Source organism: Leptidea sinapis, chromosome 1 (assembly GCF_905404315.1).
Source record: "Leptidea sinapis chromosome 1, ilLepSina1.1, whole genome shotgun sequence".
In the NCBI taxonomy this organism is placed as follows: domain Eukaryota; kingdom Metazoa; phylum Arthropoda; class Insecta; order Lepidoptera; family Pieridae; genus Leptidea; species Leptidea sinapis.
Window position 1 is genome coordinate 29,534,931 of NC_066265.1, and position 144,179 is coordinate 29,679,109.

At 37.1% G+C, this 144,179-nt stretch overlaps 4 protein-coding genes across 5 annotated transcripts in view; 3 read left to right on the forward strand and 1 right to left on the reverse strand.

Annotated features, from left to right (window-relative positions):
• The first annotated feature begins 1,154 nt into the window (after positions 1-1,154).
• Positions 1,155-21,731, forward strand: LOC126965634 (intermembrane lipid transfer protein Vps13D-like). The gene is made up of 11 exons (XM_050809307.1): positions 1,155-1,170; positions 2,309-2,469; positions 6,946-7,152; positions 8,501-8,682; positions 9,439-9,598; positions 9,925-10,107; positions 11,812-11,986; positions 12,673-12,810; positions 13,159-13,350; positions 15,360-15,612; positions 18,096-21,731. Exons 2-11 carry the CDS (start codon positions 2,320-2,322, stop codon positions 18,310-18,312), a joined length of 1,857 nt encoding a protein of 618 aa, XP_050665264.1. The 5' UTR covers positions 1,155-1,170; positions 2,309-2,319; the 3' UTR covers positions 18,313-21,731.
• A 4,562-nt stretch (positions 21,732-26,293) lies between these two features.
• Positions 26,294-33,844, forward strand: LOC126964697 (ester hydrolase C11orf54 homolog). 2 transcript variants are annotated; one of them, XM_050807985.1, is made up of 8 exons: positions 26,294-26,466; positions 26,748-26,827; positions 28,276-28,374; positions 30,289-30,464; positions 30,786-30,965; positions 31,264-31,360; positions 32,073-32,239; positions 32,734-33,844. In XM_050807985.1, the coding sequence occupies exons 2-8, from the start codon at positions 26,749-26,751 to the stop codon at positions 32,905-32,907; spliced, it is 972 nt and encodes a 323-aa protein (XP_050663942.1). In that variant the 5' UTR covers positions 26,294-26,466; position 26,748; the 3' UTR covers positions 32,908-33,844. The 2 variants fall into 2 exon arrangements, with proteins under 2 accessions (XP_050663942.1, XP_050663935.1); XM_050807978.1 differs by lacking the exon at positions 26,294-26,466 and adding an exon at positions 26,491-26,658.
• Positions 33,845-34,133: 289 nt separating this feature from the next.
• LOC126964628 (E3 ubiquitin-protein ligase RNF34) lies at positions 34,134-58,660 on the reverse strand. Its single transcript, XM_050807821.1, has 8 exons — positions 58,192-58,660; positions 57,196-57,390; positions 53,616-53,711; positions 52,364-52,528; positions 42,072-42,227; positions 41,152-41,349; positions 39,117-39,293; positions 34,134-37,958 (listed from the first exon to the last, which is right to left on the reverse strand). The coding sequence occupies exons 1-7, from the start codon at positions 58,454-58,456 to the stop codon at positions 39,118-39,120; spliced, it is 1,251 nt and encodes a 416-aa protein (XP_050663778.1). The 5' UTR covers positions 58,457-58,660; the 3' UTR covers positions 34,134-37,958; position 39,117.
• Positions 58,661-83,402: 24,742 nt separating this feature from the next.
• LOC126964436 (uncharacterized) overlaps positions 83,403-144,179 on the forward strand; it is a 73,703-nt gene continuing 12,926 nt past the window's right edge. The window contains exons 1-2 of the mRNA XM_050807543.1: positions 83,403-83,539; positions 123,809-123,888. Of these exons, the coding sequence (XP_050663500.1) occupies positions 83,532-83,539; positions 123,809-123,888 (88 nt within the window). The 5' untranslated portion in view covers positions 83,403-83,531. The remainder of the gene's footprint in view (positions 83,540-123,808; positions 123,889-144,179) is intronic.

Sequence of the window (144,179 nt, forward strand, 5' to 3'; positions counted from 1 at the left end):
CCAGGCTGGTCGGTACTACATTAGCTTGCTTCTAACATTTCACCAACACGAGTGACATGTGACCCGCGGCCGCGTCCACGCAGGCGTGGCGCCTGTTGGCGGACGGCCGCATGGCGTGCGCACACAGCAACCTGTGCGTGCAGCCCGACGGCGGCCTACTGGCGCTCCAGGCTGGTCGGTACTACATTAGCTTGCTTCTAACATTTCACCAACACGAGTGACATGTGACCCGCGGCCGCGTCCACGCAGGCGTGGCGCCTGTTGGCGGACGGCCGCATGGCATGCGCACACAGCACCCTGTGCGTGCAGCCCGACGGCGGCCTATTGGCGCTCTAGGCTGGTCGGTACTACATTAGCTTGCTTCTAACATTTCACCAACACGAGTGACATGTGACCCGCGGCCGCGTCCACGCAGGCGTGGCGCCTGTTGGCGGACGGCCGCATGGCGTGCGCACACAGCAACCTGTGCGTGCAGCCCGACGGCGGCCTACTGGCGCTCCAGGCTGGTCGGTACTACATTAGCTTGCTTCTAACATTTCACCAACACGAGTGACATGTGACCCGCGGCCGCGTCCACGCAGGCGTGGCGCCTGTTGGCGGACGGCCGCATGGCATGCGCACACAGCAACCTGTGCGTGCAGCCCGACGGCGGCCTACTGGCGCTCCAGGCTGGTCGGTACTACATTAGCTTGCTTCTAACATTTCACCAACACGAGTGACATGTGACCCGCGGCCGCGTCCACGCAGGCGTGGCGCCTGTTGGCGGACGGCCGCATGGCGTGCGCACACAGCAACCTGTGCGTGCAGCCCGACGGCGGCCTACTGGCGCTCCAGGCTGGTCGGTACTACATTAGCTTGCTTCTAACATTTCACCAACACGAGTGACATGTGACCCGCGGCCACGTCCACGCAGGCGTGGCGCCTGTTGGCGGACGGCCGCATGGCATGCGCACACAGCAACCTGCGCGTGCAGCCCGACGGCGGCCTACTGGCGCTCCAGGCTGGTCGGTACTACATTAGCTTGCTTCTAACATTTCACCAACACGAGTGACATGTGACCCGCGGCCGCGTCCACGCAGGCGTGGCGCCTGTTGGCGGACGGCCGCATGGCATGCGCACACAGCAACCTGTGCGTGCAGCCCGACGGTGGCCTACTGGCGCTCCAGGCTGGTCGGTACTACATTAGCTTGCTTCTAACATTTCACCAACACGAGTGACATGTGACCCGCGGCCGCGTCCACGCAGGCGTGGCGCCTGTTGGCGGACGGCCGCATGGCATGCGCACACAGCAACCTGTGCGTGCAGCCCGACGGCGGCCTACTGGCGCTCCAGGCTGGTCGGTACTACATTAGCTTGCTTCTAACATTTCACCAACACGAGTGGCATGTGGTCGTGAGAGCGATGTGGAGGAACAGACGGCTTGCATTGGTCTTCTAGCATAGTAGGCACTGTATATCCAACTAGTCGTAGTTGAACGTTGGAATATGCAATCTGGAGATTGTTTACCTTGGGTATTTAGTATTTTTGCGTAAGGAAAAATTTTATGAGTAGGCGATCAAAAGAACTTTGGTTATAAAATAAAGGAACATAACTAAACTAAATTAACTTTTACACTATATTCGTTTTGGTTCATTACGAGGTAGGTACTGCCTAATTGCCTATATTATATGCACGCCCTGCGAGGTAGTGACAGTTGTCCGTTGTGGGTTTGGTCATGTATGTCAGAGGATGGAGCGCTACTTGTTAAGGGCAAATCACTTCGCCAAAATACACTTAAAGCTTGTTTTGTTATATTTGTTTAAGTCTAAGACAAGATTTTATGCAAATAAAAATTCGGTAAGTCGTACGGAAAAAACATCAAAACGGTGTTTTATTTTTCCATATTAAATACATTACATAAATTATTTCATGAATATAAAAATTAACTGTGTTTATTTTCCACCGACTTAAAATTCGACAGTATAATTTTTTTTTCGAATGAAGCCCTTTCATACGATACCCCACATGACACGGTTAACTCAATTAAAATTTGTTTGTCGTATTAGTATGCACCCTGATTTAATTATAAATGTTTAATTTTCAGACTTTCCCTTATACTTGAAGTATTAGTCAACGGAAAATAGCTAATTTATTTTGATTCCTTGGATAGTGTCGAAATATTCCTTCTTTCGGACATAAATAGCCGTAGTATTTTTTTTACGTAAAATTAGAAGTAATTAGCACCACCTGTACGAAGGGAATAATATGTACGGAACCCTCTGTGTTCGGAAAGTTTATGGCGCCAGTAATTAAGTAATATTTGTTTTAGGTAACCGAGTGATGTTGGGACTTATGGGTCGAAGTGTACCACCCGAGCAGGTGATCTGGTGGCGCACTCTTCGGCCGGGCTCGGGCCGTCTTGCCGTCTCGCTCACCGCCGACGGACCCACCCGACTTATACAGATAACGGATACTGTAACTGCTGATACGGTAATGAAATCTTAATTCATTATAATTTTTGTTAATCAAATTGAAATATTATAATTATTCAAATTCAAAAGTCACTTAATGGACGTCAAAATCTAACACTCATTTGGATAGGTTTCCCTCATGTCCAAGAAGAACGGGCGCGTAAAACTCTTAATGAAATTTTGTTAAGATAAAATTTATTCATAAAGTTTTTTTTTTTTTATGGAATAGGAGGACAAACGAGCGTACGGGTCACCTGTTGTTAAGTGATCACCGCCGCCCATACTCTCTTGCAACACCAGAGGAATCACAGGAGCGTTGCCGGCCTTTAAGGAAGGTGTACGCGCTTTTTTTGAAGGTACCCATGTCGTATCGTCCCGGAAACACCGCACAAGGAACCTCATTCCACAGCTTTGTAGTACGTGGAAGAAAGCTCCTTGAAAACCGCACTGTGGAGGACCGCCACACATCCGGATGGTGAGGATGATATCCTAACTTGTGGCGTGTCCTGCGAAGGTGGAATTCGGCGGCAGCAATTAGGTAAAACAGCTCTTCGGAACACTCCCCGTGATAAATGCGGTAGAAGACACACAATGAAGCGACGTCTCTACGCAACGCCAAGTGATCCAGCCGTTCACAGAGCACTGGGTCCCCGACAATCTCGAATTGTTCTGCGTTGCACGCGGTCAAATGGATCGAGCTGATACTGGGGTGCGCCAGACCAGAGATGACAGCAATACTCCATGTGTGGCCGGACCTGCGCTTTGTACAGCGCTAGAATGTGGGCCGGCTTGAAGTATTGCCGTGCTCTATTAATGACGCCCAGTTTCTTTGAAGCCAATTTGGCTTTGCCCTCCAGATGGCCACGGAATTGGCAATCGCTCGAGATTTCGAGACCCAGTATTCCGATACTAGGCGAGGCTTTTAGGGAAGTGTTGTCGAAGAGCAGTGATACGACAAATGGGGTTTTTTTAGTGGTAAACGCGCAAACTTGAGTCTTCTGGGGGTTAAATTAGACAAGGTTCAATTTACCCCATTCCGCGACCTTCTCGAGAGAGGACTCTATAGACGACACAAGTTTCTCCCAGCACTGGTCGACGATTTCCCGAGATAGACCTGCATGGACCGTGTAGGATACGGCATCACCAGTGCTGTCGTGTGCATAGCAATGAATGTTGGAGGTGTCCAACATATCATTGATATGCAGAAGAAACAGCGTAAGAGATAGCACACAGCCTTGGGGCACTCCAGCATTCACGGGCTTCGGGTTCGAGCAATGTCCGTCGACAACGACCTGTATGCTGCGCCCAGTGAGGAAGCTGGAGGTCCACTTGCACAAGCTCTCGGGAAGCCCAAATGATGGATGTTTAGAGAGGAGCGCCTTATGCCATACACGATCAAAGGCCTTCGCTATATCCAGGCTAACTGCCAGGCTTTCCCCCTTGCTTTCAATAGCCGCAGCCCATCTATGTGTTAGGTATACCAGAAGATCACCTGCCGACCGACCATGGCGAAACCCGTATTGTCGGTCGTTGATCAACTGGTGACCCTCTAGGTATACCAAGAGCTGACGGCTAATTATGCTCTCCATGATTTTGGAGAGCAGGGAGGTAATAGCAATAGGCCTGTAGTTGCCGGATCCGAACTGTCTCCTTTTTTTTGGATCGGATGGACAAGGGCTGACTTCCATGAGTCAGGGACTACGCCTTTGGAATAAGAGTGCCGGAATAAACGCGTTAGCACCGGCGTCAACTCAGGGGCACACGTTCTAAGCACGATTGGAGAAATGCCATCCGGCCCGCTCGACTTCCTGACGTCCAACGAAAACAGAGCTCGCCTAACAGTTTTCTGTCTGAACTGTACTTCAGGCATAGAGCTCTGACACCGCGGGATGGTCGGCGGTGTTTTTCCGTTGTCGTCAAGAGTCGAGTTGGAGGCGAAAAGAGCGCACAGGACATCGGCTTTCTCTTTTGCCGTATGGGCCAGGGTGTCATTCCTCATGTGCAACGGCGGCATGGACGGCTGGCTGAAGTTACCAAGAGCAGCTTTCGACAACGACCAGAACTTGCGTGTTCCGGTCGGGTAACTGGAAAGCTGCTCGCCGATTTTGACGACGTGTTTTGACTTTGCACGGGCGATTTGCCGCTTAAAAAATCTGGAAGCACGGTTGTATTTCCTCTTTAGAACTATGCAGTTTGGATCATTTGTGCCCAGCGCCGCAACCCAAGTTCGATACGCTTGTTTTTTGCAGTCAGATGCTGCTTTAACTGACGCATCGAACCAGGGCTGTGATCTGCCACCGATCGGTACTACAGAGCTTGGTATAAAAATATCCATGCCCTGTAGTATCACATCGGCTACTGCAACGGCGCAGGCACTAGGATCATCCGAAGGGAAACAAACTCTGCTCCAAGGGTAGGATGCAAAAAAGGAACGCATCCTATCCCAATCTGCTGACTTGTAGTGCCAAACGAGGCGGGTCGCTGGTGGTCTGCGACGTGGGCGTCGTATAGGCACTACACTCCTGACCAGGCAATGGTCGGACGTTCCGAGAGGGGCGTCGACAATGACCTGGTAACCATCGGGATGTGTAGTCAGCAGAAGATCTAATAAGGACGGCATGTGGCTATCCACATCCGGGAGCCGCGTTGGCGACTCAACCAATTGGGACAGATCGTACGCCAATGCAAAATTATGCACAGATCGCCCTGCGTAGTCTGTGGTACGTGATCCAAGCCATTCGGCATTGTGCCCGTTGAAATCACCCAAGACTACGATTTCAGCGGAGGGGATCTGTGCAAGCACGTCGTCAATTGCCGCTTGAACGTAGCCCATGAGATGATCGGTTTCTGCGTTACCACTATGGGACTTGTAGACACACGCATAGATGCGGACGCGGTCCTCTAAATCTACGCGGAGCCAGAGAGTGGACAAGTCCCTACCCTCAAAATACCTACGGCATGAGGCAAAAAATTCTGCTCAATTTTGTACCCGGGGTACGTTAAATATGACGTATCGCTAGGTCGAGATATCTGCGTCTCCGTAAGGAAACACAAGGCCGGCTTCGCCGTCTCAAGGTGGTGGTGGACGGCGTTTAAGTTGGAGTGAATTCCCCTGATATTGCAAAAGTCCGCGTTGAGTGTGGAGCGGGGTGCCGTGGTGTTACTGCCTCGTTTGTCCTTGGTCATGCGCGGTACTGTGCCCTCCCCAGAATACGAAGGGCAGCCCGAGCTAGAGTGCTCGGGGAGGGATTCTCCGACTCTGGTAGAGCCGGTACCCTCCTGGGGTACTATCTCTTTAGGGACCGCTTTCATAATCTTTGTTGGGGATGGGGGGGGGGGGGGAATGGCCTCCGGTCCTCGACACTAACCTATGCGAAACATAGCGGCACTAGGCCGCTACTTCACGCTGGTATTCTGTGCGAGTGTGGTAATTAACCCGGACGAGTCTTGCCCGATTGTGCTGACGTCAAAAGACGGCTGCGTGACTCTTCCACTTCTAACTTAAAAAGTACTTTTGTTTGTACATTTTCTAAGCTCAAGATGTAAAAGCGTAATACATCGCCCAATAAAAGACGTGGTCACTCGGCTTTAACGAGTAGTAGGCATAATAAATGTCAACGTCTGTAAGTTTGTTTTCGAATGACTTTACGATCTGGCCAACGTTGTAAAGGCGCCTATTCCGTGTACGTGCCATACTGGCTCATGCTCTGATCCGTTCGGTTTGGAACGAATAATCTACTACAGAGTTAGCCACATCATATAATAAATTCACTTTGTCACTTTACATCAATCTTCAAATGTAAGTAGACCAAAAAATATGTCTTACCTCGTATACGTCTTTTACAAGGAGATCATAATTCAGGCGACACGTAAAGTACCGCTTTATGTACTCTAACTGAGCTATGTAAAATACATATGATAGGGACCAGATCGGTGAGGCATACTCCATAATGCTACGGATATAATCAAAACATAAAGGATTATGGGAGTCAAATATTTAAAAAAAAATAACATTCTTATGTAAAAAATCCGAGCATACTATAAGCTTTTTGTATAATATAATTATAATGACTAGTCTCTACTCATGTCACTGTATGTCTATTTTCACTTCATAATGCCATATCCTGTATAATCATTTCTTTTTCCATAAATTTTACTAAGGGTGGGTTGGTTTTACTATTTATTTACCTTAAAAAAACGATAACGATATTCATGCCAGTAGTGCTTCCCGTTTATAATTTGGGGCGGTTTTATGCAACTATAATTAAAAAACTGTTAAATTTTTATTACAAATATACCAACAGTGACATATAAACCCGCTCTAGTGCCTAAATTTTTTGTCTAAACACAACGTTAAAACGCACCGTTTGTATTTCAGCACCCAATCGTTAGTATAGACTTTATGTTTCAGAATGTTATCGATCAAACTCATTGAACTTTTAGCTTTAAACACCAAAAGAAACAGTGATAATAAAACACATTACTCCCATACTAGGGTACTAAAAGATCGATAGAAGAGGACACAGAGGGTGCGGGCGCCGAGTGGAGCCTGTGCGTGAGCGTGGGCGGGGTGGGCGTGTCGCTCATGTCGCGCGCGGAGCTGGTGTACGCGCTGTGTGCGGGCGTGCGGGCCGAGCTGGCGCGGGACGCGGCCGCCGCGCGACTCACGCTGTCCGTGCACGACATGCAGTGGGACAACCAGGTAACGTTCGGATTTTTTTTTAATGAAAATAAGGGACGACACGAGCAGGAACGTCCTGCTCGGCTGATGGTAAAAAAATTTTGACGTATAATACAAATGGCTGCGAAGGAACGTACAATACTCTGAAGTATTTTTGCATTTTTAATTAATTTCGTTCGTTTTCCGTGTTATTTATACTACAAGAATCAATGTTATAAAGTACACATTTTTTTTCTAAATAGTTTCCCACTATCTATGTTGTCCACTAGGTTGTCATCACTAGTTTTAGTATAGCAGACTCTCGCTACATGGCCAACAGCGCCAAAATGGCGAATATCAAACAGGCACAAATGCACTTTGACAGTCGTCAGTCCAGTGAAATATAGTAGAGGTCAGTGATTGCAAGCTATTACAATGTAAAAAGAACTGGTCATTTATCATCGCAGTAACAATATGTAAATTGACAGTGGACTTATCCACTGTCAAAAGTACCTCTTAAGGTACGAACGAAAAGATATGCCGCATGTCAGTATCAGGCTATTGGTCGGTTAGTAGGATTGTGTCCTGCGTTTCTCGTTGTTTTAACATATATATGGAGTGCATATAACATATATCAACGTTCAAAAATCGAAATGTTTTCATTATGTATATGTTGAAATATTTGTTCGGAAAAACTTCTTTCGGAGGGTCTCACAGAGTTAGCAATCGCGCTTAGCTCAGGACTTAAGAACTCGGTTAAAGAATTAAATCAGACATTGTTTTAGACTTACCATTGAAAACAATATCTACCTACATTCATTTATTTTATTCCAAATTCGATTGCGTAATTCAAATTAAGAATTGAGCTAGTTCACTGTTTAGTGGCGTATTTTTTTAATGATATAAATCCTTTCTTTTTATTTCCACCCGAACTGTGTCTTTCAATTATGTTTCGAATTTCTTTTATGAGAAATCTTACATCAAAACTATACTGTGACGATCAAAAGCAGAAAACATCCGCAACATAACGAAAGTGATAAATGCCCTTCAGCGTATGAAAAAACTGAAGTGGAAATGGGCTGGTCATGTGGCCAGATCAACAGATGGACGGTGGATAAAGCTGGTCACCAAAGACCACGAGGCAAGAGAGCCAGAGGATGCCCTAAGGAACGATGGGTTGATGAAATCAAAAAAATTGCTGGAGAAAACTGGACTCAGAAAGCAAAGACAAGAACAACCTTGAAATTTTTGGAGGAGGCCTATACCCACCAGTGCCTTAACTATGCAACTATTATTTCAATGTATATATTTCTTATTTTTTATATTATTATGTTAGTTAAGGAAATAAAAGGGCTTTAATATTATTATTATACTGTGCGTGTTCCTCCAGCTCCTGGGCACGCCGAGCCCGGTGCTGCTGTACTGCCTGCCCTCGCACGAGCCGGGCGCAGGCCTGCCGGCGCTGCACGTGTCGCTCGAGATGCAGCGTGCGCCGCCCTCGCGGTACAACGCCCTCTACTTCAACCACCTGCTCATCGCGCTGCGCCCCATCGCTGTTCGCCTCGAGGAGAGGTATTTACTACATCTATTTTTAATCTTTCACGGTTATTCCATTGTACTTAAATAGATACGGAATTTTCTGTCCTAATAAATCTATATATATATATAATGAAAATGATCTTTGCTTGAGGCTCAATAACGCCTCAACCACTGATCGTATCGACATGAAACTACCACCATTCGATGCGAAATTTATCCTAAATGGTTTATTTTTGTATTGTATTCGTAATAATATGAAATTAAATTAAATTTATTTTTTATTAAAATTCGCCCAACGAAGCGGGTGGGTACGGTTAGTAATGTTATATAATATCTGGCTACCCAGGAGAGCCAGATATATAAAATATTGATGACGGTAGATCGTTTAGGAATCGTTTTAATAATACAATATCAAATATTAGGTTTTTAAAAAAGTTTTTTCGCCTATGTTATGTATAAACTTAGTAATAATAATAATAAAATTTCTTTGGCTGTACTATATTTTGTGCCTGGTTGATTTTGATAACCTTAAAATTTTAAACCTAAAAAAACGAAATAAATTGGTGTAATGCTATTTTCATTTTGTTTTCTTTCTGTCAAAATGAGTGACGCTTAAGAACAAAAATGAAATATCTTAAAATTTTATTACAAAAAACGAAAAAAATATTGTAATGTTTATGGTCCTAACGCGCAGTCAGTAAGAGTATCTCATAGTGATTCTTAGTACTGTTCGGGTTGTCTGCAACTAGATTGGGTCAGATAGTGATAACCAGTGTGCGGTCGTGACAGGCTGATCCTGATGATGTGGCGCTGGTTCGAGAGTGATGCCGGCGCCGACGAGGAGCAGCCCGACGAGGCGGAGTACGAGACCCGGCGCGTGCTACTCGAGCTGACCGCGCTACATGCTCCCAGATACTACTTTGCGCTGATCAAGCTGCTCCCCTCACAGGTCTGTGTCTGTATCATTTTACTGCCAGCCGGAACGGGACATGGGGCAATTCTTACTGTATATCAAATAACTGCTTTCTAATATCTGCTACTTTTCAGGCGAAAAAGAGAATCGATGAATGCAAAATAAAGCGGAATTATAGAAAATATTAAGTAAATAAAAAATTTGAAATCGAAGAAAGAAACAATTTTCCAAATTTATATTTGCAACATACATACTTGATGCATTAACAATCATTAGAATTGTTACAATTACTCCTTAAATACTTGAATTAAATCTGTCATAATGTTAAAATATGTTGTAAGTATTCAATTTGATTTGCTCAGATTCGACTGTCGATGTTTACGTCCAACAAGTTAGACAGCGAGTCGAGCGCGCTCAAGCGGCGGCTCGGGCTCACACTGATCCGCTTCGAGGACGCCGCCGTAGAGCTGGAGCCGTTCGTGCGCACGCACTCCTTCGACACCGCGCCCGCGCTGGCCCGGCGGGTGCTCAGACATTTTATGGATGTGAGTAACATAGCTTACCAGGTATATAATTTAGCGTATTCCCAAATCTAATAAAGTTATGCGCAAAATTCCATAATTCCGCGCCTGTCACAAACTTACAATAAACAGTACGCTGAGTTTGATGTATTTCACTGAAAACGGATTTTTTATTTTTATTTATTTAATAGGTAGCCCACGTTGCATACAATGTATTACCTTATAGTATATTCACACATTAATTACTTATATTATTTAACATCGTATACCCCATTTACGGGCTAACTCGACATGCAATTAATTACTTAATTAAATTACAAGTACTTAAAAACATTATTAACATAATATGACAATTTCTTCGTTTACTTACTACTTATCTAATTTACTCAATAAATTGGTTACCTAAACAAAAATATAAAAAACTTATCACTCTAAACAAAAAAAAACTAAATTTTATATAAACTAAATTTAAAATACAGCAACTATTATTAAATACGAAAAAAAACAAATGATATTATTTAATTAAATGATTTTTAATTTTGCGCTTGAAAATCGATGCAGAGTTCCAAAATATGTCCAACTCTGCTATTTTAAATATATTGTTATAGGACATTACAATTCAACAGAATTGTTCCTCCTATTGCTCCTATTAACAAATAGGAGCGGTCCTACCTAGGTTACTCTTTGTAATTATTGGCATAAAAGTAATTTTATTTTTAATATGTGACCGTGCATTTTGTCTTGGAACTGCTAACCTTATTCCGTTTAATAAGTTCGGGCTATCAATAGCTCCATTTACAATTTTATGCAAAAAACAGAGATCTATTGAGTTTCTACGATTGCATAGTGATATAGTTTTATAAAGTTTTAAGAGATCGTTGGTATTATTAACTTCTTTTAATATATTGTCCTATATATGTCCTATATGTAATACAACATCATTGTAAAAAAAATGACACACACGCGCTCTTGTAATCTTCTATTTGTTAGTTATTATATTATTTTTTAATGTAATCTTTTGTGGCTTTATGTAAAACCTAGATTTAAGATTGTATAAATAATTGTTGTGTCCGCTGTTGAATACTTAAAAAAAAATCAACTACACCAGGGAGCTCCAACTGCAGGCTAGTATTTGATACAAATGATACATCTAGGTCCCTACTTGTCCGTTACATTAAAGAATTGTTTGACTTCATAGAGGATCACGGTTGTCGTGTTAGCTGCCAGCTCACTCGAATTGGTCGCTTTGTCGTTTAGTTGACAAAAACGTCCGTTTTGCCTGGTAGCTCATTCAATCATCTGAGCACTTTTTGTGTGACCTTTTTTTATCTCTCATTTTAGATGAGAGATAAAAAAAGGTGTAGCTATTTTAGATTACATTTTTCCTAAATATTTCTTTTCTTTTACTTTTTCACAGGTGCTAATTAGAAACAAGGACATTATAATAATGAGACACTCATATCGCGCGTCACAAACTGAATCATCATCCTCACCTTATTGTTTGATATTCCTCCACATTGATGTTCAAGGGATTTTCTTCCACGTAACAACCAAACAATGGATTGAACTTTCTTACGGGCGTACTCCCAGTTTATAAGGTAACGTTAATTATTATGGTGCTCCAATATAACATGGTTTTGTGATCAGTCAATGACAGGTCACCGCATATGTCCTCCTAACTCATAAAAAAGTTAGTTATTAATACAATCTTAATGCGACTCTTCGCAGGAACTCAAGTGGCAGGCGGCAAAGATACTCGGCTCTGTGGACTTTTTGGGCAACCCGCTGGGATTCGTCGCGGACGTGTCCGAGGGCGTGTCGGGACTCATTCTGGAGGGGAACGTGGCGGCGCTGCTGCAGAACCTCACGCACGGCATCTCGAACTCTGCCGCTAAGGTCACAGGTTAGTTGGACTAGATTTACGTAACTTGTGAGGCTAACTACATTCCAGATTAATCGCAAAAGACAGGTCTTCATGGTTGTTGTTTATTAGTTGAGAAGAAGACTGTCTATTACTTAAAAATTGTAATGTTTTTAAGATTGAACTCCATAAAGTGTTGTAAAATTTTTCCATATAATGTTATAATATCAAGGTTGTAACTGCTTATAAAAATAACAATAAGAATCAAAAGTTAATTTAAAACATTAGAGTAAAACGGGCGTATGGAATTAGGAGGGTATGCGTCGCGTGATCACCACCAAATTGTCCCAGATTTATTCTAGTTTCTTCCGAATCAAATTAACCACGAGTAAATTTATCTAATGTTTCTAATTGAATTTCCAAAAGTATAACGTCATATGTAACTTAAACGATGGGATGGCACAATTGGTTCGCAAATCCGACTCGCACTTGTCCACTTTTTTCCTAAATGGTCCTTTGTCTTAACTAATTGTGAGCGTGTGCCCGTAGAAACCTTTGTCATCATGCTAACTAGATGGTGAGCATCAACGTTTGTTTTGCTGCCGCTTTAATCACGCTACAACCTTCACAGTAAACTTGGCAGTATATCAACCATGAATATCAATAGAACATCGAGGCAAATCTATCATATTATCTATACGATGACCGAGTACAGTACGTGTCCGCAGAGACGCTGGGCGATGGTCTGGAGCGGGTGGTGTGTGACGAGGCCCACGAGGAGACGCGGCGCCGGATCCGCTCGGGGGCGGCGGCCGGCAACGCGCGCATCTCAGCCGGCCTGCGCGGCCTGGGGCTCGGCATTTTAGGTCAGCATGATGCATTTTATATAACTGTATTTTCTTAAATATTTATGTGACCACGTACATCTGCCTGCCACAGTGCCGCTATTGCGAACGGACTTGAGGCAGCCCGCACTGACCACGGTGCGTCAAAGCACTTCGCGACATAGACACGTCTGCGGCGTTGTGTCGTATCCGCCGAAAGTGGGTAACTTCAAAGGTGCGGAGCGAGCCCTGTTCATTCTCTTCCAATATTTTAAGAGACAATATCAAAACCTACACAAACTGACAAGCACTGTGTGTACCCCATACTTTTAAATGTCTGAGAGAAGTTGTGAAGTCAGTCAGATTTGTACGGGTGCGTTTTGTATGCAGGTGGTATGACGTCATTGGTGAAGCACAGCTACGAGGGCGCCACGTCAGAGGGACTGGCGGGATTTATCGCGGGCGTGGGCAAAGGGCTGGTAGGCACCGTCACCAAGCCCGTCATTGGCGTGCTGGACCTGGCGGCGGAGACCGCTGCCGCTGTGCGTGATTCTAGCCGCCGCGGCCTGCGTGGGGGCAGGGGTGCGTTACGATACTCTATTTTATAATTGCTTTATTTTTACATTTTAACTTCGTTCAAAATTCACTATTTAGCTGTCCTAAGCTGGCTCAGAGCACAAATTTTCTGGCTTCAGGAAATGTCTTCAAGAAATAGCTGCTTTAAAATAACGCTAATAAGATTCATTATATGTCGTCAGTTCGTAACTGTGATGGATTCATAATACATTAATAAATTAATTTAAGCACACTCGATCCTACTTGTATTTACATATTGGATACCTACTCAGGGCTAAGGCGCCCGAATAAGACATCATGCACCACTTTCAAGCTACTTAGCTACATTACTTGTGGCTCTATGTATAATACTAACGTTTTCTTGTTTATCTTATTTTTTTACACTTCTCGATGATTGAGAAAACTTTTACTGCGATTTATTTTTACAGACAGGTATTTTATCTAAATTAGGTATGTGATTGTCTGTCAATATTATAAACTAATGAATTGTCGTCTGCGAAAATAACAATATCACATTCTCTTGAGGCTACAAATGGCAAATCACTAATGTAGATGAGGAATAAGAAAGGTCCCAGGATTAAACCCTAAGGCACGCCCATCCGCATTACAGCTCCTGATGAATATTCATTATAATAACTACTTTCTGGGTGCTATTAGCTAAGTATGAAGTAATAAGATCAAGTGATTTGCTTTTTATTCCATAATAATTGAGCTTACGGATAAGAGTAGAATGGTCTACGCAATCAAATGCTTTCGAAAAATCATAGAATATTCCTACAGCGTTATGTGTCGAAGCAACGCCATACCAGCATCAGATGTTGAATGACCTTTCGTAAAACCAAATTGTTTAAGATGTTATTGTCAGAAAAATGGTTTCACAATTGCTTTAATATTACTTTTTCAACATTTTTACTAGTTGTTGGTAGAACAGAAACTGGTCATAATTATTAGATTCATTCTTGTCTCAACTTCCCTGACTTACAAATTGGTATAAATTACTGTACTTTAGATAATGTGGAAAAAATTCAGTATCACAACATTTATTGTAGATTAAACATAATTGACGATAGGTGTACGCCAAGGATCTCCCAAAGGACCTTTGTAGTTCTACAGATTGATAAAGTCATATTATTATGGAGTTTTATTACAAGAAGATCTCAACCCTGCTGGCGAATGAGCCAAAAATAATAATATGATTTGAATAAGAATTTCCAAAACATAATATTCTTGCTCTAGGCAAGCAAATATTAGAAAAAATTCTCTGGAAGACTCTTAAAAGTGTTTCTCATTTAAATAATACATTTTGGCTTTAAAAAGATTAATTCCATCATTTGCTTACATTAAATGCATTGGTCCGGTCACGTTTGGAACATGACTGTTTGTTTTGGGAACCCTTTTACAAAATTCAAACGGATAGTTAAGAAAATAAAAGGCTTTCACTCGATTTCCGGGGTAGAATGACTATACATTTTTAAATGAAAATCCCTCGGAAATCGCCGTATGCAAGACACTATTTATATTTGAATTATGAAATGGTTTAGTTACGTCTCTAGAATTATTACATAAAATCAACTTTAATATCGTGAATATTTCATATTTTCACTCAGAGCACTAATAATTGTCTTTAATTCTTTCGTGTTTCTTACACGATTAGATTTACCAAAGAACTAACATTAAACTTAAGAAAAAATCGTATATTTGATAATATTGACACACTCTTACATAAATTATCTTGCCCTAAACTAGGCATAGCCTGTATTATGGGCACAAGACAACGATATAATTAATACAATATACATACTTAAACATACATAAACACAAATAAACATAAATGATTGCACCTACCGGGATTCGAACCCGGGACCTCTAGCTCAGTAGGCAGGGTAACTAACCACCGGGCTATATGGGTCGTCAATTAATTTAATGTCAATAAGCTTTTAAAACAGTATAAGTTTCTGTTACATTCTTTTTTAACAGAGCTGTATATACGTTATCATAAATAAATATCGGCGTAGGTGCGGGTGGGGAGCGAGTGCGCGCGCCCCGTGCTGCGCCCGCTGCACTCGTGGCCCGCTACAGCGCCGACGCGGCGAGCGCGGCCGCCGTGCTGCACACACTCAACGGACATGACTACGGCGAGCACGTGGTGGCGGCCCGCACCGTGCGTGACACGCCGCACGACATCCGCGCGCTGCTCAGCGACACGCACCTGCGCATCTACACGCGCAAGAACGACCGCCCGCAGGTCGTCATGGAGACTCATCTCAGGTCCGATTATAACACTCCTCATATGTTTTACATATTCACTGCTAACTACAACCTATATTTATTATATAACTAGCTGACCCGACAGACATTGCTTGGTAGATAATAAAAAAATACTGTTTTATAGGAATTTGGCAATAATATTTCAAAACATCAAGAATTATTTTGTAAAAAATGCTCCCTGTTGTTATAATGAAATTGTTTCACAGTCGAACTGTCAAACTGTCAAACTGTGCGTCACTAAATTCTCTCATAGAAAATATGTCATAATTATGGGTTAAATAATAATAAATAATAAGTTGGACTAAACTGCACTCCATGAAGTAATTCCCATTAAAATCCGTTCATTATTTTAGGAGTCCATTGCGGACAAACAATGTGACACGTAATTTATATATATTAAGATTATAATTAATATAGCTATCTATATGTGCTGGTCGTGCTATAAGCGTTTAAGATGTAGAAACACAGTCGATGTTTCAAATCAATTTCTAACATAAATTTTACATTGATTATTTCGAGAAATTAACGTAACATATTAATGGAACCTTCTCCTAAGTGATTAAATGCGTCGGTGACACCATAGGTAAATCTTTTTGACACTCACCACGGTGCTCATGGATGTGGACCTCGGCTTCCACGTAGGTAGCATTGTGTTTTCTTATTTTGAATTCATTAAATAGCGTTTATTGGACACTGCCGGACTCTCCTCTGGTGTTACAAGAGTATGAGCCGCGGTGATCACTTACCATCAGGTGACGCGTACCTAGGTAACACTGAAAATGTTTAGAAAATGAAAAACGGCCTAATGTAGAAAGTTGCCAATACTTTCATTGTTTTTCGAAGTAATCTCCGTTCCTCTCTACACATCGTCGCATTCGATGGAACCACTGAGAAAAGCATTGGACCCATTCTTCCTTAGGGGTCTCTTTTATGGCATTTTCATACGCTTTCACCGCATCCTCAGGGCTCGTAAAGGGAATACCTCGAATTTTATCTTTAGTTCTTTGTAATAAATAAAAGTCGCAGGGCGCCAGGTGACGACTGTATGGCGGATGACTCATTATCTCGACTTCTGCCATAGTCAAATATTCAACTGTCCGTTTTGCGGAGTGCGCTGAAGCATTGTCGTGGTGAAAGAGGATCCTGCTTCGAGGGCGCTGCTATCGATTTTTTTCCAAGACAACTGGCAAACAGCGATTGACATACCAGTCTGCAGTAACTATTCTTCTATCTTCTGGCACAACTGTAGCGAAATGACCTTTCCTACCAAAGAATGAGGCAATCATCTTTTTTCCTTGACTTCTTCCTTTCTTTACCTTAGTTGGCCGATCCTCGAAAGTATACACCCACTGAGCTGATTGTCTTTTGGTTTCGGATTCGTAGCAATATATCCAGCTTTCATCACCTATGACGATATCAAATACAGCATTTGAGTCACCGCCGTTCAACTTCTCTAACATTTGGCGACACCAGTCCATGCGATGGTGTATCTGCTCGTCGGTTAAAGTATGGGAAATCCATCTGGTACAAAGCTTCCTAACGCCTAAATGTTCGTGTAATATTTTTTGAACTTGACTCATACTAATGCCTCGGCTTGCCCATAGCTGCTGATAGGTCACTCTCTTATCTTCCTCTTTCATGCGTGGCACAGCACTGATGTTATCTTCAGTAGTCGCTGTTAGAGGACGTCCTTCACGCGGATCATCATCGAGATTGCTACGTCCACGCTTTAACTCGTTAAACTAATTGTAAATATTGGGACGAGAAGGGGCTTCATTATGAAATGCTAATCGCAGCCTATCATAGCTTTGTTGTTGAGTAAGCCCACAACGAAATTCAGGATAAATCATTGACCGAACATTTTCTCGCGTTAGGTTCATTTTCACGTGTAACAAGAGTTTTAGATTTGCTGCCAATTCACAAAAACAAATGACAAATGAATGCAATATACTTCATTAGGTTACCAAAGAATTCTAAAATTGAAAAAGTTTTCATTAGCAATGTTTCTAACTGGCAAGTTCTAAACATTTTCAGTGTTACCCACGTATGTGTGCTCGTTTGTCTCTCTTCCATAAAAACAAAACTTTTCTTTAATAGGAAATAAATTAAGCATTCACACTCCCATTTTCTCTAGCAGCACCAAATATGTGTATGCCCCTTTTTGGCCCCTTTTTGGATATTAATTTGAAAATCGGAATTGGATTCTCTGACTGAACATTTTAAGAAAATAAATGACGTTGTATCGGTCCTGTTGTCACTTTAATATGAATGCATACGGAAGCATAAACTTTTTTATTTAGTAAAGCGCTATGTGTGTTGTACGGGATATGTGTTCGAGCATCGAACAAAAATTTATTTTAATTCATTTCACTCACAACGACAGTATAGACTTAATTTAGGAGTAATATAATTAAATCATAGTTAAAATAAGCACAGTTATTCCCTTTCTAGTAGCGACCTAATACAGTCCATTGACACTGCAGCAACCTGGTGTCGTGCAGCGCGGTGAGCGCGGAGGGCGGCCACTTCGTGGAGCTGGGCGTGCGAGGCGGCGCGGGCGAGGGCGTGCGGCGGCCGCGCGTGCAGTGCGACTCGCGCGAGCTGGCCGCCTGGCTCGCACGACACGCGGCGCACGCGCGCCAGCTGCATCACGACCGCACGCACACGCTGCTGCCGCCCGAGCGGGACGCCGACGGCTAGCGGGCGCCGCACAGATAGAACACATATAGTTGGCTTACCAGTGGGAGACTCCTTTGCACCGGATGCCGTGAAGCAGTAGTCCACAGTGCGGTTTTCAAGGAGCTTTCTCCCTCGTACTACAAAGCTGTGGAATGAGCTTCCTTGTGCGGTGTTTCCGGGACGATACGACATGGGTACCCATCAAAAAAGCGCGTACACCTTCCTTAAAGACCGGCAACACTCTTGTGATTCCTCTGGTGTTGCAAGAGAATATGGGCGGCGGTTATCACTTAATACCAGGCGACCCGTACGCTCGTTTGTCCTCCTATTCCATAAAAAAAAAGTAGTGTAGCCGTAGTGTGAGCATTACTGTGTTTCGGACTGAAAAGCGCCGTAGCTAATGAAATTACTAGGCAAATGAGACTTAACATCTTGTCTCAAGGTGACGAGCGCAAGTGTAGTGCTACTCAGAATTTATAGGTTTTTCAATAATCCTGAGCGGCACTGTATTGTAATGGGCAGAGCGTATCAATTACCATCAGCTGAACCTCCTGCTCGTCTCGTCCTTTAATTCCGTAAAAAAAAAATATAGGATATGTGTGCAAGCTTCCTTCAATGTTTGAGTGTTATCGGTACACATGCACACTACAATGAATAGACTAGTCAGGAGAGTGTCATGGTCAAAGTGAAAGATGCTCTACTTCAATTTTATATTTTACTACAAGAAAAGGGTTATTTTTTTGTGTGGATATTTTATGTGATTATTAGTTAATATACAATAATATTACCATTTTTATAATGGGGGTAAATATAGACACAAATGAAATACGTAAAAAAGTTGCAATTTTCAAACTTAAATTACTTTCCTTTGTTCATTTCACGTGTTTTAGTAACTATAAACTTCTAAACAATAATGTACATACCTGACTGATATTTAAAAAAATATATAAAGTAGAGCAACTTTCGTGACGACTCTGGACTTAACCAAAAATTGGTGGGGTGCGTCTTCGTGAATTGCACTATCTATACCAAACAATGAATTGTAGAAGCGAAACGCGGACTGTGTGGACGAGTATACACGACTCTAGCACACCGGCGATCCGTCATGCCAATCATTATAGTTGGTAGAATTCACTAAATATAATCATCACAATGAAAGCACACATTATTATATTTTATTGTAAGAATCACGTGGAGTTTATTTATACATAGTAAGCACGTTATAAATAAATAAATTATTTAATATATTCTGTTATCATGAGGGTCTACTGTTACAGTCATCTTTGTAATATTTTTTTTTATCCTTGTAAAATAATTTATTTATTTTACTATTATGTTTTTAAGTTGCGATGAACATGGTAATAAATGTCATAGTACTAATTATACATGTTCATTATTCGTGAACATTTTTTGCAGTAATCTTTCAAATTAAATGTTCATTTACTACGGCTTAATGTCATTGAATGAATTTAATTTTTGAATTTGTCATATTACAGTTTTCGAACCAAGAAGCAATTCAAAGAAGCAATAATTTAAATGTTAAATTATTAAAACCAAATGGTCCAAAACTAGTCGGTACCCGCACCGATAAACCATGAGTAAAGCCGTGTTAATAAAATAACATAATATCACCGTGTTTTCACTCATAAATGAAAATTTTGTTTGTTTATTTGTCCTTCACTTTCTGAATTTCGAGGTTATAAGCGTTTTAATTTGAATACAATCCACATCATGTACAGTGTAGTGTTACCAGTTACCGTACACCTAGTTTGGAAGATTTTTGGCGTGAAGACTACTACTACTACTGCGGGGAAGGAGTAATAAGTTGGTGTTGAAACCTCCTTCATATAATATGTCTAAGACCACAGGCTATCTAACCAATAGAGATTCGTTGCGTCTTCAAAGATTATATTAGGTTAAATGTTGTCTATTAGTCAACGCGAGGCTGTGTTCATTTAAAACTTTCCGTTTCTCAAATATTTAACTTAAACTTAATGTAAAAATGTGACTTAAGAAGCGTGACATTAAAATATTAGATATTTGTATTTAGAAGTGTCAAAAATATCTTTCATTTGAAGTTGAAAATTTCCCACCCGCTAAAATTGGACACCCGTTATAGAAAATAGTTTGTTTTGAAGACTTGTGTTTTTGTTTGTGAATATGTTATGGTTTTAAAGTGAGTGAAATTGGAGTAAAGTAATTAAAATATAGGAGGTTGTTTAAGGCGCACAGAGTTACTAGTATTTATTATGGATTATAGTTTAATTTCAACAATAGGTAATTTATAAGTAATTTTTTGGTTGTGTGAGTTGGGATTCAATTACTTTGTTTTTGAATCAATTATTTATTATCTAATTTATTGATATCTAGCTGTTTTAGTAGAAGCAATTATTTAATTAGGTGTACGGTATATTAATGTTTCAAAATCTCGTGGTTCACTATGCACAATAATCGGTATTTTAATGAAGGCGTCGGTGCGGCCTCAGTGGCCTCGCCTTCTACTATATTACTTCTATCTTTTGTAAAATATCTGACTTTCCGTAACATTCCCACGGGAAGAGAGCGATACAGATGAAGATTGCGAGATTTGTTTTAGTTTGAGGTAGAAATGGAATGCGCAAGATGAAAATGTATATTTAATACATCAAACGTAACCACAAATATACCATAACGTAACACGTAATATTATTGCTCTCCTCTTCCATAAAAAATATTGTAATACTATCTCGGTTTGAAGGGTGTAAGGCATATGTGTCATTCAAACTTATAGCCTCAGGCTAATAGAGTTAGGATCGAAATAAGGTGGTACACCTCTTCACCAGGTAGACCATCTATTGGGTCCGTCACTCACTGCCACAAAAACAGGTAGAATGATGATGGTATTGCCGAAACAAATAAGTTTTTTCCCATCTCGATGAAAATCTGACTTTGACCAGGGACTACCAGAGACGAGGGACAAAAGTGGCCGATTCTCTCCTGGCAAGACGATTTTTGTCCCTCGTACCAGGGACTAAAAGCGAGCTTTTCATCCAGGTGGGAAAAAAATCGTATACGCATCACGTCAGATAAGTAGGACATTGCCACCCCTCTCCTTCGGTCTTGTGTCAATATTCCGCGGGTGAGAATGACCTACTTTTCTCCCTAGGTGCGTAATATACTATTACGTATCGCTTAAGACTTTTATGTAAGCGTCAAACAAGCACTCAGTTGTCAACACACAATATTATATTTTATTAATCGTTTTTCTTTGCCTGTCGGAACCATCCAATTGGTTTGAAACATGTCATTGTCGTCTGTTTAATTATTGTAGTACTAGGTTATAAAATGTAAATATGTTTTTGTCGAATGATCAACATTTAATTGTAAAGTTGACTGATTAGTTACTTCAGAGCAATATAGTTGTGTGGTGGTTGATAATGAATATATTGTTTTTATAACAATTAGTTTTATTTCCATGGCTGACCTTTGAGTGTAGATATGACTGTAATAAAACATTACATAAAGTATGTAATAATAAATCGAATCTGTCTGTCCCATAGATATATTTTTCCCCTTATAATCCAATAGTGTTATATTATCAAAAAAATTGGGCAATATACAATAGTTAAAGATCGTAACTCCATAGAGTCCGTTTTTATTGATTTAAAAAAAAGCAGACTTATCACATTTAAACTTTTTAAATATCCTGACAAAATACTCATTAAAATCTGTATTTTTAATTTTTTAAGATTGGCTATTTTCGTTGGTTTATTTTATGACATTGTTTTTTTTGACGTTGTTCATTTTACATTGGCTCCTTTGCACAGGATGCCGGTTAGATTATGGGTACCACAACGGCGCCTATTTCTACCGTGAAGCAGTAATGTGTAAGCATTATTGTGTTTCGATCTGAAGGGCGCCGTAGCTAGTGATATTACTAGGCAAATGAGACTTAACATCTTATGTATCATTGTGACGAGCGCAATTGTGGTGCCGCTTAGAATTTTTGGGTTTTTCAAGAATCCTGAGTTACACTCGAAACAGTGTGCAAAACTTTCAATCCCTCGTCATTTATAAGTAAGTGCTTATGTTCTGTTCAATGATTATTTAGACAAAATGGTCACGGTTCACCGTAAACATTATGCCTTTTCACTGTTTGAAACCAGACTGTTCGTCTAAAACTCACGTATCTACTATAAAAACGATTATCAGAAAACAACACCCTCTCCTGGCTATAATATTATATATCTTATACAATAACTCGTTTATACATGGGATACACTAAAAGTTTTGCACATCTAGCTAATCGGAACTACATATTTGAATTTAGAATGTTTTATTTTTTGAAACGTTGCTACTCTCTTAGTATTAAAAAAAAGCAATTGGCGGGAAATCATTTGTCAATTGTTTTTATCACACATTAAATTTCTACGTACGCAACGAAAATGGAATTAAGTCGAAAAGATTTTAGAGCGATGATTTTTTATGATTTTAAAAGTTCTCTCTCTCCGCGAGACTGTGCCGCTCGTCTTCAAAATGCTTTTGGGAGAGAAGCACCTTGCTTGAGCACCGTGAGGCGATGGCTTGCTGAATTTGAGAGAGGTCGGGTTTCTTTACATGACGAATTTCTTGAAGGGTGGCCTTCAACTGCCGTCAACGAAAATAATGTGGCTACTGTTAAGCGGCTAATTGAAGAAAACCCGCGGATTACCTATGAGACAATTCGAGAACTATTGGGGATTGGTATGAGCAAAATTCAGAAAATATTACACGAAGAATTGAAAGTTCGGAAACTTTGTTGTCGTTGGATCCCTCATGAACTGACAGCGGAGCAGATGCGAGCTCGCGTGGAATGGTGCTCACCAATGCTAATGAAGTACGACCACGGACATTCTAATGCTGTTTATGACATTGTTACAGGAGATGAAACGTGGATTTATTGTTTTGAACCCGAAAAAAAAACAGCAATCTTATGAATTGGTGTTTGAAAAAAAAAACTAAGTCATTTTTAGCTTCCGAAAAAGTACAACTCGTCACCCATCCTGCATATAGCCCCAAACTAGCACCCTGAGATTTATGTAATTTTCCCAAAATCAAAGATTTGATGGTTTGACTTTTACCACGAGTGAGTGGTTTCACTCTTACCAATTCCGAAGAGTCAGTGATAGCGTTCAATCAGCACGTAGCAAACATGCCTTCAGATCTGTGGTCCTCCTGTTTAAAAAAATGGTTCGATCGCAAGAAAAAATGTTTAAAATGTATTATGTATATGTAGAGTATTTCGAATAGAAATAAACATAATATTTTAGTTACAACATGTTGTTTTTTTTTTTAAATTACGCAAAACTTTTAGTGTGACCTACGAATAAATAATTTACTCGAAGGCCAGGTGACATTATCATCGACTACCTGAACATTTTTTTTACGGTATTTTAATAGATTTTAAGTCGTATTTTTAAGTGAGGTCAAAATGAAGTCGCAAAGAAACAATTTTGAGAAATATAAAGAAGATGCATTCATTTTTATCTATGTTTTACTGCAAAAATTCTTTCAAGAAGCTGGTAACTAGTATCTATGTAGGTACTTGTTTTCAAGTTGTTGTGTTAATAATTTTTTATTATTATTATTGTATTTATTTCTTTTTTAACTGTCATTGAGATTGGCATTACTGATATCTGTCGTTGTCAAACAAATGTCGGTTCGAATAAATTTGTCAACACACTTTCCCAGAAAATGCATTATTTATACTCGATAAGTTGTTATCTTATCACACAGATCATATTATGAATACCGCGCGCTCTTGTTGACGTGATAAACATTGTCAATGATAGGTAGCCCTTCGGTAGCCATTGCAGTATCTACTACTATTGAAATTTTGATATTTTATGTCGTAAGAACGATTATCCGTTACCTCTTCACACAAAATTGACGAAATGGGGCTTCATTCAGGATCAGTTTTCTGCTACCACTTACACAATTTTGGCTCTTAAAAATTATGTAAGGAAAGCAGATATAATATTTTCAAAAACACGGGAAATCAATGAATGAATATCTAATAAATAATCTCAGAAAAAAATAAAAATTAATCGTCTAAAATTCATATATATTTCTGATAAGCATGAGCTTTAAAGTGTGGTATTAAGGGTTATTTTATTTTGTCACTCCGTGCGCATTCCACAGAAAGATCTATCGAAATAACCTCAGTCCGCGCTCGGCCGCCGTCGTGGGTAGACACTGTGTCGGTTGTAAGCAGTAGCTCGTACTCGGAAAGATCGCTGTACGAACATGAATATTTTTTATAAGCTATACAATACTGTCTTTGATACTTTACATATTTTGTACGCAGTCAGATTTTCAATAAATTATGTTTCTGTATTTTTTTGAAGAATTTGTGATTTATAAGTTCATCTCTAAATATAAGGTCTAATCGAAACCCAAGATGGCGCTTATAAAATTGGCAACTTTTCTTCATGGGTGTCATTTTCATGGTTATCGGGGTTAACAATAACGAATATCGGTTCAAAATCGAAATCCAAGATGGCGCCTATGAAATTTACCAACTTCTCTTCATGGGTGTCATTTTCATGGTTATCGGGGTTAACAATAACGAATATCGGGTCAAAATCGAAATCCAAGATGGCGCCTATGAAATTTACCAACTTCTCTTCATGGGTGTCATTTTCATGATTTTCGGGGTCAATAATAACGAATATCGGGTCAAAATCAAAATCCAAGATGGCGCCTATGCAAATTACCAACTTCTCTTCATGGGTGTCATTTTCATGGTTATCGGGGTTAACGATAACGAATATCGGGTCAAAATCGAAAACCAAGATGGCGCCTATGTAATTTACCAACTTCTCTTCATGGGTGTCTTTTTCATGGTTTTCGGGGTCAACAATAACGAATATCGGGTCAAAATCGAAATCCAAGATGGCGCCGATGAAATTTACCAACTTCTCTTTATGGGTGTAATTTTCATGGTTATCGGGGTTAACAATAACGAATATCGGGTCAAAATCGAAATCCAAGATGGCGCCGATGAAATTTACCAACTTCTCTTCATGGGTGTCATTTTCATGGTTGTTGGGGTCAACAATATCGAATATCGGGTCAAAATCGAAATTCAAGATGGTGACTATGAAATTTACCAACTTCTTATCATGAGTGTCATTTTCATATATTTTGGAGTTAACAATAACGAATAGCGGGCCTAAATCGAATTCCATGATAGCGCCTATGAAATCTACAAAATTTTCTTCATGGGTGTCATTTACATCGTCAAAATTAGAATTAATTCATAAACTTAAATTATCTTATAAAAGGCCTGTCTAACAATATCCCACATGCTAAATTTATTCTTCATTCCTTAAATATAGAAATATTTACGTTTCGACTTTTCACTCACAATATGTAAAAAACACATTCCGTTACCAATCTAATTAAAAAATCTCAAAATTTGATTTTGAAAGACCTATCTAATTGTTCTCTCCACCCTCGATAACCTCGGATACGATACCCATATTGTTGAAATCATAATTTTTCGCGGCGGCCATCTTGGATTTAAAAAAAAACTGCGTTTACTGCACGTGTGCACGTGTAACGTCGTGACGTTATGCGACAGAATTGCCATCTAAAATTCTAATATTTAACTACTAAACGAATACATCAACCAATTATCAAAAATACATAGGTATTAAAAAAATAAAATTCAAACTTGCTAAAGTATCGAATTCATTTGATTCCCGCAATTAACTTTAAGTACGTGTATGTGTTTGAACGGTGTCAGTGTAGTAGTGCGATTCGATACCTCTCTGTTTTGAGAACGCGTCCTTAAATATAGACTTAGTTAAAATTGTCTATCAAATCAAAAGCTAAATCGTTAACACGGTAAGTACCTACGGGTAAATAGGTTAGATATTTATTATACTTACTTACTTATTATATTATAAATTAAAACAACAGGGTAGCGAGCCTAGGAAACCATGTATTAAAGTTAGTTTAATAATATGAATACATATTTGATAAATGAAGACAAACGTACAAAAACAGAGATAAGATGTATTCTGATTGCTAGTGAGAATGACAGTGAGTACTGAGTACTGAGTAGTGGCGGGAGCGACGTCGAAACTCGATTTGTTGGCCAGTTAGTGACATAAGTGACCTCGAGCGGAACGCACGGCTATCGACACAAAAGTATGTACTTTTATATTTTTTACGACAGGTCACAACACTGACCTATACTCCCTCTTTCTATGATATTGTCTGATTACAAAGTCATAGTCGCACGATGAATTCTTTGGGATTTGTTGGGCTTTGGATGTTCTTAATTGTTCTTAAAAATTTCGTTTTAAACACCGGCGGTATGTCCTTGTATGCAGAAACTAAGTGAGTGTAAAAATTTATAAATAAATTAACGTAATTTTACACAAATACATTTTATATGAATGTATTATTAATAAAACTATTAATTTTAGAATGGCGTCTTTCGACTTTAATACAGTTCCGGTAAAAGAGAAGGCTCTATATACACCACCACTCGAAGAAGTTGTAGATGGTAAGCACAAATTATTTATTATTTTTATTTCCTGTAGAATATTAGTAAAATTCTTGAATAATATTCTTAAAATTATTCTATGTTCTATCTATTTAAAGTTACTCAGTTACTTATTATTTGGAAATTATTAGAATACGTTTATAAAAATAATAATAAATCATTTATTTTCAGGCATTTCACCCATAGATGTACAAACAATCTCAACTTTAATTACATTACATAGTTGAGTTTAATTTGGCTTTAATTAAATTACAGATAAAAAGTAAATATATGTCATAATTATAATCAAAAAGAAAATCAATTATGGATATAAATTATATATTAATTTATATAATAATAAGATCGTCAAGGTAGTCTAGCGTCTTGTCATATAATTACAGGCGAATGTAATAGTGTGTCTCTAAAGGCCCTTACATCGGTAATCGTGTACTGGGCCCTTAAAGATCGGCAGCTTGTGTTTCCTCTGATATGAGCACAGTTAGTCGAAAAAGTTTGTGGTCACTAGGTAGACCTCCATTTGTTATTTTCATACCACACTATAGTTTTCCCTCTTATTCTTCCATCTTTATATATATATTTCTTGTGTGCGTGTGTATGTCACTGAACTCCTCCTAGACGGCTGGACCGATTTTGATGAAATTTTTTGTGTGAGTTCAAGGGGATTCGAGGATGGTTTAGATTCACAATTGAACTACCTCCTAAACGGCTGGACCGAATTTGATGATTTTTTTGTTTGTTTCAGTGAATTTGAGATTAGTTTAGATCCTCAATTCTATTCATATAATATAATTCTCCTGCTCATGTGTATGTTAATGTACTCCTCCTAACGGCTGGACCGATTTTTCAAATTTAAGACGTGTGTACAGGACAACGTCTGTTGGGTCCAATAGTATCAAAATATAACTGTGACCCGTGAAAATGCACCTTCGCAATCAATAAACGGTGACACTGAAATAATCTAAGTCTAAAATCGCTTTGTTTGTGTAAGAGGAGGATAAACGAATGAGGGTCGCCTGATGCTAAGCGATCACCGCCGCCCACTTTTCTCGCAACACTAGAGGAAGCACAGGAGCGTGTACTTTTAAAAAGCTTTTTTTATGAATGTCTTTCTCGAAGTAGACTCGCATGACCCGTGTATACAGCATCTAGTATTGTCATCTGCATAGCAATGCAGGCTGGAAGCTTCTAGCACGTCATTGATATGCAGAAGAAGCTTCTTCACTGAAGAAGGTATCATAATATCATACAACTCCAGCGTTCACGGGCTTGGGTTCGAGCAATAACGCGTATTCCTAATAACTATAATTTAATCGACTATGCATACGTCAACAGATTGCATTATTATATTTTCATAATTTATTGCAAAATGTATTATTCTATATAATTAAATATAATATTTTTTTATATTATTATATATCAATTATATAGACAAAGGTATTTGATTCCAGTTCTATCACGTGGTCTACGCAAGACGTTTGAGAGTGTGAGCGTCACAGCTGAGGAGTGCCCTGACCTCAGGAAGGCACCATTCGACCTTACTACACCTGGTAATCATTGACTGCATTAGTATGTATTTAAATATTAAGATATATTTAATTGATGTACCAGATACTAACAAGTGGGCCTTACGTTCGATGTGTCTGTGACGAATTTAATTGATGGTCTTCAAGTTCCAAAATTATTGTGTCTCTGAAAAACGTATCACTTGCTAAATTATTCTGCAAATCTCTATGAATTGGTAGCGGTATTCCTGAAATATTTTTTTCCTAGTGTTAGGAACATTTAAGCGAGGGGATAACGACCAACGCGATGTTCACCGACACGTACTTCATAGCCCAAAGTGGGCTCTGAAGTACGTGTAAGTTCGTTAATGCACGTGTCGGCTTTACAAAATCACGCCTAGAGTCCGTCTTACGAAAGAAGTCCTGCAGACTAAACGTGCAGTTGCAGGGAGTAGCTTTATTAGTGGAATAGGTATTCCTGCACCGCAACGTTCCTGCAATGTTTATTCGAATACCGATTTGTCGAAATTTGATCTTTATGAAAGGCGTCGCGTTGCAGTTATTTAGTAGAATCTCTGCTAAAACACAAACGTCTGTCTCAGTTTCCACGTCCTCTGGGTGAAATTACACGCACTGTGTTACGAAAAATAACGACTTCTAGAGCGGGTATACACGCGTTACGCAAATAGCTAAATGCAGTTTATAGATAACATACTAACCAACTAGTTTAAAATACTTATATTATATGGTTTTTTTAGTGGAAAACCTGGAATAATATTTAGTAGTGTGTGTGGGTGGGAAAGTACCTCACATCAGTGGGAGGCTGCTTAGCACAGGATGCCAGCTTAGTGGGTGCCACAGGCGGAAAACACGATTGTGTTTATGTTAGAAGGGTGCCGTAGAAGTAGTAAAACTACTCGGCTGATAAGACATCAGTTTAAAGATAATTTATTCTCATTAAAAACATTACAAACTGTCACTTACATGAGAACAATATTTATAAATAATAATCTATGAATCGTCCTTATGATAAACATATATGTGTATAAAGTGCCTGCATCTTTGATATCCGACGATAGTCGAAGATAACATCTTATGCCTCAAAGTGATCAATTTGTCGCTAATAATTTTGGGTCAATCAAGAATCATAAGCGGGTACATTGTAATAGGGAGGGCGTATCACTTAGATACTATCATGTGAACTAGACAACTAACATGAAAAAAAATTCTCAAAATTCATTAAAGTTAAACTCCCGATACTTTTTACCTTTACTTCAGTTCAGAATCGTTTGGCAAGGAATCTCTAAATGAATGGCAAATTGGCTTAGCTTTTTCGTATTTATTTTAACTCAAAATTTCACTTTAAACTAAATACTCAAGTTAACGTAACATTACTAGAGTAATTAAGAGATCGTAATTATTGTACCGAGATAAGATACAGTAGCTGTGTTTGTATTGTCAGAGAGATTTACTTACTCGGTACTATCTCGGATCCATTGCGTAACGGAAAATAGAATTTGCCTCACTTACAGTAAGGTTCATTTCGTGAGATACATTATTTTAAATAGGGTTATCTTATTTCAAAACCTCATGACAAGTTTGACCTTGACTTCTTAAGTATTTTAAGTGGGTTACATAATAGTAGTGATACATACAAGCTAGATAACACTAAAACAATGCAAACTAAAATAACATGGTTTGTAGATGCTAAATAGTTATATATAGGTTGTGGGTTTTATTAATTTTAAAAGCCGCAATGCCTAGAAATAATTGATAATGAGCGTCTCCTGATGTTCAAAAGTTTTAATCTGAATAAGGGTTATTTGACTGGCCAGATAGCCACCGCACATGGTCTCTAAATGAGCAATTGAGTAAATCATGAAAACAAAACAGTTGTACTTTCTTAAGAACAGCAGTACCTATAGGAATATCATACAAATCATGGTGACTACTATCTAGGATTGAACGGAGACGCTAAGCTCGTGGAGCTGGGAGGTCCTCCGTACCTGGTGCCGACGGTGCAGCGGGACAAGGTGTACGACCTGGCTGAGCTGCTGCGCCACCTGGGGCGAGATCCTGCGCTGCTGGCGGGCGCGGGAGCGGGGCCCTGGCCCTTCATCGGGGTCAACTGCGAGGTACACCACTGTTTGATATCGACTAAGTTCACCACGCTACGAATGCTCTTTTGTACCATAAACCAGAGGAATCGTATGCAAGTTTTTGCACTGTTTCTTGATACCTAACTACATGAAATTGTGAAGGAATACTATACATTCACCTAGTGAGAAGGATAAAGAGAGCTAGAGTACGTATGCTGGCATTCAGCGCCAAAGACCCGGTCAACCAGCTTTTGGAAACAATCCCCTTGATAAATGTGGTAGAAGACATAGTAAAGCGACGCCTGCATGCAATCGATCGAGCCGTTCTGAAGGCGTATACAAGTATAATGTTTGCAGGGCATCGTGAACCTGGCGGTGCGAGAGGGTGTGGTGGCTCAGGGCTCGCACATCGTGTCGGTGCACCCGGTGGGTGCCGCCAAGGGCCGCAGCGGTTACCTTCAGCAGCGCCTCCCCACCAACGAGACCCGCTCGGCGCTGCTCGGCAACTACCTGCTCTCGGAGGGCAAACCTGGCAAGGTAACTGATTAATTTTGTGTCTTAACAGTAGCTGGATCACACATTTTTCATTCTTACGAGACCAAACAATAGGTAGATTGATCCACACACGCAAGCCCGACACACCCCGTTGTTCTACACAATTAGTAACAGTAGACAGGTAGAAAGTAGATAACGGATTCCAGTTATAAAACACGACACATCCGTTATTCTACATAATAATAATCTAATGAATAGAATTTTAAAACTAAAATAATGTTGAAAAACAAAGCCCTTTCATTAATTTTAGGTTGATGTGAATAATTGTTTTTAATTTAAGGTTATAAAAGTAGAAGTGAAGAAACGCATCGGACCGTCGAACTTCATCACAGCGATCAGAGAATCTCTATTGGAACACTATGGTGATAAAGTTATTGGTGAGTGTTGAACATCGCAACATGCGGTGAGGGTTGGTGGTTTTTGTTTTGCTATTTATGATATAATTTCACTCACACTTTGAATTCGATTCATGCACTCGAGATAAGGGCTAAGTTGATAACGTATTGATGGGCTAAGTTGTAAGTTGGTGCCAGACAACTGTTTGCTACGTTAACAAATGTGGGTAATTAGTTGATTTATATTATGAATATACTGTTTCTGGGACCGTACCTTTATAATAAGCTCCATAAGGTCTTATGTCTGTATGGTCTAAACATGTACAAATGTCGAACAACTGCACACAAATGGCTCCTTTTGCAAGACTACTGTCACACAGAGGGATTTCTGGAGGTCTTGGATGGATAGCACACCTATCACACGCATGGTTGTACATATACCCTCTCTCCCTCTTATGCATACACACAGTTACCTCTATCCTTTGGTTTTTAGAGCTTTTTAGCTGTGTAAAACAGGAATCCTGGTGACCAGTAATACAGGTATTTTACTACCTACCACAGGCAACAGCGATCCACGACCAAAACTTTTGTATCCCCTGTATTTTTTTAAGCGTTCGTTGTATTGTAATTTTGATTGTTGGTGAGAATATCATTCAGGAACGAATTAACAAGCCCTTCGGTTTTTTGTGTCTTGCTGTGTATTCTGGTTGCGTGCCCAGATTGTTTGTTAATTTTTCATATATTGGTGTTTCAGGCATGGGGGGCGCGTTTGTGCTGCGCGAGGGAAAAGTGAAGCACCACGTGATGCCAGACTTCTCCCCCACGCCCCTCTGTACTGACTCGGACGTCGACACTTGGCTCCACTACTTCGAGATGCGTGCACCCATCATGCACTTGGGCACGCTTGTCACCGGAGATATGGTGAGTATTGCTCCTAATTTTTAATGTTTAAAATTTTGTGTAGGAATTAGTTAACTAGTCAAATAACGTTTTAGCGCTCACTAAAAGTTTTGTCTGGTAAACTAATTCATCGAGGGTTAGATTTTTCTGTAGATAGGATAAATTATTTCGATTTTGGATGCATTCTTCGTAGTCTTACATATCTTAAAAAATTAACAATTATTATTTAGAAGTAACCGTAAGGCCTTATGGGTAACCTCCACGAGCGAGTGCATCGCGATGACTTGTGAATTCTTGCACCAGGATCGTCATATTTTGCGGGGAGCGCGCTGCGAGGACTAGGTTCTATGAATGTATAGAAGAACGTGGCGCAACGATACTTTCACTCGCTAGGTGGCGCCTTAGCCCTTATGGTTAATTTCTTAATGTTATTGTTAAATTTGAACATAAGAAGGCATGTGATTGAGATGCCTGCAGTAGGCAAGCGTTGTATTAAATGAAGCTCGATCCGCCAGGGCATGGATCTTCGACTGCAACACTTCCACGGGTACAGTCAGCACGGCGACGGCGGTCACTACCACTATGACACCACGCCCGCCGAAGTGCACTACGAGGGATACTTCACGCTGGCCGGAGCTGTTTTGCGAATCGATCCGCCCGCTGTCACGCACGCGTTAGGCCGGGACTGAGCCCTCCGCTCTCCTAAAACCACACTCATCCAGTGCCACCCACAAATAATAATAAAAAAAAAAGCAATAATTTAATGCGTAATCGTCTCCCAAACGTGTTTGTCTTGTATACGCTGGTTGTTTAGTTCATCCCATTTCGTGCGTTCCATAGTTCCCTTGAGTATTCATGAACCATTTTTTTATTGAAATTTCGTAAATAAATGTAATTTGATGCGATAACGCTTTTCTGCTGACTTATTGGTTGAAACAGAGTATACATCCAACTTTACACTTTTTTTTTTGTAATAAACAACCTCGTGTAATTTTTAACAGTTGAGACACTAGTTAAAATCATTAAGAAGTTTCGGAGAATCTACTTAAAAATAATTTGTTTTAAAGATTTTATTTTGCAAATATATAGCTTTATATAACTGCACAATACTTGTAAATATAAACATGTGTAAGTATGTAATATTTTTGGTGTTACCTACTCCAAATAAAATATCAATGTGAACATTACTTAACATGTAGTTTTAAATATGTACCTATATAATATATTTGTAATCTTAAACACTATATACGATGAATATTTTGTTAATGACAGAGTACTAATAAGGACCTGTTTTTATTAAATTTTACATAAACACTTAAAAATATCAAGAGTATTATTTTTGGTCGCCAGACTAAACCAACAATGTTTCTTTTTTCTTTTCTTCTCTTTCCAAGAAACAAGTGACTAAATGAGGCATTTTTTCAGTAAATTTGATGAAACCCATTTTACACAATTATAAAGCTATACCTGTATTTGCATAAAATAAAGAATCTATTCAAATACTGGTAGAAATGATTCGATTTTGTATTTTTTTAATATTTTATAATGGCCATATTTTCGTTATTGGGCTCTGTAGTGCAACTTACGACTATAATATGTTCCGCTGTACAAATAAAACATTAAGCACATTTACATTGTTTGTATTCGTACTAAAAGATAACTCTATTTTCTTTCTCTTTCAAAAACTGTTATATTTTTTTTAACTCTGTAGTGTGCACTAAATCAAGACTTAAACTTTCTAAAATCGATATAATCATCGAATAATCTGCTCACTTCATTCCGATAAAGCTCTGGAAATAACTAAAAAATATTATTTAAAAAAAAAGACGCGCTCTTAAGCGGTTCAATCTCTCCCATACCAACTATGATACCTCCACAGCCAATAAATAGCACAAGGTTATCAAATAAAACTGCATTTTTAATTGGATGTTTAATGTCTAGAATGTTGACGTACAAAATATTAACTAGGTATACGCATTAATACATTACTACGGAAAATTGCTTAAAGCTAACGGCGTCGGACACATATGATGTACACCTACGATTTACCATTTACGGGTTTAACATCGAGATAAATATTCTAATTTTTAATCCTAAATGTTGAGCGACTTTGTCATTTATTTTAATTTTTAAGGAGCACAGATTATAGAGACGATATCACCTTTATGAGGTTTGATAATTAAAAGGTTTTGATAAAAAAATTGTTTTGTATGACTTCATGTTCATAACAAGACAAACGATCCAACTGCATGCATTCTGTAAATATTTAGGTTTTTTTTTTGGAATAGGAGGATAAACGAGCGAACTGGTCACCTGGTGTTAAGTGATCACCGCCGCCCACAATCTCTTGCAACACCAGAGGAATCACAGGAGCGTTGAAGTATTGCCGTGCTCTAATAATGACGCCCCGCTTCTTCGAAGCCCGTTTGGCTTTGCCCTCCAGATGGTCAAGGAATTGGCAATCGCTGCAGATTTCGAGCCTGGGGCTCCGATTCCAATACTAGGCGAGGCTTTAAGGGAAGTGTTGTCGAAGAGCGGTGATACGATACATGGGGTTTTTTTTGTAGTAAACGCGCAAACTTGAGTCTTCTGGGGGTAAATTGAACAAGGTTCAATTTACTTCATTCCGCGACCTTCTCGAGTGAGGACTCGATACAAGACACAAGTTTTTCCCGGCAACGGTCGACGATTTCCCGAGAGAGACCTGCATGGCCCGTGTATACGGCATCACCGGTGCTGTCGTCTGCATAGCAATGTATGTTGGGAGTGTCCAACATATCATTGATATGCAGAAGAAACAGCGTGGGAGGATAGCACACAGCCTTGGGGCACTCCAGCGTTCACGGGCTTCGGGTTTCGAGCAATAACCGTCGACAACGACCAGTATGCTGCACTCAGTGAGGAAGCTGGAGGTCCACTTGTATAAGCTTTCGGGAAACCCAAATGATGGACGTTTTGAGAAGAGCGCCTTGTGCCATACACGATCAAAGGCCTTCGCTATATCCAGGCTAACTGCCAGGCCTTTCTCCTTGCTTTCAATAGCCCCCACCCATCTATGTGTTAGAAATACCAGAAGATCGCCTGCCGACCGACCATGGCGAAAGCCGTACTGTCGGTCGTTGATCAATTGGTAACCCTCTAGGTACACCAAGAGCTGGAGGTTAATTGTGCTCTCCATGATTTTGGAGAGCAGGGAGTTAATAGCAAAAGGCCTGTAGCTTGCCGGATCCGAACTGTCTCCTTTTTTGGATCGGATGAGCAACGGCTGACTTCCATGAGTCAGGGACTACGCCTTTTGAATAAGAGTGCCGAAGAGGCGTCAACTCAGGGGCACACGTTCTAAGCACGACTGGAGAAATGGCATCCGGCCCGCTCGACTTCCTGACGTCCAACGAAAACAGAGCTCGCCGAACAGTTTTCTGTCTGAACTGTAGTTCAGGCATAGAGCTCTGACACCGCGGGATGGTCGGCGGTGTTTTTCTGTTGTCATCAAGAGTCGAGTTGGAGGCGAAAAGAGCGCACAGTAGATCGGCTTTCTCTTTTGCCGTAAGGGCCAGGGTGTCTTGACTCACGCAGGGACGGCTTGTTGAAGTTACCATCCATGAAGGATCATCCGAAGGGAAACAAACCTTGCCAAACAAAAAAAAGTGTAGGTGATAGTCAAGCGCCATATTTACTGACCAGATAATTGCACCGTTTTATCTATAAATCTCCAAAGCACAACAATATTTCGGACAGTTTATCCTTGCTCAGATTAGTACGATCCAGTGTCACTAGTCATAACGCCAGCCAAAATAATAGTATCGCCCCATGGAGACGAAGCCCATTGATTAGCATGTGGCATTGTATCGAGTTTGGTGGCACGTAGAGAATCACCGATTCTGTCGTCTGTGGAAATGGCGCCTTAGATTAGGCCGCCAACTTGTTTTCTATATTTTTAAATTTTGAATATTACTACTATCCACTATACATAATAATTTCACCTTAAAGGTAGTGTACAACAATTCTGACATCATATAAAAATACTAATAATAATGCATAGCTATTAACATTAAATTAAATAATAACGGTAGCGTTATTCGAGACGCTAAGGAATGGATAAATTTATTCGTCCGTGCTGTCATACTATTTCTGAAGTGCAAGCCATATTGGCTTAGTAAGTACTTGGTCTGTCTGATTAAATTTTTAAAAAAGTACGTCGAGTAAACTAATCGTTTGAATTTTGGTGGTGGCTTTTATAATCACAATAGATTTTGTTGAGCATCCAGCCGACGTTTCATTGTGTGATCCCTATTCGATATAAAAATGCAAATGATGTCTTGTAGTACGCTCTAAAACACGCATCGTTTTTTATATATTATAATATTTATAATAGGTACTAAAATTCATGATCATTAAAATCATATGATTCGCACGATTCACGAAACATGACCACTGCGCAGGAGACATTTTTATATCTCCGGGATGCGGGGTGAGGCACAGGCGGAATGCGTCAAGACCAAAGCGACGCTATTGGTGCGCGCTTGTCGCGTGATGGGCCGCTCAGTCGCTATTGGTCTGTCACAGCATTGTCGCGCCCCCACTGCTCTCTAGTACAGTTTAAAAGAAAAGTGTTTCATTGTTTTAAATTGATTGTGTTATTTGTTGAAATTTGAGCTTACTGATGATTAATTATTCATGCGACTGTGGTAGAAGCAGACGAGAGCGAAGATGTGGATTTATCTAATTCATTGGAAGATGAATTAAAAACGGAGCCTGGCCCCAATTCTCAAAGTTCCAAGATTCCCACAAATTCCATGACAGAACGAGTCATGGAACTTGAGGATAGCGATAGCGACAAAATGTTTTACTTACTAACATAATATTTTTAGTTTAATTTGTTTTAATTTTATTTTTATTTAATTTATTTTTATAACAGTAATTAACAATATTACATAATTATATTATTTTAGTAACCTTAAAATATTATTTGGTCTAAAGTCTTTTGCGCAGACGGCCGCCATTTGTGGTTAACTTTCGTGAATCTATACGATAATTAAGTAAGGTGTAATTATTTTCTTTAAATAGTACTTCATTACAAAAAAAATGTTTAAAAATAATATTCAATCTAAGTCACAAAATACATTTATATTTTTCACATATAAAACAAAATATCATTGTACATTATCCCCTAAGATGATGCACACCATGTGTGGTTCAAATTGTCATCCTAAAAGCCAACCTAAGAAAATGTTAAGTGGAAACTAATTCGGAACTATATTATGAGGCAACTTGGGTATCGATAAGATCAAAAATAGGATTGCTAGCGAAGAGAACGAAGAATAGAAGAAATTATTTTAGTTACAATTTAGCATATTATAGATTTTGGTTTCAAATGCGTTATTTGTCAAATTTCGAGAAAACGTCAAATAATGCATTACATAAAAGGGTACAGTCGATAAGCACACAGATACCACACCATATATACACATACAAATAACACAACTCTCGGTTTGAAGACTAGAATACATAGAACCAAAGAGCTACTATAAAAATATTTTATGTATTGGGAATTAAATTTTACAAGTCATGTTGAATATTTTTTTTGAATTCCCGTAACTAAGATGATTCAGCTTAACATTTGGTATCGGTACCTACATAGAACAGTTTAAAACAATCTTTGAATTACTTAATATTATGCACAGCATAGGTACTCGACTGTTCCGCGTACACTCGATGGGTTCGAAACTCAAACCATGGGCTGTAAATAAAAGATAATTATAATTAATCTTATGCAACAGTACTCATTGTTAATTTGCTTTTGACATTTCTGAAAAAAGGCGAATAGCTGCCAGGATATAGATATGAATTAATGATAAAAATATAAAGTAAATGTTACGTAACCTTTACCACACAAACGTTTTAAACAATTCTTTTGAGTTTCGTAATACATTTGTTTTTAACGTTTTCTGGGATCTTGTTGTTAAAGCATATACAACGTTCCACAAAAGACTTACTAACTCGACACAGCCGAGTAGTAGGTTTTATACGTTTATGTCAGTTCCTAGTGTTAACATTATGGTTATGACAGTTTCTGATTGGGACAGGGAGCGTTTTAATAATACTGGAAAGTAAAGTAATGCAATATAGATGAGGATTTTATGTAGGTAAGCTTGCTGACTGAATAACTAATGAAGTAAGTAATCTGTATAGACATTGAGTGATGAACGATTGCTGAAGATAATGTTACTACTAAATGATCTGGGGAACTTTAAGACTCACATTTAATGATGAAGTTAGTAATTTGAAGAGATGGATGTATTTCAAAGAACAAAAGAAGCACTTAAGTACAGTTGCACTTTATGTTTTCCTCTCTGCCTATCTCGTCTTTTGTGACACAAACCCTGACGGCACTAAAAGTTATAATATTATAAGATAATTTAAAAGAGTTTTACAGCAAATTATTCCAACAAGTAGCGAGTGAAATTCTTCTTCTTTATCCGAATATATAATGTCCATAGATTCGGATGTAATAATACTTGATTCAAGTCTAATTTAATAAAATATCCATTTAGTTTGATAAGTAAACAAACAATTTATTTCAAGGTGCATGGATTCCATGGAAATAGCTAATCTTTGTCTTGTGATTTAGAGGTGGTGCAATTTTGGTGATGATGTCAAAGATAGGATTTACCAGTGCGAGGCTCCTTTGCACCGGATGCCGGCTAGATTATGGGTACTATACGCCTATTTCTGCCATGAAATCCTGAGCGGTACTGCATTATAATGGGTAGGGCGTATGAATTACCATCAGCTGAACATCCTGTTCGTCTTCTGCCTTATTTTCATTAAAAAAAATCATAAATAATTTTGGTGATGATGTCGTTGATAGGCCAGTCGTATTCCAAGCAGCGTGTACCTCAGGAGCGGAAGCAGCGCACGGCTCGCACCACGTACTGGCGACAGATGGGACACTCGGCGAGCTGCTTGCCGCACGACGTGCACGCCGCGATATGCCCGCACTCCAGAAGCACGCACTCCAGCGGCGCCGCGAAACAGATCTTGCAACATTCCTCGATCGGCAGGTTGTCGATCTCTGTACACAGAGTTGCAAACATTACCTCACTTAACTTTGATCATTTATACGCCTAGATAAACTATCGGCCGTTCCCAATATACTATCTACAGATAAAGATAAATTACTACCTTCTACTGTCAGTAATTAGCTGCCATTCTTATCGCCTTATATTGGGACGCGTGAATTGCAATTTCCATACAAAATTCTATCGCTGGTAAGCTATACGTCGTCCCATTGACAGACGGCGTGTACAGATAAGATGAGTTACCGTCGATAAGTTTATTGGGACAGAAGAGGCAACGATTGTTACGATTTTTATCTCAAGTAGGCCACAAGATAAACTGAATAGTGGGAACGGCCTCAAGACAGCTATGAAAACGTCGAAAATATTGAATTCAGAATTAACCCCTATTTTGAGCAATTCACGCCCACTCACACAAAATGTCAAACAAATCGCGAGTGTAAGACGTAGCTTGTCACGCACACTAAACTAATATCACAGTAGAAATATGGAACAGTATGGACCTACAAACTTTCGAAACGGCACACTCACACACACATGCGCATCGACGAGGCCCCTAAGCGGTTGTCGCGGTGTTGCAGTAGCGAGTGCCGCGTCAAGACGAGTGTCACTTTGTTATTTGTTTCCGCGATCTTTTTAAAATTGCCAGCATACTGCGGTATACGGCTGATTGAACTCGGCTTCATTAAAGCCGGAGCTATCGTTTTTTAACTATAAAGTAGTATAGTATATTAGCGGCTGCAAGAGATTATCAAGTTTAAAAAATTTGTTCTGTTTTTAAAGTGATAACCCTCACTTCTAGGATTAATACACAAATAAAATTTGAAAAACAACATTTTATGAACGATGCGGGATTCGAACCCAGTTGAACAAAGCAAACAGAATTTTATAACGAGGCGGTAATCGAACGGTTAGCTCAGTGGTTTAGAGCACTGGCACGGAACGCCGGAGGTCGTGGTTTCGAATCCCGCATCCTTCATAAAATTTTGTCTTTCAAATTTTATTTTTGTATTATCAAGTTTTCTTATGGGTGTGGTTTTCGAGGATATTTTTTATATTTATTTATTTTTAACAAAAAATAATTACCTACATATGTTTTGTCATGGTTTTCGAGGGTGTTTATACCTAATACCTAGTGCTATCAAAATGAAAATCCAAGATGGCGGCTGTATGAAATTAACATTTTTGAGTCATGGGTGGTCGTGTTCATGGTTTTCGAGGGTGCTGAAATAGATAGTGCTGTCAAAATGTAAATCCAAGATGGCGGCTGCAAGAAATTGACAACTTTTTCGTAATGGGTGACGTTTCCATGGTTCTTGAGGATGTTTACACCGATAGTGCTGTCAAAATGTAAATCCAAGTTGGAGCTACATGAAATTAAGTATCTACTGTACTCAATAAGTCTTGCGTTTTTATTTATTCATTTACATTATTTTTTTAACTTACTCGTATAGGACATTGAGTATTTTTGTTAAATCACTGTAATATTGTAATTAAAATAATTTGTAAAACTGGAGTTGTAAATGGTGATAAAATAATGGAAATTAGTTTCTTGCTACTTCTTCTCACTAAACCTCAATCTTTTCCAAAGATATAAATGTCATTTCCTTGACCGAAATGATTCAAAGTTATTTTAATTTGATTTATGGTTTTTGGAAAGAACAATATTGATGAATTTCTTCAGTATTCCCAACATAATATTGTAGATTTACGAATTGAATATGCTAGAGATTAAAATATAAATGAAGTTTCAACACCGTTCATGTGCACATAAATACTACGAATTTGACTACGAATGATGACATTTAGCACTTGTTTTTAATTTTTTAATCACAAAAATGCGGGATCACTTACCATCTTTGTATCTCGCATGATCCGCCCAGAGTATCTTGGCTCTCTCTAGAAGATCTTTCCGTTCGACGCAGCCGCGATATTCCACGCGATTCCTCGTCAGCAGTTCCTTTAATTGCTTCACATTTAGTGTCTCCAACTCTGAAGCCTGCTTGAACTGATCCAGCTCTACTTGCTTGCTTGTTACTTGCTGAGGGGTTCCTGATAATATCAAAATTATATAAAAAGACACTCATTACAGGACACCCTTTAAGTTAAACAACTTAAATAACCTGTTATGCCTACTACTCGGTTAATTCTGATAGATGAATAAAATATACTGGTTTCTTTGGATTAGTTTTTATGAGCACATGAAACAGTCCTATTAGTTATTACACAAGAACAACAATAACCTTATCGTAGTAGCGATCACAGAGAAAACAAGATGGCAGGAACACAGAGTATAGACAAGATAATATGTCAACCAGAGACTAAAGTGTTGCTAGACTTATTCTAACAAACGTTTACAAACTTAACTTAAGTCGAGTTAGTAAGTCTTTCATTGGGCGATGTAAATGCTTTTTAACCGACTTCAAAAAAGGAGGAGGTTCTCAATTCGGCGGTATTTTTTATGTTTGTTACCTTAGAACTTTCTACTGGGTGAACCGATTTTGATAATTATTTTTTATTTGATAGCTGGTGCCCGTGATATATTGCCCGTGGTTAGTTATATTGTTTTTCAATTGTAGTTTAATTTCGTCCAGATCTGACGATGAGAGAACAATCCATGAGAGAACCACAAAAGTATTTAACTTGCTTAAGTTCATTTTATTCTATAAGTTCATAGCCATAATAATAACCAAATAATTAAACCTCAAACCGATTTATTCAGCAGACTGAGTCTAGGTCGTGTAATTGAGGTGTAGTATACAAACGATATGTACCAGGAGTGTCGAGGTGCGGGAGGGGTTCATCCTGTAGACTGGCGGTGTCAGAGCGCTGCGTGGCGGAGGACTCGGGCCGATGCAGCTCCAGCTCGGAGGAGGCACGCAGCGGAGAGCCGGCGGCCGCACCCGGAGTGGACAGCAACACGGTGGAGTCTGGCCATCCAACATATAGAAAAAATACTTGTGAGAGATAATAGCTTAGTCGCATCGATTCTATCTTTTTTCATATATTCTTTTTATAATAATGGACACTTGTTTTATTTCTTATTTTTTGTATATTTCTTTCTTGAAGTGTATGACGTGGTTAGCTCAGAGGGACCACGCTCCAGGCACTCATTCGAATCATGAGTAGACTATAACTAATTGAAACGGATTTACTTATAATTTCAAGCGTTTTAATCCTTTTAAAGGTATGACGAAAGTAAAATACCATTAATATCTAGAATTTAAAATTTACTTCTAAATATATAAAATATTATTATTAATAATATTGTTCCGTAGCAACCCTTCGAAGTACATGACGAGAGTTGTCAAACTTCAAGACATTGTTAATTTCAACAGCTCCGTCAGCAATACTCGTAGCTCAGCGGAAAAGTGTTTACTTAGACGCTGTAGACGGATTTTTTTGGGTTTTGTAAAGTTAAAGGAAATTTCTAGTAAGTTCAGGATCAAATCGAACAGAAAAAAATGGATGGAAAATGTGTAAGCAGGATAAAAATAGTTAAAAGAATTTTCTAGTACAATTTAAATATAAAAAGATGGAATGGGAGAATCATTTTGAAAATAGAACGGATCAGGGGGTATATAAGCCGTACTAAGCGTGGCCTACGGGTTATCCCAGCGGAAACTCCATAGGGAGTGCCGCTTGCGCCTCTCTCTCCCCATGAGAAGGTCGCCTTCGATGTAGGCTTAGAGGGCACCTGCCCAAAGCCAACTGCAGGTGGTGTTTAGTGGGTAGGCACCTAGGTTTTCACGTGAGTCCCACATAACCAACGCAGACTTAGGCTGCGTTGGTATGCATGAGCATTCACCACCTCCCTCCCGTCGTTATCCCGGAGGGTAGCCCATTCCCTTGCTTGGGCGCAAAAAAAAAAAGAAGGCCTACGGCAGTTCTAGTTCTGACTCGAAAGTGTAAAGAAGAAGAAAAGAAGAAGTAGTGAAAAGTGGAAGTGTTACAAGAAGAAGAAGATATAAGAGACTTAGTGTTCGGTGCGGTGTGACGCGTTGAAGGTACCGCCCGCGCCGCCCACAAGAGTAACAGCGGCAGACCGGCGAAGTGGAAGTTCAGAAAAAGTGAACCCCAAATAAAGGCTCGTTCCTATAAGCGGAGTATTATTTCCAATCCCTGACTCACTCTCGTGTCAATATGCAATAAGAAATACGAACTAATAACAGGTAAATAGCAGTACTTTAGTACAACAGTAGTAATATTTAATTAATAATATGTAATTAGTAGAACAGTAGTAATTTAGCACGGCTGAGTCGCACGGCCATCGCTTCGTACTGAGTTTATGAGAGACCGTGTGTTAAGACTTTAGATATATCAATTAATTAATTAACAGTAGTTACTTAACTTTAAAACGATCAAGTTCTCAAATGCGGGTAGCCCGACACCCGACAAATATAAGGCAACTCGAGACACAGTTATAAGCGACCGGATATAATATAGATTCACGCGCAGGCCACCGGAGCGCCGTGGTTCGTTCGCAACGTAGATCTCCACTCGACCATAGCTCAACACTTTAAGGAGATATTGCGACGCTACTTTGATAAGACGGCCGATCACCCTAACATCTTGGTGATGGAGGAACTTATCTCTCATTCCGACCTGTATAGCCGAGTGGTTAGCGATCCTACCTACTAAGCTAGAGGTCCCGGGTTCGAATCCCGGTAGGTGCAAGCATTTATATGATGAATATGGATGTTTGTTTCCGAGTCATGGTTGTTTATATGTATTTATGTATGTTTATATGTATTTATGTATGTTTATATGTATTTATGTATGTTTATATGTATTTATATATGTTTAAGTAAGTATATTGTATTAAATATATCGTTGTCTTGCAACCCATAACACAGGCTTTATATGCCTAATTTGGAGCAAGATAATTTGTTTAAAAAGTGTGTCAATATTATTATTATTACGCCTATCGCCTGTGAGCTAAAAATTCGGCCTCCACGGCTCCGCCTGGCTTCGTTGGAAAAGTTTCCGAATTACTAGTACAGAGGGTTTTATTCGATAAGGGTTTCCGCGTTTGTAGGACTCTGTTTCAGTGCCTAAATACGTAAATAGATATATTTTCCTTTTCTCGAAAGAAAAGCAATATGCAGGTTTCATAAAAAGTATGTTTCAATTTTTTTTTATATTTATCTTGTTTTAAATCTCGATTGATTGTATTAAGTTAACGGGGTACTAAATATGTTGTAGTTCTCACACCGTATCTAATATATAAAATTCTCATGTCGCGGTGTTTGTAGTTAAACTCCTTCGAAACGGCTTGACCGATTCTCATGAAATTTTGAGTGCATATTGGGTAGGTCTGAGAATCGGACAACATCTATATTTCATCCCCCTAAATGTTAGGGGTGATCCACACCAATTTTTTTTGACATTTTTTTTAAATGTTTGATTATGAGTCAGCGTTACAAATACATACAACTTCAAATTTTCACCCATCTACGATCATCAGTTACTTTTGTATCGCGATTTTAATATCGGCAATACAACGTTTGCTGGGTCAGCTAGTATATTTATAATTTTTATATAGTTGATTCAATGTAATGAATTTACAGTTATATTTTTGTTGAATATTTACATTGGCAAATTGTTCTCTCAACAGATTTAAAAAAAGTTTTGATTGTACTGGTAGCACTATAGTGTTTGAATAAATGAAAATCGCAAATTAGTTTGAGAATTCGATATCAAGTTTTTGGACTTATATAAATATACCGTTTTGTAATTTCTACCATACGAACTAATACTATAACTTACTTATCAGCCAATGTTATTTTATAAAGATATTTATTATTATGCTTGGATAAGCCACATTTGCTGTGCTAGACCAGTCTATTTTATTTTATTCAAACTGTACGGTTTCACATCATAATAACAGAACCCTTGCAAGCTAGTTAATTTAATAGGGTTAATAAAATACTATACCATACAACTATCTGCTGACAATCACATTAATGTACCTTGCTCAAACAAATTGTAAGTGTACTGTACACATTTTTTTAACTCTACAGTAAAAACAATATTATTGTAAATATACAGGCTGTCCCAAAGTTATGAGACATGAAGGGAAAGTACCTTAAATATCGAAGATAGGCTATTTTACTGAAAGAATACTTAAGTAATTTAGTAATTCTGCATTCAAAGATTTTCTAAAAATTACTTGCCTCGTCTGGGAATCGAACCGACTTAAATGCAAAAAAAAAACACCCCTACTCTTATGATGCCAATCGAAAGAATGGCCAAAAATTAATAACTCTTCTTAAGTAACATAGTATTTTAAAAGAAAGTAGTAAATTAAGTGGGTATTTTTTTGTAAATTAATTAATTAAATGCTCAAAATGTGATCCCTCGTCTTATGCAAATCGCCAATCTTTTAATGAGTCCGCTGCCTGTTGATTTTCTTATCATTTTATGGTGAATACTCGATATGATATGGCACAATTCTGTTTTTAACTCGCACACATTCCCGTATCGTTTTTTATATAGCGTATCTTTCACGTATCCCCAAAAGAAGAAATCTAATGGTGTAAGGTCCGGGGATCTGGCCGGCCATCTAATCGGTCCATTCGTACCAATCCAAGTAGGAAAACATTCATTTTAAGTTGTTCCTTTCTTTTAAGATACTGTGTTACTTAAGAAGGGTTATTAGTTTTTGGCCATTCTTTCGATTGACATTATAAAAGTAGGGGTGTTTTTTTTTACATTTCAGTCGGTTCGATTCCCAGACGAGGCAAGTAATTTTTAGAAAATCTTTGAATGCAGAAGTTCTAACTTTTAAAAATATACTAATTTTACCTTACAATAAAATTGTTATTATGTTTCCTTAGACGTCTGAAGTCCTTTATGAGAGAGTACATCCGCTCCCTTTCGACGTTCCGTCACTAGATGTCGCTACTAGTTTCCGCGCCGAGCAGTGCTGAGAGTCACTCTATCCATTGCTTCCGGTTTCAAATGGTACCAACCGATGCCAATGTTAAGCAAGCCACCATGTTAGTTCGTCATTGTAAGGATCATAAATGATGTAGATGCACCAGGTAGGCATCACTAGGACTTCAGACGTCTAAAGAAACATAATAACAATTTTATTGTAAGGTAAAATTAGTATATTATGTGTTCCGTCTGACGTCTGAAGTCCTTTATGAGAGACGTGTTTGTTATCACCTGGTGGCTTGAATAAATGCAACAATGTGATGGGACAATTAATTAATATTATTTAACAGAAAATAATTCCGACAGTGATTTGTGCAGCAGGTTTTTGGTGTTTAATTTGGTTTTGTGAACACCATTGAATCCATTTATTCCAGATTGGTGTGTAAGTTTTTAATGTAGAATCTCGCCAGCATTTAGATAGTAGGTCTTTTTCCTGTTGTGACCAGTTTTCTATTAATGTATCCCACCCGAAAGAAGCCAAGCTTCCAACTGCAGGCTGTGAACCTGTGCTGGAGCTTTCCCTGTCACCATGTCTATAAGACACGTGTCTAAATTCAAGATTTTCATTGGACGGGTTACTGCTCTGCTCTTCAGATCGGGCTTCCAAAAACACTTTTCCCACTTCGGTGCTATTGTTATGTACCGTCCGGTGGCCGTGTTCATGTGTTGTAGAACTCTCGGTAGGAGACTGGGTGGAGGAAACACCCAAGCCAACTCGAAGCGCCAAGGCCTGCTGAATGCGTCCTGAAAGCAGGCGCTCGAGTCTAGTAAGTCTAGAGTAGCATAATTTTGAACAACATGGGCGTTGGCGGAGGCAAACAGATCGAACTCTGGAATTCCCCATTTGGCGAAGATGGGTTTTACAGCCTCTCTTGTCAGGTGCCACTCGGCAACTTTCCTGTTTCGGGATTAATGATCCGCTTCGATATTGTATTTCCCGGGCAGGAAATGCGGCACTAACAGAATATTTAGCCTGTCTGTCAGCTTTAGAAGATTCTTCGCCATCTCTAGTAGATGTTTTGACCTAGTCCCTCCTTCGTTTTTTATGCTTTAGCTATAACAGTCTTGTTGCCGCTCTGAAGAATGGCTCTGGAGTTTCTTAGTTTCTCCTTTTCGCACAATATTGCCGCTTTTACTGCAAACATCTCTTTTAAATTGCAGTGCCATTTTGTCTGGTGAGCTTGCCACCTGCCTTCTACCATTTTGTTGTTGACTAGTGCTCCCCACTTGTAATCGGAGGCATCGGTTGTAATAAAGTTGGTGCGTGTCATTTTCACGTGAATCGGAGTTCTCAATGTCAAGTTTTCCATCCACCAACTCATGTCTATTTGAACCTCTTCTGGATACTTGACGATTGTTAATGGAGTCTTTTTCAGTAGGTGGCAGTGACGTTGAAGACTGCGGCAATGCAACCTTCCCCGGTGGGTGATGAAGGTTGCGAAGTTGAGATACCCTAAGAGGCGTTGCGCCTGCTTGAGGGTCCAACTGCCGATCTCCAACCGCTGTTGAAGGCAATGTCGAATTTTTTGCACCTTTTCGTTTGGCAAGGACTTGGAATTGCTCCGTGTGTCCCACGTTATGCCCAAAAATTCCATCGTCTGTGTCGGAGTAACGACAGACTTTTCGAAATTGACACACCATCCGAGGTTGCTCAGAAGTTCTAATGCAATCTCGACATGAAGTCGAAGCTGCTCTCGGGACTGGTGTATTAGGCAAAAATCGTCCAGGTATACAATCAGACGTATTCTTTCGCTCGCAGGATTTCTGCGATCCAATTTGTTATGGAGGAGAACATTTTCGGCGCTGCCGAAAGACCAAAAGGCAAACATGTCATTTGAAGCAGTTGGTTTTGATAGCTGATGCGAAGGTACCGCCTGTGGGAGTTTATGATTGGCACGTGGTAATAAGCCTGGCTTATATCGATTTTTGCCATCCAGTCGTGTGGCTGTAAAAACATGTGCATCTGATAGTGATTGAAAAGCTTGAAAGGCTTCGGTTTCATGTATTGGTTTAGCGGCTTCAAATTCAAGATCGTTCGGTTCTTTCCGTTTGATATTCTGATGAGAAACATTGGACATATAAAACTTGGAGATAATGGGGCCAGTTCCAAAACACGTAGTGTAATCAATTTTTGAATTTCGTCTGTCATTTGAGGAGATACAGGGGTATGAAAGGTATTCATAACCTCCGGAGTAGGAAATATTAATGGGGGTTTTTGATTGAAAGGTAAACGTGCTTCCATTACCATTTGTAAAATTGTTTTTGGAGCATGCAAAATCTTCCATTTTTGGCGATGGAGCGCTAGGCAACCCCCCGAAAACACCGAGTCACTTACTGTGGCCGGTTAGCTTTTTGCTATTGCTAAACTTTCGCCCCCCCCCCTTTTTTTAGATGAGTTGTCTTGGTTTCTTTTATTTTTGAAAAACTTCTTGTCTCCTTTTGTTTTATTAGTGCGAGGCTGAAATGATTTGTCCTGATATGACGTTGAGCGTTGGCAATGGTTTTATATGAAGTTTATCTACGTCCCCGATTTTTTGTATTTAGACTGACAACGCTTCAGGACTAAACATATATTCGGCACTCGGTGGTATCTTTTGTATATCCTCTCTCATATAATTGTCTTTCATTGCAGCCAGGAGAGACCGCCGTTTCCAAAGCTTCTGCTCGTTTACCACAAATCATTTGAAGGATATCATTTGAGACATTTTTGTAACTAGACTGGTTACCAAACAGTTCTTTCAGTTTATCGTATAAAGCTAAGGGCGTTAGGGTGGTCTCAGGTTTATCCGACCAGTCTACAAGAGTTTGAAGTGCAGTGTTCAAGGACTCATTTTGAGCCATAATAGTTCATTGTGCACATTTCTCGAGGCGCTACCCTGCTCTTCAAACCGCCTCAACTCTTCATTTACTCTCAGTGCCATAAAACCAGGACATGCAACGTATTTCTTTTGCACGTCGGTATAACGAACTGAATTCCATTCGCAGGTATCGAAACGCTGTAAGGCACTGAGTTTAGTGACCCTATCTGAACTTGCCTTTGGCAAGGTAGGCTCTTTTACAGATACACTAAGATCAGATATGTCAAATTTATGTTTACTGCCGATTGGAGGACGCAAAAACTGTTCCTGATTAACAGCGTTTGATGTAACAGTGGTTTGATTACATGAAGGGCTCGGCAATTTAAACTTTTCATGCATAATATTGTTTAAATAACTCACCAGCTGATAGGATAACATTTCAAACCTTTGATCTAGTCCTAAATCGTCACAGGTTTTACGTCGCTTAGAGGCATTACTACCCTCGTTATCTGATGAGTCTTGCGATGATGAACTACCCTCCGATGATTGCTGTTCGCTTGCCCGCTTTCTCCTTGAACCGATAGGTACGGTATTTTCAACGAGAACCTTATCAGCAGTAGGATCAGAAAAATCCTCACAATTATTGTTCTCCAAGGCTCTAGAGGAATCTTCACCTAAATTTTCCATTCTAGAAGCACGGCACAGAAACTCACTAAAAATATATAAAGAAGTAATTTATTTAAAAATTGTACATTAAATGAATTTTCTACTTCTCGAAAATTCTAAAAATTATTCAGTGAATCTAGGATCGGTCCGTTCGGATCGAAGAACGACGCAACAATGACGAACTAACATGGTGGCTTGCTTAACATTGGCATCGGTTGGTACCATTTGAAACCGGAAGCAATGGATAGAGTGACTCTCAGCATTGCTCGGCGCGGAAACTAGTAGCGACATCTAGTGACGGAACGTCGAAAGGGAGCGATGTACTCTCTCATAAAGGACTTCAGACGTCAGACGGAACACATAATAACATAAAGTCTTCTTTCAGTAAAATAGCCTATCTTCGATATTTAAGGTACTTTCCCTTCATGTCTCATAACTTTGGGACAACCTGTATATAACTCTATATTTAGGGAAAGCAAGCAAGGGGTGGTGTTCCCCTCTTGCTTCTTCTCGTATCGTTTAGTTTCTTATATGTTCTTCTCACCAGCTCAACTTTTTACGATCATATGGTAAATTCACACACACACACACACACACACACACACTCACGCCTTGTTCCCGTCGGGGTAGGCAGAGACAATAGAATGCCATTTGCTTCTATCCTTACAAACCTCACGCGCTTCCTCTACATTCATTACTCTTTTCATACATGCTCGCCGGTTGCGGGTGCTTCGGACGTCTCCTTTTCTCAAAACGTCCCCAATTTTGTCGACGAATGTTCTACGAGGTCTCCCGCGACCGATTTGCCCACACACACTTGCCTTATATACTTGATGCGTCATTATTTCTTCACTCATTCGCTCCACGTATCCAAACCATTTCAGCATTCCTTTTTCAGTCCTTGTCACAACATCCTCTTTCAAACCACAGCGCGCTCGTATTACCGCATTCGGAATTCTATCAGTCAGTCTTACCCCACACATACTACATGGTAAATTCAGTAATTTAAAATAAATATTTGTAATGACGATTTAAAACCGCATATTTTAAGCCTGTTGAATAAAGTTTATTTGACTTTGCTCGCGAATCTTTCGAACGCTATCCGCACGGGCAGATAATGCTAAAAGAATACTCAGCCAAAAACCATAGACTTATAATAGCGTATGGACAAGGAAAGTATGCAATGTCAAATAAGTTTTAGTCGATTTGGCTTTACCTAAGCACTTTTAATTGCCAGATTGAAGCCATTGCGAGAATCAAGCTGGGGTGTCTTAAAACACCTTCACTCAAAGCAGAGGACGTGCCATGCCTGGACCCTCTGAGGATCCTACGCCTTCTAAAAGTAATAGGTCTCGAGGATATAATTTAAATCTCGGCACAGTAACACGTATCCTAGTAAGTAGCCTCGATTCTCCTCCTTAACTTTTAAGTTTGAGAACAGGCGCGCTAGCAAGAAGGGGCACAATAGATCCAAGGAATCAAGTGCATTGAAATCCCCAAATCATAATAATAATTACTTTTGAAACGTGTTTATAAATATTAATGTAATTCGAATTACTGAATCCTACTATATGTTCGGAAAAAGTAGAGCTCGTGAGAAGAACATACAAGAAACTCACCGGCTCCTTTTTTCAATCAAAATAGGGTACTCACGAAGGCTGTATGTAATATACATAACAAATTAGTTTGTAAAGTGCTGTATCCAATATACCTACGAATCGTGCTTAAATAATATGAAATATTTCATAAAAGTAATAAAGAATAAACTGTATAAATATTAATTATCGTATATTGGATGCATCAAGCTTTACAACTTGAATTCAATGTTTGTGTAAGGATGCTTCGTGAACATGATGGTCGTGATTACTGTCATAATTATTAGTAATCGCATCCAACAAATACTACGAGTTTATTAACTACTAGCTGACCCGACAGACGTTGTTCTGTATATAATAAGTAAAATAATGTTTTTATATGAATTTGTCAATAATATATCATAACATCAAAAATGACTTCGTAAAATATGCACCCTGCTGTCGTAATGAAATTGTTTCACAGCAGAACTGTCAAACCGTGCGTCAATAAATTCTCTCATAGAAATTATGTATGGACACATCAAAGGAAAAACAAATTTGTTGTTTTTATTTAATTTAGCAGCATTTTCCTATTTATTCACCTTTTAAACCTTCTCTGGACTTTCACAATTAATTTAAGACAACCAAATCGGTCCAGCAGTTCTAGAGTTTTAGCGAGACTAACGAACAGCAATTCATTTATATATATATATATAGATAACAGGTCGACCTGCCACCACAAGCAGCACCCATTCACGAGTTGACGCTTGGACCAGCCATCGTTCTCTTCGCACATATTTTGAGGGAAGGAGATGACCCGGCACACAAAGCAGAAAAGGAAAGCGAATCTATTGTTGCTGTAATTAATTTCGATAGACATGTCGTAAAATATAAGCCACGCTTGGAATTAAACCATTATTTTGAATTATTGATTATTTTGAATATTAAACAAGCTAACACTCGCATTGGCAAACAAAACTGGTCAAGCATTGTAGGGTGTCAGGTTGTGTATTCGCTAGTATATATACTAAGTCTTTAGCCAAAAACATATTAAATATATGCATGAAATAAATAACTGGAACTGACCATTAGGTAATGGTTCTGCTGGCCTGTTTACGAACTCCCATCCTGTATCATCCAGGTCTTCAATCTCATAGCAGTCCGCGGTCTCAATTATGTTGTGCTCTGAGGATGCAGGGCTGTGAACGACAGGATCGTCTGGTATTGGCACTTCAATGCGATTCTCACCACCTAAATGACAAAAGTAGACATATAGGAATTCATGAGTTGTTAATCAATACCTCCTAAGATTTACTTTTTTTTTTATTGAATAGGAGGACAGAGGAGCCTCCTGTTGTTAAGTGATCACCGCCGCCCACACTCTCTTGCAACACCAGAGGAATCACAGGAGCGTTGCCAGCCTTTAAGGAAGTTGTACGCGCTTTTTTTGAAGGTACCCATGTCGTATAGTCCCGGAAACACCGCACAAGGAAGCTCATTCTACAGCTTTGTAGTACGTGGAAGAAAGCTCCTTGAAAACCGCACTGTGGAGGACCGCCACACATCCAGATGGTGGGGATGATATCCTAACTTGTGCCGTATCGTGCGAAGGTGGAATTCGGCGGCAGGAATCAGGTTAAACAGCTCTTCGGAACACTCCCCGTGATAAATGCGGTAGAAGACACACAATGAAGCGACATCTCAACGCAACGCCAAGTGATCCAGCAGTTCACAGAGCATTGCGTCCCCGACAATTCGAGCTGCTCTGCGTTGCACACGGTCAAATGGATCGAGCTGATACTGGGGTGCGCCAGACCAGAGATGACAGCAATACTCCGTGTGTGGCTGGACCTGCGCTTTGTAGAGCGCTAGAATGTGTATATAATAGTTGCTTAGAATGATAATAGTTTTATTTGGATACTCAATTGTATAACCGATAGACTTACTGGAGGATCAGGCGTGTAAATAGCCGTATTCCACTTGCGGGGTGAAAACCTTTATACGATCTAACACGTGGATGCATGTGCCAACGGGAAAATCACAAATTGCAAATCGCTTACCAATCTACGTCGGGTCCCGTTTCGTTCGTTCTACGAAGTTCCCGTTGTCCGTATATTCTTCTTATTACCAGTACCTCCGTATCTTTTTTCCAGTGGGAGGCTCCTTTGCACCGGATGCCGGCTACATTATGGGTACCACAACGGCGCCTATTTGTAGTGCAGCTCAGAATTTCTGTTTTGACACTGGTAATGGGCAGGGCGTATCAATTACTATCAGCTGACCATCCTGCTCGTCTCTTCCCTTATTTTCATAAAAAAAAAGAATTGTTTTAAATTACCTGGAGTAGCTGTAAATATTCTGTCAGGTATGCTGTCATTGGATTGTGCACTTTCAGTTGCGGGTGAGTGCGCATGGGAGGAGTTAAAGCAACCACCTGCAAAACAGTGTGATTTTTATTTAAATCTATTTATTTTTAACTTAAAAAGAGGTAGAGGTTATCATGGCTGTTTTTATTTCTCTTATTTATGTTTGATAAAAGCATTTATTTTCTCAAAATTGATTCCTTTAGAATTCTTTTTGATGTCATTTCTAATATAGTACTACCGCTTCGGAAACAAATGGCTCTGGTAGAGAAGAAGCGGCGCAAGAAACGCTCCCATTTTATTACATGATACCTCAGAACTCCATAGTAAATCAAGTAATTTGTTTTTTTCTTTTTTTTGAAAGGGTATATATATCTCCAGATTGGACCTTTGATAAATACATTCAGATCTTATAGTAGAATCCAAAGTATAAACTGCTGAAGTGGAACTTATGGAGGACATCAAGAATAGCCATCAAAACTTCATTTATTAATAATATTTCACAGAAGGTAACAAGATAGTTGAGTGAATAAGTAACCAAAGATATTCATAAGAAATTTTGAAAAACAAAATTTATGTTCGATGCGGGATTCGAACCCACGACCTCCGGCGTGAAGACACAACCTGAGAGTTGAATAAAGCGAACAAGATTTTATAATGATACGTTACACGAACGGTTTGCTCAGTTGGTTAGAGCACCGGAACGGAACGCCGGAGGTCGTGGGTTCGAGTCCCACATCGTTCATAAAATTTTGTTTTTCAAATTTTATTCGTGTATTAATCCTAGAAGTGAGGGTTATCACTTTAAAAACAAAAGGTTCTAATGACATTACCATCACCTACTCTGAAGATAAGCATTTGACCTCCTCAATACAACTATTTGCCTATTTATCATAGCCATGTGTAGGTTTATTTTCCATATTCTCTTTTGGCTCCACATATTGAATTTACTAAGAGCAAAATTGAGGAAAGTTGACCTCGCCTACTTCGCAGTAACATACAAAATTACACCACAATATACTAGAAATAAAAATTCTCCTTCTAAAAAAACCGGAAAAAAAAATCATGAGAACAATTTAAATTATTTGCGGCCTGATAAGATCTGCGACATCGAGCCAAACAATAATAATAAAATCAAAATTTCTGCATTCATTAAAAAAGAATTGCCAAATAGGTGACTCTAACAATGTTATGTTATTACGTTTTTCAAAAGAATTGTTAAAAAATGTTTGTGCGGTAAAGGTTACTATAACATAAATAACTTTCTTAATGATACCACAGATTGGGAATGGAGTGACCGCCCTCAGGCTATTAAATAATAAGTTTAATTGTACAATATTACTTTGTAAACATATTTATTCAATGAAAAATAAAAAAGCCCGCTGAGTTTGTTGCGCCCATTCTTCTCAGGTCTGAGGCGTTCATTTTGGAATGGGTGGTAGTTTTTTGACTTTCAATAAGTGATGCCACATCCTATTTTGAATAAAAATATTTGAATTTGAATATGTCTAAGATAAAATCAACTAAATGAATATAGTCTTTACAGCTGTTACAAACTAAGTCAATGTTAACAGGTAAAAATGTTATTTATATGTTTATTCATATATCTATAAATATATTTGAATACATTTCCTTAAAAAGGACTTTGTTTATCATGGGGAATGTTATTATTTTCCGCACCAGTACTGTTTGTTTTTGTCCTGCATATAGCCTCCAAGGCATACATTAAGGAGGTTTTTAATCAAAAAGCTTTTTGTAATATGATTTAAAAGATGGGCTGGGAGTTTCTTATCAGTTCTTCTCCCCATGTCAAACCCCGTTTAAGATCTAATGTGGCTTCATGATGTTTACTAAGTGTTGTTGCAATATGTTATAATTTTATATATCAAATTCTTGTGTCACAATGTTAGTTACCTTACTCCTCCGGCTTTACTCCGGCTTTACTGATTTTTACCAAATTTTATATGTATATTCAGTAGTTCTGAGAATCGGTTATTATTTATTTTTCATCCCCCTTAATGATAAGGGTCCATCCCTAAATTTTTTTGGACGTATTTTTGTTTTTTTTTTTTTTTATGATACAGCATTAAAAAATACATACAACCCTAAATTTTCAACCCTCTACAATCAACCTCTATTTTTGTATTGCGATTTTTATATAATTCTGTTCCATCCACAAATCCGCTATAGGGTTGCAAGATGGCAATGGATCAATACTTACAATAATTGTAGTATGATAAATTTGCTAGGTCTGAGAATCGGTTGCATCTACTTTTTACACCCCAAAATTGTTTTTTTATTACTTTATATAGCAATACAACATTTGCTGGTTCAGCTAGTATTTTTTTAATTATGACTCCCTATGGTAAATTGATATATTTCTATACTGCATGGTAGTTGATGAGGACCAGCAGCAAAGTTAGCTATTACTCTCTCAAAATCTTCACGTGAAAAATTAATGTCACTTAACCTATTATCTGACCGAGCAGCCATTAATATTTGATGTTGTAGCTTTAAAATGTATCTAAATGTAAGCTTCATTTGTCTAGCTTTCAGGAATTCCTCAGAAAACACCTCTGCAATACAGGATCAGTTACAAGGTCTCCATCTAAAACCAGCTTCAATGTTTCCTGATTCGTCTGCATGAATGATTATTAACATCTTAGAATTATTTTTAGTCTTCTTTTGACCCTGATGATCTGTCAGAAAGTCAGTCTGTCACAGGATGCCGCCGACAAGTTACCACAGTTCTACTTTTTTCTATTGTGTAACAGTAATGTGGAAGCATTATTGTGTTTCACTTTGAAGGGTGTTATAGATAGGGAAATTATGGGCTAATGAAACTTAAAATTTGTAACTCACTCAGAATCAACCAATAATGAAATAGTACAGTAATGCGGCGAGTATATAACATTACATATAGTAAATGAATATTTAGCTTGCCTTGTCACTTTTTCCCTTAACCTGGAACAGAAATTTCCAGGAAACTCTGATCACAAAGTATGCTTGAAACCTGGGGCAATATTGGTGCTCACACAGCATTCTGTTAATGCATATTATTTTACCTTTCTTTAGACGACCTGTATAGCCGAGTGGTTAGTGATCCTACCTACTAAGCTAGAGGTCCCGGGTTTGAATCCCGGTAAGTGCGGTATATGATGAATATGGATGTTTGTTTCTGAGTCATGGATGTTTAAATGTATTTATGTACGTTTATATGTATGTTTATATAAATTTATGTATGTTCAAGTAAGTATATTGTATTAAATATATCATTATCTTGTAACCCATAATACACGCTATATATGCTTAACTTGTGGCCAGATAATTTGTGTAAAAAGTGTGTCAAGTGTGTCAATATTATTATTATAATATATTGCTTATAATTAGAATGATTTGAGTAAATGTATCAGAATGCTATTGAACCAAGCTATAAGACTATGCAAAACAAACCATACCACTGTCTTGCAACCATGCAGAATAGGTTTTGGTTTGGTGTGTTTTGGTGTATCTGATCTCAGGCACTGCCAAATCGGGAATGTTATAAAAACTAACCCCTTGTTGGTGGTGGTGGTGCAGGATAGGTATTTGTGTAGCGGAGATCAAATGTTGATGTTAAGAAGTCATTTATATTGCTGGTGATTCCCTTGAGTGTGCTTGTCAAAGGGCTGGCCCCTGTCCGAGAACCTCTACGTCTGTATCCAGAGCTGTTCACATGTGATACACACAAACCTAAGAGCTCTTCCTTTTCTGAAACAAATTATATACAATTAAGCAAACATTATAGCTCAAATATACTGTTTTTTTTAATAAATCACTATAGAAGTGAAGTGAAGAAAGATAATTAGAAATTAATTCAGCAATAGTGTTAATAAATTAACATTTGATGACCCCTATAGCCCAATGGTTAGTGATCCTTTCTACTGAGCTAGAGGTCCTGGGTTCGAATCCTGGTAGGTGCAATCAGTACAATCAATTGTTGTCTTGTACCCATTGTACAGGATATGCCTAGTTTGGGGCAAGATTATTTGTGTCTTAATTAAATATTAGTTGTCACCAAATCATTGATGTTTAGCTGTTGAAATGATAAGCACTTACTAATTAGTGATTCATTTGTGATAGTAACTACAACTGTATTCACATCTTATTCCATAGAAATGTTTGATCAAATGTGTAGCTCAAGTATTTATTTACATAGTTATTCAGCAATGATGTTTACAAGTTAAGCCATATTTCCCATTTAGAACAATAAAATCTTATATATTAAAAAAAATATGGAGACATCTTATATGTTGCACGAAAAGAAATTAGTGTTTGTTACTCATTTCCAATTCCCAAAAATCATTTAAACTATAATATTGAAGATGAAAGATAAAATTATAGTTAATCATTATGCATTAAACACACAAATAGTTATGTATTGTACTGAGTGTCTTAACAAATATTGAAGGTATTTCTAGAATTATTCAAAACCCATAAAGATTTTTCTAGAAAAATCTCTATTAGCATATTTTTTAACAGGTGTCAAAGTACCTATCTATACATACATACCAACACAACCCCGGGTTGAAACATTTTGACGCTGTAGAAAGCACTGAAGGTCTTTCACTTTCAAATGAGCTATAGTTTGTCTTGATAAGGGGCGAGTGGACAACATACGACAAGGTGCGCACATAGTTCCACCGCCCCTTCGAAGACAGGCACTGCAGTAATACCGCTCACATTCAGAACATGCACGTTTCCTTTTGAATACACTAAACTGCACCGCACAATTCTCACAAGGCATTTTAAAATATTCGCGTCCTTGCACTATCATCAGACATCACAGCAGCAATGTTTTTATGATTTGCATCTGATTTTTACGAAGATCTTTTTTCAGTAGAACTTAGTTATATTCAGAAACTATCCATGACTGAAAGCTACATAAATGATTTCACTTCATAATTTTTTAGTGTCCGTATTATGTGCGCAATAATGAAAAATGCAAATGTGAATTGTGAAAGTTTCAGGTTTTAACTCAAATTACTGTAGGTAACTATTAAAACCACAGATATTTCAAACTAAAGTCATCTGTCATAATATATCTTAGGGGATGACATGAACACTATGACTTAGGACATAATAAAGATGACAGAAGATAAAACATTGAGTACTGCAATGTTGTTATAAATTGCCGCTAAATAGCTAAATTAATGTTGTTTTATGATTGGTTATTATGCAATTAATAAGTGACACTGATAAGATGTGATCTAGAGCACAGACATTAATTTTCTGACTGTAATAACTTCCTGTCCTAAACTTCTTCATCCCCTTTATGACGTTCTTCCACCGAAATTTCCCCGTCCAGTAAACGTTGAATGTTTTTTAACGTCTGTGTTTAGTCCTTATTGTAATTTTTTATGTAAATATGTCAAATATAATAATATTAAGCTGTAATTATGTAATGTAGAGTGTATTTTGTATAATATTGTATTGTTCCAATAGAAACTAACCATATTATAAAATAACACTATACTAAAAAAAAAACTGCCACTTATAAATTAAATTTATTATTATTATTAAATTCATACTAAATTTCCATAACGTGTCACTTCAATTCCACTCGACATGGCGAAATAATTTGCGCCCGACTGGTGCAGCCACACGCCATATCACAAAAATTGAATTGAATTGACTGTAATAACTCATCCAAGATGTTGCCACGCCAGAAAAAAGGGAAGTTTAAGTACATTTTTTTTACATAATCCTCTGTGTTTTCTTGAAATGAATGTATTTAACGGTTAGTTTAGTCTATAACTTGTTAGATTTTAGCGTTATTTTTGAAAAATTGCTAGTGTTTGTTTTTTCGTAGTCTCCGAAAAAATTATGATTAAATTATTTGTGATTTAAAAATCACATTGGGTATTTTCTTCACAGACTCGAGGTTAACGAACATTGAAATAGAAGAACAAGAGTAGACTCCAGGTCATCATGTCCTAAGAAGGACATGATGACCTGGAGTTTACTCCAGAGAATCGCTAAGCGATGTTAACACTTCTGATTCCGAGCCTGACGAAGAAACAAATCTTAACTTGGAAAGTTGTACTATATAAACAATGATTGGTCATTATGGTTGGTCCCCGACAATTCTAGCTGCTCTGCGTTGCACGCGGTCAAATGGTTCGAGCTGATACTGGGCTGTGCCAGACCAGAGATGACAGCAATACTCTATGTGTGGCAAGACCGGCGCTTTGTAGAGCGCTAGAATGTCGGGAAGTATTGCCGTGCTCTATGTATGACGCCCAGCTTCTTCGAAGCCAATTTGGCTTTGCCACATGACCGTGGAATTGGCAATCGCCCAAGATTTCAAGACCCAATTTAAATTTAAGTTTTTTAATTAGTTAGTTGATTTACAAGTTTTTTGAAACTGATTTTTAGATTAAAGGTTGATTTAAATTAAAACTCTTTCATTTAAATGTACCCTATTTCTTTCAAAAAGGACAAATACAGCTTAGGTAATTTATGTAATTGTACCCAATGGAATGCTTACAAAGGGACAAAATATATTAGACTTTGGAATTACCAAGTCCAAGGGTATCCGAAAAAAATATTTCTTAAAATCTACATACTCATAAGACAACAATATAGTCTTCAATTGTCTTGGGCAGGAAGCACTTGAATATTAATGTCTTTCATAAATGACACCGGGCAAAATTACAAAGCATTTGGTTAAACGCCTGGGCAAGAGGAGGCTAGATTAAAATGCACAATTAGCATTTTGTAAGGGCTTAATAAAAAGCATTTTCAGAGAGCAGTCAGTCTAGTTTGGGATTCGAGACACACCACTCATTTCGAATTCTATTTCTAGTTCTACTATTTTCATTGTCACTTTAATTAAAGTAGAATTTAATGTATGTATTAATTTGTTTGTGTAAATATAACCCTTCAGAAAACCAAATTGATTATTCCCGTATAAAATGACTCATAATAAAAAAATGGACTTTTGAACTATATTTATTAGCTAGATTAGTGTACCCTTGGTATCAGCCACCTAAACCAAATTACAATGGGGCCCCCATATTGAAGGATTGGCGAACAGACTTAGTTCTGCAGCATACGCGGTTAAAAAAATTAGACAATTAACTGACATAGATACGGCGCGACTAGTATACTTTAGTTATTTCCATAGTATTATGTCCTATGGTATATTGCTATGGGCCAACGCTGCTGATATTAATACAATGTTTGTGCTGCAGAAGAGGGCTATCCGCGCTATTTATAACCTAGGTCCTAGAGAATCATTGAGAGCAAAATTCAAAGAAATTAACATCTTGACTGTTGCTTCTCAATATATTCTTGATAATGTAATGTATGTTTATAGGCACATAAGTGAATTTGCCAGAAACTGTCATAACCATAATGTTAACACCAGGAACAGACATAAACTGATGATGCCTACTACTCGGCTTAGTCGAGTTAGTTAGCTTTTGTGGGGCGATGTATATGCTTTTACAACAAGATCCCAGAAAATGTTCAAAACAAAGGTGTTACGTTATTCAAAAGAATTGTTAAAAAACGTTTGTGTGGTAAAGATTACTATAACATAAATAACTTTCTTAATGATACAGATTGGGAATGGAGCGACCGCCCTCCGGCTATTAAATAATAAGTTTAATTGTAAAATGTTACTTTGTAAATGTTACTTTAATTGTAAAACATATTTTTGATGAAAAAAAAAAAGCCCGCTGAGTTTGTTGCGCCTATTCTTCTCAGGCCTGAGGCTTTCACTTTGGAATGGGTGGTAGTTTTTTTTGACTTTCAATAAGTGATTTCACATCCTATTTTGAATAAAAATATTTGAATTTGAATTTGAATAAAAAAAGCGCGTACACTTTTCCAAAAGGCTGGCAACGCTTTTGTGATACCTCTGGCGCTACAGGAGAATTTAGGTGGCGATGGTCACTTAGCATCTTGTTAAATATTTTTCGTACCTCAATTAGACCTCAATATATATATAAGACCCATATACTCTTTTGTTCTCCTCTTAAATGAAAAAATACCTAGGTAAATTATTTTATAATATATCTATATAAAAGTGTGAGATTCAAGTGTTCATTGAATTAAAATGTTCCTGTAATTCAATATTTGTTTCATATAATGTATTTTTTGGTTTTTACATTATCGTACAGCATTGAAATATTTTTTCAAAAAATATACAACCAACTATGTGAATATATTTAATCTTAGAATAATAACGCTTACAACGTGAGTAGGCCCAAGCGAACTGAAGCAGTTTTAATGTGGTCGTTTATGACCACATACGTTCCCCACCGCGTCAGTGTCATTCTGTCAACTTCAAGGACAATCAGTGCGGAAAATTTAATTGATGAATGACTTACTTAATTATGATAAGAAAACACATTTCACACCTAAATACTATTTCACAACTTTTAATTTAAGCTAATATATTCGTCAAAACAGCAAAATATTTTGTAAACAACAGACGCCATAAAATAAATATGCTGCCAGCTATGAATGTACTATATACCCCGAGTTCCTCCGCTGGGATAGTTTTTTGTGTTTATTAGTAGATATTGATAGGAGGCTATAATGTACGACGCCACATGATGTTATAAGTATTCAAAGTCAAAATCAAATAATAATTCGATTAGGCTTAAACTAAGCGCTTTGAATAGTCACTATAAATATTTCTTTTAAATGACTGAATTTACCATATGTTCGGAAAAAGTTGAGCTCGTAAGAACATTAACGGCCACTCTTTTTAACCGACTTCAAAGAAGGAGGAGTTTTTTTTAAACCAATATGGCCGCCGTGCAAAATTATGATTTCAACGATTTTAGTTCCATGTGGCACAACAACTTCCGAAGGCTGCCTATAACTTGTTTGGCACACGCATACGTATAGCCCCAAAAGAATTTTTCACCGCAGCCATCTTCGATTTAAAAAATGATCCCAAATTCGTTCTTTGCACCCTCGTGAACCTCGGATTCGATATCCATGTGGTTGAAATCATAAATTTGCGCGGCGGCCATCTTGGATTTCAAAAATGATCCCAAATTCGTTCTCTGTACCCTCGAGAACCTCGGATACGATATCCATATTGTTGAAATCATAATTTTTCATGACGGCCATCTTGGATTTCAAAAATGATCCCAAATTCGATCTCTGCACCCTAGAAAACCTCGGATATAGGTGGGAACGGCGCCTCTATCGTCTCGCTTTTTCGTTTCATCGAGTTTCAAAAAACAACGATTCTAAAGAACTTCTTTACTGACACATCAAAAATTATTGCAACAATAAAAAAATACGTGTTGTTTTTATTAAATTCTTTATTAATATTTAATTTTTTCTTACTACATATATGATAGAGATTTAGACTAGATTATAATCTAGTATTTCTTACCATTTACTGATTTAGGGAAATGTATATTCAAATGCAACATTATTTGGCTGTCAGTGTGCGTGTTGGCGAATACGTGTAAACTTAAAAAAAGTAATTGTGTAACGTGACGCTCACGCACACATTTATTATAATGTTACTTCTATATTGGCAGTAACTATGAATGAAACTATCGTTCTGAGCGTTATTATTCTATGTATTTAATAGACTCAGTCATTGAATCTTCTTTACTTGTCCTGAGTTATTTGAGGTAGGAACCTACTGAGCAAAACACGAAAATAATGAATTCTGATTATTTCTTAAGATAATTTTTGTAGTAAGTATTTATTTAAAATTATAAATTAATTATCACCAGAATATTAATTAAATGTTACACAAAACTGACATGATGAGAACTTATTGTTACAACACTGAATAAAGTTTTATCTTTGAAAAATATATATGACGGACTTTATAACTTTCTTACGATAATATCATTTATGTTCCGCAAACAATCGTAAGTGTATTTAGTTTTAGGTGAGACATGTGAAGCAAGCAATTAAAAAGTGTTTTCTCAAGTTTTTCTGAGTAATTGGCCTATTTACACGTGAAAAGTAATTTTTGGCACTTCAACACATGAATGCATTTCATCTACAAACAATAATAAGATTAAGATTATTAAAGTTGACATGCCGATGTTCCTTCGCTTTTTCAAAAATGGCTTCCAATTTATTCGTAACAGGGCGAATTTCGTTACGCAGTTTTATACTTACAAGAGTCAGTAACAGCGGCTCAATGGTTGAGATACCAATCATTATGTACTAATCCTTAACATCCCAGTAAGAAGACCTCATGATCTTTCCATTCAAACGACTGGCCTTTTCTTAGGCGTTGGAGAATAGATCTCTTCCAGGCAATTTTTTTACTGTACTTTTTTCTGAATCGCTATGGTGAAGCCACGTTTCATCCATAGTTGTAAATCTAGCCAAAAGAAGTTCAGGGTCTATTATAACATTTTGGGGAAGCTCGAGGAATGGTCAGAATTCTTTGCTTTGTACAGCGGTTAAAATTCTAAAACGCTGAACTACCGTAAATGTGTTTTCCTAGTCTCGAAAAAACCAAAAAAATGTTCAGTCACTACCATTATTAGGCATCCAGAGTGAGGGTCATCGTTGGTCATAGTTCATCCACGCTTAATTCGTATAACTTGCAACTATATGCGGTAGAGCATATGCACTTTAGGCGCGGTCATACCTCAATATCCACAAAAATTGGTTTCTTAGAGAGTCGATTACAATATAACACAATGAAGATATTCCGATGCAAAAAATACAGTACAAAAAGAAACACTTAAAGAAAAATTTTAATAGAATAGAATATTTATATAGAATTTATAATATCCAATAAAACATTTGGAAGTTTTTATTTGGGAAGAAAATTTACAAAAATTTCTGAATTTCCAGCGATAACAACTTTCTTTTTTCAAAGAATTTAATAGAATTAGTATTTTTCTAAAACTTAAACCGAACAATTATCATTTAATTAACATTTGAGCTTAGCCACATGATCAACACAAATATTATAGCATTGGTTTTAGGGTTTACAATCCTAGTCTGAACGATGCCTTACGGTATCCTGTAAATTTATATCAACTTGCCCTATAATTTTTCATGCACAGATACTTGAAAACCGCAAACAATTTGATTTTATACATTATCAATAACACGATTCGACAAACTGAAAAGAAAAGGCGTACATTAAAAAAATAAAAGATAATTCAATTATTTAATATTTTTAATCTAACCATTATTCATCATGTTCGAAACATCCTTACACAAACAATGAATACAAGCTCTAAAGGTTGATACATCCAATATACGATAATTTATGCAGTTTATAATATTTTCTTTATCACTTTCTATGAAATAATTTATCTTATTTAAACACGATTCATATAGTGGCCGTTGAGTTTCTTGTATGTTCTTCTCACGGGCTCAACTTTTTCTCTTCGAACTTATGGTAGATTCAGTAATTTAAAATAAATATTATAGTGACGATTCAAAAGCGCTTACTTAGTCTTAAATTAAGGATCCAGGATTTATCTTTTTTATTTCAATGAGCTTGCATCTCATTCTCATCCATATACTAAGAAGTATTCCCAAGCCCTAAAAATGACTAATAAAAAAAGTTAAAATCTCATAATAATACCGTTCTTTTATTTAACTGTTACATGCGGTGGTCATTGAGGTGATGTATTTCACGGAACCTTGTAAGTGGGTGTGCCGTGTCATATTGCATTCAGAGAAATGCCAACATCAGTCCATAAACAATATTTACCATGTTTTCCTTAATTAGTTATCCGAAATACTTGTTGTAATACATTATGATTAAGAAATGCCTTATGCGACACCTTAGAGTTTTATTATCAATAATGTATAATATATATATAAGAGATTTCCACGTATATAGTCACTCATCACGATATCTCTGGAACGATAAGCCGTAGAGACTTGAAATTTGGTAGGAATATTCCTTTCGCCGAGTAGAGGTCAGCTAAGAACGGATTTTACGAAATTCTACTCGCAAGAGTTTTTTTTATTATGAACAGAACAACGTCTGTCAGGTCAGCTAGTCATAGATAATTTACTATACGTCTAGATAGAGTTGCTTGCTTCTTTTATTAAATTTCCTTAAGCAGCGCATGACAACAGCGTAGGTTTATTACTTTAGTGTGCATGACAGCTATGTCTTAAACTCGCGATACGTTAGTCATTTCGTCTTAGTGTGCGTACGATTGTTAAGAAGAGGCTAACAGTTTGCCGCTATTTTTTTCCGACGTATTCAAATCTGTCCCCGTCTATCTGGACGTGTCAATAACCCAAAAAAATCCATACACTGGTAGGTGTATCGAACCCGGGTCTACAGCGTCTTAAGTAAACACTTTTCCGCTGAGCTACGAGTATTGCTGACGGAGTTGTTGAAATTAACAATGTATTAAAGTCTGACAACTCTCGTCATATACTTCGAAGGGTTGCTACGCAACACTATTATACAACACAATACTATTATTTTTGTTGACAAAAATTGTGTATAACAATAATCGTGGTCGGAGCTTCTTTGAAGCATTATAGCCAAATTCCACCCGCAACATGCTGACGTATGGCATTCTAAAATCGCTCGGTTTGCGAGAAACTTGCCCCGCACAATCACGTTATGGAATTAATTGCAGTTTTCCTTCCACCTTCAAGCATGGAGAAAACTCCCGACTCAAAGGCCAGTATCTCTTTTCTCTCTCATGACATTGAACCTCTTGCGCGTTAGCTTCGTCTTATAAAAAAAAAAATCAATTAAATAGGCACCCAATTGATATTATGATACATCTATAAACAACCTTATGTAATATAAATTGATGAAGATACATAAATGGCTAGTTATGCACGGGGAAACGCTAAAATAATAATAATATAATTTATATTATAATTATAGGCTTAATTTAATATATTTTTATATTATAATGTTTTGAGTAGGTTGCTATTAAAAGCTGGCATGGAAAAATGTACTTTAATATGTGTGTGTTATTAATATTGTTCTGCAAGAAGAGAGGTTATTCACCTGTACAGTTGCCAACTTAAAAATAACATTCAAATCACTTCTAAGGGTTTTTACAATGTGAAACACTGGGTTTTACCATGCTGCTAAACCTCAAAAGAAAGGCCTTAAAAGCGCATTTTATGAACAGGTAAACTTTCTAATATTATTTCTCTGGCATTCCTGCGTCGGTTTCTTAAATGCAACTTAGCGGTATTTTTTTAAATACCGACAAAGAGGATAAATACAACAGTTGAGTTTTGTTTTTATGACAGTAAGGAACGAAACGATCAGGACGCTCAGCTGATGGTGATTGATATACCCTGCCAAATACAATGCATTGCCGCTCAGGACTATTGAAAAACTTACAATTCTGAGCGGCACAACAATTGCGCTCGTCACCTTGAGACATAAGATGTTAAGTCTTATTTGCCCAGTAATTTCACTAGCTACGGCGCCCTTCAGATCAAAACACAATAATGTAGGTGTTGTTGTGGTACCCATAATCTAGCCGGCATCCTGTGCAATGGAGCCTCCCACTGAGTTTCATCATAATGGGAAATTACAGCCACTTCACGTTAATGTCAGGGTTTATACAATATCGCAATTCACAGGGAATAAACTTAAACCCAAATTACAAACTCTAAAGTGATTTATTCATTTTGCTCTAAACATACACATGAATATTTGAGTGATACATTATACCATTTACCACCACTTCACAGTTGAGCTCGGTTAATGTGAAGAATTGGTATAAAACTCTTTGAAATAAATATTGACAGATTAGATAATTTATACTATGGTCGAGCCCCTTGTTGTTAGGCAACGCATGAAAACAGGTCAGGATAATTACTTTAGTGGTCATGACAAACTATTTCAGACACTCGCGATACGTATGTCACTTTGTTTTAGTGTGCGTGCGTTGCTGTAAATAGGAGTTAACAGTTCGTTGCTATTTTTTTCAACGTGTTCACAGCTGTCACAATCTATCTATATAGACGTATAAATAATCTAAGATCGACATTTTCACCATGTTACAAATGATTTAATTATAGTCTATCTAGTTTCTCTTATATCTTTAAACGAGCAATTCTTGTATATATATATATATATTATATATAATCTGAATCTCGGAAACGGCTCCAACGATTTTCATAAAATTAAGTATGCAGGGGATTTCGGGGGTGATAAATCGATCTAGCTAGGTTTCAATTTAAAAAAAATGGTTTTATCCATGTTTGAATGAGAAACAGCTACAATAACATTAGAATACAAAGGTAAATTTCGCCACTATATACAAGACTAGACTAGATAAGAAGTAGCAAGAAACTCATTGCCACTCTTTTAAGTCAAGATTTACATTTTAATTGATTTACAAATCATTTCAATTACAATGCAAAGTGACGCAACAAAAATACTCAAATGTCAAAAACTGAAAGGCTTACACGAGTAAGTCAAAAAAAAAGTAAATTAATACTTATAAACACAAGAGTTATTGAGTATAGTAGATGCATCAATCCACACATACCGTAAATAAATAGAGGGATTATGTGAGCATTTCATAAAATAAAATATATAATAACTTTGCCTTTAAAGGTAATAATAATAATAATAAAACACATCAAGCAGACCTCCCGGTAACAAGATCATCCAGCCACCACGAGTGGCACCCGTTCACGAGCATGACGCATGGACCAGCCATCGCCTCCCTCGACCATATTTTAGGGAAGGGAACGACTCGCCCCACGTCGCCGCCACAAGCAGAGGCATTTAAGCGAGCATGACGATGCCTGTCACGGGAAATCTACCGAATAACAAAACAATGTTCATCTACATATTATGCAATACTTACTAAATGCCTCTATTGAGTACATATAGTAGATGCATCAATCCACACACACTTTAAATAAATAAAGGTATCATGTAAGCACTATATCAGCATTATGACTATAAGATTATAAAACTGTATATACATATATGAATATATTGTTTGAGCCAAGTTTCTGTAAAACCAATCTAATGACTATACAAAGAAAAGTCCATATTTTGATAGTCTTAACAACTTTAAATTAAAGCTCATACAGTGTGACATATCTACAGCCTCAGAATATAATACTTAGATAGTCTTACATAATATATTGGTCAGAATATTGCATTCACAGAACTGTAATTAATATAAATAACTCGTAATTTACTAACTTAAACAATATTTTTCTAGATTTATCCTTACTCATAATTTATGTGACACAAAGCATGCTGTGATCACCTTTAATTATAGGAAAAGTTAGATTTTATAAATAATGCAATGTAAACATTAACACTGTTTCTACTGTTTCTTATGTTGGTGATCTATTAAATAAATAAATAAAAATATATAATAATATAACCTAGAATTCAACAAATTTTAGACAAGGAAGAATATACCACATTATTCCTAAAAACCACGTGACTAAGTGATCTTACAAAAAACATACTAACACCCTTTTGTTTGGCAAAATGTGTATGTATTAGTTATTCCGACAAATCATGGTAACAGGTACATAAGTGAAAACTTTTGAACAGTCAATAATATGAATGTTTGTTGAATAAATAAAAACGTGAAATAAATTAGACTAGGTTTATATATAGAACTAAAAAAAAATATAAAAAAGACATTCATATGACTGGTTTGTTCGTTTTTCGAAATCGGCCGTGCTCAAGGCACTAGATTTTTAGATACACCAAACCCGAGAGTGCCGTACGGCACACTATTCCCTCACCAAGTTCTAACCCGTATTTTGTTTACAAGATGGTATATTTTGCATGGTCTTAAACCTTGTTTCTTTGCTTAATCACCCTAATTATAAGCAATCTATTAATACCCGTAAAATAATAGATTGATAGAACATTGCACGAGTGCCAAAATCACGCCTATCTGAGGCATACCGCGGCAATCAGCGTTTCACGGAACGGAAAAGTTAAATGCTAGCATTAAAAAAAACTCATCTAATCTTATGTGTATTAAAAAAATGGGGAATGAATCAGATTCTACGAATGAATAAATATAAATCACACCAACTCTGGATGTTATGATGAAACTCAACCATCAGTCAGAACTAATTGTTAATTTATTATGTCAGTCATCAACAGAGCATGCAGTGAGCTCTATTCACTAGATGGTAGGGTATGAACCCCGCCCAGTACATTATTTATGTATAACTAACTGACCCGACAGACTAAAACCGACAGAGATTAAAATAAAATACTGTTCTTACCATGAATTTGTCAATAAAATTTCATTACACTAAGAATTATTTCGTAAAATATGCTCTCCCTGTTGTTTTAATGAAATTGTTTCACAGCAGAACATCAAACCGTGCGTCAATAAATTCTCACATAGAAAATATGTCAATATAAAACAAATATTGGATATAATAATTATGGGTCCCAAATCGAAATAAAAACTATCCTATCTTTTAAGTTGAACTATACTGCACTCAATGAAGTAATCCCCGTTAAAATCCGTTTATTAGTTTAGGAGTTCACTGAGAACAAACATCAGGACACTGGATTTATATACATGAAGATGCTGCCGATTCAACTTTAATTTTAATAAGAAACTCTTGATCTTCTCTGATCCTACAATACGATGAATAATATTCAATGTTCTTTCCTGACATCATAACATACTTTACAGTGTACGAATTTTATGCGGTCAGATCTAGTCTATACATATACTTAAATAAAATTGGATGACTTTTTGTAATATTGAAATAACCGTTTTTTACTACATGTAAATGAATATATATACGGTACATACACCAAAATAACATTTTTTTTTACAATTTTTGTCTGTCTGTCTGTTTGTTCCGGCTTATCTCTGAAATGGCTGGACCGATTTTGACGGGACTGCTTTATTAGCAGGTAGCTGATATAATAAGGAGCAACTTAGGCTATGTTTATTTTAGAAAAATTCTTTTATTTTAGAATAATAAAGTAATGTTGCAATGTCCAAGAAACGGTCTAGCTCTAAAAATAAATTATATGGCAAAACAACGTTTGCCGGGTCAGCTAGTGTTGCATAATTTCGTATCTTCCGATTATTGATGAGAACAGTGTGTCAGTAACCTGTCACCGCTTACTCATGACAAAACCACGAGTGTGTTGTCACATTTACTGCTTCGCTGAGTGGTTGCCGGTTGGTAACATAAACACGTTAGAATCTATTGTCAACTAGATTGTGTAGTCTGTCTGTATCAATTCACTATTTGTTTCGACTAATCAAGTATATTGTTCACTAGGTGGTGAAATAGATATCATTTTCACGGGCAATTTAAATAGTGTTATAATTATATTATATTATGTATAACTTAAGTCATATTTTACTTTTGAATTGTTTTGATTATTGACTTCATCATATATTTGTATATATCGGAGATTTCCACCTATATTTATTATGGAGAATTTGTTAAAACTAATAAAGAATTTTTATTATTTTTTATTATATTGACTCATCACAATATCTCTGAAACCATAGGGCGTAGAGACTTGTTGGTAGGAATATTCCTTTCGCCGAGTAGAGGTCAGCTAAGAACTTTATAAAAATCCACTTGCAAGAGGTTTTTTTTATTATGAACAGAACAACGTCTGTCGCGGCAGCTGATAGAATATATATGATTTGGTGACAGAAGAATTATGATAGTTTTTTATGAGAAAAAGTGACGAGACGGACTTTGCCGAACCGCAATGGAACCTCTCACTTAGAGACATAATTCAATAATTTCTGTTACTACGGCGCCCATTAAACCGAAACACTAATACTAATACTTAAACACTAACAACGTTACTGCGTATACTACAAACACCAGTCACCTAACCATCATACTGCGCAAATAACCCTCCACTGGTACTAAGGACGACGAAGGCGGACCTACATGCCGTAATCAGAGAAGAGAATATAATATTATAATATTGACACACTTTTATACAAATACGAAAAAGAAACAAAAGAGCATACTCCCACCTTAAAGGCTGGCAACGCATCTCTTGACACCTGATGTTGCGGATGTTTATGGGCGGTTGCCTCACCTCTCCCCATCCCGTTAGCCTCTTGCCCGTTTGCCCCGTTTATTGAGAGAATTCATATGGCAAAACAAAGATACAATTTCATTTCACAATTCACGTAGGATAATTATTCACATTCACATAAAGAGCACGTGGCACTGAGCAACCGAGCGCAGTTAAATGGTTCATTTTATAGTTTTTGTTTGTTTGAAAAGTTAGAAGAATTTGTTTAATATTGTTTAAAAGAAGCTTTTTTATTTTAAGAAGCATTACCTTTAGTGTCTAGAAAATTAATTTCCCTATACAATGTTGTAAATTTTATTCCAAAATAATTTAGAAGTAAGAAATTCATATTAGTGATAGAGGTAGAGAGTCATATTCAGAAGATTTTTCAACATGAATTATACTGTAAATTTAGAATAGAATAGAATGGAACACTTTATTAGCAATAAAAACACACACCTTCAATTTACAGTATTAATTACAATCTGAAAATACTTATTAATTATTTAAATTCAATTATTTAGTTTAATTACATAATATTATTTAGCCTACTGCCGGTGGTCCGTGTTGAGTAATAAAAAATATTTCTTTTATTTTATGCAACAAAAATATTTCAAATTAAAAAAAAATATATAACAATATTCGTTTAATGTCCTACAGAAAAAGCGTTGTTCCGTGTAAAGCCTCACAATATCGTTGTGTATTTATTTATTTCGAGCAGTTCTTGCACGTGTTTGTGATCTAAATAATAGTTGCTGAAACGAATCATTAAAATATCATTTCTATAGTTTATTGCTTCGTTTCAGCAAATTTATATAATAATAATATAGTTTACATAACAAGCACAACATCTTCTGATTATGATTCGGCATGCTTATCATCGATTGCTCATAGACTATCATTTTTGGGTTGCACTCCGAGAGTACCGACAGAAATGAAAACTTGAACGTTGTGCATTTTTGAATATTTTGGAATGGTTAGGGTATAATTTCGCATGAATATTACAATTATTTTGCATTAAATTTTAAATTAAATTATATTTCAGAAAAAAAAAACTTTAAAAATATTTCACGGCTGAGATTCAATCCCTCGACCTCGCGGTGTTTCGGCTTCGCAATCATAAAGATTCGACCACATGATTATTAATTTTAAATAGCCGAACTAACTGAACTAGCATTTTGCATCTAATGTGAAATTCGGCTCCTGGTATTATCCTGAACAATTTCTAAAAACCATTCACGAGGTATAGTTGGTAGTAGATATACTTAGTCATACCGTATTCTGATGAGACTGCCCAAATATTGCAGTGCGTCGGGCATGTTTGCCGACGCCAGAGTCCCCGATTATTTCGCAGTGAAAAGATCACGAGTTGCTGCTTTTTGGTCTCGCATTCGCGAATCCGAAAACGAAATTCTCAGTGTATGCTCTGAGCACCCAGAGAATCCTATACTCCATTACTGGCTTTCGGTGCATCGTGACATTAACCGGAAATAGTATTATCAGTACATTACTTTTTGTACGAACCCCCCTTTGGGGCAATCTTAGTTTTAAGTTATTTAATTATTAAGTACTGTGATGTATACAATTTTATTTTTAAGTACATCTTATTCAATTTACTGTAATGGGTTTAAAATGCCTGAAATAAATGACATATATTATTATTATTATTATTAGTCAGCTCCTCGAATTGGAGGCTAAGCAAAACCAGCCTGATTCGCTGGCTTCACTATTTTGAATGATATGATAAACACGAGCCATACTTCCATTTTCCAGTTAGTTTCACTTCCATTACATATATCGCTGGTTTTGAATAGTAAGGAGCTACAAAGTTTTTTTTGTGTTTAACAAAGTTACCTAATAGAAGCTAGTATGAATTTCGGTACCTACTTACTCTTTAAGTTTTATTTACGCATGACTTGGGGTGCGACGAAAGATTACTCATTACATTTACTTGTTCCAAAGAGCCTTCTATAAGAAATTTCTATTTCCCCGAAATGAAGACTACTGTCCGGCGCTGTTAACATCCTTGCGTAGAAAAATAACTGAGGCTATGAATCTCTCAAAATTCGTAGGTGTCATACATACCGTGCCAATGGAATCGTGGCTTAGGAAATGCTCAATCTTAAGCAGTGTCTCTCTGAAACCAGGGAGACTGCGGGACTCTGCTGTCCGTGACTTTTCTTGCCCTAGCTATTCGTGTGACTTATATGGATCAAAAACAAGAAAAAAAGTCAACAATTTGTACTCGTCCTGTGAAGAAAATTCCCAGAATGGAATGGAGTAGACGCGTTGAAGAGTGCATTGCTGTCCTCTCCACCCACGTCACACACGAATGTTGAGGAGCCGAGACAGGTGGTAGAGGTTTTTCGATCGCTTCCGGAACGCCACGACCGACGGCCCAGGCGGGCGAGGCTACTAGGAGGGTTCAACGTCAACCCGCTTGAGACTTGCTGCTAGCAAGAGATTCACGAAGCTGATTTCTAGCGTTGGGGCCGAAGAAGCCCTCGCCCTATTCAGGAAGCCATTGAATACGCGTGCGTTCTGAAGAGGACTTATCAAAGTTGTTTACTTTTATAATATCATGATGCTGTGAAATGAAATTAATAAAAACATATGGCCTGATAATGTGAAGTAGTACTGCAGATATTGACTTCTCATCTTTGTGCTACAGAAGAGAGCTGTACGCGTCATATCATAGGAGATAGGCCCACGTGAGTCGCTTAGAGATAAATTGAAGGAGATAAAAATAATGACTCTAGTCTCAATATACGCACATCAAAAAAGTCTAAGCAACATGCACGATATTACAAATTTACCGTTTGTATTCATTAATTTCCAAATCTTTATTCACTCCAAGTGCACAGGTATTGTAAACTTTTTTGTTATTGATGATATACTGGCTGGTTCTAAAAAAAAATTCAATTATGTTTTGTTTTTTCCTAAAATTAAATGAAAGGGAATTTGTTTGAATTTAAGTGCGTTTTTATTGCTACGTTTAGTTTTGATTTTATAATTTTACCAACCATTTAAATAAAGTTAGCGACAAAATTGAATTGTTAGATATAATTCAGGAAATTCATCCATACAGCGGCTCAACAGTTATGGTATGGGCGGGTATTATGAAAAACAGGCGAACTGAGCTCGTTTTTGTAGATGGAAATATGAACGCTGAAAATTACGTTGAGGATATTCTCAGACCTTATGTCCATCCATTTGCACAAACCTTTGGCTCCGGTTTTACGTTAATGCATGACAATGCGCGTTCACATACAGCTCGGCGAACCAGTCAATACTTGGCAACGTAGAACGTCCGGGTATTGCCCTCAACTCCATCGAGCATGCATGGGACATGCTCCAGAGACGTGTTTTGAAGGACTTGGACGGAGTGACAACAACCCAACAGCTGAAAGATTTGCTACAGTTCCTTTGGGAACGAATACCGCAAGATGACATAAACAGTCTCATTAATTCAATGAATAATCTTTGCCGACAAGTTCTGAATAGCAGAGGAGGCAATACTTTGTACTAAATTATCCAATTCTTTCATGATAAATTCAATTTCCCTAGAAATTTCATTTTGTTAAAAAAATGTTAAGTTGCTTATGTACCTTAGTTTCTGCAGTATATTCTAATATTGTTAATTTCTGTTATTAAAAGAACTTATAAACAAAACAGCTGTTATTTTTACATCATAGGACCCTAAAAATATTATTTTAAAAATAAAATACAACTTTATAATGTGAAAAACCATCTTAAAATTTAAATTAGTACATGTTACTTAGACTTTTTGTTTATAAAAAATTTTTTTTTGTAAAAAAATACAGCTCAAAATAAATTTTCAAAAAAACTGCGACCTTCACATTTTAAATAAGATAAACTCGAAGTGCCGAAAACTAGACTTCATAAAATGAGTAACTCATTTGTAGGTAACTGTATAGCCTATAGGACGTTTTTACAATACTGCCGAATGATATACAAAAAATTTAAACATTATGTAAACAGTAAATTGAATTATAAGGCTATTACAGTTTAAATGACTTCATTAATCATAATGTTGCTTTGCAGTGAAATACATTGCTCATGCTTACTGGAATTTGAAGATTCGACTCTTTTTCTTGGCATATACTAAAGATAACTGTATTAAAGCCGCTTTACCAACCATAACAACCGCTTTACCAACGACACATGACATAATAAATAACACTTTATATAAAACTAAATAAAATTAAAATTTAAACAATATTTTTATTGATTACAAAGTAAATATCATACAAATCTATGAAGCCGCCTACGTAAGTCTTTGTATGGTCAAACTTATCCTCTGACAGAGGTACGTACCCACTGACCTCTACAGCTATATACCACTGGACTGGCGGATGTCAAAGTGCTTTTGTGCCTGTTTGATATTCGCCATTTCGGCGCTGTTTTCCATGTAGCGAGAGTCTGCAGTACTAAAACTAGTGATGACAACCTCAACAAACATCGATAGATAGTGGAAAAATTAGAAAAACAAATGTGTACTTTATTACATTGATTCTTGAAGTATAAATAATACGAAAAACGAACGAAATTTTCAAAATGCAAAAATACATCAGTATTGTACGTTCCTTCGCAGCAATTTATACGTCAAAACTAGTTCTCTAAACGCTCGCGAGTGGCGCTACAAATAGGCACAAAAAGTTTGCTGTCAAACATATGGAACAGCCTGTCTAGTGGTATTTATACAGGTCAGTGTACGTACTAGACAGGTCACCTGTCATTTGGTAAATCGCCTTGATAACACCGAAATGAGTTTTTGTGCCCGGTTAAGTTTGTATGCCGTTGTAGCTCAACGCTGTAAACAATAAACAGAAAATTCGTACATAAATTCAAAAACTACCAACCAATTACAAATTATTATTGAAGTTCTCTCCATCATGCTTGAAAAAGTAAATAAGTTGTGATTCTATCCCTTCTATACAGAGAAGGCAGTTCTTATCCGAGTCAATAACTCCGAGATGAAAAATAATACTACATCCTGATTTCTGAATTAGAGTTGCAAATCTAAAATAGCCGAATTTGAATTACAGTCAATTTAAACAACTGTACAAACCATAGACTAACCCCCTTCTTCATAATGGTCCGCTAACTTTAAACAGCCGCTTAGGAGTGTTTTTTCTCATTCTGACTTAGGTCAATAGAAGAAGACAGAGTAAGAATTAGCAATGCTCTAAGTTAGCAGACTATTATGAATAAGGGGGTAAGAATATAGTAGCATAAAGACGCCCAATTATGCGTGACCAATTTTGGTTGGTCAATGTGTGCTAACGCACAACTGGTTAACAACAGTTGAATAATGTTCAAAATTTTTTTTTAATAATAATATATTAGGTTTACCAGTAGGAGGCTACTTGCCGGCTAGATTATGGGTACCACAACGGCACCTATTTCTGCCGCGAAGCAGTAATGTGTAAGCATTACTGTGTTTCGGTCTGAAGGACGCCTATTTGGATGTAAGTCTTGTAGTCGAATTTTACAAAACGCTCCATCATCGCGCGATTGTTATTCTGAGAGCACTTGAGACAACATGCAGGAGACCTAGGTATCCCGGACATCCTGACAGTTGACCGTTGTAGCTATAAATGGCGTTTAATCTTCTACCTACACTAGAGGTTCCACTCCCTCTATAATACAACAGACGATATGGCAGAAATAGATTTATTCCTGACGACCCAATCATAATTATGAGGGCAAAATCAACCTAACGTTTGCATACTACTTACGATTGGTATGTGTCTCAATCAATGTGTGCAGTCTCAGTATTGACATAAAGAGTGTCTACCTCATTACATATTATAGAACAAAGTCTTCCGCCACGTCTGTTTGTCTGTCTGTCTGTTCGCGATAAACTCCAAAAATATTGCAGATATTTTCATGCTGTTTTCACCAATAGATAGCGTGGTTCTCGAGGAAGGCTTTAGTATATCATTTGTTAAGTTTTTGTCTACATTTCTATATGTATACATTAACGATATTTGTAGGAGATGTCGGAAAAAATAAGCCGCCTGGGAGCTTTCAAAGAAAACGCTGTCTAAACCCTTTAAGATATAACAAAATAATGTATAGTGGAATTGTATATCTTGTATAGGTCTACAGAAAAGTCCGCGAGGGCATATATCTATCTCTTATGGATAACATACTGTAACAAGGAGTTCTTATCCGTATATAAAAACTCATTGTTATAAAGTTGGCCGTAAAAAAGAGAAACAATCGAATAGAGAGATCAGAGAATGAAGTAAGAGAGGTCGGCCTTCGGCGCAATATCTTATATACAAAATTCTCATGTCGTGGTGTTTGTAGCTAAACTCCTTCGAAACGGCTTGACCGATTCTCATGAAATTTTGATTGCATATTGGGTAGGTCTGAGAATCCGACAAAATCTATATTTCATCCCCCTAAATGTTAAGGGTGGTCCACGCCAAATTTATTTTTTAAATTTTTTTGACATTAATTTCACCCATCTACGATCAACAGTTACTTTTGTATCGCGATTTTAATATCGGCAATACAACGTTTGCTGGGTCAGCTAGTAAAATATAATATAGGATGTATTAAGTTATAAAATGAATATAATGCATTCAAGAGTATTAGATTGTTTGATTCTACAATGATCCCACGTGTGACTGAGGACTCACGCGCTATCATACAATATGTATTTTAATAATTTTAACCAGTGGGAGGCTTCTTTGCACAGGAAGCCGGCTAGATTATGGGTATCCCAACGGCGCCTATTTCTGCCGTGAAGCAGTAATGTGTAAACATTACTGTGTTTCGGTCTGAAGAGCGCCTTAGCTAGTGAAATGACTGGGCAAAAGAGACCTGACATCTTATGTCTCAGGGTGACGAGCGCAGTTGAAGTGCCGCTCAGAATTATTGGGTTTTTCAATAATCTTGAGCGGCACTGCATTGTAATGGGCAGGGCGTATCAAATACCATCAGTTGAACGTCCTGCTCGTCTCTTCCCTTATTTTCATTAAAAAAAAATAGATCATTCCAAGCGTGCTTGACTGTTTACGACTAGGCATTCAAAATCGGCTACAGTAACAATGAGTCGCTTTGATGAATGAATGAAATGAATCCAAAAATATATTTTAGAATCTTTGTCTGTTCGTCATTGCGTTTGTGCGCGATAATCTTAGATACGGCTCAACCGATTTGAATGCGGTTGTGCTAATGTATTTTAGCAATCTTTTCATAATACTGTTTGTTTCATTCCAATGGTAAAAAAGTTAAGATAATTGAAATAATAAGCCACGCTGTCGCAATGATGTAGGTAAATATTTATTTAATTGAATAAAACAAAAAGAATCCGTGAAAGTATTATGGAGAGGTCAAAGGAAAACTCAATTACAATGGACCGGACGAACACATTAACAAGACACGGCTGTTACTACAAGGCCTGGCGGTTATTGATATTGTTTTTATGACGATCCGATCGCGACATAGGGTTCAATCAATGGAAATTATTACTCATTTAAATAATATCCACTTCCCTGTAGGTATATTAAGTCTTGCCATAAATGTTGTTATAAGAAAAACTAGCGCTGGTGGTTATATAAATATCGATATAAAGTAATCAAATCGAAATCAAATCAAATCAAAATCAGTTTATTCAAGTAGGTCACGAAAATGACACTTATGAATGTCAAAAAAAATAAAATATTTTTCTTATTGAATCTACCGCTACTTCGTAAAGGGTTAATTAAGTGGACTGTATTTAATTTAATTGAGGATTTCATTTAACTGGAGTCGTCTTTGAGCCCTACCTCAATGTACACAATCAGTCTTAAGATAAAATAGTGAACACTAGCGAACATTTCCTGACCTCTTCCTGCCTCGGATCTAGCACCTTAACTTCCAGCTCGATGCACGGCTTTCGTAGCTAGAACTTAAGGTGACGTCGTGGACGCCAAAAGGATATTAGACAAAGATACATAAACCGAAGCTGTTACGTACGACGGAATAACAGTACAACTTACAAGTGGCTTTTCAGAGGACAAAGTCACAGCAGCTTACTTTACGTCATTACGGTGGATGCAGTGTATATGTATGGGCTGGGATATCTTTAGAAGGTCGTATAGAGTTAGTAGCCATAGAAAATGGCACTCTGACTGGGGAATGATATGCCCAAGAGATTCTGAATGAATAAGAGTATTTAGCAAATTTGGGCTCAGGTCGGCCAAGAGTATATTCAGGTAGTTTCAGCCTGATGGCTTGCCCAATTAGAAGTTTTGATCTCAACCCGGTTGAGCATGCATGGGATGAGCTATCGATTCTAGTCAGAATTCGCAGAACACCTACCACCTTCAGGGCATTAAAACAGACCCTGATAGATGAAGGTTCGTGTTCAGGATGCGAAGCTGACCCGAAGAGGCAATACCAGTAAATAAAATTTTTAATAACATGTTAATGATACTTATAATTAATGTTAATTGAGTTTTTAACACTAAAAGCTTAAAAATGTGTGTTTTATCTTTTTTAAAGATAAAAAAGTTATTAATATGTCTAATAAAAACTATAGTTTCAAAGAAAGCTAATTACAATACCTAGTGCCACTCAAGAATGTTAAGGGAGTGGACTGGCATCAAGACAGTCCAAGAACTATTCCGCTTCGCCATGGAAGGAGAAGTTTGAAGAAAAGAAGAAAACTGATTGCTGACCTCTAGTAATGAAGGGGCACGTGGAGAAGAAGAAATGCCGCTGAAGATTGAAAAAGCTAAAATTCTGAGCCGGAACGCAATTGTGTTTATTTCTTTGAGACATTAGATGTTAAGTCTCACTAGTAATGTCCCTTAGCTACGGCGCCCTTCTAAGCTAAACACGATAATTACTGGTTCTCTGCAGAAAAAGCACCGCTGTAGTACACACCTACCTAATTGACATCCTGTGCAAGAAGTCCCCACTGGTTATCTGTATAACAATTTAACTAATGATATAAAAATGGCATATTAAGTCTAACTAAACCTAGCATCCTCAGGACATTTTGAGTCGCCAAAATCTGGCACGAGACTGAAGACTGACTTGCCTCGTGTAGAGGCGAAACACGTGTCGAATTGTTTAAAGACAAATATTTTCGGAATTAACACTAAAAAAAACTCAAATCATTTGAATAATTATGGATTTCCGCAAAGTAACGCCTACTTCAATAAATTTTCTTAAACCTAAACTAATAAATACGAAAGTATCCATCCCTACTCTGTGGTTAAACTAAATTCTAACGTGCTCAATTGTGCTCCGTTGAAACTGAAAATATTGTCAAATGAAAATTATAACAAGTATATATAAACATTTAATAATAATAATAATAATATTGACACACTTTTTACACAAATTATCTTGCTCCAAGTTAAGCATATATAGCCTGTGTTATGGGTTACAAGACAATGATATATTTAATACAATATACTTACTTAAACATACATAAATTCATATAAACATACATATTAACATTTGACTAATGAAATTAAAATTCTAGAATGAAAATTATAAAAAGTGCCACACCATACCGAACATTTTGGGAGAATTAAACAAAGGTTCACTTTAATGGGTTTCAGGACATGCAGAGAGCGAAGGCAATGAATGCGCTGTCAACCCCCACCCCAACCTTAAAATACTGCGTCGAATGCCGCCAACCGCGTTCTTAAATAGGGTTAGTTATTGCCGTTCAAAAGATATTGAAAATTCGTGAAAATTACCAGACTTTGAGAACAACACAAATTATATTTTTGAGCTCGGAAAGCTCAAAATCGTTATAAGTACGATTTTAAGCGCTTAGGTATGGAATTAGCGGGATAATACCAGAATGGCCTTTAGGGTCAACCGTTTTCTTAATTATTTTTATGGAATTTTATATATTGTATATTTGGTAGGTCTGAGGTTCGGTCGTTAGCTATCTTTAATACTCCAAAAAAATTTATTATGGCGATACAAAAACAAAATTAGTTTCTTTGCATAATAATATAAAAAAACAGCGCAAAAAGGAAAGGTTGTTTTCTGTTTGTGACTGTATTATGTATACGAGGTGTCTGTCGCGCAGTCGCACTCAGCAGATCACGGCTGGGGAGTCAGCCTCATCCTCCCGGACCACAGCCGTGGGGGGAGATGGGATGCGTTAAGCTGGGACTTCATACTGCGTATCAATCCTTTTTAATTCCAGTATTGCACAGATCAATAAACAATAATTACAGCACTGACACATACATTGCTAGCACAAAACTGAGTATTATACTGTACTACACATGTCGGACAGCGATATATTTAATGCAGTATATCTTCAAAATATATTAAAGCATACATAAATACAAATAGATATCCATGACTCGCGAACAAACATCCCTATTCATTATTCAGATTTTTATACATGTCAGGATTTGAGTCCAGGATCCGTGAATTAGTGGTAGCCAGTTCATCTAATTGTGATCATTATTTTAGTATCAGTAAACGAAGGAAGGCTTTACCTACAACCGGGTAAGGTCAAAGACAATCTGATAATGTCCACAATTTTTTTATGACAATAAGTTAGCTGATGGTTATTAATACGCCCTGCCCATTACAATGCAGAGCCGCTCTTGATACTTGAAAAACTCAGTAGTGCTGAGCGGCACAACAATTGCGCTCGTCACCTTGAGACATAAGATGTTAAGTCTCATTTGCCCAGTAATTTCACTAGCTACGGCGCCGTTCAGACCGAACCACAGTAATGCTTACATATTACTAGCCGTTCATAATTATTAGGCGCCGTTGTGGTACCCATAATCTTGCCGGCATCCTGTCTAAAGGAGCCACCCACTTGTCAGAAATTCCAATAGTTCTTCGGTCGGTCGCGAATTATAGATGTTTTTTGCATTGGGAATAGGAGAAATGAGTGTGAGATTATAATTTACCATCATTTGAGCCCATTTTCTATATTTAAATGTCTAGAAATAGGAATAAGGTTTGATTTGGGATTTGTAAGTGGAAGTTTAGTGTTTTTGGAATTTATTATTTTAAACTAAACAGAGTATTATTTTCATGTGATATTTAACGCATATATCAAAAACTAAATACGGAAAATAATTCTTACTACCTACTGACCTAGAAGATGAAAAAACAACTGATAATTTACAGTTGTAAGCAGCTCATTCCTTTTTATAATAACATAATATTCTTTAAGTTTAGAGCAGCTTTGCGTTGCACGCAGTCAAATAGGCAAGGTATTAATAGGGTAGTGTCGTCGAAGAGCGATGGCATGTGGTATTTTTTGTAGTTAACACGCAAATTTGAACCATACCTGCAAAAACAACTTTACAATTAAATCCTACTTATCTCTTAGTTACCGTTTGTGCGGAACCCTTAGTGGAAAATATAGCCTGTTTTTTTATCGTTATGTAATTATCTTAATATCGTTTATATTTTTTAATTATTATCCCTTGATTATGACGCTTAAAACATCGTTACAATGTCGGAAAACTACAAAGTCCTCGACTCATTGTTATAAATATCTCGGTATTGGTGTTATACTCGTAGTTGTCAAATACCATATAAATGCAAATAATCTTGTGTCATTTTTTAAATATTAAGATTAGTTGCTGTGATAAAGGAACGCATTTCATTTGGTTCTTTCATCCGTAAGTAGCCCCTAATGTAATGAGGCTTGCCTGAGGAGTGTGTAGTACGTATAATGGATAATCTATGGGAGTGTGGTTGCGGCATGTAGCAGAGCCGTCGCGGCATCGCCATTCGCCCATCACATCATTCGCGCTCGAACCTCCACCGCGTACGCACGTAATGGCGAACCCGCCCTCCGCATAGACGCGAGTGCAGTGACAATCAGTGCCGATCGGAACTATTACCAACCATCATGAACCGGTAAGTCCCAAGTCTCATTAAATTTATCCGAAAACTTCGGAATGTACGCAATTTCCCGGATGATATTTCCGATATCATAAACATCGCTGTATCGATAGCTCGACGATGTTTGTTTTACTTAACTTTACCTGCTATTTGCAATTCTCGTATTATTCGAACCCAAATAATGTTTTGTCTTCAAACTCAGACCTTTTACGATGTGCCTTTAGTGATATGTATGTTGTATAAGTACTTGAAGACACTATAGAATTTTAATTGTTATTCGGCTCTTCCATCTTCTCTTCTCTAGCCACTGACTAAATAGATTAGTATATATAATATCTACGAATTAAGACAAAAATCTATTGGAATATCCAACCTAGGTTTCCGAGCTACGAGCACTTAGGGATAAGACAAAATGTTACGAATATTTTTAGTGTTAGCTTTTGTTGTTTTTTCTGCCAGAATGGCACCAAATTTTTTAAGTATAGCCCTGATGCTCTGTATCGTATCGAACTATTTTAATTTTTCTCGTGAGTATAACAATAATGTTCTCGATACAAGCAGTGCTTCACAAAATCTTTAAATCCATCACCAGTTTCACATATCTCGTGCAGCTCTACTTCTATGTAAATTCCATTTTTATTATTCAAGAACTCCTCAATACCTTAGAGATATAAGTTACAACTTAAATTGTTAAAGTTAGTTTTATATTTGATTATGCTTATAACAATAAACGATAGATTGTTAATTGTAATCATAGTGCGTTTTATAGTAGTTATTTAATGTAACTTATTTAATTAAACTTAAAAAATATAATTTTAGTAGAGGACCCGACAGACGTTGACCTGTACACACGTGTTAAATTTGTAAAATCGGTCTAGATGGTAGGCTTCATAAGATATTAGGCTTATATAGATTCATAAGTCCCAGCCACTGTTCAGGCATAACCTATAAATAAATTTAAATGTTTTATCAAAAAATGACTCTGTCGTAATTCCTATTACTCCACAGCTAAATATCTAAGTGATCGGAAATCCTGGGACTAGATTATGATTATTTTATAGCGATAGAAATGACTGTACAATATTGTATAATAATTTTATTGAAAATAGCACAAAAAAAAGAATGCTGGGAGAGTTTCTTGCGCCGCTTCTTCTCTCTCAGAGCGCCATTTGTAGTAGTATCTAGTATACTAGAAATGACATCAAAAAGAGTTCTAAAGGAATCAATTTTGAGAAAATAAATGCATTTTATGCCAGACGTTAGGAGGATATCACTAATATACGTAGGAGAATTATATGTCGACTGTATTGAGAATCTAAACCAATCTCAATTCACTGGAACACTCTAAGAAAATCATTCAAATCGGTCCAACCGTTTAGGTGGAGTTCACTGTCAACACACGTACAGAAGAATGATATGTATCAAGATATTTTCTTCGTTGTACCCGATGATGAAATGGTATGCGAGTCGGGCTTATGGCCTCGGCCTATTGGGTTGCGGGTTCGGTACCGTTGGCACTTTGCATACATACTTATATGCTTTTGTTCGCGTATATTTGGGCTGGTAGCAATGTATAATTAATACCTTCTTATGGTATAAATGGTTCTAAGGATTTGTGAAATGCAGTTACAGGTTTAGACTTAGTATGCGTATGGGAAATGCTGCGGATTTTTATTGTATTTTTGTACTCCAAAAGAGGGCTATTAGAGCAATTAATTATATGCTACCAAGAGACTTACTTCGGGAAACATTCAAGTTGATAAACACCCTTCCCTCACAATACCTATATAATATATGAATATAATGAGACTTGACATCTTATGTCTCAAGGTGACGAGCGCAATTGTAGTGCCGCTCACAATTTTTGGGGTTTTTCTAGAATCCTGAGCGGCACTGCATTGTAATAAGCAGGGCGTATCAATTACCATCAGCTGAACGTCTAGCTCGTGTCGTCTGTTATTATTTTCGTTAAAATATGTATGTGAGAAAAAATATTAATACCGTATTCAAGAAAAATTGTGATTTACATTCATTCAATTCAAGAAGAAAGAAAAAACTGTATGTGCCGTTAAATTAGCTAGCTAGAGTTATGGGCTCCTTCATAGGTTTTGGTATTCAATTTTACAATAAATTATCAAATAGTATACTATTGGACTCACTAAGCACAAATTCAATAAATCTATTAAAGCTGTTTTGACTTACTATAGTGCAAGTAGATTAGAGGATAGACTCTTGTCTGGTTCTGCACAGGACATCTAAAATTGTATGATATAAGATTAAATTGGCTAAGTTGTTATATGATTTAAAAGATGGGTTGGGAATTTCTTATCAGTTCTTCTCCCCATGCCAAAGCCCCTTAACGAACTGATGTAGCTTCATGATAAACGTTTACCAAGTGTTGTTGCAAATGGCAATATGTTATGTTATTGTCAGTCCCTATGGGAAATAATTACTATAAGATAGATATTATATAGATATTATATTCTATGTGACACTCCTCAGTTCAGTACTCTTTGTTTCGAAACAAGAGTAATAGAAGATAAGAATATAAGAATCGTACCAGAAGGGTTTGTATTTTTCTACATTCTACCTTTGTTTCTAAATTGGATATATCCTTTCAACGTATATCTTATTTCATTTCATTTTCATTCATTCACTCATACAAGACCTTATTGGTCATTATTTATAAGGCCTATCTTTTGTGTTGTTTCGAGTTTAAGTTCCTTATCACTTAAAAAGGAAACCTTACATATAGAATCATTTCTTCGTGCGTCTGTCTGATAATACTCTTTTTTAACGAAAGCCTTGATATATCAAAATGACAAACACTAATTGTAACTAGTACTAAAAACTCCCTAATTCTAAATCTACCAAATCAAGAGATGCAGCTGTATAAATGACATTTAGACACTTCGCTGGTGAATCTATTTCTATAGGGTACGATCGACTTAAAATCAAGAATAAAGTCGAATACAAGTATTACACCATAATTTTATGAAAAATCCTGATTTATTGCAATATTAGCGACTTTATGTAGTGTTTATTTTGCAAACAAACAGATTTGTACCTAGAAAATATTGACGTAAACCCCCTGACCTGTATAAATACCACTAATACAGATGACTGCGAAGTAACGTACAATACTCTGAAGTATTTTTGCATTTTGAATTAATTTAGTTCGTTTTCCGTGTTATTTATACTTCAAGAATCAACGTTATAAAGTACACAATTTTTTTTTGTAAAAAGTTTCCCACCATCTATCGATGTTTGCGGAGATTGTCATCGTTAGTTTTAGTTCCGCAGACTCTCGCTAAATAGCCAACAGTGCCAAAATGGCGAATATCAAACAGGCACAAAAGTACTTTGACAGCCGACATTCCAGTGGTAGAGGTATATAATACATCCATTTAAAGAGGTCAGTGCGTAAAACTCTATCGGCTTCGTAATCTTCTCATGGCACATGTCATTGAACTGTATAAATACTTTTTTTTATAAACCTATTGTTATATCAAGTCTTGGCTTAACACGAACACTTGTTTTTTTTTAAATTAAATCTTTTAAATTTATAAAACCATATTGAATTATTAAATTAGTATTGCGAAATAGAACAATAGCACGAATAATTAAATCAGTTTTAACAGTTCCACAGTACGCTCTGAAGGCTTCTCAATAGTTTTTGTAAATATTATTACTTCGAGTAGGCAAGGTGCTTCACAATGTCATTTTGCAACTTGAGGAAAATGTAATTGATACCTAGAACCGTTAAGCACAGTGTTTAGATAGCTGCATACCTGCGAAAACGTTTCTATGTTCGTTTTACAAAGAGTATTGATTCATTTACACAATACAGTATCTGTGTTAATAAACCCAATGAAAAGTTAATCCAAGTCTTAAATTACTTCTGTATGTCATGTAATTCTCTAGAGGCAAAGGTAAAATAAAGGCATACCCCTTATTCATAATAATCTGCTAACTTAAAGCATTGCTAATTCTCACTCTGTCTTCTTCTATTGACCTAAGTCAGAATGAGAAAAAACACTCCTAATCGGCTGTTTAAAGTTAGCGGGCCATAGTGAATAAGGGGGAAACTGTTTAAAATTTGGAATAAGGCATTTATTTTCTCAAAATTTATTCCTATAGAATTCCTTTTGATGTCATCTTGTCGCTTCGGAAACAAATAATGGCGTTCTGAGAGAGAAGTGACAGTGCAAGAAACTCTCCTTTTTACTCTTTTTTTTGCAAAGAACAGTATACATTGCGTAGGTATATAATATATTAAATTTTTCTTCGCGTTTATTAATAACACAGTTAAAGTGTTATGCCTATAACAATATTATGTTCTCTTTCAATGATATGAGAGTCGTCCAGTGTCTAGTATTTGCTAATGATAGATTTATATTTCTTAAAAGTTATTTCATTTGTTGATAAAATGCTTCATTTAAAGTGTTTGGAATGATATAGCTGCGTGAACATTGTATTCGTAACTTTTTTGAGTTTTTTTTTTATGATTTTTAATTTTTTTTAAATCGCCTTGTCCATTTTCTAAATTCTTAAATCTTATTCAATATTCAAACATTATTTTATTTATTTACTTAGTACCTATACATTTATATAATAAGATCGCAATTATAGCTATTGCTATTTACATAACTAACTTAAAGGTATGCAAAACATTACTAAGCAATTAAACAACTAACACACGATTTAAAAAAAAATTGAACAAATATACCAAGAACTACGGATAATTTGGTACAAAATAAATTTGTTTAACTAACATACGATTGCACATTAAAATTACAAAAAAAAAAATATGGCAGATATGTGTTTTTTAAAAGCTAAAATATGAAAAGAACATGCCATATCAACTAATTAATGATTTCATTAATTTTATTATGTAAAGAGACATTCGACATATAAGTCATTAATACCTAATTGAGACATATTGTGGATCACAGGCCTGAGAGATGGGCCGATGACAAACGTTATTGTAATGATGAGTAAAGATTATCTTTCATATCGACCTGGCGTTCAACCGAAGGCTGTGTGCGCACGGATTGTTAATTACTGACGCAATCCATTGACGTCTCGAATATTCCCAAAAAAACGAGTTGCAGTTGAGTCATGCGCCAGGTCAGATATCTTTAGTATTTGACAGTTCCGTACACTAAACATCCACATGTGCGGTGTTTTCAAGACGACAATATGTGATTTCTTTCTGAATAAGCGCGTATTCGCAAATAAATAATTATGAGTAAAATATATACAGAAGGCGTTGAAGATATTTCCAAATCGAACTACGAACGTAGATCGCCTTAAGTAGAACAAATTATACTAATAATGATCATTAATGTGCAATTAATCGTATACTGTGACTTTTTTTGTAACCAGTTGCATAATATAGATCGTCTTACGGCCGCTCCCAATCACTTATTGAACGTCAAAAACTACCACCCATTCAAAAGAGACTGCCTCAGACCTGAGAAAAAACTCAGCAGGCTTTTTTTTAATATAAAAATATGCATTACAATGTGATATCGTACAATAAACATTTATAATTAAAGAGCCTGAGGGTGTTCGCTTTATTCCCAGTCCGTGGTGTCATTAAAAAAAGCGTTAATGCTATAGTAACCTTTACCACACAAACGTTTTTAACAATTCTTTTAAATTTTTAACACATTTGTTTAGCACATTTTCTGGGATCATATTGTAAAAGCATATACATCGTCCAAGAAAAGACTTAATAACTCGACCCAACCGAGTAGTAGGCATAACAAGTTTATGTTTGTTCCTCGTGTTAACAGTATGAATGTCACAGTTTCTAGAAAATTCCTGAATGTGCTTATAATCATACCGAAAATTATCAACAATATATTGAGAAGCAACAGCCAAAATGTTTATTTCTTAAAAATTTTCTCTTAATGATTCTTTTCCTACGTTATAAAGCGCGTTGCGTTCGCGTTCGTCGAAATGTTTTCATGAATAATCATCATAATGTGCGTTTATTTGATGCTCCCCATTTTTACTATGTAATTAAGAGACGAGACAAGCAGGACGTTCAGCTGATGGGAATTGATAGCCCTTGCCCATTACAATACAGTGCCGCTCAGGATTCTTAAAAAACCCAAAAATTCTGAGCGGCACCACAATTGCGCTCGTCATCTTGAGACATACGATGTTAAGTCACTAACTTTGGCGCCTTTTCCTACCGTTGAGCAGTAATAAGTATATAATAAGCATTATTGATCTCGGTCTGAAGGGAAAAATACCGAAACACTATAATACTTACACATTTCTCCTTGTACCCATAATCTAGCCGGCATCCGGTGCTAATCTAGGAGCCTCCCACTGTTGGGTGGTCGTTTATCCTCCTTTTCCTTAAAATCAGCATCGGGTGTGTGTTCTGTGGTATCACAAGTGATGAGTTATTATTATTACTTACACAATATCAGAAGAACCATGCCGTTTAAACATTACTACCATTACTTCGGTGATCATTGAATTTAAATGTGTAATCATAATGAAGCGATAAGTATTTGTCTTCCGACTGTTTCTGCAGTACATTACGAAATATTAACTTTTTCATCTTCACTGCAACACCACTTTTACTTTAGCATGTTGAAACAAGCGAGACCAATGCTTTGTCTGCGCTGGCTCGGTCTTGCGATGGGATTGGTGTCTTCAAAACTTCATAACACTATTCTTAATCACGGACTAGTAAAAAAATAAGTACTCCGTGTCACCTTACATAACAGTGTAGCACCAAAACAAGCAGATTAACGTGTAAATACATAGCCTCACGTTATAGTTATGGGTGATTTTAATGGCAAAATAGGACAACGTAAGCCCGGCGAAGAGCACATAATAGGCAATTCCAGTTATGGTATACGCAGTAAAAATGGTAATAAAATTATTAGTTATGCCTTACAAAATAAACTAACAATTCTCAACAGTCAATACAAAAGAAAACCTAATAAAAAATGGACCTGGGTGTCACCTAATGGAAATTATAAGAACGAAATTGATTTTATTATGACAAATAAAGCGAGATGTTTTTCTAATACACATGTTTTGAACAATTTTAATTTTAATACCGACCATAGAATGGTAAGAGCTTCACTAAAAAAAGTACCAGCCAAAAAGTCTCTCTTAAAGTTCAAGGAGTTCATGGAAAAATAATAAATATTTTAAAGAATATATACTCCAAAAGCACAGCTCGAATAAAATTGGATAAGGCCAGCAGCGAGTTCCCAATAGAAAGAGGAGTCAGACAGGGAGATCCCATATCTCCCAAACTATTCTCAGCAGTATTAGAAATGATATTCAGAAATCTTGAATGGGAAAGTGAGGGACTTAATATAAATGGGGAAAAACTAAACCATCTACGATTTGCGGACGATATAGTACTATTTTCTGAGTCTTCAAAGAAACTAGAGCATATGCTACAACAATTGTCAGAGGAAAGTGTTAAAGTAGGCCTCACAATGAACGTAAACAAAACTAAAATAATGACAAACTCTAATAAAAAAGAAATTAAAGTAGATGGTAAAACAATTGAATATGTAGACGAATACGTTTACCTGGGGCATTTATTATCAATCAAAGACTGTATGACAAAAGAAATCGATAGAAGGGTCACGAACTCCTGGAAAAGATATTGGTCGCTCAGCGAAGCGATGAAGAACAAGCATATTCTCATTAAGGACAAAAGAAAGGTTTTTAATGCTTGCATACTACCATGTTTAACTTATGGATCACAAACATGGGCCCTAACCGAGAAAAATCTCACAACTCTAAAAACTTGCCAAAATTCTATGGAAAGAAGCGTCCTAGGTGTTAGATTGAGAGACAGAATGAAGCTGCAGGACATAAAAGAAAAAATAAAATTTAAAAATGTAAGCAAAATTATTAAACAGCAAAAATGGCGATGGACAGGCCATATGATCAGAGACAATTCTGGAAAATGGACGAAAAAAGTGACGGAGTGGTACCCCAGAAACGGAAAAAGAAAAAGAGGCAGGCAATCCAAAAGATGGGAGGACGACATCCGAAACTTGGTCGGAAGCATGTGGACTCGTCTAGCCAGAGATAGAACGAATTGGAAAAATTTAGAGGAGGCCTATGTCGAGGGACACGCAGCAAGAAAAGTTTTTAATAATTAAGTTATATTAAATTAGTTAATAATTAAATTAGTTATAATATATTGCATATTTAAATGTAATGTAGTTGCTGCAATAAAGGCTATTTTTATTTATTTTATTTTTACACACACTTACACTACTACAGGCCGATAGGCGGCCATTATGAGAATTGTCATCGTCTGTGACAGATCAGTTTGCGTCTCAATAAAATATTTTAAAAATGCCGTCGTGCGTTGTGAAAAAGTGTAAAAACGATACTTTATAAGTATTTGTGGGAGAAAAAATTGTGTAACTAGTATACCCCGTTAACCGCACACACACTAGCATAACGGTGCTTCACTTGCTAAAATCACTGCGCGGAGCCCTTCTTCTTTTACTCGTCCGTGTTCTTAATAAGGTTTTATTTGTTTTAAGCGGAATTCACCGGACATTTAAAAGTCAGTGGTGTAATAGGTGAAACCACACAGCCCCCGGTTCTATCAACAAATTATGAAGAAAAAAGAAATGACAAAATTATTAAGAAAAAAAAAAAAGAAAAGCCTGCTGATTTTCAGGCGCCCGTTCTTCACAGGTCAGAGGCATACCATTTCTAATGGGTGGTTGTTTTTTGACATTCAAGAACTGATTTTAAATCCTTTTTTGAATTAAAGTTTTTGAATTTGATCCTCACCACATACCATCAGAGGTGACCCCTATGTATGCTCGCTTGTCTTCTGATATGAAGAGTCTCATATGAAGAGTATATAATAAATATTGATAGGAGTATACATTCCTCTATAAATATAGAAAACCATGAACAGGAGAATAAGCATGATAGGGATGATGCTAATGAAAGAAAGAGAGAAGGGAGTTAGAACTGTAATAGATATATATATATTACCAGTGGGAGGCTCCTTTACTTCAACGGCGCCTATTTCTGCCGTGAAGCAGTAATGTGTAAGCATAATTGTGTTACGGTTTGAAGGGCGCCGTAGCTGTAGCTAGTGAAATTACTGGGCAAATGAGACTTTACATCTTATATCTCAAAGTGACGAGCGCAATTGTAGTGCTGCTTAGTATTTTTGGGTTTTTCAAGAATCCTGAGCGGCATTGCATTGTAATAGGTAGGGCGTATCAATTACCATCCAGTCAGTCCTACTCGTCCCTTATTTTCATAAAAAAAATTTGGAAATTCATCCAAGACTCTGTCTAAACATTATTACATCAGCATGTTTAGTATGAAAGCGACCACGTTAGCTTATGCAATTAAAATAATAGATGCGTCTGCGACGGCAAGCGTCCGCGGCGGCTACCGCACGGCCGTCCATCCGGCAGCCGACCCGAATGATAAGTCTGTGGGGACTGCCAGCGACACTTACGTAATTCTCACCTGCATTGTCTTCTATACACGACTACTGTTGTCGTCGATGTAGAACCGTAACATTCGGGGTATTGGATAATCAAATTTCTTACCTCGGACACGGTTGAGATCTATAAAGCCTTATTTATGACAGTAAGGGACGAGACGAGCAGGACATTCAGCTGATGGTAATTGATAAGCCCTGCCCATTACAATACAGTGCTACTCGGGATTCTTGAAAAATCCAATAATTCTGAGCGGCACTACAATTGTGCTCGTCACCTTGAGATATAAGATGTTAAGTCTCATTTGCCCAGTAAAATCACTGGCTACGGCGCCCTTCAGACCGAAACACAGTAATGCTTACACATTATTGCTTCATGACAGAAATAGGCGCCGTTGTGGTACACATAATCTAGCCGGAATCCTGTGCTAAGGAGTTGGTTAGTTAAAATTTGCTTAGACTTATCGAGTTAAATCGAAGTCCGTATTTATAACATCGCTCTGAGTGGGAACTTAGCTTAAGATTAGCTCACACTTAAGTCCACCATAACGACGACTTAGGAAAAACTTAGACTAAGAGCAAGACGTTGATGTGTTAGCAAGTGGTACTCCATGCCCTTTGCAATGCAAGCATCGCAATTGCTCTAGTCACTTTGAGACATGAGACTTTAAGTCACCAACTACTGCGCCTTTCAAAAACGGTAATGTTTGCACATTACTGCTGTCATCATCCTGTGCAAAGGAGCCTCGTTTCGGTAAAAATTGAAATCTTAAAGGTTTTGTTACTTTTATTGATTATATCCCATCAAGTTAGTCTATTTTTTTTATATAAGAGGGTGCAAACAGGCAAGAGGCTCACGGGAAGGGGATTGGTGGCGCAATCGCCCATGGACATCCCCAACAACAGGTGTATCAAGAAATGCGTTGCCGGCCTTAAAGGTATGCTTTTTTCTTGAAGGTTCCTAAGTCGTATCTGTTAGGGAAAACCTCAGCCGGTAATTGCTTGCTGCCCCATGATTCATTCTATTTGCTTCGTGTCTGTTTTCTAATACTCTCTAACTTCATTGAATACACGGATATATATTTATCGATTAAACTGGCGACACGCGCTCCGACCTCAGTCGTTCTGCATTTTGTTGCCCAATTAATTGATAAAAACCTATATTTCAATGTTACGTCTATCGTAAATGAGAAACTTATAACATGATATTATAATGTAATTCAAACTCTCTAGTATACAACTTCGAAGTGAGAACTACGGGACTGTGTGACTCATTGGAAAAAACCGGAAAAGAATTGCCGACTTTTAGCGTTTCGTGCTGTAAAGGTCAAACAAACCTTATTGCTATGATAAGTCCTGTGTATGACCAATAACATGCCTATCATTAATGCGGGACAGGTCCGCGAGGATATTTGTGAAGTTTTCTACGATGCTATTCTGATAGCCTTATTATCTAAGAAACTTTAGTTCAAAATAAAAAATAACCGCTGATTCGATAATTTGTGCCACAGACCTGAAAAGTGCGGGTGCAAGAAATTTTATCTATAAAAGTTTTGTAACAGTAAATCGCTCCATTCCAATTCTGTGGTATTATTAAGAAAGTCATGTTATACTAACCTTCACCATTGATTGATATAATTATGACTTTTTTACCCCTAGAGTCACAGGCTCACAGTCATAGGGGGACAAGGATAAAGTATGCACTGCATCATAATATATTCTATTATTTTATACATGATGTATATCAAAAACTACTGAAGCGACTGTGATATAACTGTATATGTATAGCTGGAGACCCAAATTTACACATATTATCCTGCATTCGTTATCATTTAAGTCCCAGTTTAAATTTGTAATTTAAACCAGTTTAAACTTATATTATGGTCACAAGAGAAGCGCCGATGCGTTGACATTTAATCTGCTACTGCTTAGAGCTTAATTGTACTGAGATAGAATTAGAATCATAATCATAGGTTTAACATGAGGAATACTGAATGATTGCGAAACTGAAGTGGCTGTGGGCAGTGCACATAGCTCGAAGGACAGCTGGGTGTTAAGGCTGCTAAATCCTAAAGTGGCGACCTCGTACTGGAAGACGCAGTGGTCTCAGTGGGATGAGTATGAGGGAAGCGCAAGACCGATTTAGGTGGAGATCTTGGGGGAGGCCTTTGTTCAGCAGTGGACGTTTTGCGGCTAATATGATGACGATGAATAGATAGATAAATTATCCTGTTTGCCCGTTGTTTAAGTAAGAGCAAGTAAAGAATAACCATGTTGTGAGTTAAATTTCGATGTTATTTTGTGTTGTGTGTTGTTAATAACGTCGTTCGTCACGAAATAAAAAGTAAAATATTGTTTTGCCTCCTACGACGATTTAAAATAAAATAAAAATGTCTGAGAAGATATTATTGCATGGTTCTCGACTGGTTCTGCGCAGGCCAACTAAAATGAATATATAGTATTTATTATATTAACTTTGTTATTCTATGATTTTAAGATGGACTGGGACTTGGGAGATTCTAAGCTATTGTTTGCACCATGTCAAAACCTCTATACCAGCGTTTCCCATTTGCAGGGTTGCAACCCGGTACTGGGTCGTAACATGAAATACCGGGTCACAAAATTCCCGCCTAGTTTAAAAAAAAATAACGAAGTATAAAACTTACGTCATTTTCCGCGAACTTAGATGCTTTAGTAAAAACAAATATTGTTACTAAAGCGATACCAAATTTATAATTTATTACACATATTGGATGATTATAATTTATCTAATGGAACCAGCTTGGGTTTAAAAGTATAAGGTGGGTCAAGAAAGGGCAGTGTGAAAATTACCGGGCCACGACAGAACAATGTTTGGGAAATACTGCTCTATACTAACTGATGTAGCTTCGTGAAATTTACTTAGTGTAATTATGTTATTGTCACTTCCATAAATATAATTCTATTCTGATCTTAGTATGGTTAGAAAATGGTTATTTGTTCACGGCAGTTCTGTGGCAGTAGATACAAACTGGATTCCGGCGGGGTCTACGAAATATACAGTTGCGTCCGTTACTCAGACGGTCAGCTGTTGTTATGATTCATTATATGACATACTTTTACTGATTTTCTAGTATCTACACTAGGCTTGTTACATACGAGCGGCCGTGACTTTACTTGCAAAGATTTTGATGGATTACATCTATTACTTTAACTATTTTGCTTGTTACCAGTTGGAAATTAAACAAAGAAAATATAATACGCGAAGATATAGATCGAACCGACAAACATTCTAAATATTATTTTTTGGCGCTATCATTTAAGCGCAGGGCGTAAGAATTGCTTTTTAAAAAAAAATCTTAAAGGGGACTCCGTGGTTTTTAAAATAAATGTTCAAATTAAGAGTAAAATCAACAGTCCACAATTATAAATACTAAATAAATTTTTGAAACTACATTTTAGCAAGTTAATATCATAACATTATTTAATAAGAAAAAATATTGAATAAAACAACTAAATTTTAACTTGAAGGGTATTTTTATATATTACTTTTTCTTTAGAGGATCGTTAATTTTTTGAGCGATGGGACTGTTCTTAAATCTCATCATAAAAATAAAATTTTCTCACTGAGTTGCTTGCAGCTTCTGTTCAACTGAATCCCGATAGTGACGCCATAGTTAATTCACCATCGAAGCTGGACAATTTAAAGTGATTAGATTGATCCTATTGCACATGAAATAATGAAAGTTCTACATGACTTTTACCACAAGAGTACCTAGATTTTTCCATAAAGATGTTATAAAGCTAAAAATGTGGCAAAAGTAAAAGTACAATAAACCTCATTTAAGTTAGTAAGCCATAACCGCTAACAATACCGAGGTATTACGCACCCGGCGGATTGTCTAAATGAGGACAGCGCTGCGGGTGGTGATTGGTCACGTGGTCAGCATCACCGGGCACCGTTACGTGCTACCCCCCCTCTCCTCCCCCAGCCCCTCAGGTGAAAGTCCACTTTCATCTGCCCGAAATCTCCTTCCAATGACCGTCTGACCGTAATTCCGTTATCTATGTCGGTTACTCGTCCAATCTGTAGCTGGGCGATGTCAGATAAATTGAATTTTGTATTTGAAATTTGCAATTAATTGTTGACATTTTTCTCACAAGGCAACCGACGACCAGGCCTAAGTCACTGAAGACCGTTTGGATGGAGGAATCGCAAGACAGGGCGTTGTTGCGAACTTTGGGGTAGGCCCATGTCCAAAAATCTGAACCTCTTTTCGGCTGACTAGTAAATGATTAGTGGATTGGATTCGAATAACATTTTTGTAACTTCTGAACATTTGTAACAATTATTCGATTGTTTGCAGCATCAAAAATAATAAGAAAATCACAATGTAAACAATGCACCCGCAGCAGAAAAATAAATAAATACTCATTACCGAGCCGTCATGCATAACAAGTGAACTTCAATTAAACTTTTATGTGGGGTGTCCACTTAACATCGATAACTACTTCACCCTATACCATAAATGGACCTATTTAACATTACAATTCGGTATTTGTTACAATTATTTTATCTTAAACTAAGATATTAATAATGATGAACACTGAAAATAAAATTGAAGTCAGACACAGCTACAGACATTCAAATTCTCGGAGTAGTGCCTTTCAGTCCCTATCTCGCAAAACAAAAATTTGTGTAGATTTAATTTATTTGTACTGTGGCAAAACTACTTTGTGACGTAACGTTTTATTATGGATATTTCTGTCTAATCATAAATATTAAAATCCTTATTACTTTTTTTTTGTTTGATGATTTGAATTCGTTTTTTCACTATTCAAGTTTGAAAAACCTAAAAACATATGGGTACTTAACATGTATTTTGATTTAAGTATAATACTCAATTCTTGACAGTGCTGTCGGTCTCGTAAGAACGGGACATATCTAATATATTAAATTCTCGTGTCATGGTGTTAAACTTTGAACTCCTCCGAAACGGCTTGACCGATTCTCATGAAATTTTGAGTGCATATTGGGTAGGTCTGAGAATCGAACAACATCTATTTTTCATCCCCCTAAATGTTAAGGGTGGTCCACACGATTTTTTTTTAAATTTGTTTGGTTATGAGTCAGCATTAAAAATACATACAACTTCAAATTTTCGCCCATCTACGATCAACAGTTACTTTTGTATCGCGATTTTAATATCGGCAATACAACGTTTGCTGCGTCAGCTAGTTTCTGTATATAATCATGTAGGTAGGTTGGTTGGTTATTTGGTTATATATACCTATCAGATTATATGATTCATTAAGAAAACACTCGAGCTCCGAGGTCCACCTTCCGCCGGTGACGACCTTGAATTATTACCGCGATGTAAGGCACACTTATTTGTCATTCATTACTTTTACGACCATAACATAATCTTTAGATCACACGCTATTGTGATATTTTATGATCTTTTTTATTGGAATTCTTCGGATTTAGACATTTTGGAGAATCACAAATTACAGCAAAACAAGGAGAGTATAGAATATTTTAATTTCTCTTTTGAATTTCAAGGAAACCTTCATCAACTTATGGTAAGAGTTATAAAGTCCGTGCCCACGTACTAGTAAAAAAATAAGTACTCCGTGTCACCTTACATAACAGTGTAGCACCAAAACAAGCCGATTAACGTGTAAATACATAGCCCCACGCACACACTTACACTACTACAGGCCGATAGGCGGCCATTATGAGAATTGTCATAGTCTGTGACAGATCAGTTTGCGTCTCAATAAAATATTTTAAAAATGCCGTCGTGCGTTGTGAAAAAGTGTAAAAACGATACTTTATAAGTATTTGTGGCCATATATGATTATTTAAGGGAGAAAAATATTGTGTCTTGGGTTGTCTCCCCCGTAACCGCACACACACTATCATAACGGTGCCTCACTTGCTAATATCACGGATTCCTTCTTTTTTTACTCGTGGATGCAAGGTAATGATATTCACAAATATGTGATATACTTAATATAGTTTTGAAAAGCATATTAACCTTCAATTACATAAACAACAAAACATTTTCATCAAATAAAATGTCATTGTATAAAGATAAACAATATGACATTGTTACACGAGCTAGTTATAAAATACGCTAAGCTAGTCTAACTGTTATGTAAAAATATTCTCAATGGCAATAGGAAGAGTTAGCACTGTTTAGGCACAAGGTTGAGATGGCCGTTCGCAGCATTTGACAATAAAGAAGGTTGGACGATTAAATATTACAAAAATGCACTGAACTAGTCTTTAAAATGACCTCTGACTAAAATAATTAAAGGTATTGCTCCACTACTCTGAATGTCACTATCGTGAAGAAATACGGCTTATAAGTATAATATGTGTGTTTCATACGTCTGTCAGTGTTTAGAAGATTTTTGGAATTCAGGACCCCAAAACTGTAGTACCAAGGTCATGAGTAATTATGTTAAAGCGAGGCCATATGCCAAGACTGACTACAGATTCGCACTGTAAATAGTTCCGTCTTCCGAGTAACAATAATATTGCAATAACACTGGTACACATCATGAAGCTACATCAGTTCGTAAAGGATCTTTGACAATGGGCGGAGAACTGATAACTCCCAGCTCATCTTTTAAATCATATAACAACTTAGCCTACTTAATATAATATTATACAATTTTAGGTGGCCTGCCCAGAAACAGGCCAGTTCCATGCATTTTATCCTCTATATAATCTACTATAAGGAGCCCTTAACTCTAGCTAGTATACTATAATATGGCTCGCTATACCTTTTAAAATATCTTTGGAATGAGAAAAAACGCTGAAAATTCACTACAAGCTATTATGCTAATAGCAGGTTTAAACAGATTGTAATTTTTAGATGATATTCTTCACTTCAAATAGCAGGTTGGTTACATGTCTGTTTCCTACTCGTAAGGATAGGTAGTTTTTCCGCATCTCGTCGACTTACGTGGTGGGGATTGGTTGCTAATCTTGCTATCCCAACTCCTCAAGGTAGTTCAAACAAACAAAAATATTTTAAAAATTGCATCACACTTGAAATATATCATTTTCTTTTCTTATAGCTCGTTCGGAAGGCAGATTACCTTAGAGAAGAACGAGCAAGAAACTCTAAGGTTGCTCTTTTCAAAACTGAATGAGATTAAAGCTATACTTATTATATGTCTCGCTTAAAATATCACTAGGGCACCTCCCTACAGTTAAATATCTGATAAATCTGCCTTTGACTGCATTTGATTTTTGTATTTAAAGTTAGGAAAGTAGACTAAAGTCTTAAAGTAAGTCTTCATCTATCGTAGACATCACATTCGCTGGTCCAGTGCGAGTTATTCAATTTGACACATAACCTTCAAATTACTTCACAGATAGGTTTCCTCGTAATATTTTTCCTAAACCAAAACAGTGATTTAGTACACCATACGAAATGTAGAATTTAAAACAAATTGGTATGAATTGAATTGTGGCCTTCATGATGAGAGCAAATAGCCCTAACTTCTGTGCCGTTGATCCTCTTAACACATAATGCTCTGCACAAATTAGCCTTCGAATATTAATTGGTTTGACGTATCATAAGAATTTCGGTTTGTAGCGTGAACGGAATTGCAATAATGACCGTGGAAATTAACAAATCCGTCACAATTGATATTGAGATAAGGATTATGTTCGGATTTCGTGAAATTTGTTTTATGTAAATAACGATTAAGAAAGCTTGTGAGAAGGCAGAAGAGGGGGCGGGAAACATCATCTCGAGTGCGGGAGTGAGGTCACATACCGGGTCAAATATTATAGTTACCGAGGATATTTTTTTTTTAAATCAAAGTTATTATATATATTTTTTATATGTAATGTTCGCATAATGCCTTTATTTTATTTACGGTAGGTATGTGTGGATTGATGCATCTACTTTATTTTACTTTAAGTATGTACTCAATAACTATAACTATGTTTTTACTTATTAATTTACATTTTTTTAATACATACTCGTGTAAGGCATTTAGTAATTGACGTTTGTGTATTTTGTTGCATCACTTTGAATATATCTAGAATCTAAGAATAATATCATTGAGTTTTGAAAAGAGCAAGCTTAGAGTTTCTTGCTCGTTCTACTCTAAGGAATACTGCCTTCCAAACGAGCTGTAAGAAAATAAAATGACATATTTCAAGTGTAATACAATTTACCTACGAAATATAAAATATTTTTGTTTGTTTGAACTACCTTGAGGAGTTGGAATAGTAAGATTAGCAACCGATCCCCACCACGTAAGTCGTCGAGATGCGCGAAAATAGTTTATAAAAATACCTATCCTAACGATTAGGAAACAGACATGTGGTAACCAACCTGCTATTTGAAATGAAGAATATCATCTAAAAATTACAAACTGTTTAAACCTGCTATTTGCATAATAGCTTGCAGTGTATTTTCAGCAGAGTTTTTTCTCATTCCAAGGATATTCTAAACGGTATTTTAATATATTTTATAATACTACCAGTGTTGGATATTGACGACATTGAGAAGTACTGGGAAGAAACTATTAAAACAATTTCCTTCGCCTTTATTATTATTTTTCTAAACAATTTGTTATTTTTTTAAAGTGATAACCCTCGCTTTTGGGATTATTAAAACAAATTAAATTTCAAAACAAAATTTTATGAACGATGCGGGACTCGAACCCGTGACCTCTCGCGTTCAGTGCGAGCGCTCTTCCACTGAGCAAACCGTACGAATGTCGTAAAGTTTATAAGTCTTGATATGGCTTGTTCAACTCTCAGTTGAACGGTTTCATCTACAGTTGATAACCAGCTCAACCCCAATATTTGTATATTAGGAAATTTACTTCTGATGTCGCTCTTTCAAACCTGAACAGTTTGTTATTTTTTTTAAAGTGATAACCCTCACTTGAATTCTACTCGAACGGTTGGCTTAGTGGAAGAGCGCTCGCACGGAACGCGAGAGCTTGCGGGTTCAAGTCCCGCATCGTTATAAACTTTGTTTTCAAATTAATTATTTTTCTCTCTTGTGTTTTGTCGCTTTGTTCTGATGTAACGTCAAAATAACACGTCAGTTTACTTACGACCAATGGACCAGCAGCTTTATATCCTAGACTATGTTATGAATCAACCAGCGACGTGGACTCTACATTAAAGATTACCTTAAGGTATTGTTTCGTAACCTCGTCAGCAGTGTTGATATAAATGGGTATAATACGTGAATGAAATACTGGATATATAATAGCTCGCTTCATTGTTAGTTTGAGCATATCTTCACCTGCCAAGGTAGAGAATATTGTATTTTTTAGTTATTAACATTAGATGTAACATTAAAATCTAAAATAACAGTTGTGAATGTTATAGATAAATGTATTTTATGTATGTTTTTCCATTTACCTTGGAAAAGGTGAGCTTTAATAATAATAAAACATTTATATCAGTACAGCCACATTTGATTCCTGCCGCCGAATTCCACCTTCGCACGACACGCCACAAGTCAGGATATCATCCCCACTATCTGGATGTGTCGCGGTCCTCCACAGTGCGGTTTTCAAGGAGCTTTCTTCCTCGTACTACAAAGCTGTGGAATGAGCTTCCTTGTGTGGTGTTTCCGGAACGATACGACATGGGTACCTTCAAAAAAAGCGCGTACCTTCCTTAAAGGCCGGCAACGCTTTTGTGATTCCTCTGGTGTTGCAAGAGAATGTGGGCGGCGGTGGGCACTTAACACCAGGTGACCCGTACGCTCGTTTGTCCTCCTATTCCATAAACAGATCTATATTCCTCTTAGTAATGTTTTTTTTAAAGTGATGTTAATAGATAAATCGAAATTATTTATATAGGTGTGAAGCCACATACACCCTTGTAAAAGGGGGACTTCCACCGATCTGAAAAAACACTCAGTGTTGGTGCTGCCGCGGAATCCAGCGAGATCAAAAAATGAGAAGAAGTGGATAGAAATTCTGCAATCAAAACGTATAACATCTGCATTTCTATCGATACAATATATGGAAATTGATGTAAAATACTCAATAATATTTTGATTTACTTGTGTAAGTTAGAAAAAGAAGCAAAAAACTAAAAGACATTACAGTAACAGTAACTTAGAGTAACTAAGATCATCAATCCGCGTAAATCGTAAATAAATAAAGGTATTTTTAATGTAGGTAAATGAAGGCGTTTTATCAACATAAAAAATTAAAATAAATTATCTAATATATAAAATTCTCATGTCATGGTGTTAAACATTAAACTCCTCCGAAACGGCTTGACCGATTCTCATGAAATTTCGAGTGCATATTGGGTAGGTCTGAGAATCGAACAACATTTTCATCCCCCTAAATGGTAAGGGTTTTCCACGCCAATATTTTTTTTAATTTTTTTGACATTTTTTTTTAAATTTGTTTGGTTATAAGTCAGCATAAAAAAATACATACAACTTCATATTTTCACCCATCTACGATCAACAGTTACTTTTGTATCGCGAGTTTAATATCGGCAATACAACGTTTTCTGGGTCAGCTAGTATTAGTATAAAAATTTTATCACCAAAGCTGATCAAACTGCACAAAACACAGACAAGTTTATATAGTAAAGATTTGGACAGACAAATTGAGAGATCTCTGGCAAATCAAATAGAAGCAATACGAAGCTTAGTCACCGGGTAAACAGAAACTAAATGTGATAGCGATACAACTAAATGTATTCATTATTCATAAGTTATAATTAAGTACGCTAAAAACGTGCCTAAGTTATAAAATATTTCAAGGAATTTGTGAGGAAGTTATGTTACTGCGACGCAATCTGATTTGATAGTCAAGATGATACGTTCTTGATAATAACTTGAAAATTGCCTATATAATAAAGAATTGAAAATATACAGTACAGGTTAGTTAATTAGTTAGTTTGACTGTGCAGTTTATGCACTTAGTCTCATGATTTGGCCATTGCGTGTGTCTATTCGTCTTCATACTCCAACCATCCCAGACCGTCTCAGAATTCTAGCAGTCAATTCAAATCTCTACAGACATACGAAGACATAATATCAGCCACACTCCTGCACTCTATCAGCTCATATTCTGCTCTTCTTCTGCCTCTATGCATCCTCTGCTTATGGAGCTGTCACGCCTATGGTAAATAGATGCATGTTTAAGGGATAGTAGCCGAACATCTACTTTTCGGGTATTCGTAAAGTAGGGATTTATTGTTTGGATGGGCCAATTCAAAGTCCCGACCTCAAGCACTTTTGGGATGTTCTAAAACGAAGAGTAAGATCGGTGAAGCCCGCTCCGCAAAACAAAAGTGAGCTAAGGCATATAATTGCTGCGAAGTTGGAGCGTATTCCACAAGAAACAACTAATAAAAGCATCGACAGCATGCCCGGACAAATACAAGCTGTCATTTTAGCAAGAGGAGGGCCACACTCGATATTAAACATTTACTTTTTATTTTTATGTTAAATAATACTTAAATTTGTAGCCTGTTTTATTGAATGAATAGATACGCAACTAACTGTTTAGACTCTGAGATAATTTTTCAACAATTCCACCGAAATGTAATGAAGAAATTTACAGAAACTACTTGTTGCTTATTTATTTAAAGTATTACAATGACACAAACTACTAAGAAATTATGATATAAACTAAAGATGCCAGCGAAACAAGTTATTTACCTAGATGCCCGTTTTTTTTGCAAAAGAGTATAATATAAATTGTGTATTTTACTTTTTTTTTTTATGGAATTGGAGGACAAACGAGCGTACGGGTCACCTGGTGTTAGGTGATCACCGCCGCCCACATTCTCTTGCAACACCAGAGGAATCACAAGAGCGTTGCCGGCCTTTAAGGAAGGTGTACGCGCTTTTTTTGAAGGTACCCATGTCGTATCGTCCCGGAAATACCGCACAAGGAAGCTCATTCCACAGCTTTGTAGTACGAGGGAGAAAGCTTCTTGAAAACCGCACTGTGGAGGACCGCCACACATCCAGATGGTGGGGATGATATCCTAACTTGTGGCGTGTCGTGCGAAGGTGAAATTCGGCAGAAGGTGAATTAAATTTTATTTATCACCATTTTGGAAAAGGTTGAGCTCAGTTAGAAGAAGTAGAAACTCATTGCAACTGTTATAAATTAGCGGGAATGCGGCAAAATGCTGCGTAAATTGTTTAGTAAAACAATCTTTGTGTGCGGAATACGGAAAATGTGGTGACGCGGTTCGATCGTCATAAATTCATTTAGCATTAATTATAATTAGAGGCTATTGTTTGAGTGTCGTGTTCGTGTCTACAACTTGTTGCAAACTGGATCGTTCTATTTATATTATTGTGTTCATTATTTATCTTTCAGTTTTACTCACGTACTTATGATTTTTTATTAGGATTTGAGGATTAAAAAACAGTTAAATCCTAGGATCTATTGGGCAACCTGCCTGCACAAGTGCGCCTGCGCCTGAGCTGGACGTTCAGCTGATGGTAATTGATACGCCCTGCCCATTACAATGCAGTGCCGCTCAGGATTCTTGAAAATTCTGAGTGGCACTACAACTGCGCTCATCACCTTGAGATATTAGTTGTTAAGTCTCATTTGCCCAGTAGTTTCACAAGCAACGGCGCCCTTCAGAAACAGTAATTCTTACACATTACTACTTCACGGCAGAAATATGTACCCATAATCTAGCCGGCATCCTGTGCAAAGGAGCCTCCCACTGGTTGGAAAGGAGCCTCCCTCTGGTAAAAAATGAGTTGAGGAAATCGAGGCTACTAGAGTTAGGGAACGTGTGTCCTGTCCTTACTATGCCGAAGTTAAAATTATGTTCTCAAAACCTATTACTTTTAAGAGGCGTAAGATCCTCAGAGGTTTTAGTCAGAGCACGTCTTCTGCTTCAATTAAAGTTACTCTGAGCTAACTTTAATTTGGGTTAGACTTCTCTCCAGGAAAATGTTTGTACTGATTTTTTAATGGAAAAGGAGGGAAAAGGACCCTACGGGTCATACGGTCATCGTATGAATTACTCCTATAGACCATCATTGACCAGTAGGAGGAGGCTCCTTCACATAGGATGCCGGCTAGATTATGGGTACCTCAATGGCGTCTATTTCTGTCGTGAAACAGTAATGTGTAAGCATTACTGTGTTTCGGTATGAAGGACGCCGTTGCTAATCAAATTACTGGGAAAATGAGACTTAACATCTTATGTCTCAAGATGACGACCGCAATTGTAGGGTTGCTCAGAATTGTTCGGGTTTTGCTAGAATCCTGATTGGTACTGCATTGTAATGGCCAGGGCATATCAATTACTATCAGCTGAACGTCCTGATCATCTCGTCCCTTATTTTCATTAAAAAAAAACTGACTGACACCGTCCCGTGATCTCGTACCATGCACATCATCAAAGATTATCGTACGATACTCAGTTGATGACTTCTAGTTGGCATGGTGTCATGTTTCTTTCCAACACGTTCACAGCCCGGTCATGGTATGGTGTGAACAGTGCAGTGGAGAGACCTTTACCGTTCACATGTCGATATATTATTATGATGAGTGTCGCTCGCACGCCAGTCGCGGCAGGTTTAACGGCCCGCTCTTGTCAATGACCCACTTTAGCGCGATTATTGTTAGATGACGCGACAGTACAGACTCATTACTACATCTGCTATTAGTTGAGCCCTAGGTATTCATCTGAATTATTCACATATGGCCAAAACTTAATATCTTCTTTTTTTATGAAAATATGGGACGAGACGAGCAGGACGTTCAGCTCAGATGGTAATTGATACGCCCTATGCATAACAATGCAGTGCCGCTCAGGATTCTTAAAAAACCCAAAAATTCTGAGCGGCACGACAATTGCGTTCGTCACCTTGAGACATAAGATGTTAAGTCTCATTTGCCCAGTAATTTCACTAGCTACGGCGCCCTTCAGGCCGAAACACAGTAATGTTTACACATTACTGCTTCATGGCAAAGATAGGCGCCGTTGTGGTACCCATAATATAGCCGGCATCCTGTGCAAAGGAGCCTCTCAATGGTATCCTTCTATTTCTACAAGTGACAAGCTATTGATATCTTCCAGGATCACCTCCACAGCTACAAATATAAAATACAGCACTCTGTTATGTCCTCACTCGAAAGCTTATATGTGTAAATATGTCTTATGTTGCCGTTTAGTCACTAATGTATTAACGATGATTTATTTGATGAGCGCTTACTTTTACTATGCTCTTTTTTCCTAGGTCGAATATAATGTCTTTCTCACAGTTTTAAGTAATTAAAAATTTTGAAATACTAATATTATTTTGTTTACATTTACATTGCAGAAGAAATTTGTTGTTGATGTTATATCCTTAATTTTTTTTAAAAGTGTGGAATAAGGGACTTGTTTTCAGATCAATATGTCATGACCTGCATAATGAGCGTATTCTTCCTTGAGGGCCGAATGTAATTTATTTGCTGCTGTTTGCCGGTGGCCCTTCCCATGAAATATCTTAGATACTTCTGTGAAGTACCGTAAAGTCCGTGCTGTAAAGTCTCCTCAGTGTCCGTAGATTCTTTAAGTATGACGTGCGGTTGATGTACAAACAATACGTATTGTTCGAAACTGTGGCGAATTGTTCATAACACTGTGTCTATTCGTGACTTCAAAGTAATTTCTCATTTATTCTTCAACAAATTGTTTTATTTCACAGTTGAAAATTTATACATTTAACAAAATGAAATTTGATTCATTTGGATGACATCTACGCGTGTATTTTTAACTTTCCGCTGATTAGATTGAAAATTTTCAAAAATCGGAAAGTTATTAGTTTTACCCTGTTTTTAGAAAATTGAGTTTTCATCAGATCTCGACATTTTAAGGTCCTAGGACTTCCATAACTATTCCCCTGTGTGTGTGTGTGTATTGATGTATGTATTAACGGCTCGACCAATTTCAGCGCGGTTGGCGCCATTCAAATGGGCTTGATCAAATTTTTTACTCAGATTTTGAATACAATTCGGACCGTATCGGACCCGTAGATTTAAAGAAATCTAAAAAAAACGCGATTTTTTTATGGATGATATGTGTTTTTATGGAATAACTTTTAAACGGCTTTACCGATTGATTCCAAAAACTTAAGCTCTTAAGATCTAAAAACCACATCGATCACCATCAAGCCGGTCAAAATCGGTTGATTCGTTCGTGAGTTATCGTTGACGAAAGAAAAGTGAAAGTGAAAAAAGAAAAGTGTTTTTTTTCGGATTTACTTCGAATTTCCGAGTTCGTTCAATTGAAACTCAAAGATTTTGCAGGGATAGCCTTTAGGGTCATCCATTTTCCTAATTTTTTTTATTGGCTTACATCATGATAATAATTCAATGGTAGTGATACAAGATATCTTTTGAGAAAACTAGGTAATCCTTTATAAGGTGTGTTTACAAGACCTTGTAAAATGGTATCCAAAGCCATGGATTTTTTTTATGATAATAAGGGACGAGACGAGCAGGACGTTCAGCTGATGGTAATTGATACGCCATGCCCATTACAATGCAGTGCCGCTCAGGATTCTCAAAAACCCAAAAATTCTGAGCGGCATTACAATTGCGCTCGTCACCTTGATACATAAGATTGTACGGCGTTGATGTTAAGCCTCATTTGCCCAGTAATTTCACTAGCTACGGCGCCTTTCAGACCGAAACACAGTAATGCTTACACATTACCGCTTCACGGCAGAAATAGGCGCCGTTGTGGTACCCATAATCTAGCGGGCTTCCTTTGCAAAGGAGCCTCCCACTGGTAAATGCCAATGGATTCATTTGGGAATTCCGCGTGACGAAGATGATAAAAAACGTGTGAACACCAGTTTCCTCGAAGCTGGATTGGCTTTGCTAGATGGCCACGAAATTAGGAAATAACCGTTTTGTATTAATGTGACTTGCAATAAAAAGATTTTGATTTGATTTGACTTAAATTGTTAGTATTTTAGTATTATTTAGTAAATAACTTAGATTAAGGATTGCTCTCCGCTGCGCTCCAACTAGATACCATACTACTTAAGATCAATAGCTTCTTTTTTACGGCAATCTATTTGATGCTTGTGTGCGTGGCATCTTTAACTCAATGGTATCTTTCAAATTTTGAAACTTACGCTTCGTGTTATTTTACATTGAAATTAATAAAATACAAAATACTTACTGATGATATTATGTGATTCCAGTGTCTTTCTTAATTCTTGTAGTATTAATTCTCCATAGTTTTACTACGCAACCCGGCATTCTAGTTTCAATTATAAGCACAGTTTTACAGAACATGTGGCACGTTAACGTCACACATGGTTCGAGACTGGCTCGAGTACGTCCACTTGGGCGTTGTACTTGTTGCCGCACATTGTGACTACGCCTGTGGTATCTATTTGGAGCGCAGCGGAGACCAATCCTAAATCTAGGGCATTTATTTATTTGACAGCACAGACTATCATAAAATCTGCAATAGTCGAATTTTGCTTTAGATAAAAATTCACTGCAACTTCTAGATGGTTTTCAATAAAAAGGCATTTATTTTCTCAAAATTGATTCCTTTAAGATTCTTTTTGATGTCATTTCTAATAGTACTACTAATATATTTAACTAGTTCCTCAATTAGTTTACAGAATAGCTTCGCTGAACTAAAACAAAGTAAGTTTAACTATGACGTGTGCGGTCCAACAATCTGAGTACATATTATCTGTATGTCCAGTCAAGTATTGTGACATCAAATATTGACATCGGCGTTGACTCATTTAGATTTGAACAAGTTTAAATAAATATACAGACTTAACTGTTTGTTTGTCTGTGCACACAGTCGATACTGAATAATTGCTTGCCAATCCATTTCAAATCAAATCAAAATCATTTTATTCATGTAGGTGGCGGTAATGACACTCATGAATGTCAAACAATTGTTTGTTTCTTATTGGATTTACAGCTACTTCGTAAAGGGTTGATCTAATGAGAAGAAGTAGCAAGAAACTCAATGCCACTCTTTTACATAAACATTTACATTTTCATCGTTTTAAAAATCATTTCAATTTCAATGTAATATGTAAAGTGATTCAGTAAAAATACTCAAACGCCGCGCGATGCCTTACACGAGTAAATCACGTAAACACGAGTAAATAAGCAAATGTAAATTACTATATAATAAAAGTTATTGAGTACAGTAGCTGCCTCATCCACTCACACCGTTAATAAATAAAGGTATTTTGCAAGCATTTTATATTTCATTACTTTAACCATTGAAAAACTTATTTTTGGTTTGCAGCAACATAACCTGATTCCTGCCGCCGAATTCCACCTTCGCACGACACGCCACAAGTTAAGATATCATCACCACCATCTGGATGTGTGGCAGTCCTCCACAGTGCGGATTTCAAGGAGCTTTCTCCCTCGTACTACAAAGCTGTGGAATGAGCTTCCTTGTGCGGTGTTTCCGGGACGATACGACATGGGTACCTTCAAAAAAAGCGCGTACATCTTCTTTAAAGGCCGGCAACGCTCTTGTGATTCCTCTGGTGTTGCAAGAGAATGTGGGCGGCGGTGATTACTTAACACCAGGTGACCCGTACGCTCGTTACATTAAAAATTCTCATTACATTTCCATAAAAAAAAAACATACTCGTATTGTTGACCTAACAATTTTGTATTTCTTTTATAATATACTAAATATCGTAAAATTTCTTAAATATTACTCTTGTTAAAATATAACAATTATTACAATAGTATATATTTTATACATTAACATTGTGACCGGCCCTTTCTCAGGGGCGTGCATTGGCTTACTAGCAAGGTAGGCACTGTGGATCTAACTAGTCGTAGTTGAGCTTTGGACAAGCAGAGATTGCTTACGAAGGTATTTAGTATATAAATTAGGGAAAAATTGTATGTGGGTGTTCAATAGAAGCTTTTCAAATTAAACTAAATTAACTTTGAACACTAGTGCTAAATTGATTTAGGTTCATAACGGTAGGTAGGTACTGCCTAATTGCCTATATGATATGCACGCCCCTTATATATATACTAGCTCACCCGACAGACGTTGTTCTGAAGATAATAAAAAAATACTGTTTTTTATGTATTTGTCAATAATTTTTCATAACATCAAGAATTATGTATTTCGTAACATATGCTCCTTGATGTTATAATGAAATTGTTTCACAGCAGAACTGTCAAACAGCGCGTCAATAAATACTCTCACAGAAAATATGTCCATACAAAACAAATATTGGAAATAAAAATAATTATGGGTCCCAAATCGAAATAGAAACTATCCTATCTCTCAAGTTGGACTAAACTGAACTCCATGCAGTAAACCCCATTAAAATCCGTTGATTAGTTTAGGAGTCCATCGCGGACAAACAACGAGTCACGTAATTTATATATATTAGATTTATCATGAAAACACGCTTGGCGAAAGTCAACGGCCCCGTTTCATCTCAGTTGCAAAAAGTAAAACTGTACGTAAAAACTGTAATTCTAATCAAACTCACGATTGTACGTTGCAAAAGGCAAAACTTAACAACGCGACGTGACAGACAGACGCCGGCGCCATCGAATAGCGGCTTATTCTGTTTTGGATCTTTTTATTAACATTTCTTATCGGCTTTTAATCAATCATTCCAAATTGATTATTACAAGTTCTCGGAATATCAGATTACTGTTAGCGTCAGATAGATCGTACCGCGTGTCGCCCGAACCAGAGTACCCGTTTTGTTACGTTCCTGTCATACTCTGAAATTTATAGGTTACGAAGTTCAATTAGGAGTACTTCAAAACCAAAAGCCGTTTATTAGCTTGTTCTAGACTCTAGAGGTTTGTAAACGGCCTTTCCCAATATAGTATCTACAGATAGAGATAAATTACTGCCTTCGACGGTCAGTAATTAGCTGTCAATAATCTGAAGCTGTCCCGATAAGTTATTCTTATCGCCAGTTCATTGTTGCAATTTCTATACCTGGTAAGCTATACGTCGTCCCATTGACAGACAGCGTGTACGGATTAGATGAGCTACCGTCGATAAGCTTATTGGGACAGACAAGTCAAAGATAGTTACGCTTTTTTATCTCAAGTAGGCCATAACCGGAGGTAGAGTGAATATTGGGAATGCGACTCGATGTCGAAGTATTAGAATGTGGGCGGCGGTGATCACTTAAGATCAGTAGAAATTTAAGTTACCTAAGTAGAGATTATTTTACCTATATTTTAGTCTTCGAATAATTGAACATATATTTATGTACAGAACTGGCTTGTTATGACAGAGGGAACCCAAATATTATGTGTGAAAGAGGTTTTATTAAAAAAAATAAGTTTTTCGTATGTATTTGGGCAAAGTTGCCAGAAGGTATCTAAGGGATAATTGAACATACATACACTGAAGATACGACGAAATATTACTTAGTTCTCGTATTTAGTGGCAGGCACGCTACGAGTGAGGGGGAAGGGAAGGCGGGAAGTGGCTACTCGCACCTCACTCGCAAAAAATAGAACACGCTTCTAATCACTTTACTACGCAGCCAACTAATCACCTGCACTAATCAGTCGCTGTCCATACTTGTTATCTCCTAATCACTAATCAAAGTGAATGCCAATGGTGTTTAGCAGCAAATAAATTACATTCGGCCTTCAAGGAAGATTACGCTCTTTTTGCAGGTCATGTCATATATTCCACACTTTGTTGTATGTGGACAAAAGTTCGTTAAAAATCGCACTGTGAATAAACTCCTTTAATAAACTTCACCATTGGGAGGCTCCTTCGCACAGGATGCTGGCTAGATTATGTGTAGGTACAACAACGGCCCCTATTTCTGCCGTGAAGCAGTAATGTGTAAACATTGTAGTGTTTCGGTCAGAAGGATGCAGTAGCTCTATGTACCTTATGTCTTAAGGAAATGAGCGCAATTGTAATGCCAATTAGAATTTTTGGAATTTTCAAGAATCAGGATTCTTCTAGTGGCACTAAAATAAACCTGAAATTAACCTTACAACACTATAAATTAACATATACGTATATTATATTATTTGGTTTGTTGTAGTCATTATAAATTTTATGTTTCTATTTCATAAACATAGAGATAAAACACAGGAAACATTTATAACGAACATTGTGATTATGAAAGTGAATGCTGTATGTACATTGTACATCTTAGAAATGAATAGAGGAGACTAACCGTGTCATTATTATTAATTAGACAGCGTCGTACAAATGACGTTTGCATTTTACATGTAAATAAATTTAAATAATATATCTTACAAAATGTATTTAATAACTTTTGTGGTAAATTTTATCTTTTCCATATCTTTATATACTGGGTGGCCGAGAAATTTACGTCCAAAGCTAAAATTTGAATTTGGCTCATTTTATAGGCCACTGTTCTGGGATGTTTTTAAAAATAGTTAGAAGCCATAGGCTCTTCATTTTATTTATTTTTTGAGACCTTGAACATTTTCATGAATTTAGCTGGAGCAGTTATCTTGAACTTACGACTCAATTCTAAACTAGTTCCGAATTGTCTAAACTATTCATAGTTTCTTATGTGTTTATTGCAACTGTAGTTAATAATTATCAACAATAAAATTAACTAAAAGTGTTCAAAAAAATTAGAAAAAAGTCCTAAACCACAATTAGGTGAAAAAAGCGGATAAAAGGGGAAAAAAATTATTATCTCCTAAACTACGCAAAATCGTAGAACATACATAGGGCTGATTCGGATACTCATCACCATGAGGCTTTAAAATTTACCGCCTTAATTAACCGGCCGGAACGATTTGAATGAAATTTTCTGTGTGTGTTCAAGTGGATTCGAGGATGGTTTAGATTCACAATTGAACTACCTCCTCAATGGCTGGACCGATTTTGATTATTTTTTTAGTGTTCCATTGATTTTGAGATTTGTTTATATTCTCAATACAGTCGACATATTATTCCTACGTATGTTAGTGATCTCCCCCTAACGTATGGACCGATTTTTCAAATTTAACACGTGTGTACATAGCTGTTTTTATTATCCGCTAGGTTTACATAAATAACAAGCTGACCCGACAGACGCTGTTCTGTAAATAGAAAAAACATATGATGATTTGGGAATGCTGTAGTCTAAAGCTATCGGAAATATACAATCAAAGTTAATGAGCTAAAAATGAATAAGAACGTATTTCGAATGATTTTATAATATCTATACTAATATTATAAAGCTGCAGTGTTTGTTTGTTTGTTTGAACGCGCTAATCTCTGGTACTACTGGTCCGATTTGAATGATTCTTTCAGTGTTGGGTAGTCCATTTATCGAGGAAGGCTATAGGCTATGTTTTTTTTTCAAAATTAGGGATCCGTAATAAAATTGCTATTTTGTAACACAAGGTGTAAAATCGTAAACCTATTTTTGCGTGCGCTGCAAAAACTATTGACAATAGAACAAAATGATGTACAGGCTATAATATAGGCAATATTTTATTACTTATAAAACTATCGCGTGAATTATACTTTATATGGCAAAACAACGTTTGCCGGGTCAGCTAGTGTAGTAATATATATGTAGTGAGTTTTTATCAAAACACATGTCGGAGCCAGCGCAGGTTGACGTTATTTACACTGACTACAGCAAATGTTTTGATAAAATTGACCACCACTTACGTCAAAAACTAAGCCGAGCTGGTATTCGTGGGAACTTGTTCAGGTGGTTTTCTTCGTATGTACATAACAGATGTCAAACAGTTGTTCTCAATGGTTTTACCTCTGCTCCAATGTCAAACTCATCAGGTGTTCCTCGGGGATCTCTCTTAGGGCCTCTTCTTTTCGTTTCAAATTTTCTAAAATCCTACTTTATGCTAATGATATGAAAATTTTATGTCCCATCAGAAACATTCACGACCCGATCTCCAGAACGACTTAGACCGTTTTGAAAATTATCGCAACATCAATAAATTGGCTTTAAATATTTCTAAATGCTTTGTCTGCTTATTTCGCCTAAAAATTCCCATATCATCCACAATTACCTATTAAAAATCTCATACTTAGGCAGGGTTAAGAGCATCAGAGACATAGGTATCATCTTCGACTCAAAATTACTATTTCATGAGCACGTGGATTATATTATAAAAAAAGCATCGAAGGCGTTAGGTTTCATACTCAGAACGTCATTGGAGTTCAATTCTCTTAAAACTATTAAAATTTGTACTGTGCATTTGTATGGAGCCACCTCGAATACAGTTCACAAGTATGGAATCCCCAATATAACGTCTACCTAACCGTATTGAAAGAATATAAAAAAAAATTGTGAAACTCCTTCAACACCGAGCCGTATCGTTTTCACATACCTACTTTGACAGGTGTAAAAAATTTCATCTGCTACCGCTTCAGCAGAGGCGTCGTACAGCAGATTTAGACTTGTCAAATGACGTAGAACTAGATTTATTTTCTACATCTAGCACTAAATCAAAAATAATCTTATCTTATAAGTTCTTCCAGTTTAAATAATTGTAGTTAAGATAGTTTCAAAGCGTAAAATTAAATTATATCAATAGCTCTACATAAATGTGGAAACTTTTAAGTAGCCTTCATTAGTTTTAATTATTTAATTAGTTATAATTGTAAGCTAGCTGTAAGTCTCCCAAATATTAATAAATAAATAAAATGGTAACAAGGAATAATATTATCGTGGGTATTTGTGTAAACAGCTCACACATTACCACTTTATAATTGCCAATTTTTTAACGTATTGAAATAGATATAGTATGTTATTCTTTAGAGATACACATATGCCCTGCGGACTTTTCTGTAGACCTATAAAAGATACACAATTCCACAATACATTATTTTGTAATATCTTAAAGGGTTTAGACAGCGTTTTCTTTGAAAGCTCCCAAGCGGCTTTTTTTCCGACATCTCCAACAAATATCGTTAATGTATACATACACAAATGTAGACAAAAACTTAACAAATGATATACTAAAACCTTCCTCGAGAGCCAAATTGGTATTGGTGCAAATAGCATGAAAATCTGTGCAATATTTTTGTAGTTTATCGCGAACTTGCCCTGTACTTTTCCCGGGGCGTAAAAAGAATAGGGGAGTCCCAGGCCCATTGGTGTCGTAAGGCGACTAAGGGCTTTTTAGAAGTGGGAGAGTCACGCTACCGTCTTTTGACGTCAGCACAATCGGGCCAGACTCGTCCTGCTTAATTACCACACTCGCACAGAATACCGGCGTGAAGTAGCGGCCTAGTGCCGCTATGTTTCGCATATGACAGCGGTACTAAAAAAGATTTTACCCCAGGAGAGTACCGGCTCTACCAGAGTTGGAGAATCCCTCCCCGGGCACTCTAGCTCGGGCTGCCCTTTGTATTCTGGGGAGGGCACAGAACCGCACATGACCAAGGACAAACGAGGCAGTATCACCACGGCACCCCGCTCCACACTCAACGTGGACTTTTGGAATATCAGGGGAATTCACTCCAATTTAAACGCCGTCCACCAACACCTTGAGACGGCGCAGCCGGCCTTGTGTTTCCTTACTGAGACGCAGATATCTCGACCTAGCGATACGTCATATTTAACGTACGCCGGGTACAAAATTGAGCACAATTTTTTGCCTCATGCCGGGGTATGTGTGTACGTTAGGGAGGATATCTGCTGTCGCCGTCTCGGCAATTTTGAGGGTAGGGACCTGTCCACTCTCTGGCTCCGCGTAGATTTAGAGGACCGCGTCCGCATCTATGCGTGTGTCTACAGGTCCCATAGTGGTAACGCAGAAACTGATCATCTCATGGGCTGCGTTCAAGCGGCAATTGACGACGTACTTGCACAGATCCCCTCCCCTGAAATCGTAGTCTTGGGTGATTTCAACGGGCACAATGCCGAATGGCTTGGATCACGTACCACAGACTACGCAGGGCGATCTGTGCATAATTTTGCATTGGCGTATGGTCTGTCCCAATTGGTTGAGCCGCCAACGCGGCTCCCGGATGTGGATAGCCACATGCCGTCCTTATTGGATCTTCTGCTGACTACACATCCCGATGATTACCAGGTCTTTGTCGACGCCCCTCTCAGAACGTCCGACCATTGCCTGGTCAGGAGTGAGAGCCTATCCGACGCCAACGTCGCAGACCACCAGCGACCCGCCGCGTTTGGCACTACAAGTCAGCAGATTGGGATAGGATGCGTTCCTTTTTTGCATCCTACCCTTGGAGCAGGGTTTGTTTCCCTTCGGATGATCCTAGTGCCTGCGCCGTTGCAGTAGCCGATGTGATACTACAGGGTATGGATATTTTTATACCAAACTCTATAGTACCCATCGGTGGCAGATCACAGCCTAGTTCAATGCGTCAGTTAAAGCAGCATCTGACTGCAAAAAACAGGCATATCGAGCTTGGGTTGCGGCGCTGGGCACAAAGGATCCGAACTGCATAGTTCTTAAGAGGAAATACAACCGTGCCTCCAGATTTTTAAGCGGCAAATCGCCCGTGCAAAATCAAAACACGTCGTCAAAATCGGCGAGCAGCTTTCCAGTTACCCGACCGGAACACGCAAGTTCTGGTCGTTGTCGAAAGCTGCTCTTGGTAACTTCAGCCAGCCGTCCATGCCGCCGTTGCACATGAGGAATGACACCCTGGCCCATACGGCAAAAGAGAAAGCCGATCTCTTGTGCAATCTTTTCGCCTCCAACTCGACTCTTGACGACAACGGAAAAACACCGCCGACCATCCCGCGGTGTCAGAGCTCTATGCCTGAAGTACAGTTCAGACAGAAAACTGTTAGGCGAGCTCTGTTTTCGTTGGACGTCAGGAAGTCGAGCGGGCCGGATGGCATTTCTCCAATCGTGCTTAGTACGTGTGCCCCTGAGTTGACGCCGGTGCTAACGCGTTTATTCCGGCACTCTTATTCTAAAGGCGTAGTCCCTGACTCATGGAAGTCAGCCCTTGTCCATCCGATCCAAAAAAAAGGAGACAGTTCGGATCCGGCAAACTACAGGCCTATTGCTATTACCTCCCTGCTCTCCAAAATCATGGAGAGCATAATTAGCCGCCAGCTCTTGGTATATCTAGAGGGTCACCAGTTGATCAACAACCGACGATACGGGTTTCGCCATGGTCGGTCGGCAGGTGATCTTCTGGTATACCTGACGCATAGATGGGCTGCGGCTATTGAAAGCAAGGGGGAAGGCCTGGTAGTTAGCCTGGATATAGCGAAGGCCTTTGATCGTGTATGGCACAAAGCGCTCCTCTCCAAACTTCCATCATTTGGGCTTCCCGAGAGCTTGTGCAAGTGGACCTCCAGCTTCCTCACTGGACGTAGCATACAGGTCGTTGTCGACGGATATTGCTCGAACCCGAAGCCCGTTAATGCTGGAGTGCCCCAAGGCTGTGTGCTGTCTCCCACGCTGTTTCTTCTGCATATCAATGATATGTTGGACACCTTCAACATTCATTGCTATGCAGACGACAGCACTGGTGATGCCATATACACGGGCCATGCAGGTCTCTCTCGGGAAATTGTCGACCAGTGCCGGGAGAAACTTGTGTCTTCTATCGAGTCCTCTCTTGAGAAGGTCGCGGAATGGGGAAAATTAAACCTTGTCCAATTTAACCCCCAGAAGACTCAAGTTTGCGCGTTTACCACTAAAAAAACCCCATTTGTCGTATCACCGCTCTTCGATAACACTTCCCTCAAAGCCTCGCCTAGTATCGGAATACTGGGTCTCGAAATCTCGAGCGATTGCCAATTTCGTGGTCATCTGGAAGGCAAAGCCAAATTGGCTTCAAAGAAACTGGGCGTCATTAATAGAGCACGGCAATACTTCAAGCCGGCCCACATACTAGCGCTCCACAAAGCGCAGGTCCGGCCACACATGGAGTATTGCTGTCATCTCTGGTCTGGCGCACCCCAGTATCAGCTCGATCCATTTGACCGCGTGCAACGCAGAGCAGCTCGAATTGTCGGGGACCCAGTGCTCTGTGAACGGCTGGATCACTTGGCGGTGTGTAGAGACGTCGCTTCATTGTGTGTCTTCTACCGCATTTATCACGGGGAGTGTTTAACCTGATTCCTGCCGCCGAATTCCACCTTCGCACGACACGCCACAAGTTAGGATATCATCCTCACCATCTGAATGTGTGGCGGTCCTCCACAGTGCGGTTTTCAAGGAGCTTTCTTCCACGTACTACAAAGCTGTGGAATGAGCTTCCTTGTGCGGTGTTTCCGGGACGATACGACATGGGTACCTTCAAAAAAAGCGCGTATACCTTCCTTAACGGCCGGCAACGCTCCTGTGATTCCTCTGGTGTTGAAAGAGATTGTGGGCGGCGGTGATCACTTAACAACAGGTGACCCGTACGCTCGTTTGTCCTCCTATTCCATAACAAAAAAAAAAAAGATCTGACAGACACACAAACAGACGCGGCGTAAGACTTTGTTCTATAATATGTAACGACGTAGACACTCTTTATGTCAATACTGAGACTGTAGACATTGATTGAGACACATACCAATCGTAAGTAGTATGCAAACGTTAGGTTGATTTTGCCCTTATAATTATTAGGTTGTCAGGTATACATCTATTAGCTATTATTTTATCTATCAGACGTCAGTGTCTGTTTTATTACATAGGGAGTGGAACCTCTAGTGTAGGTAGAAGATTAGACGCCATTTATAGATACAACGGTCAACTGTCAGGATGTCCGGGATACCTAGGTCTCCTGCATATTGTCTCAAGTGCTCTCGGAATAACAATCGTGCGATGATGGAGCGTTTTGTAAAATTCGACTACAAGACTTACTTCAAATCGTAATAAAAAATATTAATTGCTTTACTTATTTTATTTAACTACACCTTAGATAAAGGATATGCCTCTGCTGGGCTCCAACTGGATACCAACTAATACTAGTCCCAAGTGGGCGTACTCGAGCCAGTCTTGAACAATGCGTGACGTTTACGTGCCACATGTTCTGTTAAACTTTGCTAATAATTCATACTAAATTCTAAATAATATATACGACAAGAAATAAGACAGATACTGGAATCACATAATATCATCAGTAAATATTTTGTATTTTATTAATTTCCATGTTAAATAACACGAAGCGTATGTTACAAAATTTGAAAGATGCCATTGAGTGTCAAGATGCCACACACACAAGCATCAAATAGTTGCCGTAATAAAAAAGTTCTTGTTGTTGGGTAATGCGGTTGGAGCGCAGCGGAGACGAATCCTTAATCTAAGAACTACTACATTATATAATAGCTTAAAACTATGAAACTCAGATCACCTGTAAATGAATCTACGACGTAAGCCCCCAAGAGAAAATAATGTATTGATCTTAACCAGTGGGAGGCTCCTTTGCACAGGATGCCGGCTGGATTATGGGTACGACAGCGGTCCCTATTTCTTCTGTGAAGCAGTATTGTATAAGCATAACTGTGTTTCGGTCAGAAGGGCGACGTAGCTAGTGAAATTACTGGGCAAATGAGACTCAACATCCTATGTCTAAAGTTGACGAGCTCAGTTGTAGTACCGCTCAGAATTTTTGGGTTTTTCAAGAATCCTGAGCGGCACTGCATTGAAATGCGGGCAGGGCGTTTCAATTACGTCTTGTCCCTTATTTTCATAAAAAAAAGAAGAATGGTGAAACGATCTTTACAAAATAATAAATACAATGTGGCTTATATTTTGTTTAGACACTGTCTGGTACATGGAGACAGGAAACTTCTAGTTTTTTGTATAAGTATGTGTAAGTAGTAGTGAGCGCGTAGTTACTATACCGGTCTTTGTTCTGTGAACTTTCACACGGAACCCGCCGCGGAGAATGGTCATTACTCAATTGGGGACGACATTCGCTACCGAGGACCGACCAACAATACACACGGACACATGATGTAATAAATTTGTACACAACAAGCTATGCTATATCACTTATTGTAAATGGAAATATACTTAACATTGTAATTATTATTATGACGGGTATCCAATTGCATGAATACAATATTAGCATCAAATTAATAAAAAATATATCGTGAGTACCCGTCATATCAATTGCAATGTTCCGCGATGATAAAAGTTTAAAAAAATATACTAAACATTAAAAAAAGAAATGCCACAGACCTCGAAAGAACAGGCATTATATACATAGCGTATAATTCAGGTAATCTAATTAAATTTTACATTTATCATATAAAAACATCCTTACGCAAAATAAATGAAATTAATATAATTCTTAACTAACCGCGGTAACGTGTCTAAAATAAAAAGCATAACACTCGAGTAATGCCTAAAGTGGGGACGAGTAACTTTTCTGAAATTTATCTGACAATCTTTTTGCTTATTGGTTTTAATTTCAACCTTCTTCAACCTTTTTCACCATTAAAATTAAGGGATAAGACGGTAGAAGATAGATAGACAGATAAAAAGATAGATAGATAGATAAAAATTCATCTAACTACACATATTATTAAGCGTATAAAAATATAAAAAAAATTAACAAACTGTGTTAATGATTGTATCGCATCAAAATAGCGGCCATATTACATCTTTCGGTGTGGTCCCAGCTTCACCCTATGACACAGTTCCCGTATTAAGCCGTAACATTAGATAGAGAGACGTGGGTTCGATCGAACTGTCACTCATCATTTACTGACAATTGGAAAGTGAGAGAGTCACTTTCAATTCCGTCCAATAAATGCGATAGAAACAAATGACAGATCGTCGGATTCAAAACAGGATACAATTGATATATATTTTAACATTAACTGATTTAAGTTATTGTTTACTAGCTGTGCCCATGACTTCGTTCACGTAAATTAGGGTGAATTTGCATAATTGCTTATTTTTAAGTTTCATCAAAGTCTGTTCAGTAGTTTTAGCGTAGATTCAATCAAGAACCCTGAGCGGTACTGCATTGTAAGGGGCAGTTCGTATCATTTACCATCAGATGAACTTCTTGCTCATCCGTCACTTTTTCTCATGAAAAAACACCTTGGAAAGGATAGACCGCCCTCAATATATTTCGTGATTAAGATTTTGTATTGTTAGTAAAAAAAAGCCCCGCAGAGGTTTTTGCGCCCGTTCTTCTCACGTCTGAGTCCAAATGGGTGTTGGATTCTGACATTTTATCATTTGCTAGTTTGCGATTAGTATTATTTTTACTATAAGCAGGTATTTTGAGAGGTTTCGTCAAGTCAAGTGCATCCTTGAGCGAGGACACTTTGTGTTTACCCACATGATACATTAAAGCACGTCTTTTCTCTTGAGACATTCTATAAATGAATTTAAAATAGAATTTGAATAATTCGTTTAAATGGCAATAATTACGACCAATGGCACATTATTGATGTAAAGTGCTGGCATATCACTAACCACCAAGTGAGTCCTCTGTTCACCCGTTAACAGATAAAGGTAGTTAAATTTATCTGAACGTATCTCGCATAATTTTTTTAGTAGGTACCTGGACGACCGAACCTTGCTCGGATTTTAAGAAGGTAAAAAACTTGAAAAAAAAAACTAATAGGTCACCTGGATTCGAACCGGGATCTTCTGCTTTCCGGATCACCCAATCCCATCTGAGCTATTATAGTATTATATATTGTATAGTATAGTAGTATTATATATCTTTGTATTCTAATGTTATTGTAGCTGTTTCTCATTAAAACACGGATAAAACTAAATTCTTTTTAAATTGAAACCTAGCTAGGTCGATTTCTCGCCCCCGAAACTAACTGCATACTAAATTTCATAAAGATACAAGATTTTGCATATTCTGACGTTGAGGAACATATAGATAAGTTAGTAAGATAGTTATGATCAAGAATAGGAATAGATAAGAAGGTCAGTTTTTATTCCCATTTAGGTATAGTTAGCAGAAAAGAAAAGTGAGTTATAATCGAGTTACGTCAGGCAGGCTCGGTCGGCGGGCGGGGGGCGCGGGGCGCGGGGAATTGACCGGCGGTCGTTGGCCCTGCGCCTGCGCATCGTTGCAATTTTTTGCTGCGTCGCTATCTCGATCGGCTAGATAAATGTTGCCCTTGCATATTTATTGAATAGTAAAACCGGTCTAATTCGTAATTGCAAGTCAAGTTTGATATTGGATAATTTGATATTGATTCATATATGTAGCATTAATGTAAAATAAATACTCTGGTGGCTTAGCATTAGATGGACTATAATAAAACTATATAAAAAATATAACAGGTTTCACTCCGGCAGTGCCAATAAAAGTGAAAACATGAACATTAATGTTGTGCATTTTTGAATATTTTCTAATAGTTAGGGAATGATTTCGCACGAATTGCTTTATTTATAAGTATAAAATTACGACCACTTATGTACTTAAATACAATATTCATGTATATCTATGCTACGAATGTATACTACGCTGTGTATCTTCGCGCTATCGTACACAAAAATTACAATTTATATTGTATAAAAAAATTAAGAACTTCAGAACTATTCCAATTATTTTACTTTAAAAAGTTTATCTACAAGAAAAATCAACTTCGTGCATAATTTCAAAGACTGTCTTACGAATTTTCGATCAGGCCACGTGTCCTGACGCGAGTTTAACATTTTACACCCATCCCAAGAACAGTGCTCAACGCCGCTAAAGAAGATTTCACTTCAAAAAACTACAATTATATAACGTTAAAACTATCTTTACGGGGAAGTGTACCAAGAATACTGGTAGTATGAGTGCGTTGCTAGGCTGATCCGTTGGCAAAAATAGGTGCCAGCCAATGACGTTCCATACATAACGTCATTGCTGCTAGCGCTTGGGTTTCTCGGTTTACCTCTATTATAATATTAATGTTTTGTTCCAGGAACAGCGGCGAGTCGAGCGCGTCTCCTACGAGATGGTGCTTCCTTCTTCTGTCATTCATCATCGGGCTGTGTGCCGCTGGTACGTAATACCTTTATATTTTATTATCTTATCAAGGATTACTATCATAGCGTAGATCAATCCGGTGATCCATGACTGGCAGACTGAGACTCATACCGCTCTACCAACGGGCGTGTCATTATATTCATCTACCTGTCCGAATAAAAATGACCCCTGGGTGACCGCTAGGGTCACCCAGGGGTCATTTTTATACCCAGATTTATTTCTTTTTCCGATCTAATCTATAAGAATAAAAACCTCTGTAATTGAAGTACCTACATTCAAAAACGTCACCAATTTCTTTAAAAAGCGTAAACTTGAAAACCTACTACCAGTAAATATAGCATTGTAAACAACTAATTAAAATTCATTCACAATTTGCGAGATGTTTTTATATGAATTTTCATTTCCCATTTTTCCCAATTTGCGAACAATATTCATACATATAATTTATCAAATTACCAACTCAGTGATAAACGCTATTTATAAAAAAAGAGATCATTAAAATTGCCGGAGAAAACAGTAGCCCTAGTTTAATATAAACAAAAAAGATTTTTTTTTTTTTTTTAAATGTAATATATTAGGTTTCTGAAAAAGAAGCCGCAGTTTTCTCTCCACGTATTATGCAACAATTTTATTGGTGGCGTTAATAAAAATGTCAAATAATTATATTATTATTATCGCTTACGAGGCAGCAAGCTGTGGCCTAAAATATATTGTGTTGACGAACAAGTTAAGCTGTAATTTGATAACGTGCTGAGTAAGACTGTCTTAGTTCATATCCACACTTACCATATAAGTTATAATCAAAGTTGCTTATAAGACGTTATAATAGCAAGCTTGGTTTTATTATATAAAATTATCATAAGTCTTTCACTATCATCTTTTTGCGACACAAATTAAATTGGAAATCAAAATTAATTAACGATACGGAACGCGAACCCGCGACCTGTCGCGTTCTGTGCGAGCGAGTCCCGCATCGTTCATCAATTTTGTTTTCAGATTTAATTTGTATAATTAATCCCAGACATATGAAGATTTATGAACCTTACGTGACTCGAACGGTTGGCTCAGTGGAAGTGAGCTCGCACGGTACGAGAGTGGTCGCGGGTTCGGGTCCCGCATCGTTCATAAATTGTGTTATCAAATTTAATTTGTGTAATTAATTCCAGAACTGAGGGTTATCACTTTAAAAAAATTTAACAAATTAAAAAAAACATTTGAACATGAAAAAGAAAAAGTAAATCTACGTTTATTTTATTTATTATTTCTCATGTGCTCATTTACAGTACATTTGACATAACTTTAAGCATACTTAAGTTACATTAATTATTACTATGTGTAACATAAGTTTCAATTATGTTAATGAGAGTATACGTAGAGAAAAACAGTCCATTGTTTTTACTAATTTTAATTGTATTTCTCGACTTTGCTTGCCGTTGGATGTTCATATCTTTGATGTCGTCATTCCATTTTCTTCACGTCACTTGAAGTTCTAAAGCTGCAGCAATTGATAAATTACATTATTTCTCAAAATATAAGTCGAGATGCGCTCAGACTTTGTTTATTCTTTGGTATTTATATCCACTAACTGCACTGTTTGTTGTTCTGCAGATTATTAGGATTTTAATTCACCATATTTATGTTTTCGATAGATGAATAAGTTCAGTATAAGTAGAGACTATGATTAAGCGGTCTGCTTGAAAAGTTATGTGTAATTTTAAAATTTATGAAATGAGTTTAAAAACATCTTCTGACATAAAAGTGAAAATTGAATTACTCTTGGTTTCAGAGGGGTATGTGAGTCTAACACTCAATCACATGTTTTATATTAAACTAGATAACCCGGCAAACGTTGTTTTGCCATATAATTTATTTTAAGGGTTCAAAGGTTTTTTTCTCCGACGTATTTGTAAACAGAGCCTGTGTAGTGTTTTTTATACAGATGCCCTTATTATGCAGTTCTTGTGTTAAGTGTAAACATTGATCAGTGGGGCATTTATCTCATTAAAGAATAACCCACAAATTGTTTTTTGTCGGACTGTGAATTTTCCTTCTAGTAACACGTATCGTCATCCACATAGAGATATTTGTGGAGCTGAGGAAGTGTATATCCTGTCCAGGTGAGTTGTCATGTGTGATCTCGTCCTGTTTCGGTCTGTTTGTGTGTGTGTGTGGGCGATGGTTGTGACGTCACTGTGTCTTCCGCCCCCAACATCGCGACGAGGTCATGGCCGACTGGTCTCCAGCAAATAACAATAGTTTCATAGGGCTGGCACTCTTTTTATAGCATCACCGGCGGAATACTTTTATTGGTATGTGATTCCCATACATGACAACATGGGTTCAGTGAACAAGTGATTTCTATAGAATCCTGTGAAAAAACCCTGCATTTAAGGGCGTATAAGATGATACATGTAAAATTAATATAAGTTAATTATTATTATGTAAATTTCACGATGTCCGATATGAATATGGAAGACATCCGCACACTTAAATAAAAGTTCGAAATAACTTTGTGAAACTTGACAGCCCTAAATAATCCGGTCGAATTCTTCGGATACCAATGACAGCAGGTTATGTTAAGTTTGTATTATGGCAGGACTTAAAGTTCTAGTTGGTTCGATACCGTTATTTCATCTGTATGCACGATTTACAGTTTCCATTAGAGTAGTCTTATAATTTCGCAAACACTTGTTCAATACCCTGACGTAATATGAGACACATTAATTCTAATGACACGTTAAATTTTATTAACTCTTTTTTATGTGAAAAAGTGACGAAATGAGCGAGACGTTCACCTGTTCAAGTGGTATGCCCCAGTGTTCTTGATTGTACCCAAAAATTCCGAGCGACATCTCAATTACGCTTGTCACTTTCAAAGAGGATTTAAATACAACGTAATAAAAGGCGGGACTGCCTAAGTAGAAATTGATATTTAGTTTAGTATGAAACGTGCAGTGATTTATAAGCATAAGTTTGAAATAATAGGAATTCAAATATGGCGACGAAATATAATCCGGCTAAGTTTGAAAGCGAACAGTTAAAGCTTAAAACGTGATGTGAGTGGATCTCCGTTTTTTACAAGATTATAGCCGTAATCTGTCAATCTATCAACGACTGCACGTTTCATACAATCGATTGAATCGCTTTTTCCATAGAGAGTTTCGCTAGGCTGGTCACTTTGAGACATAAGATGTTACATCGTAATAAATACTAGAGTAACTCCACTAGCTACGCCGATCTTCAAACCAAAACACAATAATGCTTGCACGTATGGAGTATTGCTATCATCACTGGTCTGGCGCACCACAGTATCAGCTCGAAACATTTGACCTCGTGCAACGAAGAGCTGCTTGAATTCTCAGGGATCCCGTGTTCTGTGAACGGCTCGATCACTTGGCGTTGCGTAGAGACATCGCTTCGTTGTGTCTTCTACCGCATTTATCACGGGGAGTGTTCTGAAGAACTGTATGACCTGATTCCTGCCACCGAATTTATATAAATAATATAGAATATACTCCCCTACTAATATACTTAATCCAATCTGGACGTGTGACGTTCCTCCACAGTGCGGTTTTTAAAGAACTTTCTTCCACGTACACCAAAGATGTGGAATGAGCTTCCTTGTGTGGTGTTTGCGGGACGAAACAGTACCTTCAAAAAAAACGTGCACCTGCCTTTAAGGCCGGCAACACTACTGTGACTCCTCTGATGTTGCACGAGAAGGTGAATGGCGGTAATCACTTAACATCAAGTTACCCGTACGCTCATTTGTCTTCCATAAAAAAAACATTCAAAATATTCAAATACCACACAGACATGGAGCATATTACATCAAATCTTAAATATTACGCAATCATTACGTCGGTATTTAATACGAAAGGTAACAAGTTAATAACATGTATTTCAGAAGAACCTAACAGATAAGTTACTCCAAACACTTGGATAGCAGTACCAGAGTTACAGATCAGTGATAAACAGTTAGACATCGCTTTTGATGAAAAAGATGGTTATTTGTTTGTGTTAAAAAAAATAATGGGTTGCATTCCGGGAATGCCGGCAGAAGTGAAAACTTCAACATCAACGTAGTGCATTTTTGAATATTTTGGAATGGTTAGGGAATTATTTCGCACGAAATTCTTTATTTATCAGTATAAAAGTACAGGCATTTATGTGGTTAAATTATTTCGCTATCGTACACAAAAACGACAATTTATATTAAATAATAAAATTTGCACTATGTAATACAATTATTTTACGTTAAAAAGTTTATCTCTCTAATCAACTTTCATCCATAATTTCAACGACTTCTTACGAATGTTCGATCGATCACGTGTCCTGACTCGATTTTTTTTCATTTTTCATTAATTTCGTCTTTGCCCAGGCTTTCTTCAGAGTCTCGTCAAAATATCAACATACATTATATAGGAGACTTGAAATAAATTGGGGGTCATCAATACGCTACAAGTGGAACTTCACTTTGGCTGTTCGTATCGTTGTCCATAACGTGCCTTATGGATAACGAAATTATTGCTCTCACCTCTGATCTGATGCATTCAATATTAGTTGCACCATTCTGTATAATATACTGTGTAGCTCTAGGGCGTTTAATTAGGATTTCCCAAGGAAACAATTTTAGTGTAGAGTAAGTAACTGTATGTCTTTCACCTGTGGTAACGGCTGCACGCAGGCGCCATGAGTTCGCTAGGCTAATTTTGTCTAATTATCAATATTAACGTAATGTCGGCGTCAAAGCTTAATTTACGCTGACTTTTACTTGAAATGTTTTCCTTGTCGGAATCATGTCAGAATTTCCTCCCATATATATAGTTAATTTAGAAGTACGTGAACATTTTGTATATAGATTTTTAGCATTGTCTTACTCGTAATCTGCTTTCTCATGGGTTAATCAAATTTATTAGTAATCTGCTTTAAATTCCTCACTGCAGTTTTTTTAATCCAGTAGTACATCCTGAGAGAAAAACTTTGTTCAATGTGAAGTTGAGTAGGTATTCTGTTAGTAAAAAGGTAGGAACGTTTGTCTGCCTTTAGCAGGTTGAACGTTCCTGACGCTTGAGAAGCCCTCTCCAAATATATATTTTGATTTGGTTTTTGACGTACATTGAAGCAAACTTTAAAGATGTATTCCCGTCAAAAATTACAATGTTTAAACGTATGTGAGTCCATATTAGAGTAAATTCATAATTTATTTATTTATATATTAATAGTTGGTACTTTACAGTGTACATTATGTATTAAAGGTGAGTGTTAACTGTGAAACGCATAACGGTAGAGGCTGGAACGTAACTCACATGCGTGTTCGAATGCCCGCCTGATAACGTTCGCTTAGTATTGGCACGTACACAGTTTCAGCTGAGCTCTGTACAACTAATAATAGTTTTATTTGTATAAAAACTGATAATAAAGCATGTCCTTTGGATTTCAATACCATTGTTCCTACGGATGTTGCGCACCAAATCAAAAGAATATAGTTTTTAGCCCACATTTCTATTAGTATTCAATACGTTATAATATTATAACGAGCAAACATTTCCTTGTTTGTTTGTAAGGGATAAACTCAAAGACTACTTACTAGCCTTGTCGCCCGCCTGAAGGTGAAAATTGTACTCTGTGTGGGGCCGAATTTGCGCCTTATATAGTTGCAGGCGGTGGCTTGAACTGATGTGCTTTCTTGCCCTACTGAGTACACCATGCTCTTTAAAGGTTTCGATTCCAGACACAAGTCTGTTCTGGTTCACGTCGACGCTATCCCAAGAGATGTTAGAGTAAAAGGCATACACTGTGTTGTCGGCTGCATAGCAATTAACGCCGCAGATTTGCAGTTATTGATATGCCGGAGGAACAGTGTAGGGGATAGCACGCAGCCTTGAGTTTATGGGTTTGAAGTCGGAGCATGCACCGTGTATAACAATCTTAAATCTACGATCAGCCAAAAAGCTCCATTTGCACAATCTCTCGGGAAGCCCCAAGGATAGCAGTTTCGCTAAAAGTGTTTGCTGTGTGCTACATCCGATCGAAGGCCATCGCTTTGTCCAACTCACCGCCAAAGCCTCTTCCTTCGACTCACCGCTTGCACCCAGTTATAGGTAAGATATGCAAGAAGATCATTAGCTTAGCGACCCTTACATAAACCGTACTCCCAGTCACTGGTGCTCCTCTAGGTATTCCAAAAGCTGGCGGTTGATAATCGAGTCCTTAACTTTAAAGAATATGGAGGTAGTTGGACGGATCCGAGCGTAAATCTACCTTAGGGATACACGATCCCATTGAAGCCGCTTTCAATAGTTTTGGGAATACGCCTGATTAGGAGTAGGAGAGCCGGAAAAGGCGAGTACGCCAACTCCGTTCGTTTCCAAGCACGCTTGGGTCAATCGAGTTTTAGCCCGGTGCTGATTGCCGGTATTTATGGTGTTGTTAAGATGTTAACAACACCATAATATTGAGTAGGTACTCAAGCATCTATCACATCGGCCAATGTTTTGACACCTTCTTCCTTAATAGACTCCTAGCACCCCGCCAATTTATTAGTTTTATTAAATATTCGATAAAATTTATTAAAAGGCCTTAGGGCGGTCGCTTCATTCACAAGGTATCATTTAGAAAATCATTTCAGTTATTCGTTATTTCGTGGCTCATCTGTTTTGTATATGATATGGTCTTACAACCGACCAGTTACTAACTCGACTTAATCACGTAGAAGGCATAAATATTATTATTTCTATACTCTCTAGAATTAGTTTACTCTCTACTTATAAACAACACGAATAGCCCTCTTCAGCAGCACAAATATACTATTAATATTGGAAAAAAGGCAAATAGAAAAGAATACAATGTAACATTTTACTAAACTAATAATAGTTGCACAATCTTTTGCGTTTGTTCTATGGATAGGGTATTTGACAAGATAATTAGTATGAAGCTTGTGATAACTAGAGATGTGAGTCACGCGCGGAATGCCGCCCGGCCGGCCTGGCTCCCTCCCGCTTCTCCCCGGTTCTCCTCCCACTCGGATACCTCTCCCAACACAGGAATCGCATGCCATCTACACTCTGTATAATATACAGCCATACCACAAGAATTAGTTTTGTTCTATATATTTTCTATTGACTACTTAATGTGAGGTTGCTACCTACCAATCATACTAATTAAACATACTCTTACATACCTATACTTCTCAGAAAAATGTACAATATGATCTTGATACATCGGTAAACAAATCACAAAGTTATTGGAAATACGTTAAGCAGAATATGTCTGTATATGTGGACGATTTACTGTTTCAAACAGAAATATACTATTTTAAGAACATAGAACTTTCCAACATCTTGTTAGGAACTGACGCATGATATTTTTAAATCTGATATTGTAATCATCCTATTGCAATATATAAGAGGAGGCAAACGGGCGTGAGGTTCACGTGATGGAAGATGGTGAGGCAATCGCCCATGGACATCCGCAACACAAGGGGCTAAGAGATGCGTTACTGGCCTTTAACCGATACGACTTAGTACGACTAAATAACCGACCGAATAGACCGATACAAATAAGTAAGTAAACTTTATCTCTTGTTCATAGAGTGAGATACATAAGATCTCTAGTAAATAATAGTAAAAGCTCAGAATTTACTTTACTCTATTTGTAACAGTCAATAACAAAATATAACTTTACCTTCTAAGTCCTGACTACAAATTCAAATATATTTCAATTTAAAATAGGATTCAAACTCACTCATTGAACGTCAAAAACTACCACCCATTCAAAATAGACTGCCTCAGACCTGAGATGATCGGGCGCAAGAAACCAAACTGTACTTCTCGGTAAAAAAAAAGTATGGCAAACAATTCGTTATTGTCAGATCTAATCTGAACATCAAACGGCAAAGGCATACTTTTTATGAATGTGTAGAGTTTCTCCGGTACATTATGGGCACAATAATTATTGTTGGTGTTTACTTTTTATGTAGTACAGTCAAATCGGAGCTTGTTAGGGGAATAAATGTTATGACTGTTCATTGTCAGTAAATGATATACGTTCACAAAAATCATCACCGTTTTGCTCTTAATAGGTAGTGATTTTCATTATTATAACACTAGAAATAAGGGATCGCTTTTAACTTATTCTAATACTTCATAAGATACGTAATAGCCTTAAGGGTACAAATATATACACTTTTATACTAAAGTCCCAGCCACTGTTTAGGCATTATCTATACATAAATTTAAATGTTTTACTAAAAAAATGGCTCTGTCGTAAATCCTACTACTCCACAGCTGGATATCTAAGTGATCGGACAGCCTGGAACTAGATTATGACTATTTTATAGCAATAGTAACAGTACAATATTGTATATTTTATTAAAAAGAGCGCAAAAAAGATTGCTGGGAGATTTTTTTTTCTCTCTCAGAGCGCCATTTGTGTCCGAAGCGGTAGGAGTATTAGAAATGATATCAAAAACAATTCTAAAGGAATCAATTTTGAGAAAATAAATACCTTTAACCCAATTTTATGCCTCATTATTGAGATCTTCTATAATTTATCATGTGGAAGATTACCAGGAATGTTTTATCCTTAAACTTTCAGCTTACTAGCATTATCCGGACCAAAGCTTTGACTAGTCGAAAATATTCCGAATGCGTCAAGAAAAAGAAGGTAGTGCCCCACTTTTATTGGTTTATCTTGGCAGGTGCATAGTGAATATACCAAAACTATACCAATTATCTATATATATATATAAATGAATTGCTGTTCGTTAGTCTCGCTAAAACTCGAGAACGGCTGGACCGATTTGGCAAATTTATGTCTTGAATTATTTGTGGAAGTCCAGAGAAGGTTTAAAAGGTGAATAAATATGAAAATGCTGCTAAATTAAATAAAAACAACAAAATTGTTTTTCCTTTGATGTGTCCATACATAATTTCTATGAGAGAATTTATTGACGCACGGTTTGACAGTTCTGCTGTGAAACAATTTCATTACGACAGCTGGGTGCATATTTTACGAAGTAGTTTTTGATGTTATGATATATTATTGACAAATTCATACAAAAACATTATTTTATTTATTATATACAGAACAACGTCTGTCGGGTCAGCTAGTCTTATATATAAAATTCTCGTGTCACAATGTTAGTTACCTTACTCCTCCGTAACGGCTTTACTGATTTCATTCAGTAGGTCTGAGAATCGGATACTATCTATTTCATCCCCAAATGTTAAGGGCAGTCCACCCCAATTGATTTTTTAATTTTATGACAATTTTTTTGACGTTTGCTGGGTCAGCTAGTAATATTATAGAAAAATGCTAGTTTTGAATAGTGCTTTCAAAATTTGGAAACAGTAATAATATTGTACAATTTGTATTAAGTTTTAGTGATAGCCTCACCCTTGTTAGGTCACTTTACTTAGGATTCATACGCATTAGTTAAAGAAATCACAAAAATACTATTTTAATCATTGATTTCTTATTTTTATCAACCAACTTAATAAAACTTAAAAGAAATGGAGGAAATTGTTAATGCGTGTAAATATTTCATTGTGCAAGGTTATGTGCTCGTTAATTGTTAAAGAAGTCTCGCAAAATACAAGATAGACAGAACTTGAGCGATGAAGCGTAGCACGAGATATCGATCCCGGCTCCGCTACCCGCTACCGTGACGGCTGGTAACTCGGACCCCGGTACTCTGTCTAATTATACAACGATATTGTGTTGTAACACATACATTGATTCGTTTGTTCAGGGTTATACTTTTTACTACTATCCGAAATGGACGAGGTTTTATAATAATTCAAGTATACTCACCACTACCCAATATTCGTTAATCATATATTGTTTAAATGACATTTTAAGTAGGTAACTCTACCACTGCGTGAGAATTTATAATTTATAGTAATGCTATTGTTGGCTTATTATTAAACTTAATTTATTTATAAAAGTACGTTTGTGGTCATCTTGACTTCATCATCATCATTTTCAATCTTTTAAAACTCAATTATCAAAACAATTTTTTGTTTTATTTTAGTTATTAAAATTTTAAGGTTTATAAAATAAAAGCTGAGATGGTTTGGCCATGTCGAGATAATGAATGAGGAACGATGACTAAAAAATAGTGTAAGGCGAGTGTGAATGAGTGTTGGAAGGGGTAGACCTAGGCGGACATTTGGAGACCAAATCAGGGATGTCTTGAAAAAAGGCCAGGTCAAGATTATCCTAAACCGAAGAGCATGTAAGAAGGGAATAATGACAATGGGCGAAGCGAAACAAGTATGGTCTCTGCCTAACCCTACGGGAAAGAGGCGTGATTACATATATACTCGTATAAAAATAAAAATTGGTTTTGGAGAAAAAAAGATGAAAAATGAAAAAATTGTAAGTAACACAGCAATGTATAAAGTGTCTTTATTGAGAGCGTGACCGAAAAACGGTGCGGGTTGAGGAAAATTTTGGGAACACCAATATTGGAACTTCGTGCTATTGAGGTCGGGTGAGGGTCATGTGACGTTTGTCTTTAAATTCAATGAGTCAACTAGTCCTACATATCATGTACATACATGTATTTGACAGTAACACCGAGTAGAGTTGCTTTATCTGCACTTTCTACTTATTTTTCTTGATTAACTTTCCTCTGGTGTTGAAAGACAAAAAAAAGCGGCAGTGATTTCTTAGTCTCAAACTAGAGACTATTTACTAGTTATCGCTCGGCCTTCATGAAAAGTTTTTATATAACAGGACAATAATCTTGCAAATCTCAGATACGGAATTCTTAGTTCTATCCTTCCTTTTTGTAGCTACAAAATGCTCTGTTTATGTGTGACTGTACACCTGTGCAGTTGAAAAAACATATAGATTTTAACTGAAGCCGGAAGACGTCCACTGCTGGACAAAGGCCTCCCCCAAAGATTTCCACGACGATCGGTCCTGCGCTGCCCTCATCCAACGTATTCCGGCGATCTTGACTAGATTTTCGGTTCATCTTGTGGGGGCCTACCAACACTGCGTCTACTGCGTTACGTGGTCACCATTCGAGGACTTTAGTGCCCTAACGGCCTATCTATCCGTCGAACTATGTGCCCTACCCACTGCCACTTCAGCTTGGCAATCATTTGGACTAACTCGGTAACTTTGGTTCTCCTACGGATCTCCTCATTTCTGATTTGATCTCGCAGGGAAACCCCGAGCATAGCCCTCTCCATTGCCCTCTGAGCGACCATGAGCTTTCACATAAGGTCCATAGTTAGCGACCACGTCTGCGTACCGTAAATCAACAGTGATGACTGTTTCACACATTTGAACATAATTTGTCAAGATTTCAAGCTTATAATTTAATTACGTATTTCACCCAGCTGCCCTTCTAAATAAATATGATTCATGCAGGTGGAAAAACGAGTTCCAAGCTATTTCACGTCTCAATAGTAGGTAGTATGCACAGACTAACATTTTTATAGATGGAGCTTATCGAGCTGGACTAGCTTGATGGAGCGGGTAGACGTCTAATTAATTTTGGTATTTGAGGCACAACATCTACACTACTGAATATGTTTGCCATCCTTATATTCATCAATTATAATTGGATTCCAGGTTTGTGCTAATTTAAACCTTTCTTCCTTGTAAAAATTTCAAGCAATGTTCTGGATTACAATAGTTTCCTTCACCAAACGTAAAATTGATTGTCACTCAACTGGAATCATTTGTTTATGTGGAGCTTGACCCTGTGGTTCGAACCGGCTTTATTTTATTTATTTTTTTATATCTTATACTGTTTCCTAGTTGTTCTTTTAATTTCAGGCATAAGTAAGATAGTAAAATTTTTATTGAACATAAATACTTATATATTCAATATACTTAGATTTTAATAAACTGCATTAGTATAATCTGTGTCACAGATATTTCCCACCCACCGCGCCGGGTGGGGGAATTAACAATAAATAAATGTTCGGGATAGTAGGGGAATTAACAACTAATCATTTAAAAAATATTCCTATAAAACTATCACCATCAAGACAAATAAAAACCATTTTCAACTTCAAATCAGCTCATTGCGGCTTTTTAAGGTCAACTAAGTTGAGCTAGAATTGGATTTCCTTCTGTATTGCTACACTTTTACATGCTTAATTCTTATGATGGATATTGATTATTTAAAGCTAAGCTGTTAAGTATTATATGACTTGAATACACAAAATAAACCATTCTTTTTCCAGCTTCTGTTCTGTCTATTTATTTCTTTGCTCTGTGGCTCTTTCATACAAAAATAAAAAGAAGAGCAGTGTATCAAGTCATCTCAGTAAACAATCGGTGAGTCATTGCAAATTCATTCACACACGGTTCCAATAACAAATAATGTTATAATTTGTTGACACACCTTTAACCACATAATTTATGACTGTTTTCAGAAATCTCATAATATTAAATAATAATTTTTTGCATTAAATAATACATTTCCGAATGGGTGCAGGTAGTTCTTGACGTCCAATAATCGATTTTAAATCCTATTTTCAATAAAAATATTTCAATTTGTATTGTATTTAAAATTAATATTGGATTTGTTTTTCTAGAAATCGATAGGTATTGTAGATTTATTGTTAACTGTTTTGTATTTATTACAAACTTGTATCTTATAGTCAAAGCAGAAATTGTAGAGATTTTTGCTGATATCCTGCTGGAATAAAAAAAGATTAGTAGTGAAATTAATTTGGTTACGACTCTTTACTTTCGGTTGGACCAAAAATTCCGTTACATCTTTACCATGTTATATTTTATCAATATAAGAATGTTTGTATCTCTGAAGAATGATTATACGTGAAACATATCTTTATGTATACAAATTTCATGTCACTTTGTTTGTCCACGATGAACACCTAAACTGGTTAACCCTTTTTAATTTTTTTTCTATGAATAATTCTTTGAGATAAATTTTGGACGCGCAGTTTGATAGTTCTGCTATTACACTATTTCATTACAAGAACAGGGAAAAACGAAATAATAATTTTAATGATAAAACTTCTACAAATTTTGGAATTTAAAAAAAATATATATTCTTGATATGATATTTTGTTTATTAATGCGTTTGTTTAGACTTTAGATCAAGCAGATAGTTATTGTATAAAATATGATTGCATAAGAAGGTATTAATCAATTCTTGAGTTTTATCTTCCCAGCTTTATAGATGATGAATGAATGAATGAATAAGCCTTTATTGCAAACAATGTAAGATTCGTACAATATATACAGTCTAATCTAATCTAAATAATATTGTAAACTAAGTAATATTCTAATCTAAGTTATATTCTAATCTAAGTAATAATCTAATATAAGTGATATTCTTAATCTTCTACATCAGGGGTCCTCAAGCTTGAACAGCTCGCGATCTACCTCAAAATCGTTAGACTACGATTGATCGACTCTGAGAGGCATCAAGTATGTGTGATGAAGGATTGTCGTCTATGTAGAGTGTCACGATGACATAGATATTAGTTTTGCTGCTCTAAAATATCAATGAAAAACTCATAATTATTCAAAATTGCGAGTTTAATGGTTCTTATAAAACAAACGCGTTCTAGTGTCTAGAGTTCTAAACTTAACTAAAAGTGACTTCGGATGTTGAATCTGCATGACACTGCATGTCCTGAGCATACTTTTCATAAGATAGTACGGAAATTACCGATTTTAGTAACCTAAAACAAAATCTGTGAATAGTTCTATATCGGATTTCTTTCTGGAGATCGACTCAAAAAGCACTCGTGATCGACCTGTCGTTCGCGATCGACCGTTTGAGCACCCCTGTTCTACATCGTTCGCTTGTCTGCCGACATAGGCCTCCTTCAGAAATTTCCATTGTGATCTGTCCAGAGCAGATCGTCTCCACGTTGGTCCAGCCACTTTTTTAAAATCATCTTCCCATCTAATGGGTTGTCTTCCTTGATTCCTTTTCCCTTGATACCAGTCTATAATTTGATTTTATAGATGATATTTATATTTAAATAACTAGAACTTATTCAATCTTAAATGCTACATAGCGAGATTGGTTTAGAATCTTGGAGACACTTATATGAGTAATTGCTATCTTCTGTGGCTAATTTGATGTTCCGCTCAAAATCGATAATTTTAAACTGGTATAGCATACTTTTATACTATACTTTATAATTATACTTTTTTGTTAAATATGTTATGTAAACGAATAAAACGGTATTAGTTAAAAATACTTATATTTTTTATAAATTACTTCCAATTCTTCTCACCATAGTACTGGCCTAGGTACCTAGGGTATGTTGTATGACCATAAATCCCTTTTTTCGTTTTAATTATTAAAACACTTGTAACTATGAAATATACATGTATGATATTTTGGTAGTGAATTCTCAAATAAGTGACCTTTCAAAATATGCAGAAAATCGTTTGCGTACAGTTCGTCAAATAAAAAAATATAGATATCTAAAAAACTGTCCTAGGTACCCACACGTTCCCCTACAAAGAAGTAGGTGTAATGGTATATTACTAAAACATTGAGAACAAAAAATTGGGTAGAAATTAAAAATCATCCGATTGTACTCACGGTGATATTAACAAACGCAGCTACTCACAGCTTCTTACGGCCGTTTTGAATAAACTATCTATCCTTAGTTTAAACTTACTAGAGGTAGAAAAATCTATCCTTTTACGCTTACCTACATTTCAATAACATATCGACATAACTATAATATGACATAACTATGGATAGATAAGATCTTGTCATTAAACGGTGATTGCATATATCCGCAACTAGAGATACGTTATTGAAAACGGCCGTTAATTAGATTGGCACAGATAACAATATAAAGAAATGGTCCTTTGTATCTGTATAATAAGTGTAAGTAACGTGATAACGTGAAAGGAAAGGAAAGTTTATATCGTTAACAATGTTCATGTTGTGAATACGTAAGCGACAGTATGGACGTGACGATGGCAACAGTGCTCATATTGGATTTATGGACACCTCAGTGCATCTTAATGCAACCGTTGGAGCTCTGCAACAGTGCATGGCACTACACAGCTTCTGACTAACCCATTGTTCGAGGGTAAATATGGCGACGGGACTTTTTATCAACAATCATTTTATTTCTTGATATCACATTGATAACCTTTTTTGTTTGGAAAAAGGCATAAAAGGCATTTATTTTCTCAAAATTGATTCCTTTAGAATTATTTTTGATGTCATTTCCAATATACTAGGTACTACTACCGCTTCGGAAACAAATGGCACACTGAGAGAGAAGATGCGGCGCAAGAAACTCTCCGAGCATTCTTTTTTTTGCGCTCTTTTCAATAAAAATATACAGTATTGTACAGTCATTTCGTCCCAGGCTATCCGAACACTTAGATATTCAGCTGTACCACATATAATCACAACATTCTATAGTTAGTTTCTGTTTTTAAGATAAACTTAGTATACTAGCGTAATAGACAAACACTCTCCTCATTATTAGTGGGAGGCTCCTTTGCATAGGATGCCGGCTAGATTATGGGTACCACGACGGCGCCTATTTCTGCCGTGAAGCAGTAATCTGTAAACATTACTGTGTTTCAGTCTGAAGGGCGGCGTAGCTAGTGAAATTACTGGGCAAATGAGACTAAACATCTTATGTCTCAAGGTGACGAGTGCAATTATTGTGGTGCTGATCAGAACTTTTGGGGTTTTCAAGAATCCTGAGTGGCATAACATTGTAATGCGCAGGGCTTCTCAATAACCATCAGCTGAACGTCTTGCTCGTCTCGTTCCTTATTGTCATAAAAAAAATCATTGCGGCGAGACTAAATTTAAAATGTTCATGTGTGTTAGTGGTCTTTTGGTCAATCCTTATGACAAATATTGATAAACGGCGTCATATTCACGTATACAATTTTTTATTTTCTAACACATATTTTATTTAATTAATATTATCTTTAAAAAATATAGTCTTTACTGCATATTTAATGTAATATTTAGTATTTTAGTGCATATGTTCTGCAAATATAAAGATCACGAATATAGTATTACCGAATCAGCATTTCCCTGTGAAATGTTTCTTAACTGGATTGTTGCTATATGTAACAAAACAATCTAATACATAAAACGCCAACATTATATTTTTTAATTAATATCGGTTAAAACTCAGAACAATAACGATAAAAGCATTAAAATTAAAACGCGGTCCAACTTGACAGGAGATTAATGGACACTAAAACTTCGTCTAATACTCTAGTATAGTAAATTTATGGTTTTTAACAGGTCTTAAAATACCGAAATCATCAAGTATTTTTTTTATGAAAATAAGGGACGAGACGAGCAGGACGTTCAGCTGGTCGTAATTGATACGCCCTGCCCATTACAATGCAGTGCCGCTCAGAATTTTTGGGGGTTTTCAAGAATACAACTGCGCTCGTCACCTTGAGATATAAGATGTTAAGTCTCATTTGCCCAGTAATTTCACTAGCTACGGCGCCCTTCAGACCGAAACACAGTTATGCTTACACATTATTGCTTCACGGTAGAAATAGGCGCCGTTTCAATGTACTGTGTATATGTTGTACTATAAATAAATTCATGCGGATAGCCTTCCATCGTGTTAGAAGGGTTATGGATCATCTGGCAATTCTCGCACGCTTCGACAACCACCTTATAGCCTTATCTCACCATGCTCTAGTAGGCAACCCTTTCAAATTAACCTTTATAATTTTATAGAGTTTTATTATGAAAATTCCCTTTTATGTCGCTGTTTATCTATTGTGTATTATTTCTATCATGATATGTAAGTTTTCCAATAACATTATTTAAGCTGTGTACGTCGCTACGCTGAGAAATGTCTTAATACCGTGCGTGAAATTTCGATTAGCCTTATGTAAGAACGCCAAGACTTACACGTGCCTTAATATATTTGTTTTGTTTGGACAATTTCCAAAAAGTTCTTTGGTAATTGTCAATCAAAAATAACAGGGCAGAGGAAAGTTTGACCTTACACTGATGAAGTGAGATCTGAAAAAAATGTGTGGCTGAATGCGAGGCAGATGGTGAACCGAGAGAGAACTACATTAAATGTTACAAATCATTTATTTATTTAGGTTCAAAAAGAATACTTTTCGAATGCTGTACATTTTACCCATAAATCTACACTTTTTAAGATTTAATGACAAGTGGCAAGAATCTTGTTACCACCCATTATATTTATAGTTTCAGCATCAACAATTTTTTTATACAATCTATATTTCATATATTTCTGCTGCATCACCTGGTGTAGTTGCTTAATTTAGAAGGAAGTAAATAAATTATATAAATTCTATGTACTTATAGAGAATTATTATTATTATTTTTTTTTAATTTTTTACATACATTATATAAATAAAATAAAAGAGCCCTGGGGGTAGTTACTGTACTACCCCCAGGAAGAGAGTGAGGAGAAGAGAGTGAAATCATTTTAAGTATATTTGTTGTAGTTGAAGGGTTTATTTAATGAGAATAAGAAGAAATTTATGAGATTTCTCTATCCCGTTTAATATAGAAGGGGGCCAAGAGATGAGAGACTTCTGATGGGAAGTGAGAATCAGCTGCCGCCGGACATTCGCAATAGCATGGGCAAGGAATGCGATGAAACTTTAAAGTGACAGTTTGCTCTAAAGTCAAAACTTCAAGATTCCGAAATCGCGTGGTTCAGGAATATAGGCATATGAGTCCACAAGATGGATAGCCACTTTTGCAAGGTATTAGGATAGGGATTGCCTATCGATACAAGAAGTTTCAATTATATAATATATGAATATACAAGTTATATAAAGGGTGTTAAAAAATCCTTTACATATTAAGGCGTATATTGAGATCAAGTAGTGAGTACATATAAATATTGATTTTCAGGAAAAAATCACATAAAAAAATGTAATAACGAACCCAATTATAAAAGTTTGGACACCTCTGCCTGCGCCCATTTTTCCCCGCCCACACACCCATTTTATTCATGTTAGCTGCTGCGGGCGGCTGGCCGCTCAGCTGACACTAACTTTATGCCATTGGACCGAGTTCAGGGCGATGACCTTAGTTTACTGGTAGAATAAATAAGTCAGGGGTTCTCAAGAGTATCTCCGATATCGACATAGTCGGATGGGGATGTAAATTCGCAATATAACGTGATGTTCAGTCTTAACACACACAGTCAAAGAGTCAAACCGATCTTCTTCGATTTGATTATCAACGATTCGAGCCGTTCTTGGTGAAAACAGTACTCCGTGTGAGGCCGAACTTTTATCTCATACAGTTGCAGGCGGCTTGAAGTGAAATATTGTCTCCCCCTATTTAGTGCTTAGTGGAGTGTTCTCAAGTAGATACAAGGGAGACCTTTTGGTAATGAACCGATAAATTTGCGTCTTAGAAATAGACATATTTTTATTACACTTAACACAAATAAACATTGTATCAAAATAATGTTAAACGGGGAATTGAAGCGTATAAATTTTTATTAAAACCTAAAATTAAAACATGGCAATTTTAAATTAAATTAGTATTTATGAAAATATATAATAGTTACTATCAAGAATTATGCTAAAATGGGCACCGCTCAGCGTATGGTGTAGCAAATGCTACAGCGCTGATTTTCAGCGTAGCGTATTACGAGGGATGTGTGAGTTTGAAAAGTTTGAATATTTTAGATACTTACAGGATAACACATGCTTAAAACTGAAAACCTACACAAATAACTTATACATAGAAAATACAACATTGAAGAATAAAGAAAGAAAGATTTACCGATATAAGTAGTTACAAAATATGCAAATAATTAAAACAAAATATGATACCAGTGGGAGGCTCCTTTGGACAGGATGCCAACTAGATTATGAGTACCACAACGGCGCCTATTTCTGCCGTGAAGCAGTAATGTGCAAGTATTATTGTGTTACGATCTGAAGGGCGCCGTAGTTAGTGAAATTACTGATCAAACGAGACTTAACATCTTATGTCTCAAGGTGACGAGCGCGATAGTAGTGCCGCTCAGAATGTTTCGGTTTTTCAAGAAGAATCCTGAGCGGCACTGCGTTGTAATGTGCAAGGCGTATCATTTATCATCAGCTGAACGCCCTGCTCGTCTCATCCCTTATTCTAAAAAAAAACCTATGGGCCGCGAGTAACAATTATCTAAAATGTTCTGCGTATGAGTTGCCTTTTGCTTTTCAACAACAACAAAATCATAATTGACCGTGGATTAATTACCACACTGACATAGAGTATTTACGTAAATGGAGCACGCGACAGCCTCGCCCTTGCTCGGGTTGAACTCTACGCGGTAACAAGTTCACGTATACAGTTTCATTGTTTACTTCAAACAAGTCAGACTGACTACTTAAAGTATATATAATATGTGTTGACGATATCTATATTATATAGTAGTATCTATGCTTCATCTATATAAATGAAAGATGTAATGTTTGTGTGGTTGTAGGGGGTAATGCGTAATCGCTGGATCTACTGAACCGATTTTGAAAATTTGCTTACCAATAGAAAGCCATATTTGTGAGTGTCGTAGGCTATCTATTAACCCGTAAAATGAGACTTTTTCGTGGTGGGATTTGCAAAGTCTAAAAAAACACAGTGGATTAAAAACATTTCTTACGAATGCTGCCTTAAAGATGATGGTAGTGTCTTGAAAAACCCTTAAATTCTGAGCGGCACTACAATTGCGCTCGTCACCTTGAGACATAAGTTGTTAAGACTCATTTGCCCAGTAATTTCACTAGCTACGGTGCCCTTCAGAAACACAATAATGCTTACACATTACTGCTTCACGGCAGAAAGAGGCGCTGTTGTGGTGCCCATAATCTAGCCGGCATCTTATGCAAAGGAGCCTTCTACAGGTTGTATTCGAACATAATACATAAGCGTAAAAAGCGAATCTATTGTTATTGTAACCGAATTTGATTTTCAATTCGTAAACAGTGAGCCATGCTTGGAAATCACTCCTTAGTATTTTGAATATTCAACTGGCTAACACTGACAACTCAAAATTTGTCACGTATAGAGCTGTCGGGCCGTCTTTACGCCAGTATATTCTAGCCGCCTTCTTAAAACCGCATTCTTCATAATAAAAAGCTTATCGATCGACGGTATAAACCTATATGAGTTAAAACGTGTTTAAAGCCTATCGAACGTTCTATATAATTCCTTATTAATAATCGTTTGATAAACCTCCGATAACTAATACGTCTCTATAGTACGAAATGTTGCCATTTCGTACAAAAAAATATGATTTTAATTGATTTTGCGAGGAACTGTCTAAGGAAACAGACATCTTTTCAATGTC

Excerpts from the sequence above, each read along its gene's own strand:
- LOC126964628 (XM_050807821.1), bottom strand. The coding sequence starts at position 58,456 with ATGATAGTGCAAGGACGCGAATATTTTAAAATGCCTTGTGAGAATTGT. Across the intron at positions 52,529-53,615 it reads AATATTTACAGCTACTCCAG|GTGGTGAGAATCGCATTGAA; the intron begins GTAATTTAAAAC and ends TTTGTCATTTAG. Across the intron at positions 41,350-42,071 it reads CCCGCACCTCGACACTCCTG|GAACCCCTCAGCAAGTAACA; the intron begins GTACATATCGTT and ends TGATATTATCAG.
- LOC126964697 (XM_050807978.1), top strand. The coding sequence starts at position 26,561 with ATGAATTCTTTGGGATTTGTTGGGCTTTGGATGTTCTTAATTGTTCTT. Across the intron at positions 26,659-26,747 it reads TCCTTGTATGCAGAAACTAA|AATGGCGTCTTTCGACTTTA; the intron begins GTGAGTGTAAAA and ends TATTAATTTTAG. Across the intron at positions 30,966-31,263 it reads CGGAGGGCAAACCTGGCAAG|GTTATAAAAGTAGAAGTGAA; the intron begins GTAACTGATTAA and ends TTTTAATTTAAG.
- LOC126965634 (XM_050809307.1), top strand. The coding sequence starts at position 2,320 with ATGTTGGGACTTATGGGTCGAAGTGTACCACCCGAGCAGGTGATCTGG. Across the intron at positions 2,470-6,945 it reads ATACTGTAACTGCTGATACG|GGTACTAAAAGATCGATAGA; the intron begins GTAATGAAATCT and ends CTCCCATACTAG. Across the intron at positions 15,613-18,095 it reads GTCATGGAGACTCATCTCAG|CAACCTGGTGTCGTGCAGCG; the intron begins GTCCGATTATAA and ends TTGACACTGCAG.